We start from the raw sequence: 144179 nt of genomic DNA on the forward strand, positions 1-144179 counted from the left end.
TAACTAATAAACTAATCTAAAACAAAATACACAAGTTTTACTCAGATGGTCAATGATAAAACCGAACAGACTGGGGTCAAATACTACAGTATCAAATACTTTTAAATACCCAAGCTATCTCAGGAACAACAGAAACAATGGACTAGTCCCAAACTATAAACTAAGTCAAGCACACCTGAAATACACATATTGAAAGTATTTGGCATAATGTATTTGACCCAGGTCTGCTAGAAAGGCCGTACCAAGATTTCAATCAAGCTCATGGTTGGATAAGTTCCATATTGATATTGATAGTGGGAAAAAATACAAGCTTTGGTTAAAATGGTCTCTGATACTATAGAGGTGGGTGACACAAGGACAAAGTATTCAGGATCACTGTCCAATCTTGTACCTAACCTAACTACCCTCTGCGATGACATTAGCAACACGCTACTTTCACTAAACCAATTTCAGGCCGCAGTGGAAATGAACCTTAGTTAACTACTTAAGACTATAAAGGGAACTATAGGCCTGGCCTAAGCCCACTTTACCTACTTAGGATTTAGCCTACAGTGTTTGAATTAACCCGAGTGTTTGAATTGACCAAGTCCTGTTGAAAAGGTATGGTGGATGCATTGAAATGAACAATGTTGTTATCAATTTTTAAACAAGTAAAGTGCATCTTACAAAATGTACAAATGCTAATTTCTCTCACCTCTTTGCCACTGTGCATGGATCTTGTTGCGATAGACAGAGTAACAGCGATCTAAGGCGCTGAGGTAGCACTCGATAGACAGCTTTCCGTCCACCACAGGATATTCTGACGCCATATCTGGCTTGTAGAAGTCGTAGGCGTGCTGCATGTGTGTACCCCGCAGACCTGCAAGGTCAAACATGACGCACCATTTTATTCCATGTGTAACTCTGTGTTGTTGTTTTTGCTGCCCTGCTTTGCTTTATCTTGGCCAGGTTGCAGTTGTAAATGAGAACTTGTTCTCAACTAGCCTACCTGGTTAAATAAAAGTGAAATTAAAAAATATATATAATTTATTTTACCCATTGTAGAGCAGGGTTGGGGTCAATTCTAGTCAATTCAGAAAGTAAACCAAATTCCAATTCCACATTTTCCTCATTGAAAAGCATTGAAGGGAATTGGAATTTCAGCAGCAGTGTAAAGTACTTTTAAGTACTACTTACGTTGTTTTTTGGGGTATCTGTACTTTACTTGTTATATTTTTGACAACTTTTACTCCACTACATTCCTAAAGAAAATAAATGTACTTTTTACTCCATACGTTTTCTCTGACACCCAAAAGTGATCATTACATTTTGAATGCTTAGCAGGACAGGAAACTTGTCTAATTCACACACTTATCAAGTGAACATCCCTGGTCATCTCTACTGCAGACAGACACTGGATGAATGGCTGGCTATCTATGAGATGGAAACGTACTGACAGTGTCTTTGACGCATGGCTTGTTGAAATGTAAACAAAGCTGTGTATTCGTCAGTAAGATGAGCAGTGAGTGATATTGTGTGTATGTATGCATGTGTGTGTACACGCTTGTGTGTCAATACAATAGGTCTGAGTTGTACTGTTGAACTGATATTGACCTGAATGACTTAAACAAACAACAACAGAGGAACTGTGTCTATAATAAACAGGCTGGGGGGAGTCATGCTTCAGTCAGCAGGCTGGGGTGAGTCATGCTTCAGTCAGCAGGCTGGGGGGAGTCATGCTTCAGTCAGCTTGTCAACATCAACTATTTACACACAGTAGGATATTGACCTACCTCTGTCAAAAGCCAGTGGGGCGTTGGGCCCTACCAACATGGCTATCGCACCGGCGCCCCCTGTCGGCCGGGCACTTCCTGTGGCGTAAACTGCAATGTCTCCTGCCACCACCAGGGCATAACGACCTGCAGGGGGGCAGAAAGAGATGTCAGTAAGCAGACAGGTAACACAAATACTGAATATTCTTTATGAATAACAGATGATTTCTTCTCTCATTATGGACTGATACATTTGATTTAAGGTTATTCTATTGTCAGCATACTAGGTCCATTTAGAGGCAGTGTGTCAGACTTAAGAAATACGTCTTGTTTGTTCTTCAGTCAAATATTTGACTAAAATAGACAGTCACACACAGTCAAACACACCACACTTGAGAAGGTCAACAAAACGTTGACACAATGTCAACACAACGTTAAAAGCAACGCCTCTCACCGTCCCAGGAGCTAGACTCCACCCAGTTGACGGCGTTGAAGAGGGCGGCGGTGCCCCCATAGCAAGCGTTGGTCGTGTCAATCCCCTCCACGTCCGTGTTGCCCGATTCCTCGAACAGCTGCATCACCACCGTCTTCACCGACTTGGACTTGTCGATGATGGTCTCAGTGCCCACCTCCAGACGGCCCACCTGGTCGTAGGAGAGGCCATTCCTTTCCATCAGCCGCTGGACCACCGTCAGGCAGAGGGAGTTGATGTCCTCGCGGTCCGAGCAGAAGCCCATACGCGCCTGGCCCAGGCCCACCGTGTACTTGCCGGCCGACACGCCGTCAAACTGCTCCAGCTCGGCCTGGTCCACGTACTGTGAGGGGAAGTAGATCTCCAGGGCGATGACGCCCACATCTTTGGGCCACGTGGCCTCGCCGTTGGCTTGGGCTGATCCAGGCATTCTGTATGAGCTGGTTGGGAGAGAAGATAAGGATGAAGAGAGGTTTTAGAGATATGTTAATATGGGGAGTTTTTATTCATGGTGGAATGTGAGGTCAATAGGTTGATAAGGGAATTAAGTGCAACAGAGTAGTTCACGTCGTTATCCAGACCATGGTGCGCAAACCAGGGACCTTCTGCACAAAGACACTTAGCAGTCTAATCAATCGCTCCAACAAAACCAATCTGAATGTTATTCTGAAGCTGGTATCAAAAGGTATTTTCTATTGGTTGCATAATATTTCAAACATACATACTGGAAGTAAATCAACTGGGAAAATGGCAGCTTGCATAACACCTGTTCTGAGTGTTCTTCCAGTGTGTTGAAGCTTGCTTGCAAATATTGGCTTCCTTGCTAAATGAACACACAAGCCCATTGGCAACACACGCACTGCGATGTTGGACAGAATGGAGACGCTAGCTAGCTACAACGAGAATAGGAGAAGGATAAAAGGTTTCGGAGTGGAGGAATATGGAAGGTGGATGGACAAACTTGAATCTGGCCCAGCGGTGGCAGGTCATGTAATAGCGGAAGCGGATGAAATGTTTGTTTCTGTTGGCGTGAGTGAAGTTGGTAAGAATGGGGCGGCAGGTAGCCTAGTGGTTAGAGCATTGGACTAGTAACTGAAAGGTTGCAAGATCGAATCCCCGAGTTGACATGGTAAAAATCTGTCGTTCTGCCCCTGAACAAGGCAGTTAACCCACTGTTCCTAGGCCGTCATTGAAAATAAGAATTTGTTCTTAACTGACGTGCCTAGTTAAATAAAGGTAAAATAAAAAAAGAATGACGATAATAAACAACAATGGAGCTAAAATAGCACAAGTTGAAAATGAACAGCAGTTTCTGGTTGGATTATGTTTCATGAATAAGGATATTAATTTGGGAGACCTGTTTGCGGTTACTAAGATGGTGACAGACGAAGTGGAGTCGGGTCAGAGTGATCAGGAGCGGTATCATAGTGATTACATGTGTATCGAAAGAGCAAGAGGAAAAAGCTTTGTGGCTCTTTAAACTTTCAACGTACAAAGTGGAAAATTACGATTTTCAGAGTAGGGCGCCGAATAAAGGTGTCATCTCTGGCGATTCGCTGGATATCGAGGCTTCATGGTTTAGGGACAACATGCTGGTAATAGTTTGGGAATGTCAATTAACCTGTACTATGAGCATATGTACAAAAACTATTACAACGTTATAAAATGTAAAAAACTTTGTCCACCGGTCAAGTATTTGCAGAGAGAATATCAGCGTTGAAGAGTCTGAGGATGCAGAATGCTGCAATTGTGATGGGAATCACATTCCAGAATTCACTGAGAATTCACCTGTTAGGGTAAAGGAGGTCAATGTAGCGAGGATCAGGGCTGTCGAGCAGGTCTTCTATGCGGAGGCTGTGAAAATTGTTGAGAGAGTAGAGATTATGAAGCTATGGCAGTGGATAACCAGCAGTCTATTGATGTCGTTCATCAGATAAAAGATTCTGAAATACTAATGGTGAAGATGGATTTTGTTGCGTTAATTGTACAGGACGACTACATTTTCAAAAAAATCTAAGAGACTGGATATCATTGTGAAAGCGGCAAAAATATTATTGGATCTTCAGTACTTCACGGCAGAAACATTGCAGGGAATACTGTCGGAAGATCAGTGGTGTAAAGTACTTAAGTAAAAATACTTTAAAGTACTACTTTTTTTTGGTATCTGTAAATTACTGTTTATATTTTTGACAACTTTTACTTTACTTAATTCCTAAAGAAAATAATGTACTTTTTACTCCATGCATTTTCCCTGACACCCAAAAGTACTCGTTACATTTTGAATGGTTAGCAGGACAGGAAAATGGTCCCATTCAAGCACTTATCAAGAAAACATCCCTGGTCATCCCTACTTCCTCTGATCTGGTGGACGCACTAAACACAAATGCCTCATGTGTAAATTATGTCTGAGTGTTGGAGTGTGTCCCTGGCTAAATTTAAAATTTAAAAATATATTTTTTATAATCTTTTTTATTTAACCTTTATTTTACTAGGCAAGTCAGTTAAGAACAAATTCTTATTCACAATGAAGGCCTACCATTTTGCTTAATATAAGGAATTTGAAAGGATTTATACTTTTGATACTTAAGTATATTTCAGAAATTACATTTACTTTTGATACTTAAGTATATTTAAAACCAAATACTTTTAGAATTTGACGATTGGGTGACGATTGGGTATTTTTTCCACCACTGTGGAAGATACTCCACCTTCTCAGGTTAGAGCCTGTGTAGGAATCTGAGTAGACATTTTAAACTGACTGAAGGATTACATTGGTTTGTGGGGGAAGTCTGAAAAACATACCAGCCTTCTTCTTATTATAATTTTTATTTTTGGACTACATCCTAAAAGGTACATTGACGCCACCTACCGGGTGGGGTGAAAACTGAGCGACTTTAACGCAGAAAAAAAGGGAATAGGGGAAGTGTTGATCATCAGGGAAGCAAACAATGTGATCAGCAGATGTCTTGCAGTAGTGAGTAATTGCGCTAGCATGCTTTACGCGTTACTATTTCCTCTATCGTCTCCTTTTTCGTGATTTTTTAGCTAGCTAACGTTAACTGGCTAATAAAAATCCAAGAAGGAGAGTTGATTGGAAGCTAGCTAGCTAATGTTAGCTCTGCAAGTCCATGGTTGGTCTGCCATCAAGTGTGTCAGAACGACAATATAGTGGAAGAGGATAGCCATAACAGGGCTAACTACAGCTACAATCTCTACAAGCCATGTAATCAAATTCTAGCTGATGACAGCTAGCTAGCTACTTAGGAAATTCGATTACTAGCTATGGCAAAATATGTCTGTTCACATAATCAGTCATCGAGAACATTCACAAAACCATCGACGATAGGTATCATCTTACCTTACAATCATAGGGTAATGACAAGATGTCTGTTTGCTGTCCTTAGAGGCTAGCTAACCAGATCATAAGGTCAGAACTCGATGTGACCACAGTCGGACGAAAGAGCGGACGGACCAGCTTCCGTTTCGAATTCTCTGAACAACCGTTCGACGTAGAATGTTACAATGTAGCACGCTAGTTCCTCTCATGTACCACGTTTGTTACTTTGTAATAACAGTGGTACTTTGTAAAAGGGCAACACCTGGCAGCACGATATGCATCCAAGATTAGATTTAGGATCTATTCTACTAATACCATAAAATAATTAGCAACTTAATTCAGCACCCCTCAGCAATCTAACTTGGAGCAAAATTGATATGCACCTAAATGAATAGTCGTCTAGGCTACTAATTTGGAGCAACGTTTCTTAGGCTATATCAATTTAGATTACCAATTTTGACCGCAAAGTAGATAACAGAATACTGATGATTTATCCATCACAGACAGAACACTCCGTTGACCATCTTGACTCGTGTACAGAAGCCTAACTTTTATCGTCACCTAGTTTAAAATAATATATTCCATAAAACCAAAAATTGGTGTAGCCTATTTAACAGGTATAATTACTTTTACAGTAGCCTGTACCGCTATAGCCCAGTATACCATCGTGTGGATTGGAGAAAGGCAATCCCGTAATCAATCCGTGTACTCACCTTGAAAAAGTAAGTGGTCTATCACTTCAATTATATAACCAGCCAAACTTTAGTCCCTTAACACTTTCTTGGCAGTAACGAATGACTTCAACATGCAAAACATCAATCCATTTATATATGACGAGTGTACTGTACCTGTGAACGACACTCCGTTTTCCAAGTGCCGAATACATGTCCAATCATAACAGCGATCCAAAGTTCTGAAGTTTCGGCATTGCCCACCCCTTTACGTATCCGACCAATCCACGAGAGGTAAAGAGAGACCATGCGCCGCAGCAGTCGAAGCGGTTCAATGGGGTGAGTGAATGACGGTGTATGGTGAGAGAGTATGGACCAATCAGGGAGCACGTCTGACTGCTGGCGAGGTAGTCAGAGACCTCCAGGCTCGAATCCGCGAGGAAGCTGAAGTGTCTCCTTGACGACCAGGGGCTGGGTATTCACGTGCATGGTATTGGTGGATCTCCTCATCCTGCCATTGATCATGAACTTTCCTCTTTTCTTTCTTGCTTTAAAAGGAACACTTATACAACCTATTCTTGTTTGGCCGGGGTAGGCCGTCATTGTAAATAAGAATTTGTTCTTAACTGACTTGCCTAGTTAAATAAAAGGTAAAGAATATATTTGGAAAAAATGAAGTTAAAATATACACCATGTGCTTGGTGGCTAGGCTACTGAGATGTTTCCTACAATAAACCCAACAGTCAGAATAAAATATAATCATGATATTCTAAAATAATAATAATATTCAATATGTTGGAAGAATAGGCTAACTTTATTTTTCCTAAAGGGGACTTTGACATATCTGGGAGATTTTGTTGGTAAAAATTGCTTCCAAATTCAGTCAAAACTGAGTCCTTATTTAGGCCTTGGTCAAAGAGCAATATATATTTATTGGTCCTATCTCACCAAGCAAGTGTTCAATGTCCTGACCCAACCAACAACTTTGTTTCCCAAGTAAAGTACTCAAGCAACCGGTGCATAAAATATTTCATAGCTTGAAGTTTTCCTTGTATGTTGGGACAGTGTTCTGACTGCATGGTGCATTTTAAGATTACCGTTTAAGAATGCATGTCTTTGAAAATTATTCTATAGTATGGCTTGCTTGCTGTGGGGTTGCCATTGCTCTCACAATGGGAAATAGTAACATACTGTAACACTGTAAGTGAACCCAGTGTACTTGATCATCATTTTCTCTGAAACCAAACCAGTGACAGTTTACCAGGTGGTGTCACTCATATGCTTTACCGCAATGAGAGAGCTAGGTTTTTGTAGTTAAAGAAAAGCTCTGATTGATCATGTTAAAACTAAAACCAATAAAACTTGACACCTTTCAGTAAATGTTGGTTGCACATAACAATAAGTCTTAGGTTTTTAGATGTTAGTGAGTTAAATTGTAGTTACATCTTTGTTTTTATGTTTCTCTGATTGGATCTTTTCCTACTTTTTCAAGGATGCATATTTGTCCTCTTTAATGTTTACAAATTTATCAAAGAATAACCAACGAGTAACGACCCTCCCTTTAATGTTCATATTGTTTAAGTATCTATATGTAACAGGGTTAGAAAATGTCCCTGTTCAGTGGCTTCCTCACAAAATGTATTGTTTTTCATATTTTTCATGTGGTAAGAGTGACCTCAATTGGTATAATGTGATACTGCAGTTCTTTGGTGACATCCTGGTTTTTGCAATCTCCAGGGCCCGTTTTTCCAAAGGTACCTGCAGGATTTCCCCAATAGGATAGGATTAAATGTTAGAATTGGGATTTTCAAAACTGAAAAATGTGATTATGATTCTCCGGATAGGAATAAGGATTTGGTCACCCAATCTCACCTTTAAATCAGGATTAAATATTGTTCTTGCTTTTTTCAAAACTCAAAAAAGGTAGTGATTAGGATAGTTTTGATCCCAAAAATCTGGATTATCTCGATCCCACTGGAAGGATGGAGTCAGAGTGGCACTACAACCTAGACATTTCTGTGTAACGAAAGTGAGCATCTGAAAACCAAAGGTTAATTATATTCAATTGACTGCAGTATAGGTATGTGGTAGATTGTTATTGAAAAGTGTAAAATACTTATAAGTGATATGCAGGCTCTATTATATTTAATCAAGGTATCTTTATTCATGTACAGCAGTTTACTCATCTGTTTCCCTTTGACAGTGTAGCAGTAGTACCACAGCCTGTCCAGTAGATGGCAAGGTGTAGGCCTGTTCAAAGCACTGAAAATCCGGACTCTGTGATATCCGGATCAGAATGATCCTAACCGATTATTTTCTTAAAAACCGTCTCAAACACAGCCAGATTGATCTGATCCTGGATAGCAAAGAAGAGGATTACAGAATCTGCATAATTCTGATCCAGATACAAAGTTTTGAAAAACGAAATGTTGTAACATATATAACTGGGTGAGTTATATAGAGACCTATCCAAATATGGATTGTAATTTCATGCAATTCTGGACTTTGGCCCCAAGGCCCAGTTTTTCAATTTTGAAATTTGGTTGTGCATCAGCTATTTTTCTTTTGTTATGTCAGTCACTGACAGGACACTCAATTAATTAGCCCATGTCAGCAAACATTTTTAGATTGGTAAATTAGTCTAGCCAGCTATCATCATTGAATTACCGACTGGGGGGCCCCACTGATTTTGTTAGTCACTCTCATTCAGTGTACAAACGACTAGCTGGAGCTTGTCTGACCGGTTGGCTGTGAATGCCCTCACCCACTACTCAATGCTGATAGTTAAGATTCTGACTCATTATAGCCTGTACTCAATGCTGATAGTGAGTCAGAATCTTAACTACACACTATCTGGCAAGAACAAGGCAGATGTGTCCATATCCAGAATTTCATTGGCTCTTTGTCACCACCACACATTACCAAACACACACACACACTTCATAGTTTTATGAAAGAAAGGAAATAAACACGCATATTAACACTGGTAATGCAGCTATACAATCAGGTCTGTACATAGCCCTTGATCATAAATCTCAGTTCCATTCCATTACACATAAGAGTCATTGGACGAAGGCGTCTTCTGTATGGGGGAGTTTTGTTAAGAACCCTGACGCTCAATCTGAACATGAACAATTTCAGTATGGTTTTGCGAGCTTAAAAAGGTCCTTATCTTTCATATCAGCGAGAAATAATAATAAATAAATAACTAAAGGTTAAATTGAGACACGTTTATAAGGTTAGTTTTAGTGTTCCCATATGGCCATATCTCCATGTCACAGTGCATTTTTACAGAAGACAGGTGTATATTTAGCATTTGTGAAGTTATTTTGATGTGACATTATAGTAAAGGGCTTTATGTTTCTAGAACCTTATTGCAACTGAGAATCGATTCACGTTTAGATGGAGTATTTGATTTATTTATTTTGGGCTGCTAGAGCCAGTCTAACTCTAAAAAATAACATAAGATCATTGGAGCTTATTAAAACCTCTACGGGATCGGTGTCCCTAAACCGGGACAGTTGTTGCTCAATATGCGATAATGTGACTAGAATGATGTTGTAAACAACAGACAACTTTACGGGACATAGACATGTGTTATTTGGGCAGAAAGCTTAAATTATTGTTAATCTTAACTGCAGTGTCCAATTTACAGTAGGTATTACAGCGAAAAAATACCATGCTATTGTTTGAGGATAGTGCACAACAACAACACATTTTTATCACAGCAACTAGTTTTATACATTCACCTCTGAAGGTATATAATGTACTTACATTCAGTAATCTTGCTCTGATTTGTCATCCTGAGGGTCCCAGAGAAAAACTGTAGCGTAGTTTTGTTTGATAAAATAAATGTTTATATTAATATGTAGGAACTGGGTTCTACAGTTTGCTGTCTCTGGCTCCACACCTACCCCACCCGGCCATCTAGATGTGTGAAGGTTAGTGTCTTTTCTGTTGGGAAGCTAATGATCCATCATGTATGACATTCCTGGGAGTGTGTAAACTTAAATTTTTATTACCATAGCATTTTTGTATGTTCTCTATAGTTATGTACTTGAAAATGTATAAATTGACCAATTCGGCACATTTGGACAAACTCCTGGCAGGCTTGATACAAAATATTGTGGAGTCACTGGATCAGTCTGAAACTTTGCACACTCACTGCCATCTTGTGGACAACATCTAAATTACAACTATAATCCTAATCAGTATCTGGCCTCTCTCTTGCATTTCAAATATGCAAAAAAATAAAACACGTTTTTTTTGTTTGTATTATCTTTTACCAGATCTAATGTGTTATATTCTCCTACATTAATTTCACATTTCCACAAACTTCAAAGTGTTTCCTTTCAATTGGTATCAATAATATGCATATCCTTGCTTCACGTCCTGAGCTACAGGCAGTTAGATTTGGGTATGTCATTTTAGGTGGAAATTGAAAAAAAGGGTCCGATCCTTAAGAGGAGTAAGAGTACATCTTACTCAACAGGTAAACAATTCTACCAGCTAACAGAACAAATAAATTACAGATGTAACAAGATAACTATCTCTAGCAAAGTCTCAGAAGCAAGCAGTAATTATACTAAACAATCCCATAAAATATAAGCCACCAATTTACATTGCAGATGCACTTCTAGAATACACACTGATAACTTTGGTCGGCAGCCAAATTTGCATCTTCATCTAATATGGTGTAATTGTAGACTGAATATGGTGTAATTGCAGACCGCACCCCGGGGCCTTTCTTCTTCTACTAAACTAATGGTGAAGAGGGAGAGAGGCCAGTGGAGATGCCAGCGGAGATGCATGAATTCCGCAAGAAGGGAAAGTTGAACACCGATGTGTAAATTAGAAGTTAATTAATTCGCTGGGCTATTAAGCCACCATTTGTATGCTAGCCTACTACAGTGGATTTAGGCGAGTCAATTTTGGAGAAATATTTTTTGTCTATCGCATGTTTTGTGCCAATGAATTAAAGTTGAATGTCGCCAAATGCTTCAGTTTAATTAAATGTGCAATGAAGAAGTAAAGTGCCTAGGCCTATTTAATGAAACCCTGGCTGTTGACGTAGGCAACAGATCGCAAAGCAGGGAATCACCATTCCCCACTGAGGTAATTTTTGGAAATGGCAAATTCACTTTCTCATCCATAAACGCATATCAAGTGTAAGTGCCCTGTCCAGCAGTTCATATCAACAGGATGGGGGGACTTTTCATTAGGAGGAACGTCTAATGCGGATCGCTAAAATAATGATCACATTTCCTCAGTTTAAATATTAGACCTATGGGGAAACCTGTACATTTGGCAGCCACGCATGAGTGATCATTGTAGCTTTTTATCGTCTAGACATGTTGAAATATCTTCACGCCTAAAATAAATTTAAAAAAATCACCAGCCTTCCGTCATAAGATTCAATGAATTACATTTTTTTTATTAGGCCTACAGGGGGCTGTTTAGACAAATAAGGCACATGCTTGGATACTAATTACATAACCAACATCTAGTAATAATATAGCTGTCTCTCTCCCCCTTCAAACTTTCCTTGTCAATGAATTTGATAGGCAACATTATTTCAGCATTATGCTATAATGTAGCCTAGGCCTACTTTCTGATAGACTACAGGCAAGATTTGAAGGTGAGCCTATAGGTTTTGAATATGTGTTTAAGAAAGGAGAAATGTGATTTGTGTGTGACTGAGGTGCACTGGTGGCTTTGATTGATGGGTCTGTGAGGGAACATTTTACGTTTGTGTGTATCAGATTGTACACAGATCGTATGTTTAGCATAAATGCTGCTTTTCTAATAACCAATTCGACTGGGTTCATGCAAGTGATTGATTGATTGTGCCTGGGAGGAATTCTCACTATCAGTATAAGCAATCTGGCAGTACGCCCATGAAATTGCTTTGAGAACAAAAGGGGGGGTATCTCAGTTTCAAGATCTCAGCTTGGAGAGAAGAAGCCTCATGAGGTTTTGGTCAGTCACGTGCAGGAACCAAAGTTAATGATGAATAGTGTAAATCATGCTTCTATTACTTTTTTACAATAGCCGTATATAAGAGAACTAACAGGACTGCCCCCAGAGAGCTCCTGACAGACCTTAAGTTTGTTGGAACTTGCTGATAATAAAGAATTATTCATTTAATATTGACTTCAGGTATCCCTGGTAGTAATTTCTACAACAGGTCCTTTTAGGGTGTGTGTGTGTGTGTGTGTGTGTGTGTGTGTGTGTGTGAGTTCACTAATTCTCTATGTCCATTCAGAAAGTTTCCTAAAGCAGCCTGTCTGGACTCCATTGCTTAATAAGAGAGGAGGGACAAATAACATAGGCCAAACTGAAATGAGCATAACAAATTGTGAAAATCATGAAAGTCATGATGATCAGCATACTGTATGTGCGAGGAATGACGACAGGTGCCAGTTTTGCATTTCTTTCAACTCATTAATGGGATGCAACTTAAGTAAACGTAGCTCGATTGAATCTTGCAGGCTAATATTTTCTGTATCATTATTTCTCTCTCATTATGGAGTCCTCACTAGCCACTTTGAACAACCTGATCTTGCATTGACACTGTCTTCTCACAAGGGAATTACCACAGCATGCGGTAACGGTATTGTTTGTTGTTCTTAAAATTAGAATTCTAAATTGTGCCAAATTTTTTGCACACCCCCCATGTTACATAACGTTGTCATGTAAAATATGAATGTTGCTTCCAACTACCATTCAGCAATTGCGTCATAAATCCGGCTGCATATTGAAGGTTGTGATTGCTGGAATGGAATGTTAGCTAAAGAGTCTGGTACTCAGGGGAGATGGAGTGGAATGTTAGCTAAAGAGTCTGGTACTCAGGGGAGATGGAGTGGAATGTTAGCTAAAGAGTCTGGTACTCAGGGGAGATGGAGTGGGATGTTAGCTAAAGAGTCTGGTACTCAGGGGAGATGGAGTGGGATGTTAGCTAAAGAGTCTGGTACTCAGGGGAGATGGAGTGGGATGTTAGCTAAAGAGTCTGGTACTCAGGGGAGATGGAGTGGAATGTTAGCTAAAGAGTCTGGTACTCAGGGGAGATGGAGTGGAATGTTAGCTAAAGAGTCTGGTACTCAGGGAAGATGGAGTAGGTTTCCTCACTCCAGCCATCATGCGGGTCAGTCGGTGTGATATCAGGAAACGCCCATTGATACCTGCCATCGGTCAGTCCCGGTTTTATGAGACTAATGGTTTCTCGACACAGGGGATTTGTTTACATAACAGGCTAAGATAATTAATGTGGCAGGTTATGTGAATTAGCGTGGCAGGTTAGCAAAAGGGTTAGGCTTAGCTACACTGCTACAGTTGTAAACAACGGTTGTACCCCACACACAAGAAACGGCTAAGGACCAAATCAAATCAAAGATGGCGAGCATCAATGGGTGTAATTTGATAGAGTGGAAGGGGTCAGAGTCCAAATGTACATTCTGGCATGCTGATTGGTGGAAACCAGGAGGCAATGAGGGGTTTGATTAGTCTTGCCCCTGTAGGTGGGTTTTGCACCAGCTGAAATTCGATTGCGTTTGTTTAGGACCCGGGCTGCCTCCCGGGTGTGAGCCAGGTGCCCGTTCAACCCCACGGCGAAGTCATCGCAAAACAAAAATGAAGTAATTAAGCACGTGGTGTAATGAGAAGGATTCTATTATTTTCACAGTTTTCAATTTAAATGCTTTATCTGACTTCCCAATTGTCATGATGGAGACCCGGCAGTGAATTATCCGGCTTAGTTATGTTTAGTAACTCTTAAAATCAGACAATTAACATGCAGTCCACAAGCTACTATCTGCTAGTCCTCATTGCTAGGTTAGTCATATCCGGTTATGACGATGACACGCATAACCAATCAATTACGGAGATATCTTTCAGACATCAATACATCTCCCCTTTTCTGAGATAAATAAACTGTAACATCCTCTGTACCTAATACAAATATTCACCCTGTGGACCGTTTCAATACAAACTATTTGTATTTCAATCACATATTTTTTCAGTAACATAAGTTTTGTTTTTCTTTAACATCGACAATACACATAACTGTGTCAACTAGGACATGGGGGTAGACAGCCCTTTGTCCACAGCAACATAAGGATTATTCTGCCCTGAAACAGTTTATTTTTTCTCGGGTGTCTCTGAACCTCAGTGGTAGTTTTACCTCTCGACCTCTGGAGGTCATTCTCACTAGTTGTGGTGAGGCTGGCTGAGGTGGTGGACTGGGTGAGGGGATGAGAGTTGGCTGGCTCACAGGCGGGGCCTGGTAGACTGGATGGCTCACAGGCGGGGCCTGGTAGACTGGATGGCTCACAGGCGGGGCCTGGTAGACTGGATGGCTCACAGGCGGGGCCTGGTAGACTGGCTGGCTCACAGGCGGGGCCTGATAGACTGGCTGGCTCACAGGCGGTGCCTGGTAGACTGGCTGGCTCACAGGCGGGGCCTGGTAGACTGGCTGGCTCACAGGCGGGGCCTGGTAGACTGGCTGGCTCACAGGCGGGGCCTGGTAGACTGGCTGGCTCACAGGCGGGGCCTGGTAGACTGGATGGCTCACAGGCGGGGCCTGGTAGACTGGATGGCTCACAGGCGGGGCCTGGTAGACTGGATGGCTCTTTCGTTGATCTGCTGCTGTCTCTCTGGAGAAGGTGACTCTAGAAAAGCCTGACGATGTCGCCTGTTTTTCCGAGCGATGGTGCCGTGTTCAGTTTCCACAACGTAGGATCTCGGCTCTTGAGATTTGCTGATGACAACTGCTGGTGTTTTCCATCCTTTCTCTCCGTCCAGCTTGACTCTGACACTGTGTTCAGGGTGTAATAACGGTAGGGGGCGCACTGAATGCCTCCTGATATAGAAGAACTGGTAAGCTTGTTTGGCTTTCTGGTCCTTCTGTTTAACACTGTTGTGGCTGATAAGTTTTGGTTGTATATTTCCATCCAGCACGGGGACCAACGTCCGGATCTGACGTCCAGTCATGAGTGGTGCTGTGCTTGCTCCTGTTGCGCTGATGGGGGCGTGGTTCGGTTGTTTAAGAATTCACATTAGCTGTCTGTACAGCACTCGCCGCTGCTCCATTTGCCTGCGGGCAATGGGGACCGGAGGTGGTATGAGCCAAACCATACTATCTGAACTCCTTGAACTCAATGCAGACAAACTGAGTAGCGTTGTCGCTAACGAGCTCAGTAGGTATCCCCCATCTTACAAACATACCTTTGAGGCGGGTGATGACCTGCTGGCTGGTGGTAGTGGGCAGGTGAGCTATTTCTATGTCCCTACAATAGTAGTCCACCACTAGGAGGTATTTCTTGCCCTCTAGCTCACACAGGTCAGCTGCGATCTTCTGCCACGGACCCTTAGGTAAAGGTGTCATGACAAGGGGTTCTCTCTTCTGAGTTGGTTTGTTCTCTGTACAGAACCTGCATGACGTGCATCATTTTTCTCACGATGTGGGTGCTGATGCCCGGCTACCACACCGACATCTTGGCTCTTTCTTTGCCCTTTGTCAGCCTCATGTGACCTTTATGTATCTGTTGTAGAACTTATCTCTGTGAAGCTGGGATGATAATCCTGTCTTGATATAGCACAAGTCCGTCCCGCTCTGATAGATGTGTGTGGTATCCCTGTAGCGTGTAGGGTAGCTGCGCCATTCTCTGAGACCAGCCTTTTCAGATGTAGCCAATGACCATTTGGAGGTGTGCATCATTGCGTGTCGATCTCTGATGTCATCCAGCCTGTGTGCAGACACTGGTCTGCTCTCCCCCACAGCTTCCACATATGCTTTGACTTCTTCTTCTGTGTCTGACGTGTTTACTTTCAATGGGTTTCTTGACAGTGTGTCATCCACCACTAACTGCTTCCTAAGAAACACTGCTTTCACTTTGAAACGTCTGAGGCGCATGAGCAGTCGCTGACACATGAGTTGTGCTTTGTCCAGGTCGTACGTGTTGCTCAATGGAACGAGTGACTTATGGTCTGTCTGTAAAACAAAGCTGCCCTGCAGGTAGCAGTCAAACCGTTCACATGCCCACCTGCCAGGCACTCTTTTTCAATTTGCACGTATCTGTTAGTGAACGTGAACAAAATGCAACAGGACGGAGCTCGCCACCCTCTTGTTCCTGTAGGAGGGTAGCTCCGAGGCCATAGCTGCTTACGTCCGCACTGACCACAGTTGGTTTGCCTGCCGGCGTCGTAGTATGCTAATACGTTTGTTGACACTAACATAGCCTTGACCTTGTGGAAGGCCTGCTTCTGTGAGTTTCCCCACATCCACTCTGTCTCTTTTTTCTACAGCTCAGTGATGGGGTGTAGCACTGATGACAGGCCCGGAAAGAATTTCCCCAAGTAGTTCACCAGTCCCAGTATTTGGTGAAGCTCAGTGATGTTTGTTGGACTGGGCATCTCGGAGACGGCTTTCACAATGCTGTCATCCGGATTTATCTCATCCGGCTTTATCTCATCCAAGTACAGGATCTCCGACTTCCCACAGTGGCACTTGTCTTTGTTCAGCTTTAGTCCTGACTCTTTGATGGTCTGTACTTTGCTCAGATTCCTATCACATTCTTCCTTATTTGCACCGTAGACCAGCATGTAATCCATCACGACGACTGTGCCTTCGTGTCCTCTCAGGAGCTTGCTCATCTCCCTCTGAAAGATCTCTGGCTCGTTGTTTATTCCTAAAGGAAGGCACTTTTTGGGGAAAAAGGTTTTGCCCATGCTGCAGAGGGCTATATCAGTCCACTAATACAGGACTATTAAAGACCCAGCACTGCAGACGGCTCTATATCAGTCCACTAATACAGGACTATTAAAGACCCACTGCAGATGGCTCTATATCAGTCCACTAATACAGGACTATTAAAGACCCAGCACTGCAGACAGCTCTATATCAGTCCACTAATACAGGACTATTAAAGACCCAGCACTGCAGACGGCTCTATATCAGTCCACTAATACAGGACTATTAAAGACCCAGCACTGCAGACGGCTCTATATCAGTCCACTAATACAGGACTATTAAAGACCCAGCACTGCAGAGGGCTATATCAGTCCACTAATACAGGCCTATTAAAGGCCCAGCACTGCAGAGGGCTATATCAGTCCACTAATACAGGCCTATTAAAGGCCCAGCACTGCAGAGGGCTATATCAGTCCACTAATACAGGCCTATTAAAGGCCCAGCACTGCAGAGTGCTATATCAGTCCACTAATACAGGACTATTAAAGGCCCAGCACTGCAGAGGGCTATATCAGTCCACTAATACAGGCCTATTAAAGGCCCAGCACTGCAGAGGGCTATATCAGTCCACTAATACAGGCCTAAGGCCCAGTGCACTACTTTTGTGATATATATTTTTATATTGTGATTTTTCAGGCGGTGCTGCCGCACCCTCAGCACCACTGTTTCCCGTGGCTATGTCTGTGTCTGAGGAAGTGGCCAGATGAGTCTCACACTTAGGAGAACAATAGGTGAAACTGGTTTGACAGGTGTTGTCACATTCCTAACCACCCACTTGCTCATGAGATTGGCCACCAAAGTAACTATATTTGGTTGAGGGTGTGATTTTATTGGAGGGCTAGTCTGTGATTTAAATGTCAGTTGGTTGTTCGTTGCTGAGTCGTGTCACTGCAGTAAGCTGATGGCAACAGTTAGACCACAGGCCAGCTCCCTGATACACAGTGGCCACTTTCCAGGACGGTTTTATTGCAGTCAAGCTGCACACGGCAACCAATGGCTGCGTGCTACATCATCATCTGTGCAGTCGGGCATCAGATTGGGCGTGTTCCACAGCTAATGCGAGGCGACAACCAATGGTCGCATGCCACGTCATCAACTGTGTCATCGACTGACAAATTGCTATAACATATGACGTGGTTAGCTGATACCTAAAATACCTATCCAGGCGTTGTCAGATCTGTCAGGCGTCAGCCATGTCTAAGCATAGGAACTTGCCAATTGCTACATCATTATGATGTGGTTAACTGAGACGTGAAACACTTATCCAACATTATATATATATTTTTAGATATCAAAATTAACCTTTACCAGTTGAATGTAATTATTTTTTGTATTACTATCTTTCTGAAATATTGTAACAAAATATGCAATTTAGACAATATACGTGCACATCAATATCCATGATACAGCAACATCCATTATGCATGATACATCAATATCCATTATCCATCAATATCCATGATACATCAACATCCATTACATCCACAACCGTTAGGATGTTACTGATATCATATAATGAAAAGAGAGAAACCAATTATTAAAGTTAGCTTTACAAAAAAAATGTTATTATGATACGATTTAAGGCGCATGTTTTACAAAAACGTTGTTACATTGCCTGTCCCAGTCACCTCAAGGCACTTTCATTTGGTTAACATATTCATCTTTATAACTAATGCTGGGGAACTGCTGTGAGTGGAAAAAACAAGTTCTGTGAGTCCTTTCTAAAAGACATGCTCAGAAATACTTCCTGTTGTTGCAATTGAAAGGTCATCGCCTCAGTGTTGCCAACTTAGCGACTTTGTCTCTATATTTAGAGAGTATTCAGACCCCTCTAGCAACACATTTTCAAAAAAGCGACAAGCGACAAATCTAGCGACTTTTTCTGGTGTTATTGGAGACTCTGACATGAAAGCACGTATCATTCTTACTCTTCTCAACGAGCAGCGGATGTTACCGTGGGCCCCGCCCACGTCCCAAAGCACTCACAGGCGGCCCAGTCCTCACGCAGCAGTCCCTCCCAGCTGCAGTCAGAGCAGGAGATGTTCACCCCTCCACGTCCAGACTGCAAAATAATCGCACATGCGGGAAGCCGCCACTGGCTGATCCTGGCCTGGTTCACAATAAAATAAAATAAATTAACCTGAATTAGGGCCAGACTAGTTACCATAATTTTCTCACATTGCCATTGACAGTTTTTTCCATTGTCTCTTTTTGGTCCATTTAGATTGTTAATGTAGATTGTATACAAAAAAAGTGTAAAAAATGTTATGGTTAAAAATGTTCATGTTTTACTGTGACTTGTTGTAGGCTCCTAAGTGGACCATAAGGTCAAAAACCAAACCAAATCAAGAAAACTAAAGTAAAAAACAAAAAAAATTAAATTAAAAACTAAGTAACTCCGCCAGTGTCTCTTTTGGGTCACTTTTGCCGGTCCCAAGCCCGGATAAAGGAGGAGGGTTGGAATTGTGACAAAAAAAACAAGAATCAACAGAAGAAAGTTAATTTGTAGTTCTAAACATATTTAGGGTGTTTTTTTTTACTCACTTTTGTCTCTCCCACGACGTTATTCCTCTCCTACAGCGTCCATCACAATTACATGGCCAATTATGCAAATTACGTGATGACATCATTTAGCAACTTTTAGGACAGCCAATAACTACTTTCCTTACTGAGGAGTTGGCAACACTGCATCACCTCATTCTAGTAAGTCAGTATGAATGAGATGGACATCACCTCCAGACAGGAGCAGCAGACCGGAGTTACTCATGAGACAGAAGAGATCTTTCAGACCAGTTCACTGTGTCAACAGCTATGAAGGGGGGGGTCAAAGACAACAGTAAATATCAAATCTGTAAATAATTTTTTTAAATGTAGATTTTTTTTTACATTTTACTGAAGATAGATTAAAGGGTTTTTCCATGAGATTCCTATAAAACATATTTACCAAGTTTTACACAGATCTTGGCGGTCTACAATTTTTTTTTTTCCTGAGGTCTTGGCTGATTTCTTTTGATTTTCTCATGATGTCAAGCAAAGGTAGGCCTTGAAATACATCCACATGTACACCTCCAATTGACTCAAATTATGTCAATTAGCCTATCAGAAGCTTCTAAAGCCATGACATCATTTTCTGGAATTTTCCAAGCTGTTTAAAGGCACAGTCAATTTAGTGTACTTCTGACCCACTGGAATTGTGATCAAGTGAATTATAAGTGAAATAATCTGTCTGTAAACAATTGTTGGAAAAATTACTTGTGTCATGCATATAGTAGATGTCCTAACCGACTTGCCAAAACAATAGTTTGTTTACAAGAAATTTTTGGAGTGGTTGAAAAACGAGTTTTAATGACTTCAACTGTATATACATAAACTGTATGAAACGATTTGATATTGTAAACCATGAAATGTAGATGAAATATTTGTGAAATGAAAACTGCAGAAAAATACAGTATGTATGTATATATATATATATATATATATATATATATATATATATATATAAACGGAAGGTAGTGGAGTACTTTAAATACATTTTTGTTAAGTAATTTACACCACTGGACTTTAAAGGAACACCTCAATTACCTTGACTAACCGGTGCCCCGCACATTGACTCTGTACCGGACCCCCTGTATATAGCCTCGCTATTGTTATTTTACTGCTGCTCTTTAATTATTTGTTACTTTTATTTCTTATTTTTTACTTAAGACGTATTTTTCTTGAAACGAAATTGTTGGTTAATGGCTTGTAAGTCAGCATTTCACTGTAATGTCTACACATGTAGTATTCGGCGCATGTGACAATTACAATTTGATTTGTTACACATGAAAACATGTTGTGAACCTGGTGTGACATTATTGAAACTGTGCTGACACCTAGTGGACACCAAGAGGAATTACACCACACACACACACACACTATAAAACAGATCCTTTACCTACCTTTACCTATTGCTCTTTTTTATTAGACACTAATATATACGTCCAATAAACAGACATTCAAAAGTCGGAATGTAAAGCACTAACTACTGGAAAGTTCTTCAAAAGCAGCTGTAGTGAGTCAAGCATCTTGAGGTTTCCTGAAATAGATTAAAGCATATTTTCTAATTTATTTCATATTTATTTAACTAGGCAAGTTGAACTCAACATCGACACAGACACAAATTACCTGCTATATTTGAGAAACAGGATTAACACAGAGAGATCTTGACAAAATACAATGTAAGTTTTTGTAGTACGAGTAGGCTGGTATATACCGTATCATCGGTAACAATTGTGTACAAGTGTAACAGTATAACTTTAAACCGTCCCCTCGCCCCGACACGGGCGCGAACCAGGGACCCTCTGCACACATCAACAACAGTAACCCACGAAGCGTCGCTACTTCTAGGTTTCAGAGCAAGTGACGTAACTGATTGAAACGCTACTAGCGCGTACCCGCTAACTAGTTAGCCATTTCACATCCGTTACACAAGCCAACTAGTTAATAAAATACTGGGGCTAGCGGTCATTAGTTACATTTCAATCATAGCGATAGCCTAATTGAGGCGCAATAGATTTCACCGGCGAATACCGGAAATAATAACTAAACCAACGAACGAGAAATGGCGGAGGCTATCAGAATGAAAATACATTTTTCCCAATAAACGTGGTGAGTGAAAAACGTATTTACATACCGGGTAGGGAGTGGGCTCTCTCATTCTACCGTAATACGACTTTGTATGCGTTGTATATTTACTAAGTTTTTGGAACGGATTCATGCTTACAATCAGAAAACGAAAAAAGCTCGACAGTCAGGGAGAATCGAAAATGCAAAATAAGATGGAGGATTGTGATTGCGAAATGAAAGGTAGAGTCCTAGATAGCATCAAATGTTAAACAATGGATAAAGGACTTTTTAGTTCTTATGGTTAAAATGAGCAGAGCAGTATTCCACTCCTAGGAGACTTCAGTAGTCTGCTGAACCAATTTACACGTCCATTTCAGGTAACAAGACCCACCAGAACTAATAATACCACCTGACGCCTCTGATAGTGTGTGCAAGTGTCGTTACTGGTGTAGTGTACAGGTCTACGTGGCACTGATTTCGGCACCTACAGCTATTCATACCGAAGCCGCTGGCTTTCTGTCCGACTCTCACCTGCTACCGCAGGAACTGGTCCCAAACCCAACCAGTCTCGCAACGTTTAGGCATATGTGACGCAGCTCAATTGCCAGCCATGGTCCCAGCAATTATGCGCCCTATAGGCAATATCAAAATGCACAAAAATATGCTGAGAAATAGGTTAGATTACCACAGATTCTCACATGGCCCTTTATATTAGCCTTCCGGTATTACTAGACATAGTTTGAAGAGAGCAGAGTTGGAGAGACTTGAACTTTCTCTTCATTCAATAAAATGTATTTATAAAGCCATTTTTACATCAGATGTCACAACGTGCTATACAGAAACTCCAAACAGCAAGCAATGCACTCTCTTAAACTACTACGTTGTATAGCCTACCTTTTAGGAGTGGGAAAATTTTCAGGCTGAGAAAAATATGGGTGTTCAATATTTTATTTATAGGCAATGTAGTAAACTATAGCCTAATCATGGGAACTCCGTTGACTAGGCTTGATTGAATAGGACCCTCAGTCTGAAGGCAAGTTGCTCCAGTAGTTCATAGTAAAGTGAGTAATACTGATGAATGAAAATGTAACAATGTATTATGTTCTGAGTCAGCACGTTGACAAAATCACAGGAGGAACAAGAAACTTCTCCTATTTTGGGTGATAAATGTTTATAAAATGAAATGCCATGGTTGAATTGCAGACACCTATCCAATCGTCTTAGATTTCTACCAGTGCCTATAAAGGGGTAGGAATAAGGTTGTAGGGGTTTATTTGAAAATGACAGATAACATAATATCACAACTGGTTTCTGCCTCCAGCAAAACTACCTGTTGCAGTTCTCATTGGAAACCTCATTGGCTCTGTGATGTCCTATTATAGTGGGGTTGCAGGAGCCTGTGTCTTGTAGAAAGGGAAGGAAGAGGACATGCTGTTATAGAATGTATGGCATGTGAGCAGGTGACCTTGAATAAATGCCCATGTTAATTAGTAACTAATGTCTAGTTATTGCAATATTACTCTATTCTAGTAAACCCGTAAGAGAAGGACAATCACCTCCAGACAGGAGCAGCAGACCTGAGTTAGTCGTGAGACCGAAGATAACTTTGCAGACCAGTTCACCATGTCAGCAGCTGTGAAGGGGGTCAAAGACTCAGTAAAGATCAAACCGGAAAATTAAAGTTACTGCACACTCGAACTTCAGAGTGGCTGTTCCAAGTGAAATATGCAATTACATGCTAAAACGTGACCGGATCTCGCTGCCTCATGCTTGCTCTGCACAACAATAATACCCATTGTAAAAGCCCATCTGAACTATCTTTCACCATTTCCTACCGAACTACCTCCTTGTTACACACGCCTCTAGGAAGAGGGAACGCAACACCCTGCTACAACTCAACTCCCTGTGGTGTGAAAGAGGTATGGGACTGTAGGTGCGAGTAAGGATGACAAAAGGCAGAACATTTGCCGTTTACTAGGAATTTATTCCGTCACACGGTAATATGGGGAAAATGGTCTGGACAGAACCAAAGCAAAGAAAGTAAATGTCAAAGCCCCCTCTATCTTACCTGCCTACCCACTACTTATCCAACTTAACACCACCTGGTGCACTAACCAAAATACAGGGTGGTCCGCCCAGGTCTTTCCTGTGAATAGACTTCGGGTATATCTATGCCCACGGGCCTCTTGCCTAAGCACTCCCTAGGTGCCTTTCCCCTGGGAACAGATGAAACAGGATATTACAAACTACTTGACAACAACTGAGAGAAAAAACTAAGGACATTAAAGAAGCTCTCTCTCTGAACAACAAACACAGAACACTACAATCAGCAACAACACACAGTACATAACAAATCTCTTAGCAACATGCTACAGCCATCAGCCTCCTCTCTCAGCAATCATCTCCCTCCTGAGCAAGAGAACACTGGTTTATATAGCTTCAGGAGTTGGTAATTGAAGACAGCTGCGTCCTGATGAGGCGGCGGGGTCAGCTCTCCAATTATCAATGGGGGCCGACCAATCAGCTGCTTGGGGAGAATTTCAGGAAGCCATTTCCTGAAATACACTCACAAATACACATACTACAACACAGAAACTGGGGAACGTAACACTCCTCACTTGGCACAGATGTCAGTTCTACGTCTACTTTGGATTAACATTTGTTTGAGTTGTCAACGAACCGTGAAATCAACAATAAATGTCACCATGTCATTGGATTTAGGTTAGAAGTTGGATGAAAAAAAGACTAAATGCCCTTACGTTGATAACTTTTTGCAAATCTATAATCTGTTTTTCACATTGATTCAATGTCATCACATTGCTTTTTTTGGGGATGAAATGATGTGGAAACAAACACACAGATAATATTGATTCAAACAGTTTTTGCCTAGTGGGTCATGTCTTCAACTCACTGATCAACAATGGAGACACCTGTCCCTGAGCTGTTGCTGACCATTCTAGAGGACAAACTGTGTGAAGAAAAACTGAAGAAATTCAAATGGCACCTGGTCCAGGGTGTAAAAGGTTTCCCTCAACACATCCCAAAGGCCCGGCTGGACAAAGCCGACCACCAGGACATTGTGGATAAGATGGTGGAGACTTACGGCCTTGAGGGCGCAAAGAAGATCACACTGGAGGTCCTGATGAAGATGAAGCTGATTGATCGCACTAATATGTGGACAGAACCAGCAGGTTAGATGATTTAAAAACATTTAAAGGGATAATAGTCATCATCATGATAGTCATATTGTGTTAGTATTGAAATGGCTATGGTCTGGCTCTGGCCTGTTCAAGAACTACAAGTTATAACCATTAGCGTATGTCCTGTTCATGACAACATTATGATGCTGTGATGACATACAGTTAATGTGTTTCAGAATGTATTGCCAAAATTCATGGTATCAATGTACGTACATTTTGTTTAATAAAGGTTTGGGGTTGGTGCTCCATTGTAATTTTAGCACGGCTGTGATGGTCGACGGTACTACTCGGATAGCGCCTTTATATATGACCTCAGCGCGTGCTTAAAGCCATGCTAAAACCACCATGAATCACACAGCCTCTCTCTCCCCTCTCTCTTTCTCAGCCCGGAGTGCTCCAGCAGTGGTTCAAAAAGTCAGAGGTGAGCAATACAAATGAACACAACGGCTACATTTGACACGTGGCACGTCATATTCTGTTTGTAAAGTGGTTTTCTGGTTGAGAACCAGATAAACGTTGTCTTTTTTTTCCCATGACAAAATCGAAACGTCCTAGGAAGAATGCCGCAAAGTTGCTACTTTCCATACAACAAGTACAAAACCTGACCAAAAGACGACATAATGATGTCAAACACATGCAGTTATCATGACCATTATATAAATAACTAGTGGCACCGTGCCCGGCGGGCAGTCAGTCATCTGATTAATGCAATTCCATCTGATGACTGTAACCATAAAAAAATATTTTTAAAATATGACTGAAATTACCACAGAATCTTTAACTCAATAACCCGTCTACTAATAAACTATGGTCAACTTCCTGTCTATTTGAAATGTAATGATTATTTTGCTTATGATCACTGTCACCCTATGTGTTGAGCTATTCAATTGCCATAGACAATTATTTTGTTGCAAATGCAACTGTGACCATGTAAAGAATTGTTAGGCTACTCATTTGAAATCCTCAGGTGGACACCTTGTGTGACCAATAGTCTGTGTGAGACCTGGCACAGTAAAATAATTTTGTTGCAAAAGCTACTGCCTCCCATACATCATAGAACACTCTTCAGCATCATTAAAAAAAAATAATAATAATGTTTTACCCATACTCCAGCAATCTATCACAGGTGTGTAGAATCTGTAGAAAAGCTTTTCTTGTGCAGAGTTGCGGTAGCTCTGTAAAGTCCTGAAATCTAATCTTTGGGCTTCGTTTGAATGGCACATGGGAGATGGCACATGGGAGTTACCACAGGTTATGTTGATGAGTCCTACCTTTTACCTGGGCCATTTCCCATATTGGCCGAGAACATATAGACTACACTACAGGCTTATCAGTTTTGGAAACCAAATCTAGCCGAGGCTACTTATTAGTCTACTGTCTGGAATTTCTCTTGCGTTGGTCTGCAAATGTGATCAAAGATGCATGTGTTTTATTAAAGGCTAAAAGTGTAAAGAATAAACTGAATCTATCTTTGTTTTCCCTTGCAATTGAAGATGAACTGAAATCGTACCTAAAGAAGAAGTATGACCAAATATATGAGGGGACGTCAAAGAAAGGGGATTTCGTCTATCTAAACAAGATCTACACTGAGCTTTACGTGATAGATGGGGTCATGGGAGGGGTCAGTGGTGATCATGAGGTCAGATGTCTGGATTCCAGAACACCAGCCACAGAAGAGACCATTAAGCTCAGTGAAATATTCAAACCCCAGCCTGATCAGAAGAAACGAATCAGAACAGTGCTTTCACTGGGTATCGCTGGAGTGGGAAAAACTGTCTCTGTTCAGAAGTTTATTCTAGACTGGACAGAAGGAAAGGAGAACCAGGACATTGACTTCATCATTCCACTTCCTTTTCGCCAAATCAATAAAATAAGAGCAGAAGACTGCAGTCTGATTGACCTGCTTCATCAGTTCTTCCCCTTCATGGAACCAATCGATACTCTGGAGGAAGGCTTTAAGGTTCTGTTCATCTTTGATGGTCTGGATGAAAGTCGACTCCCTCTGGCCCTTAATCATAATAAAGATGTGGCTAAAGACACAAAAACAGCTCCGCTGGACGTCCTGATCACAAACCTCATCACAGGACAGCTCCTCCCTTCTGCTCTCATCTGGATAACCTCCCGACCTGCAGCAGCCAATCAGATTGATCGAAACTACATCCACCAGTGGACCGAGATACGAGGGTTCAATGACCCTCAGAAGGAGGAGTACTTCAGGAAGAGATTCTGTAATGATGACCAGGCCTACAGAATCATCAACCATATAAAGTCTTCAAGGAGCCTCCACATTATGTGTCACATACCAGTGTTTTGTTGGATTTCAGCCACTGTTCTGAATGATATCCTGGGTAAAACTAAGAGTGGAGAGATGCCAAAGACTCTGACTAAAATGTACGAACACTTCCTGCTCTGCCAGACTGATAAAATGACAGAACAGAAGTATCCCACAGGTAGTAAAAATGCTGTCCTTCAACTAGCAAAACTAGCATTCTGTCAACTGCAAAAAGGACAATTGATTTTTTATGAGAAAGACCTGCGAGAGAGTGGTATTGACATTGAGGTGGCTATAGTGTACTCAGGTGTGTGCACTGAAATATTTCTAGAGGAGGAGAAAGTGTTTAGCTTTGTGCATCTGAGTGTTCAGGAGTTCCTTGCAGCTCTATATGCTTACCACTGTCACACAACATACAACAATAATGTACTTCTCCCAAAGCTGACAAGGAAACATTCAATATTTTGTTTTGGATGTATTCCACAGTCTTGGACATCTGTGTTTGACTTACATAAGACGGCAATCGACAAAGCCTTAGAGAGCCAGAATGGACACTTGGACCTTTTCCTCCGCTTCCTGCTTGGTCTTTCACTGGAGTCCAATCAGAGACTCCTGAGGGGAATCCTACCAGAGACAAAGAACCAAGAGGACATTGAGAAAACAGTCAGGTACATCAAGGAGAAAATCCGAGAGGACCTTTCTCCAGAGAAGAGCATCAACCTGTTCCACTGTCTGAGTGAGCTGAAGGATGAGTCTCTGGTGCTGGAGATCCAGAGCTATCTGAGATCGGGGAGTCTGCCAGTGAATGACCTGTCACCTACACAGTGGTCAGCACTCACCTTTGTGTTAATGACATCTGAGGAAACACAAGAGGTGTTTGACCTGAAGAAATACATCAGATCAGAGGAGGGCCTCCTGAAGCTGTTGGCAGTCATCACCTCCTGCAGGCGTGCTCTGTAAGTAGGCTACTAAAGTTGAAGTTGGTCTTTGTATATCCCAGGGACAGAAGTTATATTTTGGTCTCCATAAAATCATCAAATCGTATTTGTCACATGCGCCGAATACAACAGGTGTAGACTTTACAGTGAAATGCTTACTTACAAGCCCTTAACCAACAATGCAGTTTTAAGAAAAATAAGTGTTAAGTAAATATTATTATTATTTTTAAAGTAACAAATAATTAAAGAGCAGCAGTAAAATAACAATAGCGAGGCTATATACAGGGGGTACCGGTACAGAGTCAATATGCTGGGGCACCAGTTAGTCGAGGTAATTGTGGTAATATGTACAGTACATGTAGGTAGAGTTAAAGTAACTAAAGTGACATTTCCACGTTTGATCTGCTCTTTCCAAAGTATAATTGACAATAGTTAAATTAATTGCACCATCCTTGCTAATTTCAAGTGCTTGCCACCAGACGAGTAATGAAATGGATGTGCCATTCAAAATGTAAAAATCTAAAGCAGACACCTCCATCAGAGAGAGTGATAGATTCGAGAGGGATACTACTACTTTATACAACGGGTGGGTCTAATCTTGCACGCTGATTGGTTAAAACCGCATTCCAGCCGGTGTCTATTCCACAAGTTATCACCGGCTAAAGCTATGACGTTGAAATGCCTATTTACTCTGTTCCATCTCACTGCGCAATCCACTGTCTCATCAGCTCAACCAGACAAGTATAAACTTGATCTCCCATTTCTTTTAAAGTATAAACTTGATCTCCCATTTCTTTTAGACTAGCAATTGGTTTTCAGTAGCGGAGATTTGTATAACACTTGCAGTCTGTCTCTCTGACATTTGCAACATTGTTTGAATATTGAAATTCGATCTCCAGCTGTCCCATAGACAGACAGGCAGAGACAGACAGACAGGCAGGCAGCGAGACAGACAGGCAGGCAGCTTTTCTCAGGTAGTTGAAATCATGAATTAGCATAATTTTTATGGATATATAAAATGTACGAGGAAATGTTAATAGAAAACAGGTAAGACGAAACGAAATGCAGCTAGTTTGCAGTCTTTCCAGCTTCAGTTTGAAGTGATTGTGTTAGCTGTGTTGTTGGCTAGCTCCTCTGAACAACAGTGTCCTGATGAGAGCACACATTTTCTATGCCAGGTGAAATCGTGCATCATTTGCTCATTGTTATGGATGTATCCAAATAAATGTCTCAAGAAAACAGTTAAACAAATGCAAATGCAGCTTCTGTTGTTATTCTGGCTGCACTGTTTGACGTGACTGTATGTTAGCCGTAGTTGGCTAGCTATCAAGCAAGGGATAAGAACATTACCAGCCAGTATGGCAATAGAACATAAAGACTGAACGACCAGCCGGCCTGTGTATCAACCCTAGGTTTTTGTCAGGACTATATCTCGTGGAAGGATGAAATAGTATTAATCAATACATCAAAATAACGTTTTTAATGAAAATATGTCAATTATTATTTGAATATGTTGGTAACCCGTTGTATAAAATTGATAATGCCCTCAAAGCCGGTGTTTGGAGTATATATTGGCACGGTTTGCCTAACAACACTCATGCCAATATGTCCCCGAAACACCGGCTTCTCTGGCATTATCACTTAAATACAAGACACCTCCATCAGAGAGGGATAGATCAGAGGGATACTACGACCATATAAGATGTTTTAAACACAAAATAGTTGATATTAGAGGAGCAAATACTGCCATGTGATTTGATGTATAGCATTGTTGAAATAAACGTTTCATTCTGCTTTAGCTTAAACAACAAGTGCCGTTAAAAACGTTATTTTCCTGTGTTTTAATGTATATTTCCACAATATGAGGTTGGAATAATACAGTGACACTGTTGCTAATGCCCTTTTAGCTTAAGAGCTGGTTGAAAAGACCACCTGAAATGTCAGCCTGTTTTGGTGGGATGGAGTTTTGGCCTGCCTGGTGACATCACCAGGAGGTAAATTAGTTAATAGGTCAATAAGAGAGTTCCAAACCCCTCTGCCAATAACAGCTCGTTGTCAGTTTCCCCCTCCCCTCCCCACTCAGACCACTCCCAGACAGTCCTAGCAAAATTCAAAATTCTTGCTTGAGAAATTGCTCTTGCTAAGAAGCTATTTTGGTTTATTTTTGACCGTTTTGATTGAAAGCAATCACAGTAAGGTACTTAAATTGTTACCCAGAAATGATTTGATAATGAGGTCAAAACTGCTGCATTGGACCGTTAATGCATACACTATGAGAAAGAGTTATGCAATTTAACATGTGTGTCATTCTGTGAAAAACATTCTTCTCCAGACTAGATAGCTGTAACCTTACAGCAAGATGCTGTGAAATGTTGGCAAAAGCTATCGGCTCAAACTCCTCTTACATGAAAGAGCTGGACCTGAGTGACAATGACCTACAGGATTCAGGAGTGAAACTGCTATCTGCTGGTCTGAGGAGTCCACTATGTAAACTGGAGACACTAAGGTGAACAATTCTGGACTTGAATTGGGCTCTGTTTTATTTGTTCAATTGCGCTTCCTTTGTTCATATTTTTATTTATTTTTCAGACTGAATAGATGTAACCTCACAAATAACTGCTGTGTAGCATTGGCCTCAGCTCTGACTCTGAGGTCAAACGCCTCACACCTAAGGAAGCTGGACCTGAGTGACAACAATCTACAAGACTCAGGGGTCCAGAAGCTTTCTGATAGACTGAATGATCCACAATGTAAACTGGAGACACTGGGGTCAGTTGCTTTGGGTTATATGGGGCAATTTTCTAGGACCTTGTATAAAATGTCTGTAGCTATCATAATGTATCAGTATGAGTGTTCTCAATGTAGGCTTGAATAAAATGTCATCTAGCCTTTGGTTTATACCTGTGAACTGAAGAAGAGTTTTTGGAATATTTGATGATAGCAACTGTTCCCACAGGTTGTCGTTCTGCGGAGTCACAGAGAAAGGCTGTGCTTATCTGGCTTTAGCTCTGAGGTCAAACCCCTCCCACCTGAAAGAGCTGGACCTGAGATACAATCACCCAAGAGATTCAGGAGTGAAGCTGCTCTCTGCTGGACAACATACAGTCAGGTGGGTCACAACAATACATACTGTGAAATGGGTAATAAACACTAATACTACAAAATATTAATTCGGTTCATTCTCTGTTCTTCTCTTACTAGTTTTCACCCTGGGGGAGAATACTGGTTCAGCGTTAGATGTAAGTGTGTTCGTGACTTTGCTCTCAGTCTGCATGTTAGCGCTGGATTAAAATTATACTAAAAAAAGAGTTCCGTACTTTGCCCTCAAAACCCAGCAGCGTTGCAGTTCTGGACACAAACCAGTACGCCTGGCACCTACCATACCCTGTTCAAAGACACTTAAATATTTTGTCTTACCCATTCACTCTCTGAATGGAACACATACACAAGCCATGTCTCAGGTGTCTCAAGGCTTAAAAATCATTCTTTAACCCGTCTCCTCCCCTTCATCTACACTGATTTGAAGTGGATTTAACAGGTGATATCAATAAGGGATCAAAGCTTTCACCTGGATTCACCTGGTCAGTCTATGTCATGGAAAGAGCAGTTCTTCATGTTTTGTATACTCAGTGAACAGAAATATAAACACAACATGTAAAGGGTTGGCAAGCTGGAGATTACATGTGAAAAGTAAACACATGGGTCCCTGCCTAATCAGGGCCAGATTACCAGTTAAAACAACGGGTCTCCTGCAGGCCCTCCGTATATGCATTCAACACATAGCCAACATACACACAGACATCGATGTGTACACACACACACTTTCACATGACGTGTTCTGAAAACAGACCTCCAAAAATCACACGACTTCAAAGTTGAAGCAGCAAGTAAGTAGGAGTATGATATACACTGAACAGAAATATAAACACAACATGTAAAGTGTTGGTCCCATATTTCATGAGCTGAAATGAAAGATCCCAGACATGTCCCATATGCACAAAAAGCTTATTTCTCTCAAATGTTGTGCACAAATTTGTTTACATCCCTGTTAGTGAGCATTTCTCCTTTGCCAAGATAATCCATCCAGTTGACAGGTGTGGCATATCAAGAAGCTGATTAAACAGTATGATCATTACACAGGTGCACCTTGTGCTGGAGACAGTAAAAGGCCACTCTAAAATGTGCAGTTTTGTTACATCACACAATGCCACAGTTGTCTCAAGTTTTGAGGCAGCGTGCAATTGGCATGCTGACTGCAGGGATGTCCACCAGAGCTGTTGCCAGTTAATTGAATGTTAATTTCTCTACAATAATTTGGCAATACGTCCAACCGGCCTCACATGATAATGCACGGCCCCATGTCCCAAGGATCTGTAAACAATTCCTGGAAGCTGAACATGTCCTAGTTCTTCCATGGCCTGCATATTCACCAGACATGTCACCCATTGAGCATGTTTGTGATGCTCTGGATTGACATCTACGACAGCATGTTACAGTTCCCGCCAATATCCAGCAACTTTGCACGGCCTTTGAAGAGGAGTGGGACAACATTCCACATGCCACAATCAACAGCTTGATCAACTCAATGCAAAGGAGATGTGCCGCGCTGCATTTGGCAAATGGTGGTCACACTAGATGCTGACTGGTTTTCTGATCCACGCCCCTACTTTTTTTAAGGTATCGGTGACCAACAGATGCATATCTGTATTCCCAGTCATGTGAAATCCATAGATTAGGGCCTAATGAATTTATTTCTATTGATTGATTTCCTTCTATGAACTGTAACTCAGTAAAATTGTTGCGTTTATATTTTTGTTCAGTATATATTAATGTTTCATCTTAAATGTCCATTTAGTTAGGAAATTTATGTTAATAATTCATAGGACTACAATCTCGTTTGATAAAATAGATATGCCTAATATTTATAATCTCAATTGGCTTGATTTAGTTACAAAATAATGAAGTGGACAGTTCTTTACTTTAAAGGTTACATTTCCCTAGCGCCATCCCTTGACTAAAACATGTTGTGGGGCTTCCGTTTTGTTGTTTTTCCAATCCCAGACTGTTGTTTTAAATGTGCCGTCCGTAATTCTAAAAACAACAAAACGGCTGTCCGGCATCTTTTTGAGGGGGTTAACAGCTAAGGGATGTGGCTGGAGAAACCACTCTCAAATAGACCGGAGCTATGGATTAAAGGACTGACCGTCCATGAGATCAAAATGATCATTTTAATTAACCGTGTTTTTATTTGATTTATTTTGTACAATTACTAATTATGGACTTAATAATTTTGTACAATTATTAAGTCCAAAAATGGATGTACCAATTCCAGATTGCCCCTTGAAGACTAATGATTAATGTCCACTGTATCAGTATGCATTTTAATAGAGCACAGTTTAAATTACTTGCTTACACTTTACATCGTTATGTAAATATTGATAACTTTTTTTTCTTTCATTCCCCCATCAGATGTCTGTAACCTCACACTGGACCCGAACACAACATGCAGAAATCTATCTTTGTCTGAGGAGAACAGGAAGGTGACATGGGTGACCACGAAGCAGCCATACCCTGATCACCCTGAGAGATTTCACTACTATGCACAGGTGCTGTGTAGAGAGGGTCTGACTGGCCGCTGCTACTGGGAGGTCGAGTGGAGTGGGAATAGGGTTGAAATAGGTATGACATATAAAGGAATCAGCAGAAGAGGACAGATAGATGACTGTGTTTTGGGACACAATGACAAATCCTGGTGTCTAGATTGTGATGGTAACCAATACACTGCCTGGCACAATGATGAGGACACTGCCATATCTGTCTCCTCTCGCTCCAACAGAGTAGGAGTGTCTCTGATTTGGTCGGACGGCAGTTTGTCCTTCTATAGCATCTCTTCTTCTAACACGTTGACACACCTGTACACATTCCGTACCAAATTCACCGAGCCCCTCTACCCAGGGTTTAATATTACAAACAACTCTTCAGTGACTTTGTGTCATAGATACCGAATGAGAAGTTCCCAGGCTCAATTTCCACCGCATATAGGCAAGAGCCTGACACTATGCAACAGAGTGAGACTTGAAAGGAGCGCACCTTAAAATTGCGGTGGGAGAGAGAACCTGCTACAGTTGTTTAGATAGGATTTTGAAAATGAAGATTCTGAGTTTATAAAGTGAAAACGATTTCTAAGATGCATACTTTCACATATCATTAAGTCCTGCATTCGGACACGAGTCCTGTATTCAGACACGAGTGCCAGAAATGTTCCAAAAAGCGGAATCTGCATTGATTACCATGGAGAGTGGATGTTCCTATTCCGCTTTGTCCGGTGGAGTGGGCCAGAGGCTCCTTTCAAGTCCTGTTTTGAGGCCTTGTGAAACCAGAGGGTTCCAGAGAGCCGGCTGGGTGGAGAAGCACTATCTGTTGGATGTAGGCCCACAGACGTTCCCTCCTCTGTGTAGTTCCAGTTACACTCTAACTGGAATGTCAGCTGCAGGATAGCAAAACTAGGGGCTTGTGGAATGTCAGCTGCAGGATAGCAAATCTAGGGGCTTGTGGAATGTCAGCTGCAGGATAGAAAAACTAGGGGCTTGTGGAATGGAATGTCAGCTGCAGGATAGCAAATCTAGGGGCTTGTAGAATGTCAGCTGCAGGATAGAAAAACTAGGGGCTTGTGGAATGTCAGCTGCAGGATAGCAAAACTAGGGGCTTGTGGAATGGAATGTCAGCTGCAGGATAGCAAATCTAGGGGCTTGTGGAATGGAATGTCAGCTGCAGGATAGCAAAACTAGGGGCTTGTGGAATGTCAGCTGCAGGATAGAAAAACGAGGGGCTTGTGGAATGGAATAGAGCTGATCACAGGCTATTTGATCAAATGCAGTTTGAATGAGCAGGACTTGTCCATACTACTCTCTCTATATGATTAATGTTAATCTCACCCCACCCATAGCTGTCACTATTGATGAGGAAACACACCAATCTAGGTGCTTTAAACCAAATACAGCATCTGGTCCTGATGGGGTTAACCCCATCAGGACCTCACAAAGCACCTGTGGTTTAACCACATCAGGACCTCACAAAGCACCTGTGGTTTAAACCACAGGTGTTTTGTGAGGTACTTCATTACATACATGTTGTCTATGTTAATCTTTATGGCAAATATCCCAATGGGTGCAAAACACCACACATAGTCATGTGAAGTGTCAGTCTGTAAAAAGAAAAAAAAGGCAAATGCAGGGCAGCAATTCAGGCCAATAGCATTGACCTCAGTCACAGATCATGAAGTGTTTTTAGAAGGTTGTTCAGGAGCAAGTCTGTGCTCTCCAGGACCCTCTACAATATGCCTACAGGAAAAAGATACGGGTTGATGACCCTTTGCCCTGTTTTTGTTTATCTATTTTAGACGACCATATTTAAGGTGGACTGATTGTGTCATGTTTTATATCGTTTATTGCTCTTTATTTTTATATGCATATTATTCAATTGATCCTTGTGAAGTGATGTATTGTACTTTGCACCTGTACCTGTTACTTAAGATGGGACAGAGGTCCTCCACGATTAGCTAATGTATTCAGGATGTATTGTACAGTCATTTGGTATTTTATTAGGATCGCCATTAGCTGTTGCAAAAGCTGCAGCTACTCTTCCTGGGGTTCCACACAAAACATAATACAGAATGACAGACAAGAACAGCTCAAGGACAGAACTACATGCATTTAAAAAAAGGCACACGTAGCCTAGATATCAATGCATGCACACTTTTCCATTGATTCTATTGGATTTAGTCTATTCCAGTGAATCTTTTGGCTGTTATAGACTGTATAATACAGTCTCTTATGAACATCATTATGAACTTGTTTCATCAGTCACTAGTACTCTGGTCATTGTCTTTGCTGGTGACATCACATTTCTCCTCTGGAGATTAATTCATCTCTCGCTAACAGATGTTCCGTTTCTACAATTACGCAAGATTTTAGGTCTGGGTTAGGGATGAATTAATGTAACAGGACTGTGTCCATGTACATCTCAGATGCTATCTGGTGAGTGCAAGTTGATTACCTGTTTGTTGTGAATAAAAATGGCTGACCCAATGGAAGCGTTGAACTATCCAGGGATACTTAAATAGATTTAGCAATAGGAACACTTTTTTGTATTACACGACACTTGATGTGATGTTACAGAGAACAAAACAATCTTTTTTTTTATTTTTTTTATGCTGTATTTCTATTCTGTTTATCTGAAATAAATCATATTTAACAATGTAATCAAGTCTCAAGTAGTGATTTTCTACTGAAAGAAAATAAAGGCCTATAGATGTGGTAAAGAGGCCAATGGAACACAGACCATAGGGGATAGAAGGATGGCGGATTGGCGCACAGTAAACAAATCTGATCTAACAAGGTGGTTATTCATCAAGTCAGTCATGATTGGTGTATTGTAACAGGCCCACAATGTGGTTACTAAAGTCAGATTTGGATATATCTGGCTGTTTTAGCTGCATAACATTTAGAAGTAGTCCCTATTCAGGTTTAGAAGAAGTGACTGCTAAATGCTAACTCCCGTTCGTATAATTTAAACTGGTAGCATAGCTAGCGTACAGCAATCTGTGGTGGTAGTCAGTCGTTTTTAACTACTGCGTCTATCAAATTGAATACTATCAAATTACTTTATTATATCAAACAACTATGATGTAATAAAGAATGACATTTTGATAGAACATTACTTATGACATAACAAATGAGCTTCCAGGAATTCCACGACATGGCATTATTTCATTCTGTGCTGCTGAGCTAATCTTTTCAAGTTGTATTTATTATACTCATGTGGCAGGTCAGTACAAAGTGAAATCCATGAGCATACAACATATTCATGGATAAAAACAACAAATATATATTTTTTAAATCAATAATGTTCTGCATTCTTTAAAGTGACTCATTAATCAATGAACAGAAATATGGGATGGTGACCTCATGTACCATTCTAGACTTTGGTATAGTCAGTGGGTTTTGGCTGTGGGAGTTCCTGCCTGACACTTTGATTCAGTCAGTGGGTTGCAAGTCTCTGAATTTAGATTTTAGGAGGCTGACAGCGAAGTCAGTACAGAGTTGTGTCCGTCTTCCATGAAGCCGTAGTAGGGTCAAGGTTTGAAGGTCCTCAGTATAACTGGAGTATCCTCCTAGGATGGTGAGGCATGCTCTCTTCTGAATACGCTCCAGGCCATCAGGCTGGCCCTGGGTTAGTGAGCTGTGCCAAGCAGGAGCGGCATACTCCATCGTGGGGGTTATGTAGCTGGTGTAAGTGCTCACCAGGTCTTCCTGTGCAACATGGAACCTTTTAAGGCGGAGAAAACGTTTTCTGTTGCACTTCGTCCTTCTGTACCATTACCGCTAAAATCTTTACACTATCACACACTTTGAGATCCTGGAAGTCCAGAAGTCAGTGGTGATTTGAGCTACAGCTTACAAGGAACGGGACACGGATATGGACGCATACAAGAAATCCCGCTACGACCTCCGACGAGACATCAAACATGCAAAAGGACAATATGAAAGGAAGGTGGAATCCTATTACACCGACTCCAACGCTCGTCGTATGTGGCAGGGCTTGCAGATAACGGATTACAAAGGGAAACCCAACGCTCGTCGTATGTGGCAGGGCTTGCAGATAACGGATTACAAAGGGAAACCCAGTCGTGAGTTGCCCAGCAATGCAGAACTCTGGAACGAGCTAAATAAATGGCTTTTATGCTCGCTTTGATGAATATACCACTGTGCCTTGCGTGAATGCCCTCGCTTTCCGCATGACTGTGTGATCTCGCTTTCCGTGGCCGATGTGAGCGAAACATTAGAAACAGGTTAACAATCACAAGGCTGCCGGGCCAGGCGTAATACCAGGCTGTGTTCTCAAAGCATGCACAGATCAGCTGGCAAGTGTCATCACTGACATGTTCCTTGTCCCAGTCTGTTTCAAGTTGACCACTATTGTCCCTGTTAACAGGAGCTTGAAGGTAACCTTCCTAAATGACTATCGCTCTGTAGCACTCACATCTGTAATTATGAAGTGCTTTGAAAGGCTGGTCATGACACTCCAACATCATCAAGTTTGCTGACGACACTACGGGGATAGGCCTGATCACTGACGGCGATGAGACAGCCTATAGCGAGGAGGTCAGAGATATAGCAGTGTGGTGCCAAGACAACAACCTCTCCATCAACGTCAGTAAGACCAAGTAGCTGATCGTGGACTATAGGAGAAAGAGGGGAGAGCACGCACCCATCCACATCAATGGGGCTGTAGTGGAGTGGGTCGAGACCTTCAAGTTATTTGGCGCCCACATCACGAAGGACTTAAGATGGTCCACCCACTATGTCGTGAAAAGGGCACGGCAGCGCCTCTTCCCCCTCGGGAGGCTGAAAAGATTTGGCATGGGCCATCAGATCCTCAAAAAGTTCTACAGCTGCACCATCGAGTGCATCTTGACTGGCTGCATCACTGCTTGGTTTGGCAAATGCACCACCCTCGAACGCAAAGCGCTACAGAGGGTGGTGAGGACAACCCAGCACATCAATGGGGCCAAGCTCCCTGCCATCCAGGACCTCTATATCAGGCGGTGTCAGAGGAAGGCCCGAAAAATTGCCAAAGACTCCAGCCATAGACTGTCCACTCTGCTACCGTCCGGCAAATGGTACCGGAGCGTCGGCTCTCGGACCAACAGGCTCAGAGACAGCTTCTAACCCCAAGCCATATGACTGCTAAATAGCCAGACTGCTATATAGTCAATTAATGATACCCTACGCACACTCATTAGACTATATATACACACCATATACACACTCACACACTACATTGACACTCCCACACATATTCACATTAACTACATACTCACATACATACACATACCAACAACACAAATGCACAAACACACTTTTACATTCATAATTTGCTGCTTATTATTATCTATTCTGATGCCTAGTCACTGTACCCTGCCTTCATGTACATATCTAACTCAAATACCCCGTACATCTGCACATTGATCTGGTACTGGTACTCCCTGTATATAGCTGCACATTGATCTGGTACTGGTACTCCCTGTATGTAGCTGCACATTGATCTGGTACTGGTACTCCCTGTATGTAGCTGCACATAGATCTGGTACTGGTACTCCCTGTATATAGCTGCACATTGATCTGGTACTGGTACTCCCTGTATATAGCCTCACATTGATCTGGTACTGGTACTCCCTGTATATAGCTGCACATTGATCTGGTACTGGTACTCCCTGTATATAGCTGCACATTGATCTGGTACTGGTACTCCCTGTATATAGCTGCACATTGATCTGGTACTCCCTGTATATAGCTCCACATTGATCTGGTATTCCCTGTATGTAGCTCCACATTGATCTGGTACTGGTACTCCCTGTATATAGCTGCACATTGATCTGGTACTCCCTGTATATAGCTCCACATTGATCTGGTACTAGTACTCCCTGTATATAGCTCCACATTGATCTGGTATTCCCTGTATATAGCTGCATATTGATCTGGTACTCCCTGTATATAGCTGCATATTGATCTGGTACTCCCTGTATATAGCTGCACATTGATCTGGTACTGGTACTCCCTGTATGTAGCTGCACATTGATCTGGTACTGGTACTCCCTGTATATAGCTCCACATTGATCTGGTACTCCCTGTATATAGCTCCATATTGATCTGGTACTCCCTGTATATAGCTGCATATTGATCTGGTACTCCCTGTATATAGCTGCATATTGATCTGGTACTCCCTGTATATAGCTCCACATTGATCTGGTACTCCCTGTATATAGCTGCATATTGATCTGGTACTGGTACTCCCTGTATATAGCTGCATATTGATCTGGTACTCCCTGTATATAGCTGCACATTGATCTGGTACTCCCTGTATATAGCTGCACATTGATCTGGTACTCCCTGTATATAGCTGCACATTGATCTGGTACTGGTACTCCCTGTATATAGCTGCATATTGATCTGGTACTCCCTGTATATAGCTGCACATTGATCTGGTACTGGTACTCCCTGTATATAGCTCCACATTGATCTGGTACTCCCTGTATATAGCCCCACATTGATCTGGTACTCCCTGTATATAGCTGCACATTGATCTGGTACTGGTACTCCCTGTATATAGCTCCACATTGATCTGGTACTGGTACTCCCTGTATATAGCTGCACATTGATCTGGTACTGGTACTCCCTGTATATAGCTGCATATTGATCTGGTACTGGTACTCCCTGTATATAGCTGCATATTGATCTGGTACTCCCTCTATATAGCTGCATATTGATCTGGTACTGGTACTCCCTGTATATAGCTGCATATTGATCTGGTACTCCCTGTATATAGCTGCATATTGATCTGGTACTGGTACTCCCTGTATATAGCTGCACATTGATCTGGTACTGGTACTCCCTGTATATAACTCCACATTGATCTGGTACTGGTACTCCCTGTATATAGCTGCATATTGATCTGGTACTCCCTCTATATAGCTGCATATTGATCTGGTACTGGTACTCCCTGTATATAGCTCCACATTGATCTGGTACTGGTACTCCCTGTATATAGCTGCATATTGATCTGGTACTAGTACTCCCTGTATATAGCTCCATGTTGATCTGGTACTAGTACTCCCTGTATATAGCTACACATTGATCGGGTACTGGTACTCCCTGTATATAGCTCCACGTTGATCTGGTACTAGTACTCCCTGTATATAGCTCCACATTGATCTGGTACTGGTACTCCCTGTATATAGCTACACATTGATCTGGTACTGGTACTCCCTGTATATAGCTCCACATTGATCTGGTACTCCCTGTATATAGCTCCACATTGATCTGGTACTGGTACTTCCTGTATATAGCTACATATTGATCTGGTACTGGTACTCCCTGTATATAGCTCCATGTTGATCTGGTACGGGTACACCCTGTATATACAGTGCATTCGGAAAGTATTCAGACCCCTGGACTTTTTCCACATTTTGTTACGTTACAGCCTTATTCTAAAATAGATTAAATAGTTATTTTTCCCTCATCAATCTACACACAATACGCATAATGACAAAGAAAAAACAGGTTTTTAGCATTTTTGGCAAATGTATTAAACATAAAAAATTGAAATATCACATTTACATAAGTGTTCAGACCCTTTCCTCAGTACTTTGTTGAAGCACCTTTGGCAGCGATTATAGCCTTGAGTCTTCTTGTGTTTGACGCTACAAGCTTGACACAAATGCATTTGGGGAGTTTCTCCCATTCTTCTCTGCAGATCCTCTCAAGCTCTGTCAGGGTGGATGGGGAGTGTCGCTGCACGGCTATTTTCAGGTCTCTCTAGAGATGTTAGATCGGGTTCAAGTCCGGGCTCTGGCTGGGCCACTCAAGGACATTCAGAGACTTGTCCCGAAGCCACACCTGCATTGTTTTGGCTGCTTAGGGTTGTTGTCCTGTTGGAAGGTGAACCTTCACCCCAATCTGAGGTCCTGAGCACTATGGAGCAGGTTTTCATCAAGGATCTCTCTGTACTTTGCTCCGTTTATCTTTCCCTCGATCAAGACTAGTCTCCCTCCAGACGTGACGCTTGGCATTCAGGCCAAGTAGTTGAATCTTCGTTTCACCAGACCAGAGAATCTTGTTTCTCATGGTCAGAGTCCTTTAGGTGCCTTTTGGCAAATTCAAAGCGGGCTGTCATGTGCCTTTTACTGAGGAGTGGCTTCCTTCTGGCCACTCTACAAATAAATGCCTGATTTGTGGAGTGCTGCAGAGATGGTTGTCCTTCTGGAAGGTTCTCCCATATACACAGAGGAACTCTGGAGCTCTGTCAGAGTGACCATCGGGTTCTTGGTCACATCCCTGACCAAGGCCCTTCTCCCCTGATTGCTCAGTTTGGCCAGCCGGACAGCTGTAGGAAGAGTCTTGGTAGTTCCAAACTTCTTCCATTTAAGAATGATGGAGGCCACTGTGTTCTTTGGTACCCTTCTCCAGATCTGTGCCTTGAATCAATCCTGTCTTGGTGCTCTACACACAATTTCTTTGACCTCGTGGCTTTTTTTTGCTCTGACATTCACTGTCAACTGTGGGACTTTATATAGACAGGTGTGTATCTTTCCAAATCATGTCCAATCAATTGAATTTACCACAGGTGGACTCCAATCAAGTTGTAAAAACATCTAAAGGATGATCAATGGAAACAGGATGCACCTGAGATTCATTTTGAGTCTCATAGCAAAGGGTCTGAATACTTACGTAAATACATTTGCAAAACTTTTTTTTTTAAACTTTTCGCTTTGTCACATTTCAGCCTCAGTAATCTACACACAATACACCATAATGACAAAGCAAAAACAGTTTAGAAGTTTTTGCAAATGTATTAAAAATAAAAAACAGAAATACCTTATTTACATAAGTATTCAGACCCTTTGCTATGAGATTCGCAATTGAGCTCAGGTGCATCATGTGTGGAGATGGGAGAACCTTCCAGAAGGACAACCAGGGTCTGGGAGACTAGTCAGGATAGAGGGAAAGATGAACAGAACAACGTACAGAGAGATCCTTAATGAAAACCTGATCCAGGTTCACCTTCCAAAAGGACAAGGACCCTAAGCACACAGCCAAGACAACGCAGGAGTGGCTTCGGGACAACTCCTTGAGTTTCCCAGCCAGAGCCCGGACTTGAATCCGATCGAACATCTCTGGAGAGACCTGAAATAGCTGTGCAGCAACACTCCCCATCCAACCTGACAGAACTTGAGAGGATCTGCAGAGAATGGGAGAAACTCCCCAAATACAGGTGTGCCAAGCTTGTAGCGTCATACCCAAGACTTGAGGCCGTAATCGCTGCCAAAGGTGCTTCAACAAAGTACTGAGAAAAGGGTCTGAATACAAATACTTATGTAAACATGATTTGTTTATTATTTATGAACTACCAAAGATTTCTAAAACCTATTTTTGCTTTGTCATTATGGGGTGTTGTGTAGATTGAAATGAAACGTAAAGAGCAATTTCTCAAGCAAGAATTTAGCTAGGACTGTCTGGGAGTGGTCTGAGTGGGGAAACTGAAAACTAGCTGTTATTGGCAGAGGGGTTAAGAACTGGCTTTTCTTTATTCCATTAACTCATTTACTGCCTGGTGATGTCATCAGGCAGGCATAAACTCCATCCCAACAAAACAGGTTGAAATTTCAGGTCTTTTCAAACAGCTCTTACACTTTTATATGTAATTTTTTTTTGTGTCACTTTGGGTTTTTGAAAAGCGTGTTACATTTAAAAATATATATTATTATTGAAGTCAGACAAGGCATGTTTTGGTTGAATAGACTTTTAGGCCAGTATTCCACTGAGTGACTTGTACTGAACCAACTGACAGGTCCAACACAACCACCAGTAGGCCTGTGTCAGTCTGGAATTCTGGAGGATCTTAACTGGCATGTTCTCCTCCTGAATGCGTGCCGCCATAGAAATATAATGAATACAACGAGTGTCCCCATTCCACAAACACTCTTTTGCTTGTTTCAGCAAGGAGCAACAACGTTTAATCATGTTAAGAGTCCATGTTACAGCAGAAACTGACTCAACCGCAAGAACCAGTCTTCAGTTAAACGGTTATTTTCTTTTCATGACGGTCTTCATCCATAACTGGCGGTTCCGCGGTAATTGTGCTAGCCCTATCCTCCAGAACAAGTCCTACCACATGATGCTTTCAAGGAAAGTGTTCATGGTTTTGATAGGCCTTCATCTAAGAGTTATACGCATCTTTGTCCTGTACTGACTAGTTATTTAACTAGGCAAGTCAGTTAAGAACAAATTCTTATTTTCAATGACGGCCTAACTGCCTTGTTCAGGGGCAGAAAGACAGATTTATTTTTACCTTGTCAGCTCGGGGATTAGATCTTGCAACCTTTCAGTTCAACGCTCTAACCACTAGGCTACCTGTCGCCCACAGTTAAGGATCTATCTCAGATGACAAGGTTTTATTTAACCTTCATTTTAAAAAGGGAAGACATAGGTTGGACTGAATAGCACCGGCATTCTGAAGTAGAGGTTGCTCTAACTCATAGTAAAGTCAAGGATACTCGCCTGTACGCCCATTGATAAACTGAACACAGTAGTTATGTGGTTCTGAGGCTTTGACAAAGAATTGACAGGAGGAACAAGAAACCTTTTTCCCAATTTTTTGTTTATTTACCATAAAGACAAACACCAAAATAAGTTCCAATTTATGCAATAAAATGCTTAGAATGGGGTAAAAATTGTAATAATTAAAATATCTTGATACATTTTAACTTACAGGATACAGCTTAAGCCATTTTTTTTCTTAATCCAGAGATTTCATGAGTTTATTTGCACAGTAAAGGTGCTAATATAAGTTAGCCCTTAAGCCCTGAAAATCTTTGAAGAAAAAAAAACGAAGTCAAAAAAAAGATTATATATATATATATATAGAGAAAGTGAACTTTGGTAGAAGAGACTCTATAGGACACCTGAGGTAGTAGAGACTGGAATAAAACAGCAAGATGTTTTTTTACAAATAAAAAAAGTACCACCAAGTGACACAGGAAACAATTTCACACAAATTTCAGTCCAGCTTAGATCCAAAAAAAGCACATAAGATTACATCACATCAGCATAAAATAAGACAAAATAGATAAAGACCAGCAAGCTGGCTGAGACACAGGTGGACAAGAGGATTCCGAAGGCATTAAGAGATTGGTAAGAATTATAGACATGACAAATTGAAGTAATACTGATTAGCTTTTATGAATGACAGAAACAGATTTTTCTTCCAGTATATAAAAAAGACCAGAGTGCATAACTTTAAAGCTTTTAAAAAGGCATAAGAAAAATAACCCGAAGCAGGAACAAAAATAAAATGGAAAAGAGTGTGGTATAAAAATACAGTCAAGTACAATCATTTTAGCTACCAAACTTCACATGTATTTACATTTAACTCTTCAAGCTTGATCAGCTTGTACTCCACGTAAAGAATAGGATATGTTTTAAATAGATTACATTTTCTGCTTAAAAAAAAGGAATTTTTGAAATTGTCTCAAACCCTTGCCATTAAGAGATTCCAAATAAAAATAGCAATTAAATGCATATTCCCCATTTAAAAAAAGGTTGAATTTGGAAACATTCTACATCTTAATTATCATCCTTTTACTTTCTTAATAGATTACAACCAGAACAACAACACTTGGAGAGTTATAGTTCATAAATTAACACCATTTAGGAACATGTTTGAGAATTCTAATCAAAGAGATGGTAAAACATTTAAGCAGAAAAGTCAGCCTTAAATCAGAGAAATATCCCTCCACCAAAAATAAAAAACATTGTACAGCATTTATATTCATTATATAGAGTATCCACAATGGAAAATAGAAGAGTCATAGAAAACCTCAGATGTACATGGATTTTATAACAATTTGTTTTAAAAATAGAGCCAAGATAAAAATAAAAAAAATCTAAATTGTTGAATTGTAGCGTGACATTCTACAAAGGAACAGCACCAGAAGAATGGTAGATCAATATTGAATATAGCGGTTTTGAATATATGGACACAGCATTTAGGGCTCATAAAATGATTAAAAAACGCTAAAATATGTGCGATGCACATGGCTCAATTGTAACAGCGAGAGTTAAGAGACCAACAGGGTGTTTTCATTTTAACAGTGTGGTACGACATCAAAATGTTGTTTGGAAAACTTACGCCCATACACAATAAATGTCTCAATCTCTTAAGGATAGCTTTGAATATACAATAACACCCCAAAAATATATCAATATCTTTTTGGGGTGTTATTATATATATATATAAAATCATAACTTCATACATGGGATCTTTCGATCTAAAAATAAAATAAAATCAAACAAAATAACATTTGAGACAATACGGGCATCATAAGCGTTCACATTCAGCGTTATGCTAGCCAAACTAGCAATGTTTCTGTTAGATATATCACCGCTCCCTGAAATACTTAAGTAATCTTCATGATTATTCGACTAAGCTTTATGGCCCAACAGTAAAATGCACATCTTAAAGGCATCTTTATAGAAATGCAGTTATGCACAAATTCAACCGATTAAAACTGCTTCATTATGCCTTTCTTCTACACATAGGATACTCTAAAAACCAAAACCGAGTCGGAAACTTATGACCCGACGTTACAACATAACAGTGATAAAAACCATTTTACTCCGTCGTCTCCAGATTGCGGTTCTAAGGACTTATTTGTTGACTCACGGGGGGTTAAAATGGGAAGAAGAACTTCTCGAAACCATTGCAAAATGGCTACCAAAGTGCTGACGGAACCATTTCTTTACCAGAACAGAGGCTTGATAAAACAGAGCAATACAGACTACAGTATACCAACATGGCACTAACTAAGAAAGCACCGTTTTCGTAGTAGAACGTTTGCGACTCGCTTTTTGCATTTTGTGCTAAGGTACAGCAGTTTGAGGCCATAGTAGTGGAGTGGGAGGGTATTACCCAGGTATCCCATCCATCCCAGGCCCTCCACTCATGACTGGGGGCAGTTTGGTGTGGATGGAGGGCGGTCTGGGGTTAGGGAGGCTGGTCTGGGGTGGATAAAGGGCGGTCTGGGGTTAGGTAGGCTGGTCTTGTGTTATGGAGGCTGGTCTGATTGTCAGCGGTGGGAGGAGGAGAGAAAAGCAGGCAGGCTGGCTGGGCCTTCAGTAGTAGACACTATGGGATAGTGAGGCTAGGGGGACTGTGGGAGGATGTTGGGGACTACCAGTTGAGGCGGAAGACGGGGTGCTTGAGGAGTTCCCTGGATGGGGGCCGGTCGGCAGGCTGCAGCTCAAGGCAGCGCAGGGTGACGTCCCTCAGGCCAGGGGTCAGTTGGGGAGGGATGGAGGGCGCCGTGGTGGCACTCGCAATCTGGGGGAGGGAGGGTGAGGTCATGCTACTGTTGAAACCCAATCAACCTTTGGATGAAACAGGCCAATAGGGTGCTTTTTCTGGTATATGTATTTTACAGCTCTACATGTACGTCAATCCTAAAACAGTAATGTTGTGCCAATTCCATCTAGTGATGTAAAACACTGACTGTGGTTTTTAGTGGGTCACATATTCAATGGTAACGTTAAAAAGTACTAATAACATTTCTAGGTATAGGATATTTCTGGTCGTGAAGACACATTGATCACATTTTTTTTAAATAAAATGTATTTATCACTTAACTTATCTAACTGAATAGACATGGTTTCCTTAAAATCTAACTTTGTGGCTGTGCTTGTATTGGTGGCACCTTGAATATGAGAGCGAGGTGGTTGGAGTGTTTCTCTGCGTTCCAGGGGGGCTTGGCACACGACATCTCGATGATGGCACAGCCCACACTCCACACGTCACAGCTCCGGCCGTACTGCTGTCCACGCAGCACCTGCAGAGTCAACCGTACACAAAAAGGTATCAACATATGGACAACTGCGTGACGTTTATTGAATTTAAGCCTTTACTGCACGCGCCCACTACACACAATTAACTCTACTCCATTCATAGTCTAGCATTTGCAAATAGCAGCAGAAAGGACTGAAATGGCAAGTCATTGTTTTATAGCACTTGACTGGGTGTTGTTGAGGAGTGGCATAGTTACACAACAGACACTTTTTGGTGGATGGACACACAACGTCAAACCAAAAAGAGTTAAATGTATTACGGAGCCTCCCATAGGCGGGCATTATGTTTTGTTGTGTCTATTTAGTTGCCCTGTTTCTACATTTGTCACATGACTATGGCTTCAATTTATTCCCAGGCCAAATCTAGCTTTCGTACGTATGGGGAAGGCCATTTAAAATGTCGTTGGATTCCGACAAAGCTTTTTTCCGGCGGTGAAACCCAGCCGCCATTATACGGGCCATTCAGAGTCACGTGTTTGCTACGGAAGTGAATTAAAGTGGATTTAGATTTCTCAGTAACTCCCAAATGTAAGAGCATTTTAATCCCCTTTGAAAGAGAAGGCCCCCACAATGGAGGCCGACCCCTTAATGTCTTGTTATTGTAGTGGCTCCCAAAACCTTGTTTAATTAGGAGGGAGTTCAACTGCCCAGGCCTCCCACAGCATGACAGCCCAGTTTAATACCAGCATGATCAGGGCCCTCTTCAAAACGAACAGCCCCCACAGAAGGCTAATGCTTCGGCTTCTACCTCTTTCAGACCCTCTCCACAAAGAGGATACAGAGGACTGGGGGTTTTGATCTTAGGACATTGGTTTAAGTGGCGGAATTTACTCGTTTTATGCGAGCCATCACTTGTACGCAGTGTGTGTGTTAGGCTGTGTCTGAAATTCACTATGGCTCCAGTCAAAAGGATTGCACTATAAAGGCCGGGAACAGAATGCTAATTCTAAAACGCAGATTTACTCTCTCTCCCTTTCATCCATGCGTACCTCTGGGGCCATGAAGGCAATGGTTCCTAGGAGTTGGCCCTGGAACTCCCCTGCTCCAGTGCCCTTGGAGGCCAGTCTGGCTGCAGCACCGAAGTCAGCTATCCTCAGCCTCTGACCTGTGCTGTCAATCAGCAAGTTGGCACCTGGAGGAAACAGGGGGAGAGAAGGTGAGTTATAGTATGCCATAACAGGAGAGGTAGGGTGAGGTGTGTTCTGACTAGTCACCCAGTAGTTAGTCTCTAGTTAGTTATTCCTGACCAGTACAAACCCAGTAGTCAGTCTCTAGTTAATTATTCCTGACCAGTACAAACCCAGTAGTCAGTCTCTAGTTAGTTATTCCTGTCCTATATAAACCCAGTAGTCAGTCTCTAGTTAGTTATTCCTGACCAGTACAAACCCAGTAGTCAGTCTCTAGTTAGTTATTCCTGACCAGTACAAACCCAGTAGTCAGTCTCTAGTTAGTTATTCCTGACCTGTCTAGTACAAACCCAGTAGTCAGTCTCTAGTTAGTTATTCCTGTCCTATATAAACCCAGTAGTCAGTCTCTAGTTAGTTATTCCTGACCAGTACAAACCCAGTAGTCAGTCTCTAGTTAATTATTCCTGTCCTGTATAAACCCAGTAGTCAGTCTCTAGTTAGTTATTCTTGACCTGTCTAGTACAAACCCAGTAGTCAGTCTCTAGTTAGTTATTCCTGACCAGTACAAACCCAGTAGTCAGTCTCTAGTTAATTATTCCTGTCCTGTATAAACCCAGTAGTCAGTCTCTAGTTAATTATTCCTGTCCTGTATAAACCCAGTAGTCAGTCTCTAGTTAGTTATTCCTGACCTGTACAAAGCCAGTAGTCAGTCTCTAGTTAATTATTCCTGACCAGTCCAGTACAAACCCTTATTATAGTTTCTTATTTCTACACTACATTTGTCCTTTAGCAGACGCTCTTCGGCAGAGCGACTTACAGCAGCAGTTACTTACCACTCAGTCTCCAAAGTTCCACCCGGAAAAAGATGAAACACATGGAATGAGTGTGTTCCCTGAGAGCCCACCTTGAACCCTGCGACAGGCAGCTCAATAGCAGCAGGGACTTCCTGTGCGCTGGATGTGTGTGCCCTCACCTTTGATGTCTCTGTGGATGATCTGGTTCTCGTGGAGGTAGGCCAGGCCTCGGAGCAGCTGCTCCGTGTAGTTGATGATCACAGCCTCCTTGAAGGCTCCATACTTGTTCAGGAGATGGGACACACTGCCACCTGGACACAACAGAGAGAGGATCAACCCATGAAATATAATGACTATTTATCCTATTAATGGTACACCCAGTACTTCTATTTCTACGGGAGCAACATATGTGATTGTTATAGGAGGAAATTTATAGTAGAGATGGGGTCAAAAGTTACAATATCTACTATCAAGTTCAACTTCTGGTTAGTTCCAATTGGACATGACTTGTCTTATTTACATACAGGAAGTTAATGCTGCTGATACATATTCATCACTCATTAAAAGGTTCAATTTCTATTTTATGTACCCAGTTCTGAAAAGTTGAATAAATACAAAATGAATAATCACATCAAAGATAAAAAGCAAGAAAACAAAAATCTATCAAATTAGATATATTTTTTAATCAACTAAACCAAAAAAAACATCCAAAAGTCAATTAAGGCTTTTTTCAACGTGGGATATCATCATCATCATCAGCAGCAGAGGAGGTCGTTACCTGCCATCCACTCCACCATCAGGTTGTAGTTGCTCTTCTCGCAGGTGGCCCCCAGCATACGGATGATGTTGGGGTGGTTGAGGTGGGCCATCATCCGGATCTCCTCCCTCAGAGCAGTCACCACCTCCTCTTGCTCCGACGATGTGTTCCTGATGTAGGTCACCTATAGTCGGGGAGGACATGCATACACAGGGTTATCAGGGGAAGAGAGCTGGACATTCTCTTTATGGGCAACATCTCAGTTTGAGATCACTAGCTAAAATGAAGTCACAACTCTGACATGGAATCCCCAGAGTTTCTGCACCAGGGAACACAAGAGACCCATAGGCCCCACCTAGCAACAACACCTAGCCCTTATTCCCTAAACACAAAGCATTGAATAGGTATACATGTGCTATGGTAAGAGCTCTGACTGGCTAGGACACATTTTTATAACCATCTATTTCTCTGACATCAACAGGTGTGTATCAGGGCAGACATCTGTGGTTGCCATGTGTCTCCTCTTCTCACCTGTTTGACGGCCATCAGGGTGCCAGTGCCCACGTCCTGGGCCTGGTAGCAGGAGGAGAAGGCCCCCAGGCCAATCTGCTGGCCCTTCAGCCACTCCTGGCCCTCCCTGTAGGGCTGCTTGGCTTTGGTATGGCCAGGCAGTGTCTCTGGAGTCTGGGGAAGCATGGGATGACAACACGTCAGTATGACACACACACATACATACATACACACCTGAAGTCGGAGGTTTACATACACCTTAGCCAGATACATTTAAACTCGGTTTCACAATTCCTGACATTTAATCCTAGTAAGAATTCCCTGTTTTAGGTCAGTTAGGATCACCACTTTATTTTAAGAATGTGAAATGTCAGAATAATAGTAGAGAGAATTATTTCTTTAAGCTTTTATTTCTTTCATCACATTCCCAGTGGGTTAGAAGTTTACATACACTCAATTAGTATGTTGTAGCATTGCTTTTAAATTGTTTAACTTGGGTCAAACGTTTCAGGTAGCCTTCCACAAGCTTCCCACAATAAGTTGGGTGAATTTTTGGCCCATTCCTCCTGACAGAACTGGTGTAACTGAGTCAGGTATGTAGGCCTCCTTGCTTGCGCACGCTTTTTAAGTTCTGCCCACAAATTTTCTATGCGATTGAGGTCAGGGCTTTGTGATGGCCACTCCAATACCTTGACTTCGTTGTCCTTAAGCCATTTTGCAAGTATGCTTGGGGTCATTGTCCATTTGGAAGACCCATTTGCGACCGAGCTTTAACTTCTTGACTGATGTCTTGATATGTTCCTTCAATATATCCACATAATTTTCCTTCTGCATGATGCCATCTATTTTGTGAAGTGCAGCAGTCCCTCCTGCAGGAAAGCACCCCCACAACATGCTGCCACCCTGTGCTTCACGGTTGGGATGGTGCACTTCGGCTTGCAAGCCTCCCCCTTTTTCCTCCAAACATAACGATGGTCATTATGGCCAAACAGTTCTATTTTTGTTTCATCAGACCAGAGGACATTTCTCAAAAAAGTACGATCTTTGTCCCCATGTGCAATTGCAAACCGTAGTGTGGCTTTTTTATGGCGGTTTTGGAGCAGTGGCTTCTTCCTTGCTGAGCGGCCTTTCAGGTTATGTCGATATAGGACTCGTTTAACTGTGGATATAGATACTTTTGTACCCGTTTCCTCCAGCATCTTCACAAGGTCCTTTGTGGTTGTTCTGGGATTGATTGCCACTTTTTGCACCAAAGTACGTTCATCTCTAGGAGACAGAACGCTTCTCCTTCCTGAGCGGTATGACAGCTGCGTGGGCCCATCCTGTTTATACTTGCGTACTATTGTTTGTACAGATGAACGTGGTACCTTCAGGCGTTTGGAAATTGCTCCCAAGGATGAACCAGACTTGTGGAGGTCTACTATTTTTTTTCTGAGGTCTTGGCTGATTTCTTTTGATTTTCCCATGATGTCAAGCAGGTAGGGCTTGAAATATATCCACAGGTACAACTCTAATTGACTCAAATGAAGTCAATTAGCCTATCAGAAGCTTCTAAAGCCATGACATAATTTTCTGGAATTTTCCAAGCTGTTTAAAGGCACAGTCAACTTAGTGTATGTAAACTTCTGACCCACTGGAATTGTGATACAGTGAATTATAAGTGAAATAATCTGTCTGTAAACAATTGTTGGAAATATTACCTGTGTCGTGCACAAAGTAGATGTCCTAACCGACTTGTCAAAACTATAGTTTGTTAACAAGAAATTTGTGGAGTGGTTGAAAAACAAGTTTTAATGACTCCAACCTAAGTGTATGTAAACTTCCGACTTCAACTGTACACACACACCTTCAAATGAGTGGATTCGACTATTTCAGCCACACAGGTGTATAAAATCAAGCACACAGCCAATCTCCACAGACAAAGATTGGCAGTAAAATGGCGCTTACTGAAGACCTCAGTGACTTTCAATGTGGCACTGTCAATTTCTGCCCTTCTAGAGCTTCCCTGGTCAACTAAGTGCTGTTATTGTGAAGTGGAAACGTCTAGGAGCAACAACGGCTCAGCCGTGAAGTGGTAGGCTTCCCACAGCCAGCATGTGTATAGGTAATAGGCCTAGTACCACACACACGCTGTGGTTTAGATTTAGGTCTTCAGTCAACATTGGCAGGTTGATATGAATGATTATTCCCATGTATTCTCTGACCTTGGGTGTGACAATGTTCTCTATGCGGCAGCGTAGCCTAGTGTTTAGAGCGTTGGACTATTAACCGAAAGGTTGCAAGATCGAATCCCCCAGCTGACAAGGTACAAATCTGTCGTTCTGCCCCTGAACAAGGCAGTTAACCCACTGTTCCTAGGCCGTCATTGAAAATAAGAATTTGTTCTTAACTAACTTGCCTAGTAAAATAAAGGTAAAAATGATATGTTATTTATTAAGCCAGTTACTGGGGCAGTTTCCTGGGCACAAATTAAGCCTAGTCCTGGAGAAAAAGGATGCTCAATGGAGAAACATAAGGCTTAATCTGTGTCTGGGAAACTGCCCTTTTGTTTAGGGAACACTGAGGAAGTCTAAAGCCTTGTAAGGACATATGTTACTGAAGGTGCACATTGACTCACATCTGCCTGGATGATGATGATGTCCTGGTCTTTATCCACCTGCAGCTGGGGGATGATGGGCAGCGCATCCTGCGACTCTGACATGGCCATAACTACGGCCAGCGCCGCCTCCTCCTCCGCCTCCATCTTCTCCTTGCACTTCTGGTGCTGTGTCACGTCCTCGCTGTACATCCCCACCTCTCCCCCTCCTCCCGGCCCGTCCCCAGCCCGCTCCGGCGACAGCACGGCCACCTCCGACTGGAACGTGACGGTGGTGGTGTCACCAGCAACGGGCAAAGATGCTTCCAGGAGGTCTTCCATGGAGGAGTTGAGCTCAGCAGAGGCATCCAGTCCACGGAACTTCTCTTCCACAGGGGTGAAGCAGCTGTCCTCGCTGCTGATGAGGGTGGTGGCACCCCCCATGTGGCCCCCTGTGGAGGGGCCTTCACCTCCGGAGGCGCTGGTGGAGAGGCTGGGCGATTCCCCCTGGAGGTCCAGCTTCATGCCCATCTTGGCGGCTCTTGGAGTGGGCGAGGTGCAGAGGGTCTTGGCCCCCTCGGAGGGGGTGGGTCGGGAGGGCTTTGGTCTGTGGATCTGGCTGGAGGGGAGGGGTCGAGCCTGGGTGAAACAGGGGGAGGGGAGCTGCTTCTCTGGGTCCTTGTTGCTGAAGGGCTTCTGCTGGGGAAACCTGCGCTGGGCGCCTGGAGAGCAGGAGGAAGTAGAGGGGGCAGTTGACGCTAGCTTGCTGGGGACGAAGCTCTGGGGCCGGGGTTTGGTACTGCTGTCAGGGCCTGGGAAGGAGGGGGGAGGGTGGGAGGCGGAGGGCAAGGGGAGGCTGGGGGTTTGGCTGGAAGGCGTAGAGTTCAGGCACTGGCTGAGGGGGCGGTTACGCGCCTGAACGGGGGGCTTTGGGTGCTCGGCCAGGGCCCCACCGCACGTGGAAGTGGCCATATTGGGACGCCCAGCGCTAGTTGAGATGGCCGCTAACCTCTCACTTATATCCTCAGGACTCGCTCCCAGGTTGCCGGAGAAACCTCTCCCTCCCTTCCCACTGGTCATCTGGACCGTATGCGTCGGGGTGTTGCTCTCGGTCACGTTGGGCGAGTTCTGAGGCGCGGAGGGCTCAAGGAAGGCGGCGCTTGCCCGTTGGTGCGCCTCGCTGGCGCTGTGCTCCATGCTCTCCAGACCCAGGTTGATGGCGTCCAGGATGTCCATCTCCTCGGCGATGGCGAGCAGGCGGCGGCGCATGCGGGCGTAGTGAGTGGAGCTGGTGACGCTCAGCATGTCCAGGAGCTTGACGAAGATGTGCGGCACGCGGGCCACCATGCGCGCGGCGCTCAGGAACACGCGGCGAGACAGCTTGCCCACCATAGAGTGGGAGTTGTCGATGGACTGCAGTGAGAAGCTCAGTAAGGGGAGCAGCTTCTGATACCTGGACAGAGGAACAGGAGATGGACAACTTAAAAGGCTGTAGCTTTCTATTCCCTATAGTACACTCTCTTGCAATAAAATCACTGTGTGAGATATAAAGACACGATTCAAGGAAGTGTTATCCAGACCCGAGTTTGTATCCAGACCCGAGTTTGGTCATCACGAGTCTACATATTTTAACTTAGAATAAAAAATATTTTAATTACCATGTCATCAACATTAAGAACAGACCAAACTACTGAATTACAAGCTACAAACCAGGACACCATTTTTAATAAAGTTAGGAGTGTTTATTAATAGCAATACCCAAAGAATCCATAATAGCACTTTAGGCCCCTTAATGAACTTCCCAAGCATTCAGAGTAATGGGCCAGGTCAAGGCAATGTATCCAAGGCTACGCACTCAAGCGTACAAGGTTTTGACTTTGTCTAGGTGATCGAGGCTATACCAGGACAAGATCACCATATCAATGCTGTGAGCTCAAGGCTACGTGACTACAAGATCCAAACTACTAAGTCAGGGAAATATCACTGGGCACAACGCTCATCCCTGTGGCACTCCTCTCCCAGGGAGTCAGACTCGAGTCAGCAGCTAGGTGAATCAGGCTATACAAGAACAAGTCTAGAAGAGGAGAAGATTGCGTACCTATCCCCCAGGGTCTGAGACTGGTGCCAGTCCCCTCCGGAGACGATGTGGGGGTAGAACTCAGCAGGGAACTCCAGCAGGAGCCTGTCAATCAGACACAGACGGCCCAGCAGGGCCTGCCAGTTATTGGCCTCCGTCTGGGGCCCCAGGATGCAGTTCAAGACATAGTCCACCCCGCCAATACCGATGGACCCTGAGAGAGATGGATAAGGAGAGACGCTTACAATGAGTTGTCAGTTGGATGTTGAGGACCTACGCACCTGGGCATTAATGGCCAGATGGATATTGAGTATTAGACAAGTGGCATATTTACTGTTGTTGAGAAGAAAAAAAACACTTAAGACAACAGATATAGTCAAAGTCGCATATATAAATTGTGGTGAGTATGTGATATGGGGTGAATACTACATTTCCACTGATAACCCAGAAGGGCTGCATGGGATTTGTAGCTCTTACCTGCTTTGAGGATCTCTCTACCCACAGCCAGCTCTCCCAGCTGGCCTTTACACAGCTCCAGTAGTGTGGACACCGACAGCTGGCTGGTACGACTGGACACGACACTCAGAATTAATGTCCATGCTAGACTGCTAATGGCCGTCATTCATACTCTAACTTTTATACAGTGTGTTATCTCTCGTGGACAGACTACGTTAACATTCTGAACAAATGAAGCAACATTTTAGTTCTGGCTTAAACGAGATTATACAGTGTGCAACATAGACCTACTGAAATGAGACAGGAATCATGGAAATCTGTTGACTAACAGTATTATACCACAAGGTGCCCATATTTGAGTCAGTTCTTAGAGATATACAGTATATCATGGAAATGTATATTTGAACCTGGAAGCCAGTTCCACTGCTGATTTTCATTGTTCCCCTCTGATCAGTGACTGATTTACACCAAGTGGGTGCAATTAATTATCAGGTAGAACAGAAAACCAGCATCACTCCGGACCTCCAGGCTCAGATGTGAATATCCCTGATAGAACACACCACTGATCATACTGGGAGAAACCTAACAAGTCCTGTTGTGTATTCTCCACCTGAGGGCACTAGCTACAAGCAGTTGTAGTCAGGCTCCCATATCTATCCCACTCTGTAGTTTCAGACTGACTTTACCTGTTGGCGTCGGCACATTTGACCAGGACGGTCTCCACCACGGGCCGGAGCAGCTGCTGCAGGCGCGAGCGTTCAGACACTGAGTGGCAGGGCGTGTACACCAGCATGGCCCGCAAGGTTTTCTACAACAAGGGGGTGAGAGACCAGGGTTCACATTACCACTTCAAACATAGTCAGTACTACAAACACTTTATCCCTAGTCCTGTGTGTGGAACATGGGTAAAGACAAGAACAGTGAATGTGACAACAATATTGTCCAGTCTAAAGTACAATAACTTACTATCAACTATGAGTTTTAAATACTTTATATAAAGCTCCCCCCCAATTTTGTTTTTTGCCCTACATGACTAAACCAAACAAGGCAAATGCTGAGATGGCAAGTTGCTAATTTAAAAATGATTTCGCAAACACAAGACCTCTTGGAGCCCAAATGTAATACTAATAAGGCGGTTGGGGAAATTATGCTTTTGACCCAGTCAAGTTACTGTCTATTCCTGTGAGAATATGTCCACCTGGGCCTGACCACAGGCCATTAGAGACCCTCTGTGGCCTCGGCTGGAGGTGGAGGACACTTGGTGGTGCTCCCCCCAGGAGAGGGGTAGAGGTGCTGGGTTACAGGCGGTGCAGCCTGACCCTTACTCCCAGAGAGAGAGAAGAGGTGTGAGGAGTGGTGACTGATAGAGCGTTGCATTGGAATGCTGCCCAGAGACCGATAGAGAGAGAAAAAGAGGGACTCAGAGACTCTTTCTCCCCCACCCTCCCTCCCTCCCTCCACCAGGCAGACAAGGCTACTCCTTCCTCCAACCACCTCATCCCACTCACTCACAAATCACTCAAACACAGCACTACATACACGCACGCACGCACGCACTCCCTCCCTCTCCCTCCATTACTACATTCTCCACAGCCTACTCTACTCTCAGGAGAGACGGATCATATCAATAAACAAGCATTTTGGCAAAACAAACAAAACTTCCAAAGGGGAAGCCACGTCACATGGTATGACAAGGCAAGAAAATAGGACCCCAATCATCAAAGTTATTGAAATGGTGGCTCTGGCATTTTCACTCGTTACAAGGTCCCAGGTAGTGCGCACGTAGCTAACGACTTTGCCCCGTGATCTGAGCACACTTTCCAAGGCTGCCTCAAACAAAGTAGAGACTTTTCAAAACGGTGATTAAAGTCGATTTTTGTCCCACTCTTCCAACTCTGGTGGTACCCATGGTATTTTTAGTCCACTCCCCGCCATCACCAACATCCCCTGCTTTGTCTTAATAGAAGAATACAACAGACGCCAAAAGTCTGTCTGCTGCTAAACACGCTGGAAAACCCCCAGAGAAGACAGAACTCTTTTTGTTTTCCATAACCGCAGCTCTGCTGAAGCAAAGTGCCGCGGGGGGAAATGTCAAGCTCCCCAGAGGGTCTGCATATTTTTTTAAACAGCCACCAATAAATATTGTTCTCTAAGAGAGACGAAGTAGAAGAAATTAGGCTAGGAGGAGTGAAAAAAGAGAGATGCTCAGTCTGTCCCTGGAGAATCCCTGCTGGTTTGACTTTAGGACTAGTCAGGCTAGCTTGTTGTTGAAGTGGACTTTAGGACTAGTCAGGCTAGCTTGTTGTTGAAGTGGACTTTAGGACTAGTCAGGCTAGCTTGTTGTTGAAGTGGACTTTAGGACTAGTCAGGCTAGCTTGTTGTTGAAGTGGACTTTAGGACTAGTCAGGCTAGCTTGTTGTTGAAGTGGACTTTAGGACAATTCAAGAGCTGTGGTGGAAGGGAGACAGGCCAAGGGGTGAAAGCGGAGATCGGGTAGCGCTAATTAATCAATTCCTGAGTACCGATAACAATACATTTCATGTCTTCAGCACTGGGTTCATGGCAATGAGTGGAAGTTACTTGACCGTCTATGCATTGCAATCACTGTGTACATACAGTCCAGTGTATAATTTGTCTTTGAAGTGATGGTGATTCCTGGAAGATAAACGTTTTGGAAGCGCCGTGATAAGAGGTTGTTTATGGACGGGGCTTCAGACTTTATGGGGCCAAAATGCTTTCCTTGACAGCTGGAGTATGGTACAGTCATATTTAAGAAAATAAGATACTAAAACACTCACACTGCTCTTTTTTACTAGCACCAACTTCGCTGATAATTAAATAGTTATCAGCCATGACTGATATGTGGTTGTCCCACCTAGCTATCTTAAGATGAATGCAGGAACTGTTAAGTGGCTCTGGATAAGACCATCTGCTAAATGACTAAATGTTGAGTCTCACCAGTGCAGCCACGTAGACCTTGTAGACAGGGTCAGCACACACCATGGAGAGGACGCTACAGCACGACTCCACCACCACGTCACCCGACACCTCAGAGCAGCCCGCCCCGGCCCCTAGCCCCGCCCCCGGCCAGGAGCGTTCACCATTGGCCAGGAGGAGCGCGCCGCTGACGTCATGCGACAGCCGCCGCAGGGCCATCTCCCTGATGTTCCAGTTCCTGGAGAACAGACAGCCCACCACCTCCATGCCAAACACCTTGGGACAGAGACATTAAATGAGTCTGAAAGGAATATGGCACTGATTGGATAGAGACACAAGTACACGTGAACCCCTCTTTGTAGGCAAAGGGAAAGGAATAGTCCTAAAAAATGCAAACGCTCAAAAGGTTATTGAAGAATTTGAAAGTATAAGACAGGGTCCCCACATTATAGACCCCACGTCCATCTTCCCACCCCGCTCACCTTTATCCAGGGCTCGGCCAGCTCTTTGTAGGTCTGGGGGATCTGCTGGACCCCGTATTGTGGCAGGGTGAAGTCCCCCTCCTGGGACGATGACCCCCCTCTGGAACCCCCTTCGCTGTGGGACGATGAAGCCGCCGCATTCTCCATGGAGACAGATGAGGGGTCATGGCTGCCGAGAAAGACGCCAAAGTCAGTGAGCTTTTAGCGATTTTTGGGGGACTCAAAATGGTGGTGGTAGGTAGGTAACTAGACTAAGTTTGAATTGTAGTTCTGAGCATTTGATATTACAATAAAGAATGGTCACAAATATGCTGATTCAGGCTTGGTCAGAATTCAGGAATATACTTTCAGAATATAATGAAATGGGGGGAGAAGTTGTCAATAGGGGGAGGTGGGGGGGAATCATATTCTGAAGACGCCAGGAATCAACCCAGCGAAACCGGAAAATTTGAAACTCTTTCCTTCCTGTTGTATTGGCACAAGAGTCATGTGACATGGCGGGTCATCATAATTGCAAACAAACAACAAAAAAACATAGAAAAACAACTGGGTACAATTTCAGGGCGGAGGGGGTAACAGATACTTTCTGACAGTATTCATGTCTTAAGGGGGGAAAAAACAACAACAGCTATCATTTCATTCCCAAGCAGACGCACAAAACAAGGGCTGGTGCCTGGCTGTCTGGCTCACATAACCGCACTGTGGAGGGGATCGAGCTCACGACAAACCTACGTACACACAAACACAGGTGCGCACACCAACATACGTGTGCATACTCACACACACACACGCGGCACTTCAAGTTCAAAGAAGTTCTTGAGGCTAGTGTATTTAGCATGGGCTCATTCAGGGGTATGTAACATTATACAGCACTAGAGCATTCAGATAAACATTGTGGAGACACATAATGTCTATAGTTTTTAGTTCTATAATGTTTTACAGTGGCTGGTTGTAAGGGTTGAGAGCTAAGGGAATGGTGATGTGTGGGGGGTGAGTCTCGAATGGTGATGTGTGGGGGGGGGGGGGGGGGGGGGTAAGTCTCGAATGGTGATGTGGGGGGGGGGGGGGGGGGGTAAGTCTCGAATGGTGATGTGTGGGGGGGGGGGTAAGTCTCGAATGGTGATGTGTGGGGGGGGGGTAAGTCTCGAATGGTGATGTGTGGGGGGGGGTAAGTCTCGAATGGTGATGTGTGGGGGGGGGGTAAGTCTCGAATGGTGATGTGTGGGGGGGGGGGTAAGTCTCAAATGGTGATGTGTGGGGGGGGGGTAAGTCTCGAATGGTGATGTGTGGGGGGGGGGTAAGTCTCGAATGGTGATGTGTGGGGGGGGGTAAGTCTCGAATGGTGATGTGTGGGGGGGTGAGTCTCGAATGGTGATGTGTGGGGGGTGAGTCTCGAATGGTGATGTGTGGGGGGTGAGTCTCGAATGGTGATGTGTGGGGGGTGAGTCTCGAATGGTGATGTGTGGGGGGTGAGTCTCGAATGGTGATGTGTGGGGGGTGAGTCTCGAATGGTGATGTGTGGGGGGTGAGTCTCGAATGGTGATGTGTGGGGGGTGAGTCTCGAATGGTGATGTGTGGGGGTAAGTCTCGAATGGTGATGTGTGTATATGTGTGTGGGAGGTGGTGGGGCTGTTGACACTGATATTCCCTGAACTCACAACCTGGGCTCAGTTATTGGCTTCTATTAAGCTTTAAGTGGAATGGCTCTGGCACACTGCATTAGCGTAGCCCTGTTTGACCTAGAATGATATAGCCTAGCGCACCACTAACATGCTAATGTGATGGCTCTGGCACACTGCATTAGCGTAGCCCTGTTTGACCTAGCATGATATAGCCTAGCGCACCACTAACATGCTAATGTGATGGCTCTGGCACACTGCATTAGCGTAGCCCTGTTTGACCTAGAATGATATAGCCTAGCGCACCACTAACATGCTAATGTGATGGCTCTGGCACACTGCATTAGCGTAGCACTGTTTGACCTAGAATGATATAGCCTAGCGCACCACTAACGTGCTACTGGGAGACTAGTCAGGATCGAGGCAAAGATGAACGGAGCAAAGTACAGAGAGATCCTTGATGAAAACCTGAGTGCTCAGGACCTCAGACTGGGGCAAAGGTTCACCTTCCAACAGGACAATGACCCTAAGCACACAGCCAAGACAACGCAGAAGTGGCTTCGGGACAAGTCTTTAAGTGGCCCAGCCAGAGCCTGGAATTGAATCCGATCTCTGGAAAAACCTGAAAATAGCTGCGCAGCAACGCTCTCCATCCAACCTGACAGAGCTTGAGAGGATCTGCAGAGAAGAAATGGGAGAAACTCCAAATACAGGTGTGCCAAGCTTGTAGCGTCATACCCAAGAAGACTCGAGGCTGTAATCGCTGCCAAAGGTGCTTCAGCAAAGTACTGAGTAAAGGGTCTGAATACTTATGTAAATGTAACAACCTGTAACAACAAACCTGTTTTTGTTTTGTCATTATGGGGTATTGTGGGTAGATTGAGGGGAAAATACGATTTAATAAATTTTAGAATAAGGCAGTAACGTAACAAAATGTGGAAACGGGGAAAGGGCCTGAATACTTTCCGAATACACTGTAGCGTAGCTCACCGCTAACACTCAAGGTTCTTTCCTGTCTCTGGGCTACTGTGTCACTGACATAGCCTGCAATGAATCAATCACAGATTCATTGTGCAGTTCCACACGATATGCGCTAATCTAAATCCCTAACACTTTGAGCTTATAAACAGCTTATAAACCATTCAATAGTTAGCTAACTATTAGTTAACCATAACTTGCATTCAGCTTGCATGAGATTCGAAGCTCCACAGCTGTTCTGTCATCTCAGACGAGGCAGGTGTTTCCTTTCCTCCCAGACACAAATATAGTGAAGCCGCTTCCCCTGTCTTTCACACAACAATACCAGATACCAGCTGGTGCGCTGTCAAATCATTCCCCCTCCCCCCATCCCAGGAGTCTTTCCAGGAGTTGCTAGTTCCTAGCCCACACAAACACACGTTAAAATTACCTGTAAAAATCATGGGACTTCCACTTGGCTCTACAGAGGGGGCAGATGAGCGTCTCGTGGTTCCGCCGGCATTCCTCAGCCCCTGCGAGACAGACAGACCAACAGAATTAGCTCTCCCCCCAGTTTAGAAAAATGTGTCAAGGAAGTCAATGCGCCAATAAAATGGAGCAACAATTAGACTGGAGTGTAGAGAGAGGAGGAGGCTAGGGCCTCGGCACGAACGTGACAGACTATCGAGAGGGCTGTATAGGGCTGTGTGTGTAATGAGATGGGAGTAAGTGGAGTGGCGTGTGGTGGTGCTTGCTGGACTATAAAACCTTCATGGATGACTGCATGGAGTCACTAAATGTCAGACGAGTCCATGTCTGAGGCCAGAGATTATAATTTCCCCCTTCACTCTATTTGAGGGGCATATGATATTCTGTTGTAGTTGCTTTTAGGAACACCATGCACATGTATATCCATTATGGCGCTACCTCTGTACACCAACTACTTCAACTGGTGAAGAAAAGCACTGAGTGAAAACAAGACTTTCAGAGCTTCTACTCTGTCTATTTTAGTGTCATTTCACCGTATCAGCTTCTCTCAAAATACATGTTTAATCACTCCACACCTCGTCAAACAGAGGCTGACTCTGTGAAGGGGCAAATTATAATAGGCTCCGAGCCGTTAGCGACCTCCCCTAACGTCGACCGACTGACTGTTTGAGACCTGGGTCTCTGTGGCCCGGCCTCAGACATGGACTCGTCTGACATTTAGTGACTCCATGCAGTCATCCATGAAGGTTTTATAGAGAAGCTGATACGGTGAAATGACACTAAAATAGACAGAGTAGAAGCTCTGAAAGTCTTGTTTTCACTCAGTGCTTTTCTTCACCAGTTGAAGTAGTTGGTGTACAGTGGTAGTAGTAGTTGGTGTATAGTGGTAGCGCCATAATGGATATACATGTGCATAGTGTTCCTAAAAGCAACTACAACAGAATATCATATGCCCCTCAAATAGAAAAATCTGGACCTTGATGCCAGTTTAACTGCTTTAAAAAAAAAAGTATTCTTCCCCTCTAAATCAGGGACTAAATCAGGGACTGATTTAGACCTGGGACACCAGGTGAGTGCAATTAATTATCTGGAGGAACGGAAAACCAGCAGTACTCAGGACCTTGTAGAGTCAGATTTAAATACCCCTGCCTTATGAACTAACCCTAAGTGTTACTGGGGTAAAACTATTTTGACAATGTCAGAGCTCACCTTGGCTTAGATGACAGAGACCATATTACACTGTACACGCGTCAAAAGTTTAAATGAGTTGAACTTTTGATAGCGTACTGTTGTACTCACAGATAGACATGCAGTCTTCTGATAGCGTACTGTTGTACTCACAGATAGACATGCAGTCTTCTGATAGCGTACTGTTGTACTCACAGATAGACATGCAGTCTTCTGATAGCGTACTGTTGTACTCACAGATAGACATGCAGTCTTCTGATAGCGTACTGTTGTACTCACAGATAGACATGCAGTCTTCTGATAGCGTACTGTTGTACTCACAGATAGACATGCAGTCTTCTGATAGCGTACTGTTGTACTCACAGATAGACATGCAGTCTTCTGATAGCGTACTGTTGTACTCACAGATAGACATGCAGTCTTCTGATAGCGTACTGTTGTACTCACAGATAGACATGCAGTCTTCTGATAGCGTACTGTTGTACTCACAGATAGACATGCAGTCTTCTGATAGCGTACTGTTGTACTCACAGATAGACATGCAGTCTTCTGATAGCGTACTGTTGTACTCACAGATAGACATGCAGTCTTCTGATAGCGTACTGTTGTACTCACAGATAGACATGCAGTCTTCTGATAGCGTACTGTTGTACTCACAGATAGACATGCAGTCTTCTGATAGCGTACTGTTGTACTCACAGATAGACATGCAGTCTTCTGATAGCGTACTGTTGTACTCACAGATAGACATGCAGTCTTCTGATAGCGTACTGTTGTACTCACAGATAGACATGCAGTCTTCTGATAGCGTACTGTTGTACTCACAGATAGACATGCAGTCTTCTGATAGCGTACTGTTGTACTCACAGATAGACATGCAGTCTTCTGATAGCGTACTGTTGTACTCACAGATAGACATGCAGTCTTCTGATAGCGTACTGTTGTACTCACAGATAGACATGCAGTCTTCTGATAGCGTACTGTTGTACTCACAGATAGACATGCAGTCTTCTGATAGCGTACTGTTGTACTCACAGATAGACATGCAGTCTTCTGATAGCGTACTGTTGTACTCACAGATAGACATGCAGTCTTCTGATAGCGTACTGTTGTACTCACAGATAGACATGCAGTCTTCTGATAGCGTACTGTTGTACTCACAGATAGACATGCAGTCTTCTGATAGCGTACTGTTGTACTCACAGATAGACATGCAGTCTTCTGATAGCGTACTGTTGTACTCACAGATAGACATGCAGTCTTCTGATAGCGTACTGTTGTACTCACAGATAGACATGCAGTCTTCTGATAGCGTACTGTTGTACTCACAGATAGACATGCAGTCTTCTGATAGCGTACTGTTGTACTCACAGATAGACATGCAGTCTTCTGATAGCGTACTGTTGTACTCACAGATAGACATGCAGTCTTCTGATAGCGTACTGTTGTACTCACAGATAGACATGCAGTCTTCTGATAGCGTACTGTTGTACTCACAGATAGACATGCAGTCTTCTGATAGCGTACTGTTGTACTCACAGATAGACATGCAGTCTTCTGATAGCGTACTGTTGTACTCACAGATAGACATGCAGTCTTCTGATAGCGTACTGTTGTACTCACAGATAGACATGCAGTCTTCTGATAGCGTACTGTTGTACTCACAGATAGACATGCAGTCTTCTGATAGCGTACTGTTGTACTCACAGATAGACATGCAGTCTTCTGATAGCGTACTGTTGTACTCACAGATAGACATGCAGTCTTCTGATAGCGTACTGTTGTACTCACAGATAGACATGCAGTCTTCTGATAGCGTACTGTTGTACTCACAGATAGACATGCAGTCTTCTGATAGCGTACTGTTGTACTCACAGATAGACATGCAGTCTTCTGATAGCGTACTGTTGTACTCACAGATAGACATGCAGTCTTCTGATAGCGTACTGTTGTACTCACAGATAGACATGCAGTCTTCTGATAGCGTACTGTTGTACTCACAGATAGACATGCAGTCTTCTGATAGCGTACTGTTGTACTCACAGATAGACATGCAGTCTTCTGATAGCGTACTGTTGTACTCACAGATAGACATGCAGTCTTCTGATAGCGTACTGTTGTACTCACAGATAGACATGCAGTCTTCTGATAGCGTACTGTTGTACTCACAGATAGACATGCAGTCTTCTGATAGCGTACTGTTGTACTCACAGATAGACATGCAGTCTTCTGATAGCGTACTGTTGTACTCACAGATAGACATGCAGTCTTCTGATAGCGTACTGTTGTACTCACAGATAGACATGCAGTGGTGGTGCAGCTTGTTCCTGCAGCCTTCCTCACACACAGTCAGACTCTCCTCATCCAGCATGTCCAACAGACAGATAGGACACATCTGCTCCTCTTCATCCTTCAGACTACTGACAGAGAGAGACAGAGGGGGTGAGAGAGAGAGAGAGGGGGACAGAGAGAGAGAGAGACACAGAGAGGGGGAAGAGAAAAACAAAGGACATAAACATATACATACACAGTTGAAATCGGAAGTTTACATACACTTAGGTTGAAGTCATTCACTTTTTTTTTCAACAACAACCACAAATGTCTTGTTGACAAACTATAGTTTTGGTAAGTCGGTTAGGACATCTACTTTGTGCTTGACATAAGTAATTTTTCCAACAATTGTTTAGACAGAATATTTCACTGTATCACAGTTCCAGTGGGTCAGAAGTTTACATACACTAAGTTGACTGTGACTTTAAACAGCTTGGAAAATTCCAGAAAATTATGTCATGGCTTTAGAAGCTTCTGATAGGCTAATTGACTTCATTTGAGTCAATTGGAGTTGTACCTGTGGATGTATTTCAAGGCCTACCTTCAAACTCAGTGCCTCTTTGCTTGACATTATGGGAAAATCAAAAGAAATCAGCCAAGACCTCAGAAAAAAATGGTAGATATGCACAAGTCTGGTTCATCCTTGGGAGCAATTTCCAAACGCCTGAAGGTACCACATTCAACTGTACAAACAATAGTACGCAAGTATAAACACCATGGGACCACGCAGCCATCATACCGCTCAGGAAGGAGAAGCGTTCTGTCTCCTAGAGATGAACGTACTCTTGTGCGAAAAGTGCAAATCAATCCCAGAACAACAGCAAAGGACCTTGTGAAGATGCTGGGGGAAACAGGTCCAAAAGTATCTACATCCACAGTAAACCGAGACCTATATCGACATAACCTGAAAGGCCGCTCAGCAAGGAAGAAGCCACTGCTCCAAAACCGCTATAAAAAAGCCACACTACGGTTTGCAACTGCACATGGGGACAAAGATCGTACTTTTTTGAGAAATGTCCTCTGGTCTGATGAAACAAAAATAGAACTGTTAGGCCATAATGACTATCGTTATGGTTGGAGGAAAAAGGGGTAGGCTTGCAAGCCGAAGAACACCATCCCAACCGTGAAGCACGGGGGTGGCAGCATCATGTTGTGGGGGTGCTTTGCTGCGGGAGGGACTGGTGCACTTCACAAAATAGATGAAATCATGAGGAGGGAGAATTATGTGGATATATTGAAGCAACATCAAGACATCAGTCAGGAAGTTAAAGCTTGGTCGCAAATGGGTCTTCTAAATGGACAATGACCCCAAGCATACTTCCAAAGTTGTGGCAAAATGGCTTAAGGACAACAAAGTCAAGGTACTGGAGTGGCCATCACAAAGCCCTGACCTCAATCCTATAGAAAATTTGTGGGCAGAACTGAAAAAGTGTGTGTGAGCAAGGAGGCCTACAAACCTGACTCAGTTACACCAGCTCTGTCAGGAGGAATGGGCCAAAATTCACCCAACTTATTGTGGGAAGCTTGTGGAAGGCTACCCGAAACATTTGACCCAAGTTAAACAATTTAAAAGCAATGCTACAAAATACTAATTGAGCGTATGTAAACGTCTGACCCACTGGGAATATGATGAAATATATAAAAGCTGAAATAAATCATTCTCTCTACTATTATTCTGACATTTCACATTCTTAAAATAAAGTGATGCGCTAAAACAGGACATTTTTACTAGGATTAAATGTCAGGAACTGTGAAAAACTGAGTTTAAATGTATTTAAACTCAGTTAAAGTGTATGTAAACTTCCAACTTCAACTGTACACACACACACACACATATATATATATATATAACAGCCAGGGCAGAAAGGGAAAGAGACATTTGTGTTAAACCAAGCTGGACCAATGTGTTAAACCAATGCTTGACCCTCGTTCACATCAAAATCAAAAATTTGACAACACTTTTGTTTATACAACTTGGTGGTATTCAAGGGCCTTCTGGCATAATATGTTTTACAATACAACATCTGTACTCTGTGTGTGTGTACACTACCTGCTGTCGTTGCTCGAGGCGCCAGAGTTGCTGGACGGACAGGACGTGTGGGGGTTGGACATGCGCGACACAAACTTCTGAATGGTGTTGCGCGACGGCGCCTTGATGCGCGAGCTGCGGCGATTGTGGTACTTCTGGAACAAGCTCTCCACCTGGAGACAATGCCACAGTTAGCCGTCGTAGGGAGACATTTGCCCTAGACGCTGATCTTGGGTCAGATTGGCATTTTCTCTACTAGTGGTTAAGTATCTACATATTCAAGTGCATATCTTAACGTGCATTCAAGACGGTGCAAGTCATTGAAAGTTATCCTAAACATAGACATATTCTAGCTTTGAAGTTTCTTTGGAAATTGGTCATTACAAAATGGGTTTAGCTAATCATGTATGCCCTTGTCAAACTATTGTTTCGACCTGAAGCATACTGTGCTGGTACGGATATCCCCATTTTCACATTGTCCTGTCCAGCACGTTTTCAGCAACTATGTTGGATCCTTAAACAGGCCAGCACGGTACAGCTCAGTTTTCTCAGCTCAATAGGGAGAAAGGGAAATTACACAGATTGGTTACAGGGCATGTCGGTTGGTTGCTGAAAGGTTACCTCAAAGTTTTTGAGGGTTTTCCTCCAGAGCAGGGGGTCTGAGGGCTCCAGCTGGAAGACACGGAGCATGACGAAGAGGACGTGGATACAGAACGCCCCTCGGCCACAGCTACAGGTCTACAGTGAATGGAGAGGATAGCAGACCGAGGGGTTACTCACGTGTGTGTATATACATACCAACACCGCACTCACAAACACACGCGCAGGCACACACAGATGGCCATAAATGGTCACTCAGACAGATACAGACCTGCTGATCCATCTGTCCCAAATGGTACCCTAATTCCCCCACGTTGGACAACGCTCTGGTCAAAAGTAGTGCCATTTGGGACGCAAGCCTTTAGTAAGAGGAAGCTCTACATTGCACCATCGCTACAGTAGCAAATGGCTGGGTAATCACCACCTTAGCGATGGAGCGTTTACCCAGCCATTTGCTACTGGAGCGATGGAGCGATTACCCAGCCATTTACTAACGATAAATCACTCCAGTAGTAAATGGCTGGGTAATCACTCCAGTAGTAAATGGCTGGGTAATCACACCATCGCTCCAGTAGTAAATGGCTGGGTAATCACTCCAGTAGTAAATGGCTGGGTAATCACTCCAGTAGTAAATGGCTGGGTAATCACTCCATCGCTCCAGTAGTAAATGGCTGGGTAATCACTCCAGTAGTAAATGGCTGGGTAATCACTCCAGTAGTAAATGGCTGGGTAATCACTCCATCGCTACAGTAGTAAATGGCTGGGTAATCGCTCCAGTAGTAAATGGCTGGGTAATCACTCCAGTAGTAAATGGCTGGGTAATCACTCCATCGCTACAGTAGCAAATGGCTGGGTAATCACTCCATCGCTACAGTAGCAAATGGCTGGGTAATCACCCCATCGCCACAGTAGTAAATGGCTGGGTAATCACTCCATCGCTCCAGTAGCAAATGGCTGGGTAATCACTCCATCGCTCCAGTAGCAAATGGCTGGGTAAACAAAAAGAGCCTGGCAATGTACAAGTGAAGTAACTTATTAAACTAACTGTCCAGTGTTTCCAGATTTCTATGAAATATGACCTATAATTACTTACAATACGAGTGAAATGGTTTTCCTTCCCCCAAAAAATAGTAATTAAGTACTGTATGTTAAAAAGCAACAGAATAGTGTGGGCACATATTGGTCATAAAAAATATTAATGCGAGTAGAGCGCTGATTGGTCAGCTCATCCTCCTTTAGACCGCGGATTGGCCAGCTCATCCTCTTCAGGAGTATGACATCATACTCTGAGAAAATAGAAAGCGTTCTTGTTGAGATACAAGTTTGAGGTGTGGTTTTTGAACAGTTTTTTTCTTAGTACAACTACATATGGGGATATTATTTTTAGGGGGAGAAAATCGAATCGCAATAAAATCACAGTATCAAATTGCAACATATCGGCACCTAAGTATCATGACAATATCATATCGTGAGGTCCCTGGCATTTCCCAGCCCTATTATTACTTCAATGTATGTTTTGGCCACAAATACGAGTATAGGACGAGTCAACAACATTATTTGGGTATAAGTTAACAGAATACAAACTTTTAAAAGTGAGATTTTCAAATGGACAGTTACTCTAACCCCATTGCTGTAAACGCAATTTGGTAAAAGCTGGAGCCGTTGTTGCAGCCAAGCCTCAATCTAGCCTGCCAGTTGGAATCTCACAAACTTGCATCAGTTTAATCAATTCCCAATCGACCCCAAGTCTAGACACTTGTATATGTTTGAAATGTCTGTATCGACATAATAGCTGATAACACCCATCTAATCCTTTTAATATCTACACAAGTACAGAGGGTAGAGGGAGTCGATTTGAAAATTAGTCTTGATTCTGTTTAAATCTTCATTGGTCTGAGTGGACTTCCAGCACTTCCTACCTGTGGACCAATGAACACCCTGTATTTGTTGTCGGGGCTGTCTCCTCCAATCAGAAAGGAGTTGGGGCCTATCTGCTGCAGTAGGTAGAGGCGAGCCCTCATGACCTTGTTGACACGGCGACTGGTTTCCTCAGGACTGTAGGGGGAGAAGCCGTCTGGGGAGGGCGCCCGGCGAGGGGGCGTCACCCTGCCACTCTGAAACTACACAACAACATCAGATTAAGACAGCCTCAGAACAATAGTTACATGGGTATATTATACTGTCACTAAATAGTCACTTAGGACTTTATATTGCTATGATACTTTTTACAGTTCTTTAAACCCCAAGTGAAGAGGCTTGATATCTAATCAATGTTATATTATCATCAAAATGTTTTTATGTCTGTGCTACGTCTGTATGTGGCTAATCACCGGCACGGGTGAGGCCCTCTTCCTGCGCACCCCGGGGGACTCAGGCTTCCCACCGGCCCTGCCAGAGGAAGAGGAGGAGGAAGAGGGGGGTCCGGGGGAGGGACTGCGGCGGCCTCTGCTCTGCTGGGGGGAGGAGCTGGTGGGTGCGTCGGCCTCTGCTGCTTTACAGCCCGCCTCACTCCCGTCCGGTCGCAGGGGGACGGGCTTCACCACCTGAGGGAGAGAAGGACAGGGGGTTAATATGTGGTTGGGGTAGGCCAAATGAGGCCTAAATGACAGTAGAGTCCCTTTACAGCGGAACGTTCAGGCAGACATTTGTTATGTAGAACAAACATGCTTCTCTGACATGTAGAACAAGGAATAACGTCAGCTCTATCCATGGCATTTCTATCTGCGACGTTGGTCAACTGAACACGGGTCTGTAGATCTGGTGGAAGCATTGACATTTCCACGCAGCCAATCGGAAGGCATGATGTAGCTATATTACCATAATACATATATCCATCTAATCCTCTCAGAAGACTGTCAAGACTAGAGGTCAGGGGGCTAGAGGTCAGCATCTGTGTCTGCTGTGAAAGACTAGGTGCAACGCATGTCCAATTCTGCTAGATTTGAGTCATGAAAACAAACTTTATTTCAAAGCATTAACAGTATCAAATCAGTCTTTAGAGTAGTGAATATTTAAGAGTTGCTTGGATCTATAAATGTTAAGCGTGGCACAGTAAGCTAAGTACACACACACGTGTGGTGTTCTCTCTGTGTGTGTGTGTGTGTGTGTGTGTGTGTGTGTGTGTGTGTGTGTGTGTGTGTATAGACCTACATGTTTATACAGTATTATAGCCGTGTGTGCATGCGTTTGTTTCTGTGTCCATGTGTGTCAGGCTGCAGTAGCTCACCACCGGGCCCCTCCTGCTACGTCTCTCCAGCCACTCGTGCTTCCAGGTGGGCATGCAGGTGGCCTTGAGCTTCTCCCGGATCATCCGCTCCTCGGGCCGGTCCTCCATCTTCTGCAGACCCCGCAGGGTATCCTTACTCTCCATGTCGCGACTACAGAGAAACCGCAGAGGGGGCGGAGTTAGACAATGGCAACTGCTTGGCATCTGACCGCAAGGCACTACAGAGGATAGTGCTTACAGGTCAGTACATCACTGGGGCTAAGCTACCTGACATCCAGGATCTCTATACGAGGCGGTTTCTGAGGAAGCTGTGGCATATCAACAGGCTGATTAAACAGCATGATCATTACACAGGTGCACCTTGTGCTGGGGACAATAAAAGGCCACTTTAAAATGTGCAACACATTGCCACAGATGTCTCAAGTTGAGGGAGCGTGCAATTGGCATGCAGGAATGTCCACCAAAGCTGTTGCCAGAGAATTTAATGTTAATTTCTCTACCATAAGCTGCCTCCAACATCGTTTTAGAGAATTTGGCACTAAGTCCAACCGGCCTCACAACTGCTGACCATGTGTAACCATGCCAGCCCAGGACCTCCACATTCGGCTTCTTCACCTGCGGGATTGTCTGAGGGGGGGGGGGGGCTGAGGAGTACGTGTCTGTGGTAAGCCCTTTTGTGGGTAAAATTCTGATTGGCTGGGCCTGGCTCCCCAGTGGGTGGGCATGCCTGCACCCCTGCCTACTCATGTGAAATACATAGATTAGGGCCTAATGAATTTATTTAAATTGATCATTATATGAACTTTAAGTAAAACCCTAGAAATTGTTGAATTTATATTTGTGTTCAGTATATGTACAAATCTACCCTCAAGTACCCCTGCACAGACTCGGAACTGGTAACCCGTGTACAGGGCCTGAAAAACTTTTTGGGTTCACCATGATTGTTGCCATAATTACACCAAAAACATATATTTTTTTAAACAGATGAGCATGCTTTGTAATGTTTCTCAAACAAATGTATTACTAGTAAAAAGTGGTATATTGCTAAATGTTTACATTTGAACCAAAATATTACAGAGACAAAATGTTCAGCTACCCCCTTTAAGGGCGGGAGGTTACCGTGCCAACGAGGGCGCTAGCTGCTCTAGTTGTTAGTGACACAGAATCTGACTAGTAGCCGGTGCCTTCACTAGCAGTTGAAGCAAAAATCAAACATTGAAAAACAACCTAGCTTGTGAACAAGACAATGTAAATAGTCAAGACACAGAAGAGCAAAGTCTCACTTTAGTAGACTTGCTGTGCGTCGCGGGATGGATAGATATATAAGTCCTAGTTCTTTGTGTGATTAACTACAAGCTATGAAACAAAACGACAGAAACACTTTGAAAACAGCTCATACTTGGCTGGTGGCGTGTGTTCATTTTAGACTCTGCCATATAGCCAAGTTACTCATTGTGTATTTAGTCCTCATTTTATTATTTTTCTATTATTTCTCTGCATTGTTCGGAAGGGCCCATAAGTAAGCATTTCACTGTTTGTCTACAACTGTAGATGTGATTGCCAATACCCAGCAAACTAGAAACATTCCCAGAACATTATCCAAGATTCCCATGATGTTCTAGTTAGGGTTCTCTCTTACAATAGGTTGATAAAGATTTTAACAACGTTCTCTGAATGTTTATGTTCTAACATTCACTAAAATGTTGTGCACAACATTATAAAAACCACCACAGAACATTCCCCAAAAGTTCTCATTGGTTTTCCAGGTAATGTAATAACAATGTACCAGTAATGTTTTCCCAGCAAACCAAAATTGGTTCAGTGAAAGTTCCCAGAACATTATTTAGGTCACGGCAAATGTTCTCATAACACACATTCCTGGTGATGATTAAAGAATGTTTGTATAAAACATTTGCCTAATGTTGCAAAAATGTTCCTATAAAACATTTAAAAAAGGTTCCCAGGATGTTTCATTAGGTTGTGGGACCAGTCTGGTGAGAACATTTTGGGGACATGACAAAAGATACACTACCGGTCAAACGTTTTAGAACACCTACTCAGTCAAGGGTTTTTCTTAATTTTTTCTACATTGTAGAATAATAGTGAAGACATCAAAACCATGAAATAACACATATGGAATCATGTAGTAACCAAAAAAAGTGTTAAACAAATCCAAATGTATTTTATATTTGAGATTCTTCAAATAGCCACCCTTGCCTTGATAGCTTTGCACACGCTTGGCATTCTCTCAACCAGCTTCATGAGGTAGTCACCTGGAATGCATTTCAATTAACAGGTGTGACTTCTTAAAAGTTAATTTGTGGAATTTCTTTCCTTCTTAATGCGTTTGAGCCAATTAGTTGTGTTGTGACAAGGTAGGGGTGGTATACAGAAGATGGCCTTACTTGGTAAAAGACCAAGTCCATATTATGGCAAGAACAGATCAAACGACAGTCCATCATTACTTTAAGACATGAAGGTCAGTAAATACGGAACATTAAGACCTTTGAAAGTTTCTTCAAGTGCAGTCGCAAAAACCATCCAAGTGCTATGATGAAACTGGCTCTCATGAGGATCGCCACAGGAATGGAAGACCCAGAGTTACCTCTGCTGCAGACGATAAGTTCATTAGAGTTACCAGCCTCAGAAATTGCAGCCCAAATAAATGCTTCAGAATTCAAATAATCAAATCAAAGTTTGTCACGAGCGCCCGAATACAACACTTACAGTGAGATGCTTACTTATAGGCTCTAACCAACAGTGCAAAAAAGGTATTAGGTGAACAATAGGTAAGTAAAGAAATAAAAACAACAGTAAAAAAGACAGTGAAAAATAACAGTAGCAAGGGTATATACAGGCACCGGTTAGTCGGGCTGATTGAGGTACAGTGGGGCAAAAAAGTATTTAGTCAGCCACCAATTGTGCAAGTTCTCCCACTTAAAAAGATGAGAGAGGCCTGTAATTTTCATCATAGGTACACTTCAACTATGACAGACAAAATGAGAAAATAAATTCCAGAAAATCACATTGTAGGATTTTTAATGAATTTATTTGCAAATTATGGTGGAAAATAAGTATTTGGTCACCTACAAACAAGCAAGATTTCTGGCTCTCACAGACCTGTAACTTCTTCTTTAAGAGGCTCCTCTGTCCTCCACTCGTTACCTGTATTAATGGCACCTGTTTGAACTTGTTATCAGTATAAAAGACACCTGTCCACAACCTCAAACAGTCACACTCCAAACTCCACTATGGCCAAGACCAAAGAGCTGTCAAAGGACACCAGAAACAAAATTGTAGACCTGCACCAGGCTGGGAAGACTGAATCTGCAATAGGTAAGCAGCTTGGTTTGAAGAAATCAACTGTGGGAGCAATTATTAGGAAATGGAAGACATACAAGACCACTGATAATCTCCCTCGATTTGGGGATCCACGCAAGATCTCACCCCGTGGGGTCAAAATTATCACAAGAACGGTGAGCAAAAATCCCAGAACCATACGGGGGGACCTAGTGAATGACCTGCAGAGAGCTGGGACCAAAGTAACAAAGCCTACCATCAGTAACACACTACGCCGCCAGGGACTCAAATCCTGCAGTGCCAGACGTGTCCCCCTGCTTAAGCCAGTACATGTCCAGGCCCGTCTGAAGTTTGCTAGAGAGCATTTGGATGATCCAGAAGAAGATTGGGAGAATGTCATATGGTCAGATGAAACCAAAATATAACTTTTTGGTAAAAACTCAACTCGTCGTGTTTGGAGGACAAAGAATGCTGAGTTGCATCCAAAGAACACCATACCTACTGTGAAGCATGGGGGTGGAAACATCATGCTTTGGGGCTGTTTTTCTGCAAAGGGACCAGGACGACTGATCCGTGTAAAGGAAAGAATGAATGGGGCCATGTATCGTGAGATTTTGAGTGAAAACCTCCTTCCATCAGCAAGGGCATTGAAGATGAAACGTGGCTGGGTCTTTCAGCATGACAATGATCCCAAACACACCGCCCGGGCAACGAAGGAGTGGCTTCGTAAGAAGCATTAAGGTCCTGGAGTGGCCTAGCCAGTCTCCAGATCTCAACCCCATAGAAAATCTTTGGAGGGAGTTGAAAGTCCGTGTTGCCCAGCAACAGCCCCAAAACATCACTGCTCTAGAGGAGATCTGCATGGAGGAATGGGCCAAAATACCAGCAACAGTGTGTGAAAACCTTGTGAAGACTTACAGAAAACGTTTGACCTCTGTCATTGCCAACAAAGGGTATATAACAAAGTATTGAGATAAACTTTTGTTATTGACCAAATACTTATTTTCCACCATAATTTGCAAATAAATTCATAAAAAATCCTACAATGTGATTTTCTGGATTTTTTTTTCTCATTTTGTCAGTCATAGTTGAAGTGTACCTATGATGAAAATTACAGGCCCCTCTCATCTTTTTAAGTGGGAGAACTTGCACAATTGGTGGCTGACTAAATACTTTTTTGCCCCACTGTAGTATGTACATGTAGATGTGGTTAAAGTGACTATGCATATATGATAAACAGAGAGTAGCAGCAGCATAAAAGAGGGGTTGGGGGAGGGGGGCACACAATGGAAATAGTCCAGGTAGCCATTTGATTACCTGTTCAGGAGTCTTATGGCTTGGGGGTAAAAACTGTTGAGAAGCCTTTTTGTCCTAGACTTGGCACTCCGGTACCGCTTGGCATGCGGCAGTAGAGAGAACAGTCTATGACTGGGGTGGCTGGGGTCTTTGACAATTTTTAGGGCCTTCCTCTGACACCGCCTGGTGTAGAGGTCCTGAATGGCAGGCAGTTTAGCCCCAGTAATGTACTGGGCCGTATGCACTACCCTCTGTAGTGCCTTGCGGTCGGAGGCCGAGCAATTGCCGTACCAGGCAGTGATGCAACCAGTCAGGATGCTCTCGGTGTTGCAGCTGTAGAACCTTGAGGATCTCAGGACCCATGCCAAATCTTTAGTTTCCTGAGGGGGAATAGGTTTTGTCGTGCCCTCTTCACGACTGTCTTGGTGTGTTTGGACCTTTCTAGTTTGTTGGTGATGTGGACAACAAGGAACTTGAAGCTCTCAACCTGCTCCACTACAGCCTCATAGATGAGAATGGGGGCGTGCTCTGTCCTCATTTTCCTGTAGTCCACAATCATCTCCTTAGTCTTGGTTACGTTGAGGTTGTTATTCTGGCACCACCCGGCAGGTCTCTGACCTCCTCCCTATAGGCTGTCTCCTCGTTGATCAGGCCTACCACTGTTGTGTCGTCTGCAAACTTGGTGTTGGAGTCATGCCTGGCCATGCAGTCATGAGTGTACAGGAGGGGACTGAGCACGCACTCCTGGGGGGCTCCAGTGTTGAGGATCAGCGTGGCAGATGTGTTGCTACCTACACTCACCACCTGGGGCCGTCAGGAAGTCCAGGATCCTGTTGCAGAGGGAGGTGTTTAGTCCCAGGATCCTTAGCTTAGTGATGAGCTTTGAGGGTACTATGGTGTTGAACGCTGAGCTGTAGTCAATGAATAGCATTCTCACATAGGTGTTCCTTTTGTCCATGTGGGAAAGGTCAGAGTGGAGTGCAATAGAGATTGCATCATCTGTGGATCTGTTTGGGCGGTATGCAAATTGGAGTGGGTCTAGGGTTTCTGGCCAATACCAGCCTTTCAAAGCACTTCATGGCTACAGACGTGAGTGCTACGGGTATGTTAGTCATTTAGGCAGGTTGCCTTCGTGTTCTTGGGAACAGGGACTATGGTGGTCTGCTTGAAACATGTTGGTATTACAGACTCAATCAGGGACATATTGAGAATGTCAGTGAAGACACCTGCCAGTTGGTCAGCACATGCCCGGAGCACACGTCCTGGTAATCCGTCTGGCCCCGCAGCCTTGTGAATGTTGACCTGTTTAAAGGTCTTACTCACGTCGGCTAAGGAGAGCATGATCACACAGTCGTCTGGAACAGCTGATGCTCTCATGCATGCCTCAGTGTTGCTTTCCTCGAAGCGAGCATAGAAGTGATTTAGCTCGTCTGGTAGGCTCTTGTCACTGGGCAGCTCGCGGCTGTTCTTCCCTTTGTAGCCTGTAAAAGTTTGCAAGCCCTGCCACATAAGACAAGCGACAGAGCCGGTGTAGTACAATTCAGTCTTAGCCCTGTATTGACGCTTTGCCTGTTTGATGGTTCGTCACAAGGCATAGCAGGATTTCTTATAAGTTTCCGGGTTAGAGTCCCACACCTTGAAAGCGGCAGCTCTACCCTTTATCTCAGTGCGAATGTTGCCTGTAATCCATGGCTTCTGGTTGGGGTATGTACATACAGTCACTGGAGACGACGTCCTCGATGCAGTTATTGATAAAGCCAGTGACTGATGTGGTGTACTCCTCAATGCCATCGGAAGAATCCCGGAACATGTTCCAGTCTGCGATAGCAAAACAGTCCTGTAGTTTAGCATCTGCTTCACCTGATCACTTTTTTATAGACCGAGTCACTGGTGCTTTCGGCTTTACATTTTTTCTTGTAAGCAGGAGGATAGAATTGTGGTGGGATTTACCAAATGGAGGGCGAGGGAGAGTTTTCTACGCATCTGTGTGGAGTACAGGTGAGCTAGAATTGTTTTCCCTCTAATTACACATTTAACATGTTGATAGAAATTAGGTAGAACTGATTTAAGTTTCCCTGCATGAAAGTCTCCGGCCACTAGGAGCGCCACCTCTGGGTGAGCGGTTTCCTGTTTGCTTATACAGCTAACTGACTGCGATCTTAGTGCCAGTATCCATCTGTGGTTGTAAATAAACAGCCACGAAAAGTATAGCTGAAAACTCTAGGCAAATAGTGTGGTCTGCATTTTATCAAGATACTCTACTTCAGGCGGGCAAAATCTAGAGACTTCCTTAGATTTCGTGCACCAGCTGTTTACAAATATGCACAGACCGCCCCCCCTCGTCTTACCGGAGTGTGCTGTTCTATCTTGCCGGGGCAGCGTATATCCCGCTAGCTGAATATCCATGTCATCATTCAGCCACGATTCCGTGAAACATAGGATATTACAGTTTTTGATGTCCCTTTGGTAGGATATTCGTGATCGTACCTCGTCTAATTTATTGTCCAATGATCGCACGTTGGCGAGTAATATTGACGGTAACGGCAGCTTTCCCACTCGCCTTCTGCATATCCTTATGAGGCACCCCGCTCTGTGTCCTCTGTACCTGCATCTCTTCCTCTTGCAAATAACTGGGATGTCGGCCTTGTCGGGTGTTCGGAGAATGTCCTACGCTTCATACTTGAAGAAAAAATCTGAGTCTAATCCGAGGTGAGTGAACGCTGTCCTGATATCCAGAAGCTCTTTTTTGCCGTAAAATACAGCACAATTGGTTGGGCACCCGTAAAACTGCTGCTATTTCTTCCGGCGTCGTTTTACCTCAGACACATCTCAACAACAACTGTTCAGAGGAGAACAGGCCTTCATGGTCGAATTGCTGCAAAGCAACCACTACTAAAAGGACACCAATAAGAAGAAGAGACTTGCTCGAGCAATGGACATTAGACCGATGGAAATTTGTCCTTTGGGCTGATGAGTCCAAATTGGAGATTTTTGGTTACAACTGCTGTGTCTTTGTGAGACGTGATGTGGGTGAAGGGATGATCTCTGCATGTGCATTTCCCACCGTGAAGCATGGAGGGGGAGGTGTTATGGTGTGGGGGTGCTTTGCTGGTGACACTGTTGTGATTTATTTAGAATTCAAGGCACACTTAACCAGCATGGCTACCACAGCATTCTGCAGCGAATACGCCATCCCATCTGGTTTGCGCTTAGTGGGACTATCATTTGTTTTCAACAGGACAATGACCCAACACACCTCCAGGCTGTGTAAGGGCTATTTGACCAAGAAGGAGAGTGATGGAGTGCTGCAACAGATTACCTGGCCTCCACAATCACCCGACCTCAACCCAATTGAGATGGTTTGGGATGAGTCGGGCCACAGAGAAGGAAAAGAAGCCAATAAGTGCTCAGCATATGTGGGAACCCCTTCAAGACGGTTGGAAAAGCATTCCAGGTGAAACTGGTAGAGAGAATGCCAAGAGTGTGCAAAGCTGTCATCAAGTCAAAGGGTGGCTATTTGAAGAATCTCAAATAAATTTTGATTTGTTTAACACCTTTTTGGTTACTACATGATTCCATATGTGTTATTTCATAGTTGAGGTCTTTACTATTATTCTACAACATAGAAAATAGTAAAAATAAAGAACAACCCTTGAATGAGTAGGTGTTCTAAAACATTTCACCGGTAAGGTATGTTCCCAAAATAGAAAAACTGTCCAGTTGTGCAGATGAGGGAGACAGAGTGCAAAAAACATTCACCTGATGTTCCAAGAATGTTCCCAGAACACATTGTCTGTTCTTTAAAAAGCTCCCAGAACATTTCATTCGGTTGTGGTAACATTGTGGGGAAATGACAAGAGATACTGCATGTTCCCAAAACACAGAAACTGTCCAGTTGTGCTGACATTCAGATAATGTTTGTATCAGGGTGCACAAAATATTCCTTTGATGTTGCAAATGTTTTAACAGAACAGCCTTTTCTAATTCCCAGAATATGTACAGTTGAATTCGGAAGTTTACATACACTTAGTTTGGAGTCATTAAAACTAGTTTTTCAACCACTCCACAAATTTCTTGTTAACAAACTATAGTTTTGGCAAGTCGGTTAGGACATCTACTTTGTGCATGACACAAGTAATATTTCCAACAATTGTTTAGAGAGATTATTTCACTTAGTTAACATACACTAAGTTGACTGTGCCTTTAAACAGCTTGGAAAATTCCAGAAAATTATGTCATGGCTTTAAAAGTTTCTGATAGGCTAATTGACATAATTTGAGTCAATTGGAGGTGTACCTGTGGATGTATTTCAAGGCGTACCTTCAAACTCAGTGCCTCTGCTTGACATTATGGGAAAATCAAAAAGAAACCAGCCAAGACCTCAGAAAAAAAATGGTAGACCTCCACAAGTCTGGTTCATCCTTGGGAGCAATTTCCACAGGCCTGAAGGTACCACGTTCATCTGTACAAACAATAGTACGCAAGTATAAACACCTTGGGACCACGCAGCCGTCATACCGCTCAGGAAGGAGACGCGTTCTGTCTTCTATAGATGAACGTACTTTTGTGCGAAAAGTGCAAATCAATCCCAGAACAGCAGCAAAGGACCTTGTGAAGATGCTGGAAGAAACAGGTACAAAAGTATCTACATCCACAGTAAAACGAGACCTATATCGACATAACCTGAAAGGCCGCTCGGCAAGGAAGAAGCCACTGCTCCAAAACCGCCATAAAAAAGCCAGATTACGGTTTGCAACTGCATATGGGGACAAAGATCGTACCTTTTGGAGAAATGTCCTCTGGTCTGATGAAACAAAAATAGAACTGTTAGGCCATAATGACCATCGTTATGGTTGGAGGAAAAAGGGGTAGGCTTGCAAGCCGAAGAACACCATCCCAACCGTGAAGCACGGGGGTGGCATCATCATGTTGTGGGGGTGCTTTGCTGCAGGAGGGACTGGTGCACTTCACAAAATAGATGGCATCATGAGGCAGGAAAATTATGTGGATATATTGAAGCAACATCAAGACATCAGTCAGGAAGTTAAAGCTTGGTCGCAAATGGGTCTTCTAAATGGACAATGACCCCAAGCATACTTCCAAAGTTGTGGCAAAATGGCTTAAGGACAACAAAGTCAAGGTACTGGAGTGGCCATCACAAAGCCCTGACTTAAATCCCATAGATTTGTGGGCAGAACTGAAAAAGCATGTGCGAGCAAGGAGGCCTACAAACCTGACTCAGTTACACCAGCTCTGTCAGGAGGAATGGGCCAAAAATTCACCCAACTTCTTGTTGGAAGCTTGTGGAAGGCTACCTGAAACGTTTGACCCAAGTTAAACAATTTAAAAGCAATGCTACCAAATACTAATTGAGTGTATGTAAACTTCTGACCCACTGGGAACGTGATGAAATAAATAAAAGCTGAAAGAAATAACTTTCTCCACTATTATTCTGACATTTCACATTCTTAAAATAAAGTGGTGATCCTAACTGACCTAAGACAGGGAATGTTTACTCGGATTAAAATATCAGGAATTGTGAAAAACTGAGTTGAAATGTTTTTGGCTAAGGTGTATGTAAACTTCCGACTTCAACTATAATTAGGTTGTGGGAACAGGTTGAGTACATTAAAAGAGAAGTTCCCAAAACACAAAATATGCTCAGTTGTGATGGCATTCAGACAATGTTTACGTTAGGTTGCACAGGACATTGCCTTAATGTGGTAAGAATGAAATAAGGATGACATTCACAGCATATCCGTTTTAGGTTTAACATAATATTCCATTGATGTTCACGCAATATACATTTCACCTCGTCTTACAGGTCTACAGAACACTTCAAGGACATTGACAATGTTATATTTTAAGTTTGACCTAATATTACCACAACATTCTCAGCATGCAAATTAAAGCATAAGAAAGCAGATTGGAATGTTTTACATTTATTTAACTAGGCAAGTCAGTTAAGAACAAATTCTTAATTACAAATAACGGCCTACCCCGGCCAAAAACTAAACCGGACGACGCTGGGCCAATTGTGCGCCGTCCTATGGGACTCCCAATCACGGCCGGTTGTGATACAGAACCCGGGGCCTGTAGTGTCACCTCTAGCACTGAGATGCAGCACCTTAGACCGCTGCGCCACTCAGGAGCCAATACATCACCATGATGTTTTTCTCCATATTTAATGGCAATTTACATATTAGGACTGTATTTGTAGGTGATAGACACAAGTGGCATTTTTATTTAATTCATAGGAAATTTGAACAGTATTTTTTTTAAATCATACAAACAACCATATTATTTACACTTCATATATTGACAATCTGCACATTATTTAATTCATAGGAAATTTGAACAGCATTTAAAACATGGATCTTGTGATCTCTGGGACTCCACTAGTATAATGTCATCTTCTGTATACTGCCCCATACAACCCGAGAGCAAACAAATCCTCCTCCCACCCCTGGCCAGTCTGTGTTTAAGGCTGTCGGGTCAGAGTGCTTCAGAACAAATATTCCGCCTCACACGAGAGGATGTTATGATAAGGAGGCAGCAGTCTGAGCCCGTTAGAGTTCCAGTACATCATACAAATGGGAACTGACAGCCTTGTTCGCTGCACTCCCAATGCTTCTTTGTGAATGAGCCCCCCCTTTCAGCTCCCAAACACTTTGCCTTTAAAAAAAATGGTTTGCCTACAAACCCCTCTAGTCAGACCTCGGAGTGCTGTGGTCAGGTCAATTCACCGCTTCACTACAACAACCTTGGAGTCTTTTTCCATTGGCTGGACTTGGAGGTGTGGGCTGCTCACCAGTCAACTGTGCATGAAGCTTGCTCTTATCAAACGATAGAGTTCATGAACCATTTTCACAAATCTTACACTTCAATAAAAAGGTATATTCTCAGTTTGATGAGTCATAGAAAATGTGAAAAAGGACTATAAAGTCCATAGAACTACAAAGTCCTTGAACAAACAAAAGGACTTTGGTTACCATTCAAGACCTCTAATTTGCAAAGATCTGAAGACTACAATATCAATATCCTCAGACAAAAAAAATTCCACAACTAGCTTAAACATCATGCGAACACAACCGGGAGCTGAACTGAACTTCAAAGTCTCCTACAAAACCTAAGGATTGCACACGTCGCATCGAATGTGGATCTAGCATGCCTGCCGATCATTCAGCGTGCTGTGTTTTAGGGACCACCCACTGTAGATGTCTGACTGTCGACATTTTTCACTAGATTCTACATGTAAAAAGTCAGTGCGTACTCAGTTCGCAAAGTACGTTTAGAGAGGCTAGATACTCTCGACCAGCAAAAGCTATTGGTGTGTCTGTGCCCTTATGGTCGTCAGTCAGAAGATTAAAGTCGGAGGGTAAAGATCTCCTTACAACAATTATATCAGCCTCCGAGATGAAAGATTCCTCCACTGGATATATAGTTGTTTACCAGACCTCACTGCATCCCAAATGGCACCCTGTTCCCTATATACGGGCCTGAAAAGAACTCACCCGGCGGGCCGATGGGAGTCACATGCAGGCCAGGGCCAGCTGTGGTAACCAGCCATTTTTAATTGATGCGGTGATCAATGCTTCTACCCCCTTCAGGCCTTTTCCGTTGGTCAATTGAATAGGAGGCTCGACTTGCTGCGGCTAACGAACGCTGTCAGTTCGACAATAACAAGTGGTTGGGTTGGTTGGGGGAACAGGAAGAGAGGAGTCTTCCTGTTCTGAGAACTGAAGAGCCGTTTGAAGCGTAAGATGTAGCAACTAGGAAGTAGACTGGGGTTTAAGTCAACATTACAGGGTAACGTTTATGTGGGGTTGATGCTTTGTAATTGTTGGTGGAATGACAATGTGATTGGGAACATCGATTGGGGACATTGCCCTGTATTGTGTGCCGTCTTTCAGATGGAACGTCAATCGGATGTCCTGACTCTCTGTGGTCACTAAAGATCCCATGGCACTTATCGTAAGTGCAGAGGTGTTTAGCCCGGTGTCCTGGCTAAATTCCCAAACTGCCCCTCATACCATCATGGACACCAAATCATCCCCAGCTTCCAATTGGCTCTTCCGTCCTCTCCCCTGTAACTATTCCCCAGGTCGTTGCTGTAACTGAGAATGTGTTCAGTCAACTTCCCTGGTAAATAAATAACAAAAGACTTAATGTGTCAGCTTAGCTACCATGTGTTTAGACTTTTCCTCTGTGGATGATGTGTTGGGTACAAACAGAGGGGGGCTCAAGTGGGCTTCCTATGGGCTAGTGGGAGGGCTAGTGGGCTTCCTATGGGCTAGTGGGCTTCCTATGGACTAGTGGGAGGTCTAATGGGCTTCCTATGGGCTAGTGGGAGGGCTAGTGGGCTTCCTATGGGCTAGTGGGAGGTCTTGTTGTTCATTAGGAGTACTCTCAAAACAAGGTATTTTCTGAGAATTAACTTAAAATTTTACATATACATCCTTCTCAGTAGATTTTCCTTAAAGTTTGAACTGTCTGTGATTAACTCTGATAGCAATGCTGTTCTGCGGCATGCTCTTTGAAAATGATCACAGTGCATGTCTCCAAAATGTCCTTGTACTGTACAAGTGATCGTTAGCATAGCGTAAGTGCATTCAGCTTCACTAAGGAGAAGAAACATACACATTTGGGCACCATAGTTCCTAGCTACACGCCATGTTCTGTCAAGCCAGCAAATGAAAAGAGAAGTCAATGTAGCCCAACTCCTTCATTTTTACAGATGTCAAACCTTCCAAAATAGACTTGTGTCAACGAGCACAGTGTGATAGTCAGTTAAAAACAACTGGAGCGGCCGTCTATTCAGTCCCCACTGGCAGAGGCCGAGACCGCCTATTCAGTCCCCACCGGCAGAGGCCGACCTATTCAGTCCCCACCGGCAGAGGCCGACCTATTCAGTCCCCACCGGCAGAGGCCGACCTATTCAGTCCCCACTGGCAGAGGCCGACCTATTCAGTCCCCACTGGCAGAGGCCGACCTATTCAGTCCCCACTGGCAGAGGCCGACCTATTCAGTCCCCACTGGCAGAGGCCGACCTATTCAGTCCCCACTGGCAGAGGCCGACCTATTCAGTCCCCACTGGCAGAGGCCGACCTATTCAGTCCCCACTGGCAGAGGCCGACCTATTCAGTCCCCACTGGCAGAGGCCGACCTATTCAGTCCCCACTGGCAGAGGCCGACCTATTCAGTCCCCACTGGCAGAGGCCGACCTATTCAGTCCCCACTGGCAGAGGCCGAGACCGCCTATTCAGTCCCCACTGGCAGAGGCCGAGACCGCCTATTCAGTCCCCACTGGCAGAGGCCGAGACCGCCTATTCAGTCCCCACTGGCAGAGGCCGACCTATTCAGTCCCCAATGGCAGAGACCGCCTATTCAGTCCCCACTGGCAGAGGCCGACCTATTCAGTCCCCACTGGCAGAGACCGTCTAATTCAGTCCCCACTGGCAGAGACCGTCTAATTCAGTCCCCAATGGCAAAGACCGAGGCCGTCTATTCAGTCCCCACTGGCAGAGACCGTCTATTCAGTCCCCACTGGCAGAGACCGTCTATTCAGTCCCCACTGGCAGAGACCGTCTATTCAGTCCCCACTGGCAGAGACCGTCTATTCAGTCCCCACTGGCAGAGACCGTCTATTCAGTCCCCACTGGCAGAGACCGTCTATTCAGTCCCCACTGGCAGAGACCGTCTATTCAGTCCCCACTGGCAGAGACCGTCTATTCAGTCCCCACTGGCAGAGACCGTCTATTCAGTCCCCACTGGCAGAGACCGTCTATTCAGTCCCCACTGGCAGAGACCGTCTATTCAGTCCCCACTGGCAGAGACCGTCTATTCAGTCCCCACTGGCAGAGACCGTCTATTCAGTCCCCACTGGCAGAGACCGTCTATTCAGTCCCCACTGGCAGAGACCGTCTATTCAGTCCCCACTGGCAGAGACCGTCTATTCAGTCCCCACTGGCAGAGACCGTCTATTCAGTCCCCACTGGCAGAGACCGTCTATTCAGTCCCCACTGGCAGAGACCGTCTATTCAGTCCCCACTGGCAGAGACCGTCTATTCAGTCCCCACTGGCAGAGACCGTCTATTCAGTCCCCACTGGCAGAGACCGTCTATTCAGTCCCCACTGGCAGAGACCGTCTATTCAGTCCCCACTGGCAGAGACCGTCTATTCAGTCCCCACTGGCAGAGACCGTCTATTCAGTCCCAAATGACAATGGAACCAGATAGGAGTTTACCATCTTTCCTCTGAATAAAGAGTCAGTGGTGTTGCCGTCCCCTCGCCTCTTAAATAACAGCTATCCCACAGGGCCGTGGGCCGGGAACAAAAGGGCATTGTGGGGCTGTGCAGGTGGGACCTGGAAGGGCCGGCAGGCTGGGAGTTCATTTCAAACCTCCACGTAAGCAGAGACTGCGTCACACACACACACACACACACACACAGCCAAGCTCGCTGTGCACACACCCTTTCTCATGGGCTTCAACGCTCCCAAAAACTCAGGTTACCGGTTCACACAATCCCTGCCTCTGCTGGAGGGAACAGAGGAGCCAGGACTGCTCAACAGTGTATAATGACAGACGGAGCCTGGTGTTTCTGGTCAAAACAAGGCTGAGCAGACTCAACAACAGCCATAAACAACTTCAAAACAGACACAGCATAGCTAACCTTTCAGGCAATACAAAGAGGCAGCCAATTGAATTTCGCCTGACAAAATAAAATGGTTACATTTAAAAAGGGAAAGAAACATATCCACATGACTAACCGACAAAACAAAAGGTCAACCACTCTGACTAACACATGGAAAGATCCGACACTCTGTAACAAAATTAATGAATGACACAAAGAGATTCAGCACCTCTAAATAGTGAGTGGAATCTAACGCTGACATGAAACTAATAACCATCACTAATGCTGTGAGGACCATATCTCTGTAACTCTCTGGCTCAGCCCCCCAGTGCATGGTGGGAAGGGAGTAGCTTAACTGAAACCTTATTACAGCCGGCTTGCATCATGACCACGAGTTTGGTGATCTAACTCCACGGACCACTGAGAGACCCCCTGAGCGAGCAACCGATGGTCAACTAATCCCGGGAGGAATCTCCTCGAAAGACCAATAAAAGTTGACCAGAGATTTCAGACAATAGTTCTACTATTAGGAACCAACAGAAGTGAACCGGTTAGATGGCAGAAACAGAAGTGAAAAAGGCAAACCCCTACAACAACTTGCCAAGTCATGAGACTAAGCAACCTGACGGAGGCATTTTAAGTGTAAATAAAAATGGGAATGACGTTTTAAATGAGCGCTTTCAAATCAATGTTATTTAAGCCCTTTGACTGATGAATCTGGCAGCTTTCAAACCCCTTGGTTGTATTAATGCTGATTCAAAGTACAGTCACAACGCTGCCTGTAAACAGCCAGAGAAATCAAATGACTGCCGTTTCAAAGCAAGATTCTGCCCAATGTTTCCCTCTGGAGAGAACCAGCCATGGAATAACTATTTAGACAAAGTGCTGCAGTACTCCCAATAGAAACATGGGGTCGGAGAGTAGACCGTACCCACTGAAACTTTGAGGGGGGGAATTCTGCTGCACTGAATTAGGGCTGTGACAATACCAGTACCGGCAATAGTTTTTTCCACTGCAAAAATAATAACATGAAGCAGACTACCCTCTTTGGTCCTTTAAAAACCCTGCTGAATGTTAAATAAATGTGAATTTTGATGAAAACATTAATTATATTTGTTTCCAACATTAGGGATGTTTTCCTAAAGAAGAAGTCGAATCCGCTTCATGTTTTGTTTCCTTGCCACGATACTAACGAGTATGGCGGTACTGGTATTGCCCCCGCCCTACACTGAATGTTAGCTTCAGCATCAGGTAGCCTGCCCAGTGCTGACACATTCCCCTCCATCTAGAGCTGCTTGGGACTGTGTGGGGGGGGGAAGGGGGGTATCCATCACTTTCTCTAGGGAAACAAGAGGGCCAGGGAACAACCTCGTTGACATATTGATTGAAAAGAAAAAAATGGGAGGGGAAAAGTAAGCCCTATCAATCGTATTCATTCCAACACAAGCAAGACAGCCCACCTGACCTAGACGAACATGAGAATCTATCATCCACTGTAATAAACCTGAGCTGAAGGGACACATCACAAGTTGTGTTGAAGTTTCTGCGCCTTTAGCATGAACTTCCTCTCAGGCAAGCAAACAAACCAGCAGCTTATGGTCGGAGAGGAGAAATTAGATTCCGAGCAGATATCCGCCACATGTGCCGGACGGACCGAAACTGGTCCACCAAGAGGATAAGTTCCCCATTACGGTTTCAGATCATATGGGCAGGCAAGGAGGGGGGGGGGGGGTAAACAACGACACAACATGGGACGTTTCGCAAGATTTAGAAAATATGTATTTCGCAAGTTGCCGGTTTGAAACCATCCACCTCCACCCGTCAATTCAGATGAAAGGGTTGGAAAGGAAGAGGAAAGACGAATCAGGGCCTCAATAGCAGCCTGATGCAAAGACATCAGCTTTCTCTGCCTGTGAGCTTTTGTTTTGTTTTTAACCACAGACAGTGGTGGTGTCATTGGTTAGAAGTACTATTGGTAGTCACATGAGTTGATTTATCGTTTCTAAAGAGGTAACAAACACAGCCACCACTTATGAAGACCCTAACCATAAAGATGATGTTGGAGCAGAGAGTCTGTTGGACATTACATTTAACATTTGAGTAATTTAGCACACACTCTTATCCAGAGCAACTTACAGTAATGAGTGCATACATTTTCGTACTGGTCCCAACCCTGGCGCCATGCTCTACCAACTGAGTTACACGGGACCTGTGTGGCAGGACATCTGCACAGACTCTCGCTTTGTCCCTCTCCAACCTGCTGTTTGGTTTGCTTGCCTGAAGAGGTTTAGGTCCAAATCCTATTCCTGATTGGAGGATAACTGGGTCACCATGTAAGAGATAAAAGTTCATGACGAATGTTATGCAACACAGGAAACTGGACCCTGGTGTACCATTCAGAGCGCCCTTTTGGGAGGTGTGCCTCTGTCCAATAAGGTCATTTCTGGGAAATAGTTTACGGCTATTGAGCATCCCTAGAGGGAGGGAAAACATGTTCAATTCACAGTTGAGAGTTTATGCCCAATTACATTTTGAACAATGGCAGGTCTACCCATTTAATAGCAATTAAGTTCGTTTGCCAACATTTTGGTAGCGAAGTTCTCTAGCTTTTATTTAAAACAAATAAAAGAGTAGAAATCTATCAAACGTTGGACTAAAGCTGGGACGCCCTGACTTTGAAATGTCTATCTAGTTCATAATAACGTGTGATGATCACCTACGATGTAGGCCGCTGACTGACTCAACGCGTCAGGTATTCACATTCTCCACTTGATCATTTTGGCCTATGGAGGAAGACTCGTTTAAACCAGTCTTCCAGCATTACCATAACATTTTCTTGACCTCTAATGGCATCCTGCTTGAGTCTACTCATTCAAATGAATCTTACCAGATGCCTTCCAAAACAGGACACGTCTGAATTTTGCAGGTCATCTGAGGCTTTCGTTTTAGTGCAGCCAGCTTCTAAATATAGGCCTAGTGCTGAATATAGGCCTAGTGCTGAATATAGGCCTAGTGCTGAATATAGGCCTAGTGCTGAATATAGGCCTAGTGCTAGTAGAGGCAACATGCCATGGTCTCGCCTGAGATATATATATATATATGTCTGATAAAACAATTTAAATTCACAAAAGTAGCTACACAATCAGTTTGTTTCATACCACTATAGCGGTTGCTGATGGCAAGTGGGAGCGTTGTGTGCATGCCGTTTAGTTCAGTGCCCACTGCTTGGCTATGGAATGTAGATGGAATGCAGAGAAATTCCTCCCACCCAGAGTTATTCAGAGCGCTTGGCCCCCACTGTGATGGGGGTATATGGAGGAGGTCAGGACCCCACCAACTCCCCACCTTCCCTCTCTGAGCAGGGGAAGCCCCATTAACCTCTCCCGGGAGCCCTCTTATCAAGCCACAAACCAGGCCAATAGTACTGCTGGTGCCTCTCATTCACACACCACGTCCTCATCACAAACCAGACTACTTTCAGCGGTTAAAAAAATAAGTCAAAACTTTTCCATAGAGGGGGGGAAAAAATGCTTAACTTCTGCAGCATGAATCATCACGGAGCTGAAAAGGCTTGGTTGCTTGGTGAGAATTGATGTGGATGAGGTGTCCCCCGCCCCCAGGGCTCTCTTCCCCCCCAGCGTGTCAGTGCGATTGTGCACAGTGCCCCAACGAGCAGACACTCCATTAATGTCCCACTGGCCAACGTGCTGGAAGTGGAGCATGGCCTCCGGGGAGGAGGAGGAGAAAAGGGGGAATCATGAGGCAGGATGAACACTGGTTTTAGGAGGAGCGGTGAGGCAGGATGAACACTGGTTTTAGGAGGAGCGGTGAGGCAGGATGAACACTGGTTTTAGGAGGAGCGGTGAGGCAGGATGAACACTGGTTTTAGGAGGAGCGGTGAGGCAGGATGAACACTGGTTTTAGGAGGAGCGGTGAGGCAGGATGAACACTGGTTTTAGGAGGAGCGGTGAGGCAGGATGAACACTGGTTTTAGGAGGAGCGGTGAGGCAGGATGAACACTGGTTTTAGGAGGAGGGGTGAGGCAGGATGAACACTGGTTTTAGGAGGAGGGGTGAGGCAGGATGAACACTGGTTTTAGGAGGAGCGGTGAGGCAGGATGAACACTGGTTTTAGGAGGAGCGGTGAGGCAGGATGAACACTGGTTTTAGGAGGAGCGGTGAGGCAGGATGAACACTGGTTTTAGGAGGAGCGGTGAGGCAGGATGAACACTGGTTTTAGGAGGAGCGGTGAGGCAGGATGAACACTGGTTTTAGGAGGAGCGGTGAGCTTAATATCGCTCTCCCTTTTCAACCGTGGCTTGGCCAATCCCAACGCACTTGTCAAACGCAGGTATAGAACACATCCCTACGGCAGACGCGAAGAGAGGAACTATGAAAAGTAGCCATTCCCTGGAAAATCATTCAATGAGTCTCCTGATGACATAGAATACACAGAAACCCAAGCATCTGACAACTATGAGCCATGACATCATCAGTTCTCTCATCTGATGTTACTTCTCTGATGCTAAAAGACACCAATCTCAAGGTCTCCGGAACATTCTAGACAAAGATAAACACAACCACCATAGAAACCTGTGCTGGGGCCAACCTTGGTCTAAAGGTTTCAAAAACAATGTATTTATGTATCTGTGTGTTAATTTCACAAACAAAACATGTCTTTAAATATACCTTGGGTTTATGAGAAGCATCATAGCTTCCTCTGCCGTGAGTCTCCGGGCGCCGAAGACGTGGATGTCGATTAAGGCAACCCCCCCTCACCTCTCTGATTGAGGGGTTGGGTTAAATGGAGGAAGACACATTTCAGTTGTACAACTGACTAGGTATCACCCTTTTCCACTGGAGTTAAAGTAGACAGATAATCTTACCAATCTGTCCTGCAAACAAGGCAGGTGTTAAATATTCACTCTGCTGTCTCAGAACAGAGTAGAGTGGAAACTTAGCAGACACAGGTGATTTCCCCCAAGTTAATCAATATTTTTTGGAAGTGGAACAAAGTGGAACAAAGTTCGAAAAAACACATGCAGTGTTCGGCGAATATCAAAGGAGTTTTTATTGCCGTTTTGTTATTGGACTTTTGTGTTTAATGGTCCGACTTTGACCGTAACTCTCCAGCCATCTGGCCAGCTGTTATATCAGGTTTATACAGTTTGCAGAAGGCCTATATTCCAGTCCAACTCAAAATGACACATTGCTCATACCGTAAAAACAGCCCATGCGTCGGTCGACCGTTTACAATCTTCACATCCAAGTGTGGTAGTACCACAGTCTCAGCATGCTAAACTAAGGTGGTGCCGTTCCCAGCCCCGGCACTGCTCTCTAGGACACTGTTCCTGTTGCCTAGGACCCTGTTGCCTAGGATATTACAGTTACAGTACTCTTAGGCTGGAGATGGACAGCAGTGTAGCTAGCATGGGAGTCTGTAGAATATAGTTCATGAACTGTCCATGACTTTGCCTGAGATACTGGCTGCTACAGTCATGAGCGGCCTCAGAGATGATGTTTGGAGGCGCTGTCTTCGTACACAGCAGGATCTTTCGCTGGTGATGCAAGCTGACAGGGGATACACGGCCCATAGTGGGGTACACGATGAATCACACGGCCCATAGTGGGGTACACGATGAATCACACGGCCCATAGTGGGGTACACGATGAAAGCACCTCTCCCTCTAATTTTTTTAAAATAATTCTAAACACAAAAAGCCAGAAGCCCCTCCCCCACCCTCTAAATATCCCCATTTCTTACGTTCTCTCTTGCGCCACTCATCCGTCCCCACAGTGAGCAGAGGCAACAGCAGCAGCACATTTCACAGGGTTTCAGCGGGCCCTCCCCAGTCACATGTGAAAGCGACTCGAGTCATGGGAAAATCTGGGCCAAATCTGCCCAGAGAATCACATGCATGGCCTCTCCCCGTGCACCACTGACAGTTAGGGAGTGAAGGAGAGAGCACGCACGCCAGAAATATGCAAAGTTGGCACTGTAGTAGAACTGCCTAGTTCTCTCCATCCATTATGTTTTTTTGGCTACGTCTAGGACATTAGAAAGTGCATCTGGCTATTCCTGCCTTGGATATTTTCATGCAATCACATTTAGCTCATACTTTTATAGATACACGGCGCTGAAGTATTTTTATTCCGTGATCAAATAGCCCTTCGGCCTAACTAAGAACATCATTGCAAAATATCAGTTGGACGTCGCTTTCAGCGTCGCCATTTTGACAGCTAGTTCCAGGAAAGGTGAGCTTTGGCACGGCCACAACTTTAAGTCCGAGACACCAGACATTAAAACAGAGCAAACAAATCACATTAGTGAAGTCAGATCAGCATGTTGAACGAAAGCTGTGGAGCGGACTGTCACGGGGGTCAGACAGGTTCCTGACTGTCACGGGGGTCAGACAGGTTCCTGACTGTCACGGGGGTCAGACAGGTTCCTGACTGTCACGGGGGTCAGACAGGTTCCTGACTGTCACGGGGGTCAGACAGGTTCCTGACTGTCACGGGGGTCAGACAGGTTCCTGACTGTCATGGGGGTCAGACAGGTTCCTGACTGTCACGGGGGTCAGACAGGTTCCTGACTGTCCAGCTAGCATCTCGCTAACAAGAGCCTCCGACAACACATGTAGTCCACAGGAGGTTGGTGAAATCTTAATTGGGGAGAACAGGCACATGGTTATGGCTGGAGCGAAATCTGTGGAATGGTATCAAATGCGCCAAACACATGGTTTCCATGTGTTTGATGCCAGTCCATTCGCTCAGTTCCAACCATTATTAGGAGCCGTCCCTCCCCCTCAGCAGCCTCCACTGACGTAATCTCTTCCGAGACTCATTCAAACTGTCTCGTGGAACGTTGAATAAAAGTGCTACCATGGCTGTGGTCGAAGGGCAGGGATACTCTGACGAGGGCAAAACGGTGAATACGGCTGCATTCAACCAGGCACATGCCAGCGTTTTCAGCTGCTTGAGGAAACATGGCTTGAAACAAAAACAACTTGACCTGAAAAGCACAAAGAAAGACAAAAGGAAAACAAGTGTGGAACAGTGACCCTGGGGGAGTGTGTGGAGGCCAAGGCAGCTGCCCGGATGAACGCACGGTGGAAGAAAGGCGTGGCTAAGTAAACATTTCTGAGCCCTTCCAAAAACAGCTTTGACTGTAACAAATGGGAGGGCCGCCCGAGCTGAACATGCCAGCCAGGGGACGTTATTTTAACACAGCAAATTCAAAGCAAGGTCCTCATACGATGCATAAATGGACATGTAAAACTGCTTTGGGAGGAACAGAGATTGCACAACTGGTTTGTTTCTCTGCCACTATACATTAGCACATCAGCAGAAGAAAGACGTGGAGCAATACATGAACAGAATGTTGTTAGGAGCTTGGCAGCTAATCGGCAGAGGCACTGGTCAATATTTAGCTGTCCTTGACCCCACCTTCTGGAAAATATTCAACCAAAACTACAAGCCATGCATTCTTTATCAGCATTCAAGATAGCCCTTCTCACCCCCATAAGCCTCTAGAACACTCCAATAACATACTGAACAAATATATAACGCATCATGCAACAATTTCAACAACTTTACAGAGTTACAGCTCATAGAAGGAAATCAGTCTATTGAAATAAATAAATTAGGCCCTAATCTAGCCAATCAGAATGAGTTTTTCCCTACAAAAGAGCTTTATTACAGACAGAAATACTCTTATGGTAGAGAAATTAACATTCAATTATCTGGCAACAGCTCTGGTGAAAATTCCTGCAGTCAGCATGCCAATTGCACGCTCCCTCAAAACTTGAGACATCTGTGGCATTGTGTGATGTAACAAAACTGCACATTTTAGAGTGGCCTTTTGTCCCAAGCACAAGGTGCACCTGTAATGATCATGCTGTTTAATCAGCTTCTTGATATGCCACACCTGTGAGGTGGATGGATTATCTTGGCAAAGGAGAAAATGCTCACTAACAGGGATGTAAACAAATTTGTGCACAACATTTTAGAGAAATAAGCTTTGTGCGTGTGGACAATTTCTGGGACCTTTATTTCAGTTCATGAAACATGGAACCAATACTTTACATGTTGCGTTTATATTTTTGTTCAGTGTATATCATACTCCTACTTACTTGCTGCTTCAACTTTGAAGTCGTGTGTAGTGTTAGCGCCGTATGATTTTTGGAGGTCTGTTTTCAGAACACGTCATGTGAAATTGTGTGTGTGTACACATCGATGTCTGTGTGTATGTTGGCTATGTGTTGAATGCATATACGGAGGGCCTGCAGGAGACCCGTTGTTTTAACTGGTAATCTGGCCCTGATTAGGCAGGGACCCATGTGTTTACTTTTCACATGTAATCTCCAGCTTGCCTCGTCCTGCTGCTAACTAAACAGAATCTGGGAGGGGACCCCTAGGCCTGCTCACACGCCTAATGGGGATGGAAATATCCGGGCCTTTTGTTAGTGGCCTCCAGCTCTGAGTGTTGAGCTAACCCCGGGCTTTAAACAGCCAGTTCTGGTGAACGTGGAGAGGCCCAGGCAGGCTGGTTAGACAAAACAGTCAAACCCAGCCTCCAACCCTCTGGAGTCCAGGGCCAACCCACAACCCACTGGGGCAGGGCCATAGAAAACAGACCTACAACTAGGCCCCTCTCTCTCAACGACACATTACCATGGGAAACCCAACGGCTATCAGGTAAGGTCTTGGTTAAAAGACAGCCATTAAAACAAAATACATTTGCCCCCAAATCCATTTAAAAGATACATTAGCATGGGCTTCTAAGAACACCCCTTCTGTTCCAAAACCACAGTCAAACATTATCCAGCAATCGTCGTTCATGCTGATGATGCTGTAGCGCCCCACACGTCGAGCATGAGACATGTGTTTTCTGTGAACACAATAGTATGGGCTCCCCTGTCTTAAATCATATACCAATTATCCCAAATAGCATTAGGCATTTTCAGAACGAGTTGGAGAGTGGAGAAGGACAAAAGCTGGCTTCTGACCCCCCCATGTGAAGAATAGAATTTGAGAGCATTCCAGCCCCTGGTCTGCCTAGCAACAGTGCATTTCAGATGCTTCGGGCTGCTCCAGTCTTAAAGTAACTGCTCGTTATAAACATTGCCATGTTACCTTTATAAAATCTTTGCATTTAGCCAGGCAAGTCTTGAACCTTGGCCAGGAGTTTTATGGAATGGATAACAGTGAGAGCTACTTTTCAGTGTCGGACTCAAAGTTGCGTTGTTTGTATGATTAAAAATGTCACGTCCATCACTATAAAATGTACAGGTTAGAACAGCTCTGAATCAAACCCTGAAAAACAGATGTTTCCCTCTAGATACTAGAAGAAGTATAAACAAGGCAATATATTGAATGTGAACATCTGTCAAAGAAATACTAGTAAAACTAATCGTCTCTCTGCAAAAAAATCTCAGTCTGGAAAATCCCAATCCTTGGATTAAAATGATTCAGTGAAAACTAAAAAAGTTGAGAGCTACGCTGAGTCATTGAAAACCGATCTGTCTGCGGCCATCTCCTCCACAAAACATAAACATAGCGCCTTTTAACATACCTTGATGGTGGAGTTGGCAGTGGACATAGGGGCTGCGGTCAAACCAGTTCTGGATGACCAGATCAAAGCACTCAGCACTAGTCATGTGATTCGGTGGGAGGAGATCGGTGGCTCCCCTTGACTCCAAAGGCTCCGTACTATCCCCGGGAAGTAAAGTGTTGCATTTTACACTCAAACGCTACTTTGCCGACCCTGCATTTAACACTGGACAGTAAGCGCATACAGAGAAGATCCTCTGGTCTGGTCCCTTCTCCCCTCAATGTCAAAGGAGCTGACGTTAACAACATATGATAGATAAGAAACTGATCCCTAGGACCACTCTCCACAACGTTTCATGACTTTGGAAGATCCAGAACTAGAGCCGTGACGACACCAGTATCGCCATACTCCTTAGTATCGTGGCAAGGAAACAAAACACGAAGCGGATGGAACTTCTTTAGGAAAACATCCCTAATGTTGGAAACAAACATTATTGTGTTGTCATCCAGAGATACATGTATTTATTTAACAAGCTATAACACACAAGGTTTTACATACAGCAGGTTTTCAAACGGACCAAAGACCTGGATCTGCTTCATGTTATCCATGTAAAAAATGAAAACACATCGCAACACTGGTACCGTCCCAGCCCTATCTAGAACTTTGGTTGATGAGCATTGACCTTACCATGGTCCTGGACTTTCTGTATAGGTAAACAGTCTGAAGTGAACATTTGCAGCTCTTTCTAGAAATCACAACCATGCTGGTGTCATTTTTCCGTATGACTATACTGACATCCACAGTTAGTCGTTGAGATGATGTCAGGTCATACTCTTTGAAGGGCCATGGGGTTTGTACTACATAGGCTTTCCCTCTACTTCACCCATGGAGTCATTGGGCATCCAGATGTTAACAAGCTACTAATCTGACTCCAAAACAGCCGCTCCCCCCAGCTGTTCAGTGACCATCCCAGTGTTGGAGCCACGATGACTCATTCTATCACGATGACAGGATAACAAGATGTTAATGACATGATGCCCCCCAGGCTGAAAACGACTGAAGACAAACATGACTTAAGCCCAAATATTTCTTGAACTCTTCAACATCGCCACCTCAAGACAATTAAGTCAAGCTGTGTTTGAAACCTAAGCCCGGAACACCATCAGCTAAATAAAATGCGAGATGAAATTACTTCAGGAAACTCTCAATTATGGATCCTAAGCAATGTGCACAGAGAGGGGATTTTCCGGGTCATTTTTTTTCTCTCCCAGAAATGTCTACTTAGTGATTTTTGGAAGGGGTGTAGTCCAAGGGAAGTGTGCTTCACAAATTACCGCTGGTCTGATGTGACTGCCGATAATTGCAAGGAGTTTTGTGCAGTTAAGAATACAAGCTACCAGCCAAGGTTATGAGGAGTTTAAACGAGGTGTACAAACACTAATCAAAACGACAACTACAGTACAAGATATAGGCTACTTTATAAACTAGGTTAGTCGAGTCTTGAATGCTGACGATGACAACCGTGGTATATTTAAGTCCTTACGCACGACGCAACGCAGAGTGCCTGGACACATGATGGTACGGCATACACTTTTCCAGGGGGGCCATATCTTATCCTGCATCAGACTGTCGGTCTACTGTAAACCACAACGTCAGAACTCATGCCACATCCGCTGGAAATGCAAACAAATTAATTGCGACCCCGTGGGTAGGGAACACCCATTGGCCACATACCAGCTTCTTCTTTTCCAAAGGAAACTTCTGTCCTTCAGAAGCAAAAAGCACAATAGTCAGGTTCCACTCCCATCAGCCTTTCAAGTGCCAACTGGTCAGTTGAGGTTAAGGCCCTGGTGAATTGTGTCCAGTTTCATTGTAAACATAGCACAGAGCCAAGCAAGAGCTCCAATAACTTAAAATGGCCAAGCTGAGAAAATATGGACGAAAAGCCAATGGAGGTGCAGCTTTTCTTGTTTGAGTGACCTGCTGAGGACGTGGTTGGGGGATGTTCTGGCCCTAGGCAGTGCAAGTGATAGCTTCTCTCCTCCACTAGACCTCAACCTCACAATGTAGACAGGATATATAGGGCACCAACTGGATCAATAATACAACATACACGGTGAAGCCATGAAACTCATCCAAAAAAAGGTAGGCCACATACTGTATCGTACCTACCATTATATCATCTCCCTCAGATACTAACTTTGATTAGGCCTCTATGAATTAAAGCTGCAATATGGAGCAAAATTCACATTGAAAGATCTATAACTCACATTTCATTCTCATTGAAAGCAAGTCTAAGAAGCGATAGATATGTTCTATGTGCATGATTTCTATGCTTCCCGTTCTTAAGTTTTGTTTTTGCGTCTTTTACTTTCAGTTTTGTACACCAGCTTCAAACAGCTGAAAATTTAAAAAATTGGGTTATGGAAAATATATTTCACAGTGGTTTAAATGGTACAATGATTCTCTACACTAAATATTGCTTGGTTTTGTCACAAACTGAAATTAAGTGAAGTATTAGAATTTTTGCAACCAGGAAATGGAGGAGCGATTTCTGCATAGTGCATCTTTAAATAAGGGACCTTGCGAGACATGAGACATTCAGTGTGCCCAATCGAGTCTTCCCTGAAGTTAGTGTGAAGCATACAAATAGAGTTCAAAGAAACATCTGACCTTAATGTGTAACCGTCACTGTAGATAGCAAGGGAAGAGGCAATCCAGGCCTTTGAATGATTTAAATCCTAAGAAACCGTGTCAGCCAGAGGAGAAAGAGACGTTGGACTAAATTCTCTTTTGATCTCTCGTCAGTAAGACTGTTTACGAGTAGTCAATGAGGTTCTGACTTAACACACCTGCTTTTTGAAACGTCAGCAACACCTGTCGGATGGCTCATCTCCTACCAGCAAGGGTTGTTCAGAGAGGACAAAACAGCTACGAATAGCTCCACAAAACTCAATGACGCTCTGAGGCAACATGTCAGTGAGTGATTCAGTTTGCTGATGCAAACCGAGGCGTTTCGCTTTATCCGACTCAAAATCACGATGTGGCTTCTACAATATGTGAGTGCTGGGGTGGAGTACAACAAACCAGCCTTCCTTGAAAGCACAATGTGTCCAGCTAGAGCATTTCAATAGGATGTGGAAGCCTAAAGGCATTTGCCAGAGCATTAGCCTAATTATGGCTAATATTGAAACTACACTATATACACAAAAGTATGTGGACACCCCTTCAAATTAGTGGATTCAGCCATTTCCGCCACACCCGTTGCTGTATAAAAATCGAGCACACATCTATGCAATCTCTATAGACAAACATTGGCAGTAGAATGGCCTTACTGAAGAGCTCAGTGACTTTCAAATGTGGCACCGTCATAGGATGGCACTTTTCCAGCAAGTCAGTTAGTCAAATTTCTGCCCTGGTCAACTGTGAGCGCTGTTATTGTGAAGTGGAAACGTCTAGGAGCAACAACGGCTCAGCCGCGAAGCAGTAGGCCACACAAGCTCACAGAACCGCCGAAAAATCGTCTGTCCTCAGTTGCAACACTCACTACCGAGTTTCAAACTGCCTCTGGAAGCAACGTCAGCACAAGAACTGTTCGTCAGGAGCTTCATGAAATTGGTTTCCATTGCCGAGTTCGACAGACTAATCTGGGTTTGGCGGATGCCAAGAGAATGCTACTTGCCGCAATGCATTGTGCCAAGTGTAAAGCTTGGTGGAGAAGGAATATTGGTCTGGGGCTGTTTTTCATGGTTCGGGCTAGGCCCCTTAGTTCCAGTGGAGGGAAATCTGAACGCTACAGCATACAATGACATTCTAGACAATTCTGTGCTTCCAACTTTGTGGCAACAGTTTGGGGAACTCCCTTTCCTGTTTCAGCATGACAATGCCCCGGTGCACAAAGCGAGGTCCATACAGAAATGGTTTGTCGAGATCGGTGTGGAAGAACTTGACTGGCCTGCACAGAGCCCATCGAACACCTTTGGGATGAATTGGAGCGGCGACTGCGAGCCAGGCCTAAACGCCCAACATCAGTGCCCGACCTCGCTAATGCTGTTGTAGCTGAATGGAAGGAAGAAAGTCCCCGCAGCAATGTTCCAACAACTAGCGGAAAGCCTTCCCAGAAGAGTGGAGGCTGTTATAGCAGCAAAGGGGAACCAACTCCATATTAATGCCCATGATTTTGTAATGAGATGTTCGATGAGCAGATGTCCACACACTTTTGGTCATGTAGTGCATATCTATGTAAACTCTGACAAACTCATGACTAAGATATTTCACTCAACTTCTTCAGCATTCATCAGTTTTTAAGTGTAATAAAATATCTGACATGGGATTGTGTTTAATTGTATGCTTTCTGTAATGCAAGTCCCTGCAAGCCATTGACACAATGATGATGCCTCACTAAATAAAATATGCCAATTATGGGTTTGGCTTGTGATGTCTTGCTCTACTAAATGAAAAAGGGTATAATATATACTTAACATTCATTATTGTCTCTATATTTCATTGGCCCAAGGATCAGTAGAGAGAGGACTAAAGTTCAACCGAGAAACTACTGTGTGCAGAAAAGGGCTCGGGCCTCTGAGGTCCAACAGTGGAGTTCAGTTTGTTGGAATTTTACCTTTGTGCGGTGAGGGGATACTGATGGTTTGCCTTAGCCCATTATCCCAGACAAGAAACACCACAATGGAATCCAGCTCTCTTTCCATCCATTTCTTTAGCTTTCAACGTCCTATTCATCTTTCATTATCTGTACCGTTCCAAAAGCCAATGTCTCATGTTGCAACAAATTCTCATCTCACAATCTTTCCTTTCTAAAAAGCTGTCATTCATCCCGGGCTGATCTTTGCGCTATATGGCTGTGTTGAGAAAGGAAGCCCAAGTCTGATATTTTAATTTTTTTCACTAATAGGTCTTTTGACCAATCAGTTCAGCTCTGAAAATATCAGAATTGGGCTGCCTGTCAATACACCTGTCAATCATTAATCCTTAAGAGTCTATTGACGCACCCGTGCAGCAATCTATTTAACATAATACAAAAATCCCCATTAAAATCTGCTAGTTTTAACAGTGCTGTTTGTCAAACCAGGGGACATCACCAAAATTGTTCTCACAAAAATGTCTAACATCTGAATGGTTTGGCCTACTAACTATGACCACCACGATGGTGTTCTCCGTTCTGCTCTACAACCCCCACAACCCGTTTGAAGTCGGTACCGCCAATGTGCCAACTTCTGTCTGTAGCGTCCGAACCGTTTGGGCTATAAACTAATATGACTCCACTATGGAAAGGGAAGACTCTCACGAACACGATGGTGGTTAAATGTGTCCAAAAAACAAACATTTTTGTTGAGATTTCTTATATCTCCTAGACATAGGACAGACACTTCAAAACCTTGTGTCTGTTTTGCCATTGATGAATGTGTTATTCAATGCGTTTCTATGGGCTATAGCAGTAAAGGCCAAATTAAATATTTGATCAAAAGCATTTTAAATATTTTGTTTGATACTTACAGGGGTCCTAAAATTATCAATCAAATAGCTAAATGATCCATGGTATGACCATCTTAAAACAATTCCATGTTAGTTTAGGAGAATACCCACCCCACCTTGAACCAGGTAGCCTAGCGGTTAGAGCATTGGGCCAGTAACCGAAAGGTTGGTGGATCAAATCCCTGAGCTGACAAGGTAAAAATATGTCGTTCTGCCCCTGAACAAGGCAGTTAACCCACTGTTTCCCGGTAGGCCGTCATTGTAAATAATAATTTGTTCTTAACTGACTTGCCTAGTTAAATAGAGGTTAAATAAAAATAATGGACACAAAGATGTTGATTGTTAAACACTACTCACAAGAGGAAATATATAGAAGTTGGCTAATTTTTAATAGCAACCATTACAGAACTGTGTGTGATCACAGTACACAGGACAACCAATTAATTTGAATTGTAAAACAGTGCATAACAAAGGATGTTCTATAAATGGAAAAACAGCAGAATTGGGATACCTGCTTGAAGCACTTTACCTACTGTAAATCTGAGGTTACACAGAATTTATTTCACCATGAACTTTTTAATAATAAAAACAATTCCGTTAAAATATTAGCTGCTTTTCACATATGTTTTTCTATGTGTAACGTGATGACATTTAAATGTCTTACTCTCAGAAAACCTCTTGGTAGTGCAACCTAGTGCTGCTGACCGTGGCACATCTGTAAATAGACACTTTTGCCTCTACTTCCAAATTACACATAGCCTACACAAATGGTCCTTCTACATGAGGGTTTGTAAGTAAGCATTTCACGGTAAGGTCTACTACACCTGTTGTATTCAGAGCATGTGACAAATAAAATGTGTTACAAGTTGGAGAATTACCGACCTTGAATTCTCTGGTCTTTGAAATTTTGACCTATGCTTTTGAAAAAGCCTACATAAGACCCATAACCATTATTAATTATTTATAAACCAATAAAAACAATGCTTACAGTAAACACGCACTTGCATTTCATAAATCGCTATTGCAAGTCTCAAAAACTGATAGAAACGTGCGCCAAGACGAGGAAATCTCACAAATTAATATATAACTGTGCAACAAAGTAACTAGCTATGTCTGCAACTGACAGAATCCAACCAACAAGATAAAAAGTATAACGATTATCAAACAATCCATGCACTGAGAGTCAATCTTGTATGTACAGCTTACCTATTTTGTGTAGTATTAACTTCTATTGAAGTTACGGTTGCACCATTATCCGGACTGAGATGGTCGCTGCTGTTTTTGAAAGAAGTTTTCAACAATTCCTGAGCGGCTGTAGACAAGCTATTAGTCGTTTTATCCGAGAGAGGGTGATCAGTTAGTGAGTTGCTCTGCTGAATGTGGGGTGTTTTCTGTAATAAAGTAGCCTGGACCGCACCAGGCGAGGAAATGGACAAGAAGTGAAGCTGCGCTGATATCGGAGCCGTCCCAGTCTCAGGAGACAGGAGCAGCGACTCAGGTTTATCCAGATCCACACTTCGGACTTTGCGTAGATCTTTACGTCTCCATTGTGAGTTTTCCCCGGTACTACTCTTCGCCTTACCGTGACTGCTTGAAAGACTAGGGGTGCTTGAATTTCCTTGAAGACCGCTTTCAACGTTTGTGCTGTTATTCGACTCATATATTCCTGACGACGAGGTCCGGCTCCCCGCCGTCGCCATTTTCAGTCACGGAGTTTATCACTTATTAGGTTCTATGAAGAGGGAGTGGAGGGCATTGGGGGATGGTCGGGAGGGAGGAGCGAGAGAACCGTGGTGTTTACATTCGACCGTAAAATGCGCTTCAGTTGGCGTATTTTGCGCAACTTTACGCAAGGTCCAAATCTCTCAAAATAAGATCGACAATAAATGATACGTGACTCCTGTTACAGGCAGCATGTGATACCACATCAAAACGCTTAAAATTATGAATCAGAATAAAGTTCTTTGTTTTATTTTAGATATAATGCAGAGAAAGTTAAACCATACATAACTACAAACCATTGGTAGCTGAAAACACACCCAGGGAACACTCAGGTTAAAATACATGAAACAGAACACAAAACTGGCACAAAAATGCTGCATTTACACAGGCAACTCAATTGTGAGCGTTTTTGCACTAATTGGTCTTTTCACTAATCAGATCTGCTCTTTTGCCAATAATTAGGCAAAATATCAGAATTGTGCTGCCTGTGTAAACAACACAGCTCTATTTAAAATGAGCTATTTAGCGCAGTAAAAACACCTGTCTATTAGCCACCAATAATCTCAACCAATAAAAAACAAGAAACACTTAATAATGAACACGTGCTTGTAAAGGTTGTAAACTGATGCGAAATTTGGCCTACTAACTGGAAGTTTCATAAATGACTGAGTAAAACAAACATAGGTCTACATTGAACACATAAATACTTTGAATAAAGATTGTTGTTATATGGTTTAGCCTTAGGCCTACATAAATGAACAAAACAAACAGAACTTATAACTAGTAATATAATTATTTCTGTTCTGTTCTGATATTTACTTATCAGTATAAACTGCAGAGATTGTCCCAAAGCACCAGGGAGGTCTCTGGCCATGACCAACCAGTTCAGTGTGTTCCTCTTTTTCTAGGGCAACCGTTGGTCTGGGCAGAGTGTCAGCTTTGTGAACCTGCAAATTGCATGTCCCCCTGAATCTATCTTTTGTTATTCAAGTTATGTAATCGCACAATTGAGTTTAAGGTCCTAACAGCAAATAAATATTGGGCTTGAAGGCTTCAACACAAACCCACATCATGTGAAGTATATTCTTATTTGGAAATACAGTACTTTTCCCCTTCACTGTATTCATGTCATGTACATTGTTGAAAATATCAGCCCTCAAATGAAACCATTGATATGGTTTTCCTCTTGATATAAAGGGATTGTTCTTCTTGATTCAAAGTACATTACATGTAGATTACACCAAATGCTTTTATGTATGAATAGTATGTGCTATTATGACCTATAGTGCATGATATTCAGGGATTTCACAAACATGAAAGTCAATGCCGAGCTATCTTGATATAACAATCAGAAACTCTTGAACATGGACCGTTTCAGACTGTGATTTTGAGCGTGCAAACTCAGCAAAAAAGTTTGTTTTCCCAGAAACCGGTAGTTGGGCAAGCAGGGTATTTTCTTTCTAAAAAACAGAGAGCAGAGTGGATCTTTGAGCCCTGGGGAGAAAACAATTTCCTGTCAATGTGGATTCAATCCATCACCAAGCGCTATTCATAGCCACTCAGACTTCCTGTAGCTTCTACACGTCCTGCTCACGTGGGCCTGAACACATGAAACATGCCCACACACCTCCTCACTCATGGTAATTTATACCAGGGTTGCTTTGGTCATTGAGGCTTACAAAGGTGTCATCGTTTGATCATTGACAGGGTAGAATCAAATGAAATGTTATTTGTCACATGCTTTGTAAACAACAGGTGTAGACTAACAATGAAATGCTTACTTACGGGCCCTTTTCCAGCAATGCAGAGTTAAATAGAAAACATATACAATATAAATAGTGACATGAGGAATAAATACACAGTAAATAATGAATAACAATAACGAGTAAAAATAACATGGCTATATACAGGGAGTACCAGTACTGTGTCGATGTGCAGGGGTACGAGGTCATTGAGGTAGCTATGTACATATAGGTAGGGGTAAACTGACTAGGCAACTGTAACAGCTGTCGTCGGAAGAAGGTGAAGACCAAAACGCAGCGTGGTAAGTGTTCGTCATGTTTAATAGAAACTGAACACTAAAAAGCAAAAACAACAAGTGACAACCGAAACAGCTCCGTCAGGTGCAACACACACTAAACAGAAATGAATCACCCACAACACAGGCTACCTAAGTATGGCTCCCAATCAGAGACCACGATAGACAGCTGCCTCTGATTGGGAACCACACCAGGCCAAACACATAGAAAACCAACAACATAGAAAAAATAACATAGACTGCCCACCCTAGTCACACCCTGGCCTAACCAAAATAGAGAATAAAAAACCTCTCTATAGCCAGGGCGTGACAGTAACAGGATAGACAATAGACTGAGCTGTAGCAGCAGCGTATGTGGTGAGTGTGAAAGTGTGTGTGTGTGTGTGTGTGTGTGTGTGTGTGTGTGTGTGTGTGTGTGTGTGTGTGTGTGTGTGTGTGTGTGTGTGTGTGTGTGTGTGTGTGTGTGGTGTCAGTATGAGTGTGTGGGTACCAGTCTATGTGTAAGCGGTAGCAGTCTTATGGCTTGTGGGGTATCTTTTCAGGGTCCTGTTGGTTCCAGACCTGGTGCACTGGTACCGCTTGCTGTGCAGTAGCAGAGAGAACAGTCTAGGCGTTGTCGTGCCCTTTTCGCAACTGTGTGGGTGTGTGTGGACCATGTTAATTCCTTAAAATTAATGATGTGAGTGCTACGGGGCGATATTCATTTAGGCAGGTTACCTTGATGCATTTGTGTTCATTTACCTTTATTTTAATTTATTCAATAGGTGCTTCAACTTCTTAAGAACTTTATACTGTGAACATACTAAATAAACATGACAATTTAACTTATATGTTTATGAGAAACATAATAATGAATTTTGTAATATCGATGTTTAGGTCACTGTAATTATATCTGCCGCTGTGGCCCTGCAGTCTCCAGTCCTGGTGTCTTCAGCTGACACCTTGCCAGGGGTCAATAGGACTCCTGCTCCTCCCCTGGGGGTCTTATAACCCTTCACCATTGAGGTACTCCTGTTGCCTGTTCCTTGGCAGAGGGGGCAGCCGTCACCGGATCCACCACCGCATCTTGTTGGCTCCCCTCTTCCAGCGCTGCTTCACAGCCTGCACTGGCCTCCACAGTATCATTCGCCCTGGTCTGGTGACCTCAAGCACCTTTTGTGACGGGGCGGCCAGGTAAACCAAAAGACAGGCCTTCTGGTCTACATTTCTTCCTCTCTGAATGACCACAAGTATTTACGTCATTCCTCTCAGTGACTGTCTACCCTTGCTGCCCTTTGTTGTTGATTTCAAAGCACGCTGTGTGGTCAGAAACATGCTTTCCCCATCCTGATGAGCACTTCCACAGTTTTCCCTCCTGCTGAACTTTTCCTCCTGTGGACTGAATCCCTGTATGTCTCATGTTTAATTGTGCGTGCATCTAAACGTAAGTGCCTTGAGATCTGTGTCATGTTATGTGGAGCTAAGTTTTGTGGTTTATTGTGTACAATTACCATGTGTTGAGCTTGTTAGCTAGCTCACGCTCCCACTAGCGTTAGCAGTACCGTTAGCATTTTGCATTGGAATGCATTAGCATTTTAGCATGACTGTTAGCGATTAGCCATTTCTAAGCATTGCTCATTTATGGTGCTATCACTCATGCTCATTGTAATTATATTATGTATACATTTTAACATTACTGTAATGTTTATTTGAGCACATTTGCCTGAGTTTCAGGTTTAGAAGTCCAGTAGGGTGTTTGCCAGTCTATTGCCATGTGTCACGCCCTGATCTGTTTCGCCTGTCCTTGTGCTTGTCTCCACCCCCCTCCAGCTGTCGCCCATTTTCTCCATTATCCCCTGGGTACTTATATCTGTGTTCTCTGTTTGTCTGTTGCCAGTTGGTTTTGTTTTGTCAAGCCTACCAGCGCTTTTCCCTCTGTTCCTGTCTATTGATTCTTCCTGTTTTTCTCAGTTTTGACCTTTCCTGCCCGCCCTGACCCTGAGCCTGCCTGCCGTCCTGTACCTTTGCCCCACTACTCTGGATTACCAACCTCTGTCTGACTTGACCTGTCATTTGCCTGCCCCTGTTGCTGTAATACGCATTGTTACTTCAACACAGTCTGCATTTGGGTCTTACCTGAAACATGATACCATGTGACTAGGCCTTATACCTGCTGTTGTGTATAGCCCTTGCTGTTATATACTTACCTGTGCTAGTGTAACGGATGTGAAATGGCTAGCTAGTTAGCGGTGGTGCGCGCTAGCAGCCTTTCAGTCGGTTACGTCACTTGCTCTGAAACCTAGAAGTAGTGGTTCCCCTTGCTCTGCAAGGCCGCGGCCTTTGTGGAGCGATGGGTAACGATGCTTCGTGGGCGACCGTTGTTGATGTGTGCAGAGGGTCCCTGGTTCGCGCCCGGGTCGGGGCGAGGGGACGCCGTAAAGTTAAACTGTTACACTAGCTTATACAGCCATGTCATTCATAATATAGCAGTGCTATAGCCTAAGTTTTCTTTCTCCTCTTTCCTTTCAGAACCACATAGTTAATGTCAGTTCTCACTAGGCATGACTCTCAGTTATCTGAACCGTGAGTGGTCAGATGTGTGTGTGATGTGTGAATGTGGACATCTTCTTCCATTAAACTCCCCCTAATCTGGACAACCGCCTCATCCTTCTTCTGACCAGACATTCTCTGTAGTGGTTGCTACCAGCCTTTAGCCAGCACCTAAGGTCTCTTATTACATTCATGGTCCTTCGATTCTCTACAACCCTAACCCTATTTTTCACCAGCACCTAATTAAGGATGTGCGTATGACCGCTAACTTTTCTGTAGATGGAATTTTGATGTTTACCATTATATTGTCAGATGCGATTTAAAAAATAACTGTAAAACTGTACCCTCAGCCAATTACTAACAACAACTCTCAAATGACAAAGGCTTTTCTAGTCTGAAGTACAAACTCAAGAGTGGGATTAATACCCAACTGTAGTGAGAAAGGTAATTGTGAGACATTTCACAGGTTTTACAAATGTCCAGGGCCCGGTTTCTCAAAAGCAGTTTAAGGGTAAATTCGTCATTAGAACCATAGGATCCGATATGGCTCTAAAATGAACGTGGCCTTAAGTTACTTTTGGGAAACCGGGCCTTGGAATGCAACAACTCACTCAACACACAGCATAAAGCAGAAATCTGTGTTTTTTTTCTTTTTGGACAAGTTGATAGTAGCCTCCCGCTTCAAAACGTTTTCATCCTACTGGATAAGGACCAAGCTACAGGTACAATGTTGGTTCAGTTAGCGTAGAACCAGATTAAACACTGACTTGGCATACTTTAGCGACAAATGACTTGTATTAAAAAAAGACTGGGCCACAGCGACCGTGGTCACCCTCACTGTCATTCTTCATCAACCAGTGGTTCACAAAAGGTACAAATGCAACAGGTTTTGTCTATTAGTACACACCATATCACCAACCACACATACGGTATCTTCTTCAGTCCCACGGTTGCTGCTTCAATCTGGGACCAAATACTTTGGGGTGTAGTCAAGCCAAAGGTTTCCAAGCGCAAACAAGACGGTCAAGTTCATTAGGGCAACAGAAAATGGATGGCGCCGGAGGAGATGGCTGCTGTTTTACAGGCTCCCAACCAATTGTGCAATTGTGTGTGTTTTTTCGCGTTATTTGTAACTTATGACCAAAAAGAGCTTCTGGAAATCAGGACAGCGATTACTCACCTCATACTGGACAAATAATTTTTCTTTAACGAGTCGGACTCGAAGGATTTACTTCAGACATCCGACAAGGCCCAAATCCCCGTCATTCGAATGAGAAAGAGACGGAGACATAGGTAGGTCGGGGTGCGTTGTAAGGATCCGACTGCCTCGACCATCAGTCCTATTAGCCAACGTACAATCATTGGATAAGAAAATAGACATGTTGCGATCACGAATATCTTACCAACGGGACAATATAAACTGTAATATCTTATGCTTCAACACATGGATAACATACAGCTGGCGGGTTTTACGCTGCATCGGCAAGATAGAACAGCCGCCTCCGGTAAGACAAGGGGTAGTGGTGTGTGTATATTTGTAAACAACAGCTGGTGCACGAAATCTAATATTAAGGAAGTCTCAAGGTTTTGCTCGCCTGAGGTATCTCATGATAAGCTGTAGACCACACTATTTATCAAGATAGTTTTTGTCTATATTTTTCGTAGCTGTCTATTTACCAACACAAACCGATGCTGGCACTAAGACCGCAGTCAATGAGCTATATAAGGCCATAAGCAAACAGGAAAACACCCATCCAGAGGCTGTGCTCCTAGTGGCTGGGGACATGCGGGGAAACTTAAATCCGTTTTACCTCATTTCTACCAGCATGTTAAATGTGCAACCAGAGGATAAAACCTCTAGACCACATTTACTCCACACACAGAGACGCGTACAAAGCTCTCCCTCGCCCTCCATTTGGCAAATCTGATCCTAATTATATCCTCCTGATTCCTGCTTACAAGCAAAAGTGGTCAGTTGAAGTAGTGGTCAGATGAAGCAGATGCTAAGCTACAGGACTGTTTTGCTAACACAGACTGGAATATGTTCCGGGATACTTCCGATGGCATTGAGGAGTACACCACATCAGTCACTGGCTTCATCAATAAGTGCATCGACTATGTCGTCCCCACAGTAACCGTACGTACATACCCCAACCAGAAGCCATGGATTACAGGTAACATCCACACTGAGCTAAAGGGTACAGCTGCCGTTTCAAGGAGCGGGACTCTAACCCGGACGCTTATAAGAAATCCCGCTCTGCCCTCCGACGAACCACCAAACAGGCAAAGCGTCCATACAGGACTAAGACTGAATCGTTCTACACCGGCTCCGACGCTCGTCGGATGTGGCAGGGCTTGCAAACTATTACAGATGACAAAGGGAAGCAAAGCCACGAGCTGCCTAGTGACACGAGCCTACCAGACGAGCTAAATTACTTCTATGCTAACTTCGAGGCAAGCAACACTGAAGCATGCATGAGAGCATCAGCTGTTCCGGACGACTATGTGATCACGCTCTCCGTAGCCGATGTGAGTAAGACCTTTAAACAGGTCAACATTCACAAGGCCGCAGGGCCAGACGGATTACCAGGACGTGTACTCCGAGCATGCGCTGACCAACTGGCAGGTGTCTTCACTGACATTCTCAACATGTCCCTGATTGAGTCTGTAATACCAACATGTTTCAAGCAGACCACCATAGTCCCTGTGCCCAAGAACACTAAGGTAACCTGCCTAAATGACTACCGACCCGTAGCACTCATGCTGTAGCCATGAAGTGCTTTGAAAGGCTGGTCATGGCTCACATCAACACCATTATCCCAGAAACCCTAGACCCACTCCAATTTGCATACCACCCCAATAGATCCACAGATGATGCAATCTCTATTGCACTCCACACTGCCCTTTCACCCCTGGACAAAAGGAACACCTATGTGAAAATGCTATTCATTGACTACAGGTCAGCATTCAACACCATAGTGCCCTCAAAGCTCATCACTAAGCTAAGGACCCTGGGACTAAACACCTACCTCTGTCACAGGATACTGGACTTCCCGATTGGCCACCCCCAGGTGGTGAGAGTAGGTAACAATACATCTGCTACCCTGATCCTCAACACAGGGCCCCTCAGGGGTGCATGCTCAGTCCCCTCCTGTACTCCCTGTTCACCCATGACTGCATGGCCAGGCACGACTCCAACACCATCATTAAGTTTGCAGACGACACAGCAGTGGTAGGCCTGATCACCGACAACGATGAGACAGCCTATAGGGAGGAGGTCAGAGACCTGGCCGGGTGGTGCCAGGATAACAACCTATCCCTCAACATGATCAAGACAAAGGAGACAATTATGGACTACAGGAAAAGGAGGACCGAGCACGCCTCCATTCTCATCGCCGGGGCTGTAGTGGAGCAGGTTGAGAGCTTCAAGTTCCTTGTTGTCCACATCACCACCACACTATCATGGTCCAAACAGACTAAGACAGTTGTGAAGAGAGCACGACAAAACCTATTCCCCCTCAGGAGACTGTAAAGATTTGTCATGGGTCGTCAGATCCTCAAAAAGTTCTACAGCTGCACCATCGAGAGCATCCTGACTGGTTGCATCACTGCCTAGAATGGCAACTGCTCGGCCTCCGACTGCAAGGCACTACAGAAAGTAATGCGTATGGCCCAGTACTTCACTGGGGCTAAGCTTCCTGCCATCCAGGACCTCTATACCAGGCGGTGTCAGAGGAAGGCCCTAAAAATTGTCAAAGACTCCAGCCACCCTAGTCATAGACTGTTATCTCTACTACCGCATGGCAAGCGGTACCGGAGCGCCAAGTCTAGGTCCAAAAGGCTTCTTAACAGCTTCTATCCCCAAGCCATAATACTCCTGAACAGCTAATCAAAAGGGCTACCCAGGCACCTCTTTTACGCTGCTGCTACTCTGTTTATTATTTAGTCACTTTAACTCTACATACATGTACATATTACCTCAATTACCTCCACTAACCGGTGCCCCCACACATTGACTCTGTACCGGAACCCCCTGTATATAGCCTCCACATTGACTCTGTACCGGTACCCCCTGTATATAGCCTCGACATTGACTCTGTATCGGTACCCCCTGTATATAGCCTCCACATTGACTCTGTACCGGTACCCCCTGTAAAAAGCCTCCACATTGACTCTGTACCGGTACCCCCTGTATATAGCCTTCACATTGACTCTGTACCGGTACCCCCTGTATATAGCCTCCACATTGACTCTGTACCGGTACCCCCTGTATATAGCCTCCACATTGACTCTGTACCGGTACCCCCTGTATATAGCCTCCACATTGACTCTGTATCGGTACCCCCTGTATATAGCCTCCACATTGACTCTGTACCGGTACCCCCTGTATATAGCCTCCACATTGACTCTGTACCGGTACCCCCTGTATATAGCCTCCACATTGACTCTGTATCGGTACCCCCTGTATATAGCCTCCACATTGACTCTGTACCGGTACCCCCTGTATATAGCCTCGCTACTGTTATTTTACTGCTCCTCTTTAATTAATGATTATTTTTTACTTTACACTTATTTTTCTAAAAACTGCATTGTTAGTTAATGGCTTGTAAGTAAGCATTTCACTTTAAGGTCTACACCTGTTGTATTCGGCGCATGTGACTAGTGAGATTTGATGAAATTGGATTTGCAGTGGAAAACAAACTGCAGATCCAGGCAGTTCTTGCCTGTTTTAGTCCACTTTCTTCCATTTGGTGACTAATGAACGCAACCACATTGTCCTGAGGTGGGGCAAAACCCCACTCCTACCACATAGCTGGCACATAGTTGGAAGGCTTGTGGGACTGTTTGAGATCCTGCATTCTCCACATTCCTTTGTCAGGTTTGTTTCCTGTGACAAATATACCATCAACCATTAAGGTTTAGGAACATGTTCATAAAAGGTCAATTGCACAACTGTCAAGTGACATTTGTGTTTACACTACACACAGTATGACTGAACGAATTTAGACCAATCAAAATTCAATGCAGATAATAATTTATTTAAAGGGATAGTTCACCCAAATTACAAAATACATTTTGAATATTTCCTTAGCTTGAACACAGTCTATGGAAAAATAGAGATTGCGATCTCCACACTTTGATTTTGTTTATCTAAGCTGTCACCAACTCTAAATATTGGTATTTTCTAGCCAAAAACCAATGAAAATAAATGTAGGTCTACTCCCAGCCTGAAATGTAAAGAATGCTGCAGCTACTTTGGTGTACATTGGTTTTTGGTGGGAAAATGCTATTAGCGCAGTAGCTATATACATTTTGCAGACCCTGTGTCACGCATTGTACATCATCAGAAAATTCCTTATAGCTTTACGATACATTTCTCCTCCTTTCTCTGGTGACAAGCCTCACATTGAGGTTTATTTTGGGTTCAGAAAGTAATTGAAGTTCAACAGCCGACACCCCGTCGGCGCCCTTCTCTGAGAAACACCAAACCCATGCCAATGTCCCAAAAAATGTTTCACCATTTTCATTGTGTTTAGCAACGGCTTTTCCCTAAAGACATGCCACTCATTCCATGTGATTTGGCATTGATTTCACACCAGTGCGCTGGCCTGACAACCACACAAATGTCTTTAACCTCTGTGTGTCAAATGCACTCAATTTGCGTGATGGCCTCTTGATGAATGCTTTCTGGTCATGTTCAACTATGCACTGATTCCCCATAAAATCCAAATCCCAATTATTCTGTCCCAAGGAACAACTCACGCTGGGCGTATTAAGCTCTTGCATGTGGATGCGGCATCTGTCCGACCGGGTTTGGGACCCCGGCCCAGAATCTGTCAGATTCAGTTGGGGTGGGGAGTGTGGGAATAGCTTTTGTTTGTGGGACCCTAGCCCCCCAACCCCCCACCCACCACTTTTGGAGCCTGGTAGGTGCATACGTTCTTCAAACAGAGGCATTCTGAAGCTCAAGGTTTCATGTCCTCAAGAATGTGTAATTTCCACCCCTACACTATCCTACTCCACTGCTGTGCAGCTTGATATGAAACTCTTTGGAAAGCTCTAGAATGTCTGTTCACACAGTGGCACTGGTTAGCTGTGTCAATCCTCGAGGGGGAAGCCCATCAACTAGTCTATGTGTCGGTGTCGGTGTCAGTGACAAATCAAACAAACATTTATCACAACTTCATGTGTGTATAATTGCTAAATGTCATCCGTAATCAAAGGTTATCTTCTGTGAAAAGGCTCCCCTGCTGTGTGGCAAGAGCTTCGGCTCTCTGTCCCTGCCTCTCTCTCTGCCGAGCCTCCCTCGGCCACTTCGGCTCTCTGTCCCTGCCTCTCTCTCTGCCGAGCCCCCCTCGGCCACTTCGGCTCTCTGTCCCTGCCTCTCTCTCTGCCGAGCCCCCCTCGGCCACTTCGGCTCTCTGTCCCTGCCTCTCTCTCTGCCGAGCCCCCCTCGGCCACTTCGGCTTTCTGTCCCTGTCTCTCTCTCTGCCGAGCCCCCTCGGCCACTTCGGCTCTCTGTCCCTGCCTCTCTCTCTGCCGAGCCCCCCTCGGCCACTTCGGCTCTCTGTCCCTGCCTCTCTCTCTGCCGAGCCCACCTCGGCCACTTCGGCTCTCTGTCCCTGCCTCTCTCTCTGCCGAGCCCCCCTCGGCCACTTCGGCTCTCTGTCCCTGCCTCTCTCTCTGCCGAGCCCCCCTCGGCCACTTCGGCTCTCTGTCCCTGCCTCTCTGCCAAGCCCCCCTCGGCCACGCTCCTTTTCAAGGCTAAAACTAAGCCCTATGGAGACAGGGTACTCTCTGCATGTTAACGGGATCAAATGATCATATTTCATTGGCTATTTTTTGTCGTCCCTGTAATATGAAATCCCATGCCAAGCCTGGAGTATTATGATCTGGTAATCAAGTTAATGGTGCTGGGAACGCTCTGATCTCCGTCTGGTGTTGGATTGGAGGGCAGGGGCCCGTTCTATCCAGGAAGTCTGGCTGTGTCCAAAATCCCTGGGACCCCCCCCCCCCCCACCCCACATCTCAAGTGGCCACAGGGGCCCGTTCTATCTATCCAGGAAGTCTGGCTGTGTCCAAAATCCCTGTGACCCATCCCCCCACCCCTCAAGTCACTACAGGGGCCCGTTCTATCCAGGAAGTCAGGCTGTGTCCAAAATCCCTGTGACACCCAAGTCACTCAAGTCACTACAGGGGCCCGCCACATCTGGGCTCAAATAGTTTTCGATGTCTTCTAAGTACTTTAGATGCTCTTGATTGAGCTTCCCTGGCACAATGGAACCAATAGAAGAGTTCCAAAAGTACAAACACCACCCATCAGGTAGGCTCTAGCAAACACTCAAAAGTTTATGAACGATTTTGAACCCAGATCCGGATCAGTCCACAGTCTGTCCATGTGTAAGCCTAGTCACATGATCCTCACGTTATGACAACACAAACACCCATGGCTGTACTTCACTTTGAGCGTCTTTGAATGTTTTTGCCTGTCTTTGCGTGTCTTTGCTTGTCTTTAAGGTGTCTTTGTGTGTCTTTGCATGTCTTTGCCTGTCTTTAAGGTGTCTTTGCATGTCTTTGTGTATGTTTGCCTGTATTTAAGGTGCCTTTGCATGTCTTTGTGTGTCTTTGCCTGTCTTTAAGGTGTCTTTGTGTGTCTTTAAGGTGTCTTTGCATGTGTTTGCCTGTCTTTAATGTGTCTTTGTGTGTCTTTAAGGCGTCTTTGTGTGTCTTTAAGGCGTCTTTGTGTGTCTTTAAGGTGTCTTTGTGTGTCTTTAATGTGTCTTTGCGTGTCTTTGCGTGTGTTTGTGTAACGTTCGTCCTGGAAAGAAGGGGGCCAAAACGCAGCATGGTAAGTTGTAATTTAATAAATAAACTGAACACTGAAACAACAAAAACAACAAAGAGAGTGAACGAAATTAAACAGTCCTGTCTGGTGCAGACACAAAACAGAAAACAACTACCCACAACACACAGGTGGAAAAGGCTACCTAAATATGGTTCTCAATCAGAGACAACGATAGACAGCTGCCTCTAATTGAGAACCACACCCGGCCAAACACACAGAAAAGAAAACATAGAACACCAGACATAGAATGCCCACCCCAACTCACGCCCTGACCAAACCAAAATAGAGACATAAAAAGGATCTCTAAGGTCAGGGCGTGACAGTACCCCCCCCCCCCCCCCCCCAAAGGTGCGGACTCCGGCCGCAAAACCTAAACCTATAGGCGAGGGTCTGGGTGGGCATCTATCCGCGGTGGCGGCTCTGGCGCGGGACGTGGACCCCGCTCCACCTTAGTCTTGGCCCACTTAGGTGGCGCCTCTGGAGCGGGGACCCTTGCCACTGATCCCGGACTGGGGACCCTTGCAGTGGGCCCCGGACAGGAGGGCGACTCTGGCAGCTCCGGACAGGAGGGCGACTCTGGCAGCTCCGGACAGGAGGGAGACTCTGGCAGCTCCGGACAGGAGGGAGACTCTGGCAGCTCCGGACAGGAGGGAGACTCTGGCAGCTCCGGACAGGAGAGCGTCTCTGGAGGCTTCGGGCTGGAGGCCGTCTCTGGAGGCTTCGTGCCATATCTCACCACTGGAGGCTTCGTGCCATGGATCATCACTGGAGGCTTCGTGCCATGGATCATCACTGGAGGCTTCGTGCCATGGATCATCACTGGAGGCTTCGTGCCATGGATCATCACTGGAGGCTTCGTGCCATGGATCATCACTGGAGGCTTCGTGCCATGGATCATCACTGGAGGCTTCGTGCCATGGATCATCACTGGAGGCTTCTTGCCATGGATCATCACTGGAGGCTTCTTGCCATGGATCATCACTGGAGGCTTTGTGCCATGGATCACCACTGGAGTGGAGAGACACTCAGGAGGCCTGACTTTGGGAGAAGGCACAGGACTCACCAGGCTGGGGAGACATGCAGGAGGGTTAGGGCTTAGCACAGGCACAGGACTCACCAGGCTGGGGAGACATGCAGGAGGTCTTGTCCTTGGCCGAGGCACCGGATACACTGGGCCGTGGAGGCGCACTGGAGGTCTCGAGCTAAGAGCCTGCACAACCCGTCCTGGCTGGATGGTGACTTTGGCCCTGCACGTGCGGGGCGCAGGCACAGGATGCACTGGGCTGTGCAGACGCACTGGAGACACAGTGCGCAGAGCCGGCGCAGGATAACCCGGGCCGAGGAGACGTACTGGAGGCCTGGAGAGCAGGGCTGGCACACTCCGTCCTGGCTCGATGCCCACTCTAGCCCGGCCGATGCGAGGAGCTGGGATATAGCGCACCGGGCTAAGAACACGTACTGGAGACACCGTGCGCTCCACCGCATAACACGGTGCCTGACCAGTACGACGCTCGCCACGGTAAAGACGGGGAGTTGGCTCAGGTCTCCTACCTGACTCCGCCAATCTCCTCGTGTGCACCCCCCAAAATAAATTCTGGGGCTGCCTCTCGTGCACATTTCCTCGAGCCAACTCCTCGTAAAGTCGCCGCTCCGCTTTAGCTGCCTGCCGCTCCTCTTTATGAACGGCGATACTCTCCCGCCTGTGCCCAGGGTCCCTTGCCGTCCAAGATTTCCTCCCATGTCCAGGAGTCCATTCCACCACGCTGCTTGGTCCTTTGGTGGTGGGTAGTTCTGTAACGATCGTCCTGGAAAGAAGGGGGCCAAAACGCAGCGTAGTAAGTGTTCATTGTAATTTAATAAAATCACCTGAACACTGAAACAACAAAAAACAACAAAGAGAGTGAACGAAACGAAACATTCCTGTCTGGTGCAACAACACAAAAAAGAAAACTACCCACAACACACAAGTGGAAAAAGGCTACCTAAGTATGGTTCTCAATCAGAGACAACGATAGACAGTTGCCTCTGATTGAGAACCACACCCGGCCAACCACACAGAAAAGAAAACATAGAACACCAGACATAGAATGCCCACCCCAACTCACGCCCTGACCAAACCAAAATAGAGACATAAAAAGGATCTCTAAGGTCAGGGCGTGACAGTTTGAGGCGTCTTTAAATTGTCTTTGCCTATTTCCAAACGTGAACCCCTGTTGGGAAGACTCAGATATCAGATCACATTACTCTCCCTGGCACTTTCACTTCCAGGAAGACTCCTCTGTAGGTCATTGGACACTAGCTTTTTTACCCTCTCCAAGCCCCCGCATTTCATCTCACATGTTAAATGGCTCTGCCTGTCATTGCTTAAGAAGTGACAGCGGCAGATGAGATGAAAACACTAAATCACACTCAGTACAATTAAGACAATTAAGCAAGGGGGTGTGGTCAATATACCATGGCTAAGGGCTGTGTCCTAGCACGACGCAATGCGGAGTGCTAGGACACAGCCCTTAGCCGTGGTATATTGGCAATATACCACAAACCCCCGAGGTGCCTTATTGCTATTATAAACTGGTTACCAATGTAATTAGAGCAGTAAAAATACATGCTTTGTCATACCCGTGGTATACGGTCTGATATACCCCGGCTTTCATCCAATCAGCATTCAGGGCTCGAACCACCCAGTTTATAACAAGGAGCACATAGCCTCGTTATTGTTATTTTATTGTTGCTCTTTTATTTTTTACTTTAGTTTATTTAGTAAATCTTTTTCTTAACTCTTATTTTTCTTAAAAACTGCATTGTTGGTTAAGGGCTTGTGAGTAAGCATTTCACAGTAATGTTTTGTATTCGGTGTATGTGACAAATAAAAATATATTTGATTTGAAATGAATTGACATGCAATTGTATATAAAAAATATAAAGTGCAGTTGAGCTATAAATGTATTTCTGTTTTGTAAAGACATATATATATTTATTTATTTTTACTTGGAAATGTTTTATGTTAGAATATGTATAAAATGGCCATTTGTATTAGGCTGGAATTTGAAATATTTTACTGTTCTGCACGTACACTGAACTAACTTGTCAAAGTTCTCCCCCTCACAAAAAATGCATTTTAGAATGTTATCTTTTAATCATGACTACATATTCATTTCTGAACACTCTCTTTTTGTATTTTCTTGCCAGTAGTAAACAAATCCACTGTGATAGTGAAACATATACACGTCTTCCCAGTATGTAGAGTTGAAAGGTCCAGTCTTTCCCACCAAAAGCATTTCAAATCCACCATTGTATCTTTGTTTGTGTTCGAGACAGAGGGAAATGGGAACAGAAGGAGAGCAAGCGAGAGACAGAAAAGGAGGCCAACTTGCTTTCTTAACCCAGGGGTTGATTTACTATCTATACGACTCAAGTAGGCTAGAAAGGCATTATACGTCTTAAGTGCAGAGCTGAGAATACGGAATTGTGAACAGTCAAAGAAATGTTGAAATACATAATACTTTGAAGAAAAAAAATCTTGATGAAAGGGCTGTGTTTTGTTTGTACATTTTTTTCTTCACAATCATGTGACATTCCCCCCCCCCCCCCCAAAAAAGTAAATACTGGTTCTTCATCTATAAAGTGGCTTAAATAGCCGCCATCTCCAATTATAACACAGCTACAAAGTATGCACCACACCACAGGAAACTCTGAAGGGTTCGAGATAATTCATGTTTCTGAGTCCGCAAAGAAAGTGTTTGAATCCTGGTGTTCGCCCCAAATGGCACCCTATTCCCTATATAGTGCACAACAGTAGTGTACTACGTATATAGGCGTTAGGGCGCCATTTAGGAGACAGACAGTGTATAAATCCTGACTTCAGAGAAAGCACAGCTCCAAACAATAGCAATAACCTCTTTATCCCGTCAGCGCTCACCTGATAGGAGCCGGATGAGCTACGACGGTAATTCTACACTTTGGTTTACAACAGAGCTACCTTATCAAAACAGACTGGTTAGTCTGTCTCCTCTACACTTTCATTTACAACAGAGCTACATTATCAAAACAGACTGGTTAGTCTGTCTCCTCTACACTTTCATTTACAACAGAGCTACCTTATCAAAACAGACTGGTTAGTCTGTCTCTTCTACACTTTCATTTACAACAGAGCTACATTATCAAAACAGACTGGTTAGTCTGTCTCTTCTACACTTTCATTTACAACAGAGCTACATTATCAAAACAGACTGGTTAGTCTGTCTCTTCTACACTTTCATTTACAACAGAGCTACATTATCAAAACAGACTGGTTAGTCTGTCTCTTCTACACTTTCATTTACAACAGAGCTACATTATCAAAACAGACTGGTTAGTCTGTCTCTTCTACACTTTCATTTACAACAGAGCTACATTATCAAAACAGACTGGTTAGTCTGTCTCTTCTACACTTTGATTTACAACAGAGCTACATTATCAAAACAGACTGGTTAGTCTGTCTCTACACTTTCATTTACAACAGAGCTACATTATCAAAAAGAGGGGCTTGTTCCAATAGACTGGCTGTGTTCCTTATTCCCTACATAGGACGCTACATTTGACACGGGCTACATAGGGAATAGGATGCCATTAGGGACGGAACCTGTATAAAGTTGTTCCACCTACCATGATTCACCTCCTCTCCGTGTGTGTGTGTGTGTGTGTGTGTGTGTGTGTGTGTGTGTGTGTGTGTGTGTGTGTGTGTGTGTGTGTGTGTGTGTGTGTGTGTGTGTGTGTGTGTGTGTGTGTGTGTGTGTGTGTGTGTGTTACTACTAGTGATAAGGGCAATTCAGAACCCCAAACACACCTAAAAAGACCAAAATACACACAGAGATATGCACACACACACACACACACACACACACACACACAAACACACACGTGGGAAATATCCCCACGAGGGAGAATTTTCCTTGTTTTACTATCCTTGTGGGGACTTTTGGGGATTTTACATCTCCACAAGAATAGAAGAACCAATCAACCCGCACACACACACACGCACGTACGCATGCACACACACACACACACGCACGCACGCACGCACGCACGCACGCACGCACACACACACACACACACACACACACAAACAAACAAAGTATATACCTATCAGTCTCATGCACGATATAGTCATTACAGCATAGTACCTTCAATTCCATTTACCCCTTAGTCTCCCCACTTACAATGGGACACTAAAAGGGAACCCATCCAGAAATACACCTCTCCTGCAGCCCTGCATGAGCACAACGAGAGATTAAATCACAGTACTCCTCTTCAGACTTATCCTTTCATTGACGGGGAACAATGAAATCTCTCCACCAAGCTGTTTCCTGCCCTTACCTAAACATGGAAGCTGGCCTCCTCTCCTCCTCGCATCAGCATGAAAAAAGGGGAAAAAATGTATTTATTCATTTGGTTTCCATGTGTGGGCTCTTCCTCAGGCATGTTTATCTATCAGTGAGGGATACAGGGACTGCGACCGCGGGCAGCGAGGGGATGGAATTTCCAACATGGAAAGGAAGCAGTGGAAAGCGACCATGTTTTTTTTGGCGAAACAACCAATTGTTTTTAATTCAAGAGACACGCTACCAAAAAGGTCATTCCCCCCTTCCAAAAAAATAAATAATAATCCACCAAATTACACATTCAAAAAGAGGTTTTGGCATTAAATTCAGACTTTCTTTGAGTGAGGCTCTGTGACAGTGATTTGACTAACAGCAGCAGAAGCTGTTTATGGATAGCTATTTAGATAACTACATAACATAGCTAGCTACTCATATAGCCACAGTACATGGAAACTCATGGGATGTTCTGATAATGGTGTGTTTTATCAACTGCAGAGAGACAGACAGAGAGCCACAGAGCCATTATCATTTGAGTCCACTCCACTGTCAGTGGCTCTAGCTTCCCGTCTGATACTGTTAAGAGCTGCCCGGATAGTTGTTTCCTGTTTTAGCTTTCCTAAGGTCAGAGGTCAGACTGATGGCCTACAAAGTCCCAGAGCCTCTGTCTGTCTGCAGACAATATCCTCTTTATCCAGGCCACACTGCTTTCACTCACACAGCAGTACAGCCCAAATACAACCACATCACCACAACAGCAGGACAATCTTCAATTATTTAGGGAATGTTGGTGCTGTATTTGAGATTGAGACAGAAGACAAATGTCCATGTTCTCACAAAAATTGTCATTAATGTACTATATCAAGATGGTTGCTGATTTTCTGCTGACTTGTTGAAACATTATGGGCTTGTTGTTCAGTGTTTCTATTTAAGACGATAAAAATAAAACAGGCATATGACAAAATGTGTCAAAACCTCCTAACTCATAACATTATTTTCTGACAAATAATTGAAGATGTTGTGCTGTTGTGGTGATGTGGCTGTGCTGCTCTGTGAGGGAACGCAGTGTGGCCTGGATAGAGAGGCTGTTGTGGTGATGTGGCTGTGCTGCTCTGTGAGGGAACGCAGTGTGGCCTGGATAGAGAGGCTGTTGTGGTGATGTGGCTGTGCTGCTCTGTGAGGGAACGCAGTGTTGCCTGGATAGAGAGGCTGTTGTGGTGATGTGGCTGTGCTGCTCTGTGAGGGAACGCAGTGTGGCCTGGATAGAGAGGCTGTTGTGGTGGTGTGGCTGTGCTGCTCTGTGAGGGAACGCAGTGTGGCCTGGATAGAGAGCATGTTGTGCTGATGTGGCTGTGCTGCTCTGTGAGGGAACGCAGTGTGGCCTGGATAGAGAGCATGTTGTGGTGATGTGGCTGTGCTGCTCTGTGAGGGAACGCAGTGTGGCCTGGATAGAGAGGCTGTTGTGGTGATGTGGCTGTGCTGCTCTGTGAGGGAACGCAGTGTGGCCTGGATAGAGAGGCTGTTGTGGTGGTGTGGCTGTGCTGCTCTGTGAGGGAACGCAGTGTGGCCTGGATAGAGAGGATGTTGTGTTGATGTGGCTGTGCTGCTCTGTGAGGGAACGCAGTGTGGCCTGGATAGAGAGCATGTTGTGCTGATGTGGCTGTGCTGCTCTGTGAGGGAACGCAGTGTGGCCTGGATAGAGAGGATGTTGTGTTGATGTGGCTGTGCTGCTCTGTGAGGGAACGCAGTGTGGCCTGGATAGAGAGGATGTTGTGTTGATGTGGCTGTGCTGCTCTGTGAGGGAACGCAGTGTGGCCTGGATAGAGAGGATGTTGTCAACACCCCACATCATCAGTCTGCAGAGTCTCATCGCTGTGTTTCTTCTCATACAACATGTTGTCTTACGGAGGAAGACATAGGCCTACATAGATAGCAAAGACAGATGGTGAAAAAGAATCATGTTTCTAATTGCTAGCCTTTGCCAAGGTCTCTTAAATCAACTTACAACCATTTGGATTTTCCCACTCTTCCCACAATTCATTTCACCCACTCTCCCACTCTGTTCACCTGCTATGAGTGTTCTACAATGTCTAAAATAACGTTACGTTATAATATATATATTATGAGATAAGCCGGGTCTTGAATGAATCACACTTATTCAGCTGTGAGTCATTCCCTGCTAGTACATGTTGTCACGACAACATTATATCATGAAAAACTACAGAGCTGTTGATTTTGAAAGAGGATTTTGTCGAGACATGTCAAGACATGTCAATGTCTTTCCAAGGAAGAGCATACCGATGCATGTCCTTGATATCCTAAACATTGTACTTGTCAGGAATTGGTTCTACTTTTCACATACTGAGAACTCATGTGCAAATTCAGTAAATGGGATATGTGTGTTTGGTTCCTCGATATAAGCCTCTCACTGTTCCTGGCTGCCAGTAAGGGCAGGTACAATGCCACTCATTTCAGCTTCTTTGCCGTCTTTGTGTAACCCACACAAGCTTTGGCTTGTCTGCCATTTTTCCAACACACCTAACCGTCAAACGGAGGTTCCAATGGAATGCATTTCAAAACAAAGGTGAGTCATGGTGCGATCAACATGGCACACAAGATGAATATTAATCTTCCCTCTTAAGATACAAGTGCTTCTCACTTAACACAAAGAATTTGTGCTGTCGCTCCCTTTGTGAGGTGAGAATTGTAACACATTTGTGAGCGTGTTAACACTTCGTGTTAAAGTCTCTGTGCAGTGCAACCACAAGTTGTCCCCCTTTAACATTTAACTCTTCAACTGCTGAGCTTGTGTGGTCCACTACTCCATCAAGCACAATGCATTAGGCCCATAGCCACAAAACTGAGGGGGTAAACACCCTGGACCACCAACCAACATCATCATCCCCAAATGTAAACACTAAAAGCCTGAACGCAGAACCGGCTATCACCATGGCAACGTTGTGTACATTAACTCCCCAAAGACAAATCCCAGTGCTTTTACTTTCACAGTGAATAGTGGATATATATTGTCGGGGCTCTGTGGGCTTTTGAACCAAACCCACGATGAAAGACTAGAGAAGGAGAATTGGGAAAGAGAGAAAGTTACTGTACACTCCAATCCCCGCCTGGACAAGAGGGTTATGGGCAGGGGGTTGGGTGGGTACAGCTGCTCCTAGATACAGCTGCTCTCCTTCATCAGGATAAGTGAACGGGGGAGCCCAAAAAAAAGATGAAAAACGATCCGCCTCCTTGATTTCTGGCCAAGAATAATGCTTGGAGGAGAACACTATCCAATTAGTGGTGTAATCATTAGGTTTCTAATCAGGTTAGTGCATTTTGTTATTTATCTTATGTTTGTTGTGTAGTAAATATTTCACCTTTTAGTTTCATAGTTTTTTTATTCGTTTTTTCCTGTGAAGCACATTGTGTTGCATTCCGTGTCTGAAATGTGCTGAATAAATAAAGCTTGATTTGATTTTGATTTGACAAAGGTTGGATACAATCGTTACAGACTCACTTGGTTAGAACCTGTTTATGTAGAGTATTACTGGGTTAGTATATTAATAATGTTTGGGTTCAGTGGTAGACTACACTTCCTCCTCTCTGTTCCTCAGAGGTTCAGTGGTAGACTGCACTACCTCCTCTCTGTTCCTCAGAGGTTCAGTGGTAGACTACACTTCCTCCTCTCTGTTCCTCAGAGGTTCAGTGGTAGACTGCACTACCTCCTCTCTGTTCCTCAGAGGTTCAGTGGTAGACTACACTACCTCTTCTCTGTTCCTCAGAGGTTCAGTGGTAGACTACACTACCTCCTCTCTGTTCCTCAGAGGTTCAGTGGTAGACTACACTACCTCCTCTCTGTTCCTCAGACGTTCAGTGGTAGACTACACTTCCTCCTCTCTGTTCCTCAGAGGTTCAGTGGTAGACTACACTTCCTCCTCTCTGTTCCTCAGAGGTTCAGTGGTAGACTACACTACCTCCTCTCTGTTCCTCAGACATTCAGTGGTAGACTACACTTCCTCCTCTCTGTTCCTCAGAGGTTCAGTGGTAGACTACACTACCTCCTCTCTGTTCCTCAGACGTTCAGTGGTAGACTACACTACCTCCTCTCTGTTCCTCAGAGGTTCAGTGGTAGACTACACTTCCTCCTCTCTGTTCCTCAGAGGTTCAGTGGTAGACTACACTACCTCCTCTCTGTTCCTCAGACGTTCAGTGGTAGACTACACTACCTCCTCTCTGTTCCTCAGAGGTTCAGTGGTAGACTACACTACCTCCTCTCTGTTCCTCAGAGGTTCAGCGGTAGATTACACTACCTCCTCTCTGTTCCTCAGAGGTTCAGTGGTAGACTACACTACCTCCTCTCTGTTCCTCAGAGGTTCAGTGGTAGACTACACTACCTCCTCTCTGTTCCTCAGAGGTTCAGTGGTAGACTACACTACCTCCTCTCTGTTCCTCAGAGGTTCAGTGGTAGACTACACTACCTCCTCTCTGTTCCTCAGAGGTTCAGCGGTAGACTACACTACCTCCTCTCTGATCCTCAGAGGTTCAGTGGTAGACTACACTACCTCCTCTCTGTTCCTCAGAGGTTCAGTGGTAGACTACACTACCTCCTCTCTGTTCCTCAGAGGTTCAGTGGTAGACTGCACTACCTCCTCTCTGTTCCTCAGAGGTTCAGTGGTAGACTACACTACCTCTTCTCTGTTCCTCAGAGGTTCAGTGGTAGACTACACTACCTCCTCTCTGTTCCTCAGAGGTTCAGTGGTAGACTACACTACCTCCTCTCTGTTCCTCAGAGGTTCAGTGGTAGACTACACTTCCTCCTCTCTGTTCCTCAGAGGTTCAGTGGTAGACTACATTACCTCCTCTCTCTACATCCTCTCATCCTCTCTCTACATTACACACTGTACTGGGCCTAGGAAACTTGGATCCGTTCCAGAAGTTTTACTTCACAACCCTATTTCAGATGCTATTTACCTGGTATTTAACAGGACAAATAAGCTTTTGTTTTTGTTGATTTTACAACCCAGAAAGTCTATTGTACCGTTTAGATTATGACATTTTCCAGTTTTCTTTTTGTATGTAGTTAAAGCACTTTGAGCTGCATTATACATTTCTAGTAATGTTTTCAATTTACAGTCCTAATTCAGCTACTTATTGGGACATTTAAAAATATATATATATATTTCACCTTTATTTAACCAGGTAGGATAGATGAAAACAAGTTCTCATTTACAACTAGATTAAGGTATAGTAGAGCATTATTCGATTGTACTCTATGTGGTAAACAGATAATATTATTCTAATGTAGCTTCTGTATGTGGTAAACAGATAATATTATTCTAATGTAGCTTCTGTATGTGGTAAACAGGGAGTATTGTTCCCAGAGAAGTGAAGGAGCAGCCTGGTCTCATAGACCAGACGTAACATAGTAAATGTAAATCCAGGACACTCAAATTGTTATGATATGTTATGTTTGGTATGGTTACATATGACAGAAGGTTGATAAGGGAAAAACTAAAATAGGGTGGTTGGTCGGGCTGAATGGGTGTGTGTATAACAAGAATGTTTTGTCTAGCAACCCAATCTAGCAATCACAGACAACTTAACAACTTTGCAACTACTTACTACTTTTTAGCTACTTTGCATCTACTTAGCATGTTAGCTAACCCTTCCACTAAACTTAACCTTAACCATTTCATCCTAACACCTAACCCTAACCTTAACCCAAACCTTAACCCCTAACCCCTAGCTAACGTTAGCAACAACAAATTTGAATTCGTAACATTTCATACGTTTTGCAAATTCATAACATATTGTACGAATTGCAATCCGTAACATATCATATGTCAAATTAATTAATACATAACATACATATCATACTAAATGGAGTGACCTGGTTTAACACTTAATTTGTTATGTCTGCCCCTGAGTCCAGATTGGAAGGAGGGTAGAAAGAGGAAAATGCTGAATTGCCAAGAGGGAGAGGCCGGCTGCATCCTGCAGGGGAGGGGAGGCTAATGTCAGAGGGACTGGCTTGTGTCTCCTCCCACCTGGGGTTTTTGGTGCAGTCCGGTGCCTAGTACAGCATGGTCCCTTCACTCCTCAAAACACTCCTAATCTAGCCTACCCCCCGGGACGCTCCGACCCACCGACACAGGTAGACAAATTGGAAAAAACAACTGGGGTGGGTCTCTCTTTGTATCTGCTTTTAAAGGACTTTCTGGGTTGATATCCGACCTGAGTTGGTTGATTGAGGTGTAGAATGAACTGTTTACATGCATGACAGTTTCTGTCAGTCTTTCAGTCCAACAAAGCTGCATTTCAGTATTGAAATCTTAATTTCTTGCATCCTCACAGATAAAGACGCAGTAGTATGCCTTCTTAAACATGTAAGAATTTACAGTAACATTTACAGAATTTACAGTAACATTTACAAAATGTAACGACTTTCTAACTCATGCATTACCCGTACCCATTTATAAACTGGGTGGTTCGAGCCCTGAATGCTGATTGGCTGACAGTCGTGGGATATCAGACCATATATATATGGGGCTCCCGAGTGGCACAGCGGTCTAAGGCACTGGTTCAGTCCCTGGTTCAAATCCAGGCTGTATCACATCTGGCTGTGATTGGGAGTCCCATAGGGCAGTGCACAATGGGCCCAGGTTTGGCTGGGGTAGGCCGTCATTGTAAATAAGAATTTGTTCTTATGACTTGCCTCGTTAAATAAAACAAATACCACAGGTATGACAAAACATTTACTGCTCTAATTACGTTGGTAACCAGTTCATAATAACAATAAGGCGCCTCGGGGGTTTGTGGTATATGATCAATATACCACGGCTTAATCAATCAATCAAATTTATTTACAAAGCCTTTTTTACATCAGCAGATGTCACAAAGTGTCACGCCCTGACCATAGAGAGCTGTTTATTCTCTATGTTGGTTAGGTCGGGGTGTGATTAAGGGTGGGTTATCTAGGGGAATTAGATATCTATGTTGGCCTGGTATGGTTCCCAATCAGAGGCAGCTGTTTATCGTTGTCTCTGATTGGAGATCATATTTAGGTAGCCATTTCCCCATTGTGCTTTGTGGGATCTTGACTATGTATAGTTGCCTGTGTTCACTATTATTAGCGGCACGTTTCATTTGTTCTCGTTTTTGTTCTTTGAGTTTTTCTCTTCCTATTAAAAGAGATGGAAACATACCACGCTGCATCTTGGTCCACTCTTTTCGATGAGCGTGTCACAAAGTGCTATACAGAAACCCAGCCTAAAACCCCAAACAGCAAGAAATGCAGATGTAGAAGCACGGTGGCTAGGAAAAGCTAGAAAGGCATTAACATAGGAAGAAACCTAGAGAGGAACCAGGCTCTGAGGGGTGGTCAGTCCTCTTCTGGCTGTGCCGGGTGGAGATTATAAGAGTACATGGCCATAAAGGCCAGATTTTACTTCAAGATGTTCAAACGTTCATAGATGACCAGCATGTGATTGTAGTGGGTGCAACAGGTTAGTACCTCAGGAGGTAGAGACAGCAGGTGCGGGAGAGAGAGTCGAAAACTGCGGGTCCGGGACAAGGTAGCACGTCCGGTGAACAGGTTGAAACTGGAGCAGCAGCACAACCAGGTGGGCTGGGGACAGCCAGGAGTCATCAGGCCAGGTAGTCCTGAGGCATGATCCTAGGGCTCAGGTCCTTCGGGTCCTCTGTGATGCGTCGTGCCTAAGAACAGCCCTTAGCCGTGGTATATTGGCCAAATATACTACATGGGTAAATGCAACAGAAAGATGAAAATAACAATAGCACTTCATATCAAATCAAATCAAATGTTATTTGTCACATGCGCCGAATACAACACCTTACCGTGAAATGCTAACTTACAAGCCCTTAAGGAAACTTTTGAAATGGCTATACATAACACATTCATAACATCTGACATAAAGAGTACATAACACCTTCATAAATGCTGTGTCAGCCTTAATGTATCCACCAGGCAGACATGAATGTAGCGACTGTGTAAGGGAGGTAGCATGCAGATAGAAACAGATTTATCCCGAGACCGTAGAAATATCGAACAGGAAGTGACCTCTGTCTTGGAGCTTGCTAGTGATCATCTGTTTTTTTTAGTGCTTAACGGGGGACTTTATTCTGACACACTGGTTCCACATTTATGTCATATATGACATGGATGTTACATACATATGTTATAAAGGCTGACACGACATGTGTGAAGGTGTTATGACGTCTTTATTTCAGGTGTTATGAATGTGTAATATATACCCCCTTCATAGAAAGTGTTTCCAAAATAACTTGCGATCATTGACATAAATTGTACAACTGGTTATGAATGCAGAACCTATGGGTTATGAATGTCCTGTGAAGTCCAACTTCAAATCAAGTTTAAATAAAATACCTTCAAATGTTACAGAATGCATAACACAGCTCTCTATTAAAAACAAATTAAATGAATATTCCAAATCCTGTCTGAAAGGTGACTAAACCTCCAGCCACAATGCAAAGATGGAAATAAAATTACTGGGATAGCAACAGACTAATTACAGAATTAGGTGGTGCTTATTCTGCAAAAAGCCGTTTCTCAACCACATGACTATGTGAGTTTTGTCAGCCATGGGCTAAAAGCTAATGCCCTTATTCCCAGCAGAACAATTAATAGGATTTAAACCCAGCAGTCAGTCAAGTCCTGCTCCATCCTCAGGATACGTCCCAAATGGCATCCTATTCGCTATATAATGCACTACTTTTGACCACTAATGAGGGAATAGTGCACTGCATAGGGAATAGGGTGCCATTTGGGATGCAGGTTCAGACTCCATCCCCTCAGACAGACACCATGTTGTTTTGGCTGGCTCTGAGGGCTCTGCATGGCGATTAGTCTGACAAACTAATCTTCAACTGCTATGTTTTCTCCCCAACAACAGCTTAAGGTTATGTCCCAAATGGCACCCTATTCCCTATGCAGGGCACTACTTTTGACCAGGGCCCATGCCCTATGTAGGGAATAGAGTGCCATTGGAGATGCAAAATAAGTTTTTTTCCAGAGGTATAATAAGGTCTAGTTGGCATTTTTTGTATGACATCATCACTTGTTTGCACTGTGGTGGAGTTTGTACCTGTGAAACTAATGCCACTAAAGATTTGCATTTTCCTTGAGTTCTGTAACCCACAGAGTTCTGTAAACCACAGAGTTCTGTAACCCACAGAGTTCTGTAACCCACAGAGTTATGTAACCCAAAGAGTTCTGTAACCCACAGAGTTCTGTAAAGCACAGAGTTCTGTAAACCACAGAGTTCTGTAAACCACAGAGTTATGTAAACCACAGAGTTCTGTAACCCACAGAGTCCTGTAACCCACAGAGTTCTGTAACCCAAAGAGTTCTGTAACCCACAGAGTCCTGGAACCCACAGAGTTATGTAACCCAAAGAGTTCTGTAAAGCACAGAGTTCTGTAAAGCACAGAGTTCTGTAAACCACAGAGTTATGTAAACCACAGAGTTATGTAAACCACAGAGTTCTGTAACCCACAGAGTTCTGTAACCCACAGAGTCCTGTAAACCACAGAGTTCTGTAACCCACAGAGTCCTGTAAACCACAGAGTCCTGTAAACCACAGAGTCCTGTAAGCCACAGAGTTCTGTAAACCACAGAGTCCTGTAAACCACAGAGTTCTGTAACCCACAGAGTCCTGTAAACCACAGAGTTCTGTAACCCACAGAGTCCTGTAAACCACAGAGTCCTGTAAACCACAGAGTTCTGTAACCCACAGAGTCCTGTAAACCACAGAGTTCTGTAACCCACAGAGTCCTGTAAACCACAGAGTCCTGTAAACCACAGAGTCCTGTAAACCACAGAGTTCTGTAACCCACAGAGTCCTGTAAACCACAGAGTTCTGTAACCCAAAGAGTTATGTAATCCACAGAGTTCTGTAATCCACAGTGCGGACCACCATAAAATGTAGCAGTAAATGCCTCGCTTGATCCTCCAACAATAGTCAAATTAGAGATACTGGTCATAAAACTACCACTCTTTCACGCTCTTCACATACGCTGCTGCTACTCTGTTTATTATCTATCCTGATTGTCTAGTCACTTCTACCCCTACCTACATGTACATATTACCTCAATTACCTCAAACTACCTCCTACCCCTGCACATTGACTTGTAGTTAGCCTCGTTATCGTTATTTTATTGTGTTACTATTTCCTATTTTATTTTTCTTACTTTTGTTGGGAAAGGGCTCGTAAGTAAACATTTCACAGTACAGTCTACACCTGTTGTATTCGGCGCATGTGACAAATAAAGTTGCATTTGAACCCTTTTTTTCTAAGAGTATATGGGGTTAGTTTACATAATGTATCCCACAACCACCCATTGACTGGGACCAATTGTAGTGCATAAGACCAATACCATGAAAAACATCTGAAATATGGTATGCATGGCTACAGTAGGCTGCATGGCTACAGTAGGCTGCGGTACACGTTAACCAAGCAGCGTGGCGTCCATTACAGTTGCAAGGTCATAATTACATTGAGGTTAAAAGAAGCAGTTCATTCTATGTCTAATCTAACGGTTTGCCAAAAATGATTCCTCCCAATAAGAATGGCTTCAAAACATTGTTTCCTTCATAGACTGAAACAGCTATTACCTCACGTAGCAGAAACTACCCATCCTGCAATATTTCCTGTCATTTACCCAATGAAGGAAGGAACATTTCTGTCTTTCCCTGGACTAAGTAGGAAAGTTGGAGTTTGAGAATGTTCACAGCACCAAAGTCCTGGGAATCCAGGAAGTCATTCTAGTCCAAAAAGAGAGATAACAGATAGGCAGATATTTGGTGTGCATCCCAAATGGCACCCTATTCCCTACATAGTGCACTACCTTTGACCAGAGGGCCCCAGTCGAAAGTAGTGTACTATTTAGGGAATAGGGTGCCATTTGGGATGCATATTTCCTCTCATGTTTCCTTAGTAGTGGCTATATTAAACAAGGCTAATGTTTTTCTCAGTAGACTGCAAGACTTTAACAGAGTGTGCCACTCTACTTGGCCTATTCTGTGGAATCTCAACATTTCCAAAGAAAACTAAGAATCCAGTGTCTAGCCACAGCAACATGTTGGAGCTTACATCACAAGCATGCCTTCATGCAACTCTGGTACATATAAGGAAGGAACTTTGCTCTCTGTCTCTCTCTCTCTCTCTCTCTCTGTCTCTCTGTCTCTCTCTCGCTCTCTCTGTCTCTCTCTCTCTAATTCTCTCACTCTCTCTCTCTCTCAATCTCGCTCTTTTTCTCTCTTTCTATCTCTGTCTGTTTCTCTGTCTCTCTCTGACTCTCTCTCTCTCTCCTCTAGTCGGAGTAGGTTTTTCCCTCCTTTTTATTTTATTTTTTACAATCTGTTGGTTCCCAGGGGATCCAAGCTTTATGAGACCATCTATCAAGCCCATCTATTCTTCAGAGGTTCAAAAGAGGCACCCTACCACTCCACTGTGCCACATGAGTGGCTGAGGTGCAAACATCCAACCCTGGGGTCCGGGTTGATGTTGTCGGGGGTCATCTCAAAGACACTTACAGTGGACAAAGACATATTGTACAGTGTCCGTAGACAACCCTTAGTGATGGGTTGTTTTGGTGGTGTGGGTATATTCCTACGAGGATCACCCTATGAATAGAATACATTTATTTTCCTTTCAAGAAATAGAAATATGTTTAAAAACTTTTTGTAATGTTATAATATTCCTTGTGCTGTTACAGGCTTTGGTTTTTCCATTTATATTTTGAGGTTGGATGTTAGCACGTTAGCATATGGGGCGCACCGATTGGTGTCACAGTCAATATGGTAACAGTCAATATGTGTTACCCCAGTGCTGGTTGCCATGTTGTTAGTGGGAAGGTGTTTCACCTGTGCTGGCCCAGATGCTATTTAAGAATGGCTGGCCGAGTTCTCCAGTTGTCTTGAGAGATGTGGAGAGTCAACACCTTTAGTTGACTCTCCCTACTTGATTTCTAGAAAAACATTCCTTTGTCTGATTTTCCCTGTTTTTGTTTTTCTCCACCATGTCTGTTTGCTTCCTCTCTTTAAGTTTGGTGTGGGTTTTTATTTTGTTTGCCTCTTCTGGGGTAAATTTAGTGGGCGCTCATGGTGGGTGTCTTTAAGGTCCCAGTTGCTGTTGCTAGGCAACGTTCAGTGGACACCCCCACGAGTGTCATTCAGAACCCCTCCTAAAACCCCACCTGTTTCACTTTGGTTGTTGGTCAGTGACTCTTTGTTAGTTCCCCTTTCTGTTCTTGCTGGGGAACATAACAGTATCCTTCTGCCCAGTGTGTAATTAACTTGTCTAAAGTATGGTATCTTTATAGCTTTGTCTTATTTTTATAAGTATATTATTTATATTGTTTATATTGTGTTGTCTAATTGTGTGTGATTTGTGTGTAAAACTGAGTAAAACAATGTAAAAAAAAAAAAAAAATCCTGCTTTTTCCCAATAAAACAAAAATATATATATATATAAAAAAACATAGTCATTACAGGGGAAAGGGGAGAATGGTAATCAACGTGGCTGAACATGGTGTTCCATCTGCCCGGGCATGCTTTGGGCAGGGTTTCTGAATGTCCACTCATGCATGACTAGCCTGGTCCCCGATATGTTTGTCATTTCATGTCAATTCCTTATCACGCTAAACAGTCATGATAGCACAAACAGATCTGACCAGGCTAATGCATGATGGGAGGATCATAGTTTTGCCTAATATCAGGAAATTGTTTTCCAGATCCAGGCAATACAAAGATGGTGTATTCCTCACTAGATGTGTTGACTTGATTTACAAGAAGATCTTGTCTATTACCTTCTAGGGGAATTTTGATTCGACTTTAAAGAGACCTTTCAGGGGATGAGTGGATGAATGGGTTCATGTTCAGTTTTAAAGATTAAATACTGTCGAATTTCAGGTATATTCTCTCAAATATTCCTTTCTCACAGGTGTTTTCGTCTGAATTTCTTCCGAAGGTACACTAAAAAAGTCTCTCATTTCGGCAAAGTGGCAAAAGAGCACAGCCCTCAATATAAAAGTGCTGACAAATCGATGTCTCATGCAAATCTTAACCAGGGCAGCTTGGCTTGACTCCACTCTGAGAAAACTAGTTCAATTTCTATCAACTAGCCTAGCGGAACTTCACTTCAAACGTTCATCATGTAGTAAAGATAAATCCCTCCCAAAAAAAACAGGAAGTGAGTGGTAGTGCATGTTGCGATTGGTGCGATTGTGTCGTAGATGTCCTTTTCCGTAGGAGAGGAGAAAAGGTCTTCACAAGTGAGGATGTTTGAAACCCAGCGATGTCTGAACATACCATGTGGCCTTCCCAGATGTCCGGTAGCAGCCTCAACACTAATGAGACCTCAAGGCTTCATCTGGGTGGGGGGGGGAATAAGTGACGCACGCACTCTTTTGATTTCTTCCTGGACACAGGAAAGAGGGGGCAGACAGAAGCGATGCACATTTCCTCTCTATTAGGAAATCCTGCACCAAATAGAATGTCTATCAGTTAGTTAGTTATTGATGAAATCCCAGCAGGCAAAACTGGTTGGAAAGACGTCATTATGACATATTTTATGATCAGCTCAGGTCGTTCATCATTAGATTTTCTTTTAAGACCTCTTCAACTGGTTGTAATCTGGTTGTTCTGACCAGATTAATAACCTAAATTACGTCTTTCCCTGATATCATGAGGGTTGTAAACTCGTTACCTGACGTCTTAACTTCCAGAAAACCTTTTGATAACCTGAATATAACGTCAATATGACGGACCGTGCCAAACTTTGGCCACTGGCCTGCCGCTTTATTTTGACAATGTAGGGAAAGTAAAACACATTTATAGGTGCAGTATCTACAGATTTAGCTCCAAACGGATCTTCACAACATTGTCACAAACCAACAATGGTTGTTGGAGCATTTGAGTGTGACTATTCTATTACCGTATCAAATCAAATCAAATGTTATTTGTCACATGTGCCGAATACAACAGGTGTAGACCTTACAGTGGAATACTTACTTACAAGCCCTTAACCAACAATGCAGTTTTAAGAAAATACTGAAAAAAATAACATAAGAGATCATAACATTGAGTGTAGGAGATGGTTGGAAGACTCATGACTATGGTGAATGTTGATTTGGGACTTCATGTTCCCTTGAGACCACAGAAGCTTCCACAGTTGTCGTTTTGTGTAGTGGCCAAGTATCTGTGTGTGTTCTGCCTTGGCAGCTCGTGTGGTGGTGAGTGGCTGTGAGTTGTGACTCTCTCTCTCTGCCTCCCTCTCCCCCTCTCTCTCCCGCCTTTATCGCTCCCCCTCTCTCTTTCTCCCCCTCTCCCCCCGCTCTCTCTCTCTCTCTCTCTCGCTCTCTCTCTCTCGCTCTCTCTCTCTCTCTCTCTCTCTCAGTCTCAGTCTAGTAATTATAAAGGTCATGGAGGAACAGCAGCACTGCCTTGAACCAGCTCCCAACCTTGAACCAGCTACCTGCCTTGAACCAGCACCCTGCCTTGAACCAGCTCCCTGCCTTGAACCAGCACCCTGCCTTGAACCAGCTACCTCCCTTGAACCAGCACCCTGCCTTGAACCAGCTCCCTGCCTTGAACCAGCTCCCTGCCTTGAACCAGCTACCTGCCTTGAACCAGCACCCTGCCTTGAACCAGCTCCCTGCCTTGAACCAGCACCCTGGTCATATTTATTAGGCGTGGACGAAACGGTTCAGAATAGAGTGAAACGGGGAGGTGCTACTATCTGAACTTCCAATAAGAAACATGTTTTTGTTTTATATTATGCTACAGGGTGTGGCTTAATGAACAGTTGTCTTGTTTCATGTTTGGCTCTAAAATGTGTTCATACATTTGTAGTTTTGCATTAATTAGTACTTGTTTTTTACACGCAAGACACATAACTAACAGTATAATTATGGCACCAAGACATGGATTAAATTTATTAAATTGTTCCCCCCCTCATCAATCTACACACAATACCCCATAATGACAAAGCAAAAAATGTTTTTATAAATGTTTGACATTTATATAAAAAAAACTGAAATATCACATTTACAGTATTCAGACTCTTTACTTAGTACTTTGTTGAAGCACCTTTGGCAGCGATTACAGCCTCAAGTATTCTAGGGTATGATGCTACAAGCTTGGCACACCTGTATTTGGGGAGTTTCTCCCATTCTTCTCTGCAAATTGGATGGGGAGCTTTCCTGCACAGCTGTTTTCAGGTCTCTCCAGAGATGTTCGATTGGGTTCAAGTCCAGGCTCTGGCTGGGCCACTCAAGGACATTCAGAGACGTGTCCCGAAGCCACCCCTGCGTTGTCTTGGCTGTGTGCCTTGGGTCGTTGTCCTGTTGGAAGGTGAACCTTCCCCCCAGTCTGAGGTCCTGAGTGCTCGGGAGCAGGTTTTCATCAAGGATCTCTCTGTACTTTACTCCGTTCATCTTTCCCTCAATCCTGACTAGTCTCCCAGTCCCTGCCTGCTGAAAAACATTCCCACAGCATGATGCTGACACTACCATGCTTCACTGTAGAGATGGTGCCAGGTTTCCTCCAGACGTGACACTTGGCATTCAGGCCAAAGAGTTCAATCTTGGTTTCATCAGACCAGAGAATCTTGTTTCTCATGGTCTGAGAGTACTTTAGGTGCCTTTTGGCAAACTCCAAGCGGGCTGTCATGTACCTTTTACTGAGGAGTGGCTTCTGTCTGGCCACTCTACCATAAAGGCCTGATTGGTGGAGTGCTGCAGATATGGTTGTCCTTCTGGAAGGTTCTCCCATCTACACAGAGGAAAAACCGGAGCTCTGTCAGAGTGACAATCGGGTTCTTGGTCACCTCCCTGACCAAGGCCCTTCTCCCCCGATTGCTCAGTTTGGCCGGGCGGCCAGCTCTAGGAAGAGGTGGTTGTACCAAACCTATTCCATTTAAGAATGATGGAGGCCACTGTGTTCTTGGGGTCCTTCAATGCTGCAGAAATGTTTTGGTAGCTTTCGCCAGATCTGTGTCTCGACACAATCCTGTCTCGGCGCTCTACGGACAATTCCTTAGACCACATTGCTTGGTTTTTTGACATGCACTGTCAACTGTGGGACCTTATATAAACAGGTGTGTGCCTTGTCAAATCATGTTTAATCAATTGAATTGACCACAGGTGGACTACAATCAAGTTGTAGAAACATCTCAAGGATGATCAATGGAAACAGGATGCACCTGAGCTCAATTTTGAGTCTCATAGCAAAGGGTCTGAATGCTTATGTAAATAAGGTATTTATGTTTTTTATTTGTAATACATTTGCAAAAATGTCTAAAATCCTGTTTTTGATTTGTCATTATGTGGTATTATGTGTAGATTGATAAGGAAATAAACCAATTGAATCCATTTTAGAATAAGACTGTAACGTAACAAAATGTGGAAAAAGTCAAGGGATCTGAATACTTTCCGAATGCACTGTAACACAGACAAAAAAAACAGACAATTCAAGGATTTCTCATGACTTACTTACCTGGGGTATGTTCAAACCTCAATGGGATGTGTTTAATCAAATCAAATCAAGCTTTATTTATACAGCACATTTCAGACATGGAATGAAACACAATGTTCTTCACTGGAAAAAACGAATAAAAAAACAATGAAAATAAAATCTGAAACATGTACTACACAACAAACAAACATAAGGTAAAAAATGAAAGAATGACACAAACTGAACAACTAAAAGGAAAAGCAAAGCTAAGGTATGTTTTAAGATCTCTTTAAGATCTCTTTTAAATATGTCCACAGTTTCAGCCCCCCTCAGGTTCTCTGGCAGGCTGTTCCAGTGGCTGGAGGCATAGTAACTAAAGGCTCTCTCTCCATGCCTCTTGGTCCTAGGCTTTTAGATAGTTAAAAGGCCAGTGCCAGAGGATCTGAGGGACCAACTTGGTACATAACTTAAAAGCATATCCGACATGTATTGGGGTGCACAATCGTGGGTTGATTTAAAAACCAATAGAAGAATCTTACAGTAAACCCAAAAGGCTACCAACAACCAAAATGTCACATTCCGACGTTACTCCAAGTAGCTTATTATTCGTAAAAATTCCACCACACACCTAGTTCAAGTGGCTGTCATGGTAATGTGAGACCCAGCCATACCCTGTAGATGCTTTGGCCTATAAAAAAAGGGTTTCCATGGTAATATATTATTTCTGAAAAAGGATACACAAATCCTTTGATCCTGAACTCTTTCACATAGAACACTAGAGACGTCTGTGCTTTTTGTTATCCTCCTCCCTACCCTTCAGCATAAACAACATGCCATTGTTGTCTCTATGGTGGACTCACCAACACCATATAACACATTTGTTCTACCCCAACACCTGTAAACAATGTTCAAACGGTACTTTGAAGAGCCACCTCCAACGTGAGGCATCACTCAACTTGCCCATCGCTCAATAAAGGTATTTTGGACAGCGTGACTCCCCTCTCTCTGGGTATCCAGATACATCAAGACAATAGGCTTACATACACACTGCTTTCAGATAATAATGCCACAGACCTGGGTTCAAATAGTATTTTGAAATCTTCCAAATACTTAAGCTGCTTGATTGGTCTTGCCTGGTGCAAATGGGAACCAATGAAATTGTCCCCAAAGTGTAAACCCGCCCAACAGGCACTCCAGGGAGGCTCAAGTCAATCCCTTAAAGTATCTGAAAGATTTCACTGTTTGACTGTTTCACTATTTCAACCCATGTCTGTTATGGGATGAGCAGAAGCCTTTCCTATAGAGAGGGCGAAAGCTGTTTTCCAGTAAGTGTGCTCCAGCAACGGGTTAAGAGATACGTTTGCGCTTCTTACCCCTGTTGTTGTGCCATCTGGCCCTCAGTATGTGCCCCGGGTAGTTGTCTGGAGAGATCGGCCAATCAGAGCCAGCCTGCTGCCTAGTGCCCCAGTCCCACAGGAAATGATCCGACACCACTGTGCCAGGAGGGCTGCAACCACCCCGCCCCCAGCGATACTCAGGATGTCTCAAGATGTCAAGCTGTGGTCATGCTTCAAAGTGAAGTCTGTGATATCTAGTAGCTATACGTTTGCTGCTCCATATTTGAGCTTGAATTTTTATGATCTGTAAAACTTTAGATAGAAGGGTAAACACCTCTCTGTGTAGAGCAGAAATATTAGGCTTGAAAAGAAGTCTCGCCACATGTTTGTGTGTCCGCCAAAATCACGTGCACTGACAGCGTTGTGATTCCTACTGTGCTCAGGGTCAGTGTCTCGTTCCCAAGGTCTCTGATATCTCCGACCCGCCAGACAGGAATGATACTTTGTACCAAGTACACTAGTACAGTAGTATGCTATTGTTTTTCTCCTTGAAACCAGGCTCTTCGGGACATTCCCCAGCCTGGTTACTCTACTAGCCTACTATAGACCATAGAGACTTGACCTCCTGTTTCATTAAAACTATGAACAGTGATTGCTACTGTGTGTCCAAGTGACTGTTAAAAAGCTGTTATCACCTCCTCATTCAGTTTCTGTTTTCATACAGCCCAATGCCCGACCATAATACGTTTTGGTATGCGTCCCAAATGGAAACCTATTCCCTGTATAGTGCACTACTTTTGACCAGATCCTTATGGGGAGGTAGTGCACTACTTTTGACCAGATCCTTATGGGGAGGTAGTGCACTACTTTTGACCAGAGCCCTATGGGAGCCCTGTGTGCCCTGATCAAAAGTAGTGCACTATATATGGAATAGGGTGCCATTTGGGACACAGCGGTGGTATTGCTTTTGCAAGATTGACATGTTTGCTCCCACTTTGCTATTACAGGAAAATTAACATCATGTCGTTACCCCTCGGCCTGAAACACAACACCTGCCCTGGTTTTATGGGATGTTGATGAATAACTGCGAAAAAGCCGGGTTCCCACCGAACACAAAAAGCGCTTTTATTTGTCCAGCTGTGAAGCAAGCCACCACTGCATATTAACAAGAGAAAAATAAGAAAATAAAAAAAAGTTTCCTATTTTTGGGATCTGGCCAGAGTGAAAGGTCAGGAGAGGACAGAGTGAAAGGTCAGGAGAGGCCAGAGTGAAAGGTCAGGAGAGGTCAGAGTGAAAGGTCAGGAGAGGCCAGAGTGAAAGGTCAGGAGAGACCAGAGTGAAAGGTCAGGAGAGGCCAGAGTGAAAGGTCAGGAGAGGCCAGAGGGAAAGGTCAGGAGAGGCCAGATTGAAAGGTCAGGAGAGGTCAGAGTGAAAGGTCAGGAGAGGCCAGAGTGAAAAGTCAGGAGAGGCCAGAGTGAAAAGTCAGGAGAGGCCAGAGTGAAAGGTCAGGAGAGGCCAGAGTGAAAGGTCAGGAGAGACCAGAGTGAAAAGTCAGGAGAGGCCAGAGTGAAAGGTCAGGAGAGGCCAGAGTGAAAGGTCAGGAGAGACCAGAGTGAAAGGTCAGGAGAGGCCAGAGTGAAAGGTCAGGAGAGGCCAGAGTGAAAGGTCAGGAGAGGCCAGAGTGAAAGGTCAGGAGAGGTCAGAGTGAAAGGTCAGGAGAGGCCAGAGTGAAAGGTCAGGAGAGGCCAGAGTGAAAGGTCAGGAGAGGCCAGAGTGAAAGGTCAGGAGAGACCAGAGTGAAAGGTCAGGAGAGGCCAGAATGAAAAGCCAGGAGAGGTCAAAGTGAAAGGTCAGGAGAGGCCAGAGTGAAAGGTCAGGAGAGGCCAGAGTGAAAAGTCAGGAGAGGCCAGAGTGAAAGGTCAGGAGAGGCCAGAGCGAAAGGGCAGGAGAGGTCAGAGTGAAAGGTCAGGAGAGACCAGAGTGAAAAGTCAGGAGAGGCCAGAGTGAAAGGTCAGGAGAGGCCAGAGTGAAAGGTCAGGAGAGGCCAGAGTGAAAGGTCAGGAGAGGCCAGAGTGAAAAGTCAGGAGAGGTCAGAGTGAAAGGTCAGGAGAGGCCAGAGTGAAAAGTCAGGAGAGGCCAGAGTGAAAAGTCAGGAGAGGCCAGAGTGAGTCTTAATTAAAGCTGATCTGCAACATCAAAAGGCCTTTTCTAATGATAGAAGCTGGGAACACAAGGCACCACACAGTAACAGAACATTTCTAATGATAGAAGCTGAGAACACAAGGCACCACACAGTAACAGAACTTTTCTAATGATAGAAGCTGGGAACACAAGGCAACACACAGTAACAGAACTTTTCTAATGATAGAAGCTGGGAACACAAGGCACCACACAGTAACAGAACTTTTCTAATGATAGAAGCTGGGAACACAAGGCACCACACAGTAACAGAACTTTTCTAATGATAGAAGCTGGGAACACAAGGCAACACACAGTAACAGAACATTTCTAATGATAGAAGCTGGGAACACAAGGCACCACACAGTAACAGAAACCAGAATATAACAATTGGCTTATAAAAGAAGTGTCAAAATGCCACCTGGATAAACCATCAAACAATGACATTTTTTTTAGGCGGTATATCTTTACGAAAACTTTAACCTCTATCGAGGTGGACCTTGAAAGGTCAATGTCTAAAGACAATTTTCCTTTGAGGTCAAAACATGGTAGCTTATCAACTTTAAGTAGTGCATTGGTGCAAATCCTGTTTAGTGCACAACAAACTGCTGTACTGTGCATGACCACCAGGTGGGGCAAACATTGAAATGATACAAATGTTTATCTTGAACCACGTCAGTATTTGTCGGCACGCTGTAAAGTATTTAAAGTGGAAAACTCAATACTCAAGTATAATAATATTAGACATTGAGGCAAACATAAAGCAAAGCAATAGGAACAAACACTTTTCACGAAATCCATGCTGTGTTCAATTTCATTCAAATATAAACTTTAGGCTTTACCCAAGTTTGTTTAAATTGGCATCTCAAGTCCAGACAAAAGACAATCAGAAGTGGTTATTGCCTTGGCGAGTCTTCATCAGACACCATTTGTGTATTTTTCTACTTTCTCTTTGGGCGTAGGTGTCCACGGTGCCGTGGGCGGTTTGTCCCTGTCGTTCTACCAGATCAGACTGTTTGCTTGCAGACTGGTTTGACTGTTTACACTGGCTCTTATCCATAAGACTGGAGTGTTTGGGGATGCGTGCTACAGCATAATAGACAAGCGAGGTGCGTCACAAACGTCACCCTACTTCCTACTGGTTAAAAGTAGTGCACTACATAGGGAATAGGGTGCCATTTGGGATTGAACCAGGCACCGATGAAGCCAGTCATGTTCTGTTCACTAAGGTCACACCACAGACAAAAACCACACCTTAGGACTGACTGGCAAGGCAATAGAGAACTAATGGAATGTCAGACGATTATATTATTATGGCAAATAAATGGTGTAAACATCCATAGAAAAGTCACAATGGACTTTTTTTGTGTCATCTTTGATTGTTTTGAATTTACTCTATGTGCTGATGTTGCACTGATGTTGTACTGCCATTGTACTGATGTTGTGTCTGTAGGCCTATAGTGTTTTACAATCAATTGATCAATCAATTGATCAGGTCATCATTGTAAATAAATATTTGTTCCAAACTGAATCGCCTGGTTAAATAAAGGTTAAATAAAATAAATAAATAAAAACAACCAATCAATTAATCAAGCATTATTGCTGAAAAAAAAATATTGCTCAAAGAAGGTACCCTGCCCTCCAGCTATGACCTTCCTCCTGCCTGGCCTAGTTACTCTGCTTTTAGATAACCTTTAGTGTTGGTCTGAGCTCTCTCTCTCTCTCTCTCTCTCTCTCTCTCTCTCTCTCTCTCTCTCTCTCTCTCTCTCTCTCTCTCTCTCTCTCTCTCTCTCTCTCTCTCTCTCTCTCTCTCTCTCTCTCTCTCTCTCTCTCTACTCTACTCTACTCTACTCTACTCTACTCTACTCTACTCTACTCTATACTCTACTCTACTCTACTCTACTCTACTCTACTCTATTCTCCACTATGCCGCCTTTGTCCAACCCTCTGATGACTGCAAATCAAAGTTTACTGCAGAGGGAAAAGGGCCCCCTTTTGTATTTTCCTTTCTTTCTCCTCCATGCCTCGTCCACACTCCCTCCCCCTTTCTTTCTCCTCCATGCCTCACCCACGCTCCCTCCCCCTCTTTCTCTGGCTTCACAAATCACAAAAATGGCAGCTTTGTGTCAGGTCATGTAAAACGAGCGTACATCAGTTTCTTCTTCGTCTTGGTGAGGAAGGGCTGTTAGAATACAGAAGGGCTATTAGAATACAGAAGGACTATTAGAATACAGAAGGACTATTAGAATACAGAAGGACTATTAGAATACAGAAGGACTATTAGAATACAGAAGGGAAATTGAGTAGAAAATGTGAAAAGAGAAATGAGTTGATGATTTCAAATGAAGATGTTTAACAAGAGAGAACACAATGAGAACATAATGTCACATTTTGAGGTCTGTAATGGTCTGACATGTCAGACACATTATATCACCCAGCTCCTGTTCCGTCTGCCTAGAGGTTGGTGGGGTCCAGACAATGTGTTATAACACATGCACAAACACAGAAGTAAATCTCAAGCGTTCTCCTGTTCACAAACTGTAGTACTACAAGCAATCTTTATTTCCCCTTAATTAACTAACTATGACACAGTGTAAAGGTCATTTCTATACTTTTTTGGCCCAGTGACTGTGTTGGCCTAGAGAACTAACACAAAAGGCCTCAGTGCTCTTTAATCAGTAGCAGATTCCATCAGTCAAGCAGTTCCAAAGGAACAAGGGTCCAGGTGAACAGGTCGATGGAAGGGGATGAAAGGGTTCAGGGAGGAGGGAACTCTGGGACAAAAGAAAATGAGAAA

General features: G+C 43.8%; 3 protein-coding genes across 8 annotated transcripts in view; 1 reads left to right on the forward strand and 2 right to left on the reverse strand.

The window, feature by feature from the left end:
• The window catches only part of hmgcs1 (3-hydroxy-3-methylglutaryl-CoA synthase 1 (soluble)), a 13848-nt gene extending 7444 nt beyond the window's left edge, over positions 1–6404 (reverse strand). The window contains exons 1-5 of one of the 4 annotated variants that reach the window (XM_038969953.1): positions 6274–6348; positions 4012–4077; positions 2206–2663; positions 1773–1898; positions 695–859 (exon numbers count right to left, since the gene is read on the reverse strand). In XM_038969953.1, coding sequence (XP_038825881.1) covers positions 695–859; positions 1773–1898; positions 2206–2653 — 739 coding nt within the window. In that variant the 5' untranslated portion in view covers positions 2654–2663; positions 4012–4077; positions 6274–6348. Of the gene's footprint in view, positions 1–694; positions 860–1772; positions 1899–2205; positions 2664–4011; positions 4078–5581; positions 5685–6273 lie in introns of those variants that run through there. The other 3 variants (XM_038969952.1, XM_038969951.1, XM_038969950.1) reach the window with 3 other exon arrangements.
• Positions 6405–21400: 14996 nt separating this feature from the next.
• On the forward strand, positions 21401–36254 carry LOC120025766 (NACHT, LRR and PYD domains-containing protein 3-like). Of its 2 annotated transcripts, XM_038970390.1 has the most exons (9): positions 21405–21625; positions 23114–24774; positions 25169–25204; positions 26277–28011; positions 30326–30499; positions 30583–30762; positions 30950–31102; positions 31195–31232; positions 33463–36254. In XM_038970390.1, exons 2-9 carry the CDS (start codon positions 24504–24506, stop codon positions 34086–34088), a joined length of 3213 nt encoding a protein of 1070 aa, XP_038826318.1. In that variant the 5' UTR covers positions 21405–21625; positions 23114–24503; the 3' UTR covers positions 34089–36254. The 2 variants fall into 2 exon arrangements, with proteins under 2 accessions (XP_038826320.1, XP_038826318.1); XM_038970392.1 differs by lacking the exon at positions 31195–31232 and having other exon boundaries at positions 21401–21625; positions 33463–33581.
• A 7938-nt stretch (positions 36255–44192) lies between these two features.
• On the reverse strand, positions 44193–103593 carry map3k1 (mitogen-activated protein kinase kinase kinase 1, E3 ubiquitin protein ligase). 2 transcript variants are annotated; one of them, XM_038971220.1, is made up of 20 exons: positions 103087–103593; positions 71605–71755; positions 70709–70921; positions 70298–70498; positions 68400–68516; positions 67800–67951; positions 65714–65835; positions 62193–62274; positions 59166–59334; positions 58705–58959; positions 56433–56554; positions 55768–55859; positions 55312–55504; positions 53256–54666; positions 50660–50812; positions 50150–50312; positions 49551–49682; positions 48440–48582; positions 47303–47434; positions 44193–46932 (listed from the first exon to the last, which is right to left on the reverse strand). In XM_038971220.1, exons 1-20 carry the CDS (start codon positions 103578–103580, stop codon positions 46783–46785), a joined length of 4647 nt encoding a protein of 1548 aa, XP_038827148.1. In that variant the 5' UTR covers positions 103581–103593; the 3' UTR covers positions 44193–46782. The 2 variants fall into 2 exon arrangements, with proteins under 2 accessions (XP_038827148.1, XP_038827147.1); XM_038971219.1 differs by having other exon boundaries at positions 65714–65838.
• Between the last annotated feature and the right edge of the window lie 40586 nt (positions 103594–144179).

Source organism: Salvelinus namaycush, chromosome 31 (assembly GCF_016432855.1).
Source record: "Salvelinus namaycush isolate Seneca chromosome 31, SaNama_1.0, whole genome shotgun sequence".
Classification (NCBI taxonomy): Eukaryota; Metazoa; Chordata; class Actinopteri; order Salmoniformes; family Salmonidae; genus Salvelinus; species Salvelinus namaycush.

What these genes read in the sequence shown, in the direction of transcription:
- LOC120025766 (XM_038970390.1), top strand. Translation starts at nt 24,504, where the DNA reads ATGGAGACACCTGTCCCTGAGCTGTTGCTGACCATTCTAGAGGACAAA. An exon ending in TATGTGGACAGAACCAGCAG is followed by an intron (nt 24,775 to 25,168) that starts GTTAGATGATTT and finishes TCTCTTTCTCAG; the next exon opens with CCCGGAGTGCTCCAGCAGTG. An exon ending in GCTGGACAACATACAGTCAG is followed by an intron (nt 31,103 to 31,194) that starts GTGGGTCACAAC and finishes TTCTCTTACTAG; the next exon opens with TTTTCACCCTGGGGGAGAAT.
- map3k1 (XM_038971219.1), bottom strand. Translation starts at nt 103,580, where the DNA reads ATGGCGACGGCGGGGAGCCGGACCTCGTCGTCAGGAATATATGAGTCG. An exon ending in TCTCAGACCCTGGGGGATAG is followed by an intron (nt 54,667 to 55,311) that starts GTACGCAATCTT and finishes TCCTCTGTCCAG; the next exon opens with GTATCAGAAGCTGCTCCCCT. An exon ending in GATGGTGGAGTGGATGGCAG is followed by an intron (nt 49,683 to 50,149) that starts GTAACGACCTCC and finishes TGTTGTGTCCAG; the next exon opens with GTGGCAGTGTGTCCCATCTC.